This window comes from Acipenser ruthenus, chromosome 20 (assembly GCF_902713425.1).
Source record: "Acipenser ruthenus chromosome 20, fAciRut3.2 maternal haplotype, whole genome shotgun sequence".
Lineage (NCBI taxonomy): Eukaryota > Metazoa > Chordata > Actinopteri > Acipenseriformes > Acipenseridae > Acipenser > Acipenser ruthenus.
In genome coordinates this window covers 6,661,126-6,805,304 of record NC_081208.1, presented here as the reverse complement: position 1 = coordinate 6,805,304, position 144,179 = coordinate 6,661,126, and the positions used below count along the sequence as shown (strand labels likewise).

Below are 144,179 nucleotides of genomic sequence, written 5' to 3'. Positions count from 1 at the left end.
AACCCAGGCTAGATCAGCCAAACTGTCTTTTCAATAGTAAGATGGCCCATTAACACTGGCTTTATAATTGCTAGCATCATAAGAAGGTGAGGGGATAAAATAATGACGCAAAGATGAATGCCAGTAATAATAAAAACATACATTATTACCTCACAGGAATGTGGATATTGCCACAGGCTATTTCTGTTCTTGCTGCTGTCTAATTTGCTGCACACCTGTTTGTTTCTCTTACACCCTACTCTTTGTGTAGTTCTAGTTCAAGGCATGGCTAGACCTGCAGTATGGTATATATTACCTTTTTGATAAAAACATGTACACGGGTCCATCTAAGAAGCAGGCTTTGACGACCCACTCCAACACAAACTACAATTAACAAATCTTCCTACAAAATTGTCATCTTTAGTGTCTGTACTGTATGTCTACCTGTATTTTTGTATCTCTTTAGTTTCTGTTATGACTCATTAAGTCCCTCTCAGCCAATCAATGTCCAAATACTCCAGCAAAATAAAATACAAATTTAATTGCATGCTGTTTGATTAGGATCACTACATTGACCAGAGTGTGCAGAAATACTTGGAATGTTCTGTTTCTTACTTTATATCATATATTGTGTGAGTACGTTGGAATTCTCCATGGTTGTACTTTACCAGGCTTAGCAATCTGTTGCTTAGTTGGGGAAGATTTTTACTGTATGCAGCAAAAGCCTTTGAAAAACTGAACCATTGAGCAGAGCAGAGGTTCAGTAGGGTCATTTTTCCTGGAATGTAAACTTGAACAGGATGGCATGCACTTTGAGAACTGAAGAGAACTATTCAATGAGACATTGCAGTTTCCACTATGCCTCTCCTGATACTGGTTCCCAGCTCCATTATATATAGTATTTTAATAATGATTAACCTTAATAAAGGATTCACCCGCTTGCACATTAAGACACGTTATGTATTTCAATCACTCTTCATTGTTACAGTGGCACTATGATTTTAATGATAACCAAGTTATCACTGCATCTGCTGCTTCTTTGTGTTTTTCAGGATATGCATATTTAAATGTAACACTGACTGGGAGTGAATGTGACCTACAACACAGGAAGTGAGTAGGTACCAGAAAGCAACAATTAATCTATTGTGTAGAATTGAATAAAACAATCTGCACCAAAGAACCATGAGATAAAAATGAGACCAGTTTCTAGTTCAAATAAAGAAAATGGATATTTAAGCTTGGGTTATATCTCTCTAATAATGCATCTCACAGTACTGTATGATGCTCTACTACACTGAGTGGCTAGGTAAATGCACTAATACTAAGTCTGGGTTCAAACCCAATCTTAGGAATAATGCAGGCATAAGACAGGTCCCACTGCAAGATAACTACTGTAACCCTGAGACCCCTTTTCTCGGGGGAGGTGGGGACGACGACAAGCTGCTTTATTCAAAATCCTGCTATTTGTGATTTATTAGAGAAAGCAGGTGGCATAACATAATGACATAGTGCAGATTTTCATGTCATGACTGGCTAGAGCTTAAAATGGCCAAGCCAAGAAAAGAATGCAAACAATGTGTAAGTACTGTACACAGTGAAAGCAGCTCCCTTCAGCCCCCTGTACCCAAAATAAACCAAACAAACTCAAACAGGGAATAAAGTCCAAAAGGGTCACCATTTTCCTATGCTCATTCTCCAGTGTGCTCCTTTATTTAAGAAGCTAGATTGGGGTTTCTGTTTTAAACTGGGGCACAGGAAGGTTAACTGTTACTATCTGACTAGAATACTATACTTAAATCTCTGGCCCATTAACACACGTGCGTGTGTGTGTGTGTGTGTGTGTGTGTGTGTGTGTGTGTTTGATTTAAAAAAAAAAAAACACACACATGTTAAGACTCCTTTATTGTTCTCTGCAGTTTCTTTGCATCTTGAAACAGAAAATATGAAATAGCTGATTGGAGTTAAATGGTGACACAGTGGGCTTTTTCCACTAATTCATTCTCGTTGACATGGTAACCAACAATAGCATGGGCATGTTAACGTTTCAATAGCAAAACATAAATCGGTAAATAAGTTATTTTATTTTGCAGTTGATTTCCTCATGCTCTCAATCAGAATTACTGGCTGCAAATAACAAGTGGCTCCATCATACTAGGGAAATGTTTAATATTTAACATTCGGTAGCAGTTTGAGCCATTCCAGGTTTTCCTGTTAGCCTTAATAGTCAGTTAGCTGTACAAGGTGCATGCTAGGTTTAAGTAAGCTCACACTGCTATGCAATGGGAGTCTGAGATAAAACCCTGAATACATTTAGAAATGCAAAACAAATTCTTCACATATTTGAAGTACTATCTATTCTTGCATCTCTTCATGGGTTGCACTCCAAGATTATTTGGGGAAAAACTAAACCAGATTATTTTATTCCAATACGCATGGACAAAATGGAGAAAACGGCTTTCTGTCCCAGTTATGTAAACGGTTCCTATTTTAAAAGCGGGTTACTTTTGAATATTCAGTTACCATAGGAATACAAAGTTTTTGTTTACTTTCAGAATTGTGTGGTTCCTGATATGCAAATGTCTTTATTACCTGTTCCTTTTAAATTTCCACTAACAGCTGAAGAGGAAGCTTTTGTGTTCTCTGAAAGCTAGCGTTTGTAACCACAGTTACTCCAATCTATTTCCATGCGGGCTGTTGTTTCTACAGCAGCAGGGAGAGCTGGGAGGATGTGTGGGGATGCTGAGCAGTGACCCTGGCAGTCACATGAGCGGCGAGAGCTATGTGACTCCCAACACACAGGCCTTTACAGGCAGGATAGGGCAGGGCATTGCTGACACAAGATACAGCATCTCTCATGTATCATTTATACATTCAGGGACTGTTCAATACGCAGGCAAATGCCTGCGGTGGCACCATCCATGTTATCCAGTAAGATCACAAACTGGCAGCTGGTTGCTTGACTGACAGAAAACCCAGTGCCCCTATTTATGCCGTCATGTTTTCTTTTTAAAGCATACAGTAGTTGAGTTTCCTATTTTAGTGCTTGAATATTTCCAGGAAAGGGGCCAGTGAACTCTGTTGCACCAGAAGCTTATATAACCTGAACTCCCTGCACTGTACAGTTCACGGGGTTCAGCCCAGGGAATACTTGAACTCCCATTGTGCAGCATTTTGAGCCATTCCAGATTTTCCTGCGAGTCTTAATTGTAAGCCACCTGTACAGGGTGCACACTGGATTTATTTAACACCAAGTATTAAATAATTATCTTTTGAAAAACAGAACACAAGCTGTATTTGTTATTTTGATACATTACATTTAGACTCCATGTTTGCGATTTAACAACATTTAAAGTAAGTAATCATAAGAGACATTTTAAATAACAGGTGATGTCAGTTTAATCTCCAACAAATTTAAAAGTAGTCTGTCCTCAAATGAGGACAATGGCACAATGAGTTAAACTCACATTAAAAGCTAAACTACTATGCATTGAGAGATTATACCCTGAATGCATTTATAAATGCATAGAAAAATGATTCCATCTACTGAAAATACTGTCTTACACCCCTCTTCATGCACTCCAAAACCTTTCGTAAGTTTAAGTTTGGGAACTAATCAACCCATTTTAATTTAATAAACACGGACAAAATCGAGACAACGTCTTTCTATTCCAGTTATGTAACCTGTCCTAATTTGTCTATATTAAAAATGTAGAGCACCTTTATTTTGTCATTCATGTCCCTTTTCAGTATTCAGTTACCATAGAAATAGAGTTCTATGTATACTTGCAAATGCCTCATCACCTGATCCTTTAAATCTCCACTAACAGTTGAAAAAGAGACTTAATTGGCTGGGCATCGCTGGCACAGGATGAAGCATATCCTATCCTATCAGTATATGCAATAACACCACAGTCTCGAGTAACATCATGAACCCACTGCCCCATAAACCCAATGCTTCATTTTTATTTTTGTGCTTGAATGTTTCCAGGAAAGAGGGAATGAACTCTGTCGAGCTAGAAGCTTATATATAGTAATTCAAACTCATTGCACTGCACAGGTGAGGGGGTTCAGCCCTGCTCTTCTGAAGTGATATTTTAAACCCCTGCAATGCACAACGTCATTCCCATATAGAAACAAGAGCCGTGTACAGGCGACGTATTGCAAAGTGCTCTCCTGGATGTTGGAAATTGTAACAATTATTGTAGGTTGATTTTCTTAAGAACCCAGAGGAGATGAGTTGTCAAGCAAGTGGATCACAGCACATATAAAAAATACAGCTGGAAATAAACTATAGTTTCATCAGTAAACCTATAGGATACTATTGTATTTTTGGACAGGACTATATATAAAGCACGGAAATATCGCTGCCATCTCAAATAATAATAAAGATTTACAATTCAACTTAAAAAAAACAAATATAAATACTGAAAATTAATTAACTTGTAAGACAGCAAGATTTGAACCTGCAACCTTCCGGACTGAATTTGAATGGGACCATTATCTATTTAGAGATACCAAGATATTATAAGTAATGTGCCCTACCTCTTCTGTCTTACATTAGTTCATCTGTCCCAATACTTACTGGACTGTACAGATTGTGCCATGATAAATACAACTCTGCTAGTTAGTTAATAGATCAAACCAAACCCAAGCTATCCCACAATATGTTGTAGTGTATGAGAAAAGGGAATGAACTGGTTAAGTGCAATAGACATGAATGATATGATACATTGCACAAAGCATACTGACCACAGTACTGGTTTATTCCTCCTCTCTAAACTGGGCAGAACACAGTTACCAATGCCAGCAGCAGTATCTCAGTGGACTTGAGGAAGCCATTCAGTCCAGGACTTGGAAAAGTAGCCTAGCAACTACACTGCTGTAGTGCATGCTGAAAATTAAAAAGCCCCCATCAATGAACAGAGATTCTGCACTGTTTGAAAAAGGAAAAATGTTGAGGCAATGGTTTAGTATCAAGATGCACTGGTAGAACAAGGGCAGCTACTATTGTATGGCGATAGTAGAATGGTACCACACAAGTAACACTGCATTACCATGATGCCACGTCTGTGCCAGACAGTGGGCTACAGTATCAGGACCACTGTGCAATACATATACATATGCTGTTGTCTTCTACAGGTTCTTCAGGGTAATGTACCACAATGTGATGGCCCTGAATTGCAAACCTTCAACAGACTGAAGAATATTGTACATTGTGAATCCTGCTGTATTTTCACATCATGGTTTTAATTGAAATATCCCTTGGAATGGTGCCATTTGTTGACCCACTTTCGGTTGGCACTTCATGAATACAAAGCTTGGGTTGTTTGTTAGCACAATGAAACTGCTTATTGTTTACCATGTGCAATAAGATGACTTTCAGAAATGAGAATGGGTAGGGGTGGCAGGGGAAAGGGGAATAGGGAAGGGGGGATAAGTCTATTGCAAAGTAGTCAACCAAAAGTCGCCCACGCTCGCTTTCTCATTCATTACGGGTCCCATCTTTGCCTGCCAGCGTTATTAACACAGATACTCTCATTCGCTGCACGTGTGGGAGGCACTGAAAAGAATATAAATCTTCATAAACACACACATGCAACACACGCAAATGCAGACTCACCCCACTGCCATCCAAACACCCATCACACGATGGGGCCGCTAAGCCACGGCCAAGAGGGGCTGGGCCCGAGCTGCCAAGAATTTGTTAAATCACAAAGTAATTAAAAGAAAATGGTGACAGGAGCCAGCACTGGGATTTTACTTTTAAATGTTAAATCGTATCCGTTCCCATGCCCTCTACCTATTGTCCAAGCTCAAGCTTCACTCTTTTATTTCTTCACTCCTGTTCAGTTTTCTTTCTAAAGAGTAAAGAGGGTTTTTTTTATAATAAGGAGAGAGTTTGGCAGAGGACCAAAGAGATGTCGCATCACCTTAACATCATCATGAAGACCTGTGAACTGCTTGCACCTCCCGGGGAAATACTGGCATTGGCCACTAGAGCAGCGGGGTTTGCTGGCGCGGTGTCTCGACCAGGGGTGCCTTCACAACCCCCACCGCTGAGCCGACAGGGTCAGGGGTACTAATGTTTTTTCTTTTCTTTCTAATGGTTTTTTTGTGGTGGTCTGAATTTCTGCTTAGAGCTTAAGGAATAAGCTACTGTATGAAAATTGAGCAACCTAATTTCTTTAACCTAGAATAAAGAAGAACTGGGGGGCGGGCTTGATTGAAGCCTTTAAAATATCAAAAGGAATTGACACTTAACTTTATCCAATACTGCACGTAGCACAGAAACCAGGACCCAGTTGGAAATTAAGTGAAGACAAACGTAGCACAGAGGGTAGGAGGGTGTGGAAAAGGGTTGTGCAGAAACACGTTGCTCGTTATTGTCTTTAAGAAGTGTTTAGCGGCACGCATTCAATAGATGCATTCATTGACGTGTTGAGCACAAATCAATGGCAATTAACTTCCTCAATATAATACGCACATTACCTTCCACATGGAAAAGTAGTTCCAAGTGGTTTTTCAGACATTTTTACTGCTGTACTGGTGTACCAAGGTGGTAAATGAACTTTTCCTTGTCACTTTATGGCCTTGGTACATTACTATGATAGTAAAAATATCAGTGCCCCAGAGGGTTCTTAGAAGAGAGAGAGGGTTAAGTTCAGTCTCCATGCATATCCAGTTCTTGGAGATACATTTTCCCAATAGAACGTGCATGTTATCTCGAGTCTTGTCTTGTGAATAAAGTTGTGTTTCTACTGTTACAGTCCCCATTCTTAACACCTTTCTCAATGAGCATGCTGTTCAAATGATTGTCCTCCCCTCCCCTCTCAAAGCATTCCCAGGGCAGGTTAATTGAGCACACCGCAAAGCTCAAAACAGGACAAGATGTCATAGGGGCTGAGGACCTAAACTTTTTTAAATGCTGAGATATAAAAATGTAACCTTGTGAAGTGATGGAGTCAAACAGTAGAAACATGTTTTGTTTATGATTTCCTAATGTTTGGGGTAAACTTAATACTAATCAGGAAAGAAATATCTTCAATTCTTTAACCCATCAGTGTCAAATGTAACCTCACTTCTACACAAGGTTTCTAATAAAGTCACTGGAAACAGTTACTAGACTCAACAGCATGGTGCTCAACAAGAACACATCTACGCAGGAAACTGAGAACGGCAATATTGGACAATGCAAACCAATCAAACATGATTTCAATGAACAGCAAGCCACTTTCAAACTGAAGGACTGGATAATGTTTTCCATTTTCAAGGAATGCTGAACCACTAGGGGTGGGATACTTTATTGTCTGTTTTTACCCCATTTAAACCTTCAATAAATACATGTTCAACAATGGGCTTTTGAGCCATCTGTGTCTCATTGAGCCAAAAAGCAGCTCAAATATCCCATTCAAAGTTGTTAAGACTTGGACAATCTTTGGTAGAAGCAAATGCCGTCAAAATGCAACACAGTATATGTTCTGTCATGTTGGAGAAGCACACAGCTTTGAAGATTTTTTTATTTTACTCTTCATTTTGAGCTTTCTATTTAGTTGTTTACTTTTAGTAAGTTAAATCTTTTTCTGTGGTTCATTGCTGGTCAATGGCCAGCGCTAGTATAGAGTGTGTCCTTGCAGGTCTATTGTTAAATGCTTGAGTGAGCGGTACCCTCATTGTGTTTCTAGGCTCACAGAAGTGTGTACTGTATGTTTATTTGAATCCAGCCATCAATGGGCTTAAGAGTCAATGTGAAGGAACACATGATTGAAGCAGTCTAATGAGTTTGTGCCAAGGTCTCCATGGATTTGAAACGCCAGTTTTTATATGCCAAAATAAAGCCAGCACAGAGTGGATTTGTTCAAACTGTGACCTGAAAAGAGAGCCATGGTAACTGTCAGGCCATTTCACAGGAACACAAAAACACAGACAGGCAGGCAGGCCAACAAATTTGAGCCAATCCATTTTGTCTTTCTCTGAAAACCTGGTACACTGTACGGTTATCTCAAATGCAAGTGTTTCATGGAAAGAAACAAGGTGAATCATTCTACAGTGTTTGTGTGGTTTGTTTTGCATTCATCGCCATATGGTTTGAAGCCCTGTCACTAGATTATTATATATATATTTTTACAATACAGTGACCATTAGCACTGTTCCTAGAAGACTGGTCTCATCTACCTCTAACAGGTGGTCTTTGATACACAGTTAACACAATAATTACAGTAAATCATAATATGTATTATCATTATAGGTCTTGTATTCCATCTGAAAGACGTACACATTATGGTAAATGTAGTTGGGCAATGAACCGCAAAGTGAAGCTAAGTTCTGGCTGCTCAACAGGTAAATTATTTATTTTATAATAAGAGGCACCCTATACATGAATTATAAATCACAACAAAATAAGATTGGACCCATGAACTGCTATTAAAAATAAAATTTTATATATATATATATATATATATATATATATATATATATATATATATATATATATATATATATATATATATAAATTTTAGACGTATTCTGGGTAACACTTTACATTAAGTGTTTTATTAGTGTATTTACATAGTAAATACACGTGTACTTCCATATAATTACAATGTTATTATGCATAGTTACAGTGTACTTAATGTGTAAATCTTTTTGCATGCTATAACCCTAAAAGGTTTACACATTCACTACATTGTAACTATGCATTTACCATAGTTTACCATGGATTGCCATGTTTTTAATATGCTTTACTAGAAGGGCCTCCCTTTCTTGTGTTTACTTTAAGGCAGGGGTTCCCAATAATTCAATTTTATTTTTAATTGTGGAAGTTGGACCTTGTGCATCATTCTTTACCTGAGCAGTGTGAACACAGGACTAAAATAAATTAATTCAGTGGCCAATGCTTCATTTAATGAGTGCAGCATCTTTTAAGACAGGTGTGTCTTGGATGGTGCTGAGTTTGTTTTACAGTGTAAACACTGGAATTCTGTGTTAAGCAGTTAGCATTTTATTTTTCTGCAGCGTTTGTGAAGCATGTCGTGGTGGTCCCACCTTCTATATAGTATTATATAACTGAGACTATAATTCATAACTCAGGCTTCATAACAGAATATGGATGGGTCCATTGTGCGGTCAAACCAATTAAAAATGAAATAAAAAGGTCTGAAAGCTCCCCTTTGAAAATCTGTGACTCATTATCTCCAATTAGGAAGACGCAAGTTTTCAATAGCCACATGCACTAAAAGGATAAACAGTCTGCCGAGGAACATTATGCAAGGAGCCTTGTTTTGAAAGTAGTCGAGCATCTCTGAGCTGGAGAAGAGTTTAATTGGAGCTCCGCTACCAGTAAAAAGAAACCCAGTGAGACACAAGGGGGGGTGCCTCATAGAGACTCCTGCTGGGAGTGGTGTGAACTACAACACCAGCATTCTGTTTTCTTTTGAAGTTTTGTTTTTTGCATGAAAAGTAGTTCCTCCATGTGCAGGACTGTATTGCACCAATGCCGACTTATTTAATATAAAAACAAATCCTACAAACTAGGACTTTTGGCTAGGTGAGCTTCACAACATAGCTCTTCTGAAGGATCCCATGTGTAATTTTTGATGGGTTTGAAAGACTGCAAGGACATTCTGTGGTCTTAGACAGGGGTGTGATCCTAAATCTGAAGGTACCGGAACACCACTAAAATAAAGATTTTCTTAAACAAGAATTTATTATACAAATTCACTTTTTATTCATATACTGAACTTCCTGTAACATATGATAGGTGATGCATTTATCCAATTTCTACAAGTATTTCCACAACGTGTCTTACTCCATATTGTCATCAATTTACTGGACAGCGTTGCACGATAAAACAAAGAACTTTTCTAAATAATTGAGGCAGCATATAATTCATTTGGAAGAATATGCAGTGCACCCTTAATGCTAATGAATACCATTTTAAAAATGATATCTTTTTTTTTCAGCTAAGATCAGCTGGGTCCAGGTGCCATTTTTGTGTTTATTCTTAATCCTTTTCATAATGAATAAATTCTGAATACAGTACCAGTGCCACATACAGCAGAATTCTCAGGAACTAAAAGATAAGACTGATTGGGACGTCTACCGTCTACATAAACCATTAATTCTGGCCACAAAAAATCTAATAAACATTGCATCTTTAAGTACCTAAAAGAGTGTTAATTAGTTTGTCTGAAGCAACAGAACATTGCAATTTCACAGTTTCCAACCTAGCCTCACTGTTGGCCCCACTTTAAAGTGAAGTGTATCTTAAAAGCATAGTAAGAAAACACAGAAAAGTGGAAGCACAAAAAAGCTTTTAAAATATTATTCTGTTGGGTTCAGGGTTTTGATATGGTGCCAAGTTCTGTCCCCTCCAGTGATGACCTTGCTCACCCATCTGACACAATGGTCAGGTTTCCACGCAGCTTAGAAAGTCAATACTCTCTCTCTCTACACTGTGATCATTCATAGGACTCGGCACGCACATTCCCCATGCTATAGGAGGTGCGCATCTAAAACACTGTACGACTTTAAAAGGTGGGTAAATCGCCTTCTCACACTAAAAAGCCCTACAGTTGACCAAAAACACATTTTGTTTTGCATGGAAACATGTCCGAAAGCCGTACCTTATGCTTAAGCTGTACATTCTACTATATTACAGGCCATACTAAGCTATTATCTGAGATCAGCTGAAAGTAGCCATGGCAAGGTTCTTTGTCCAAATAGGAAAAAATAGGCATAAGGGATATTTAAAAATGCTTGGTAATCATTGACCAGCGAGGCAATATCAGAATCACTAGTTCCAGATTCTCTTGGAACTTTGTATTCCATCTGCTTTTTTTTTTTTTTTTTTTTTTTTTTTTTTAGTAAAATTAGCCTTTCAAACCTAGCTTATCTGGCAACAAATGCTCAAATTTAAAATATCTTTATTTGTTCAAGACTCAGCGATTTACAATGTATATTATTATTTATGAAGTCTGTTACTGTCCTCCACTGAATACAGTACTTGCAACAAATGTCTGTGTTGCGATTTACTATTGCCTATTTAAACCAAGGACACAAAGATATGCTAAATAATTTGTTAGGCTAGAATTTTCATGCTAGGACACATTCTAGAATTTACCAAAAGCCTGTATGACATGCTTCACAAAATTAATTTGATGTGTGTGTGTGTGTGTGTGTGTGTGTGTATATATATATATATATATATCGTCTTTTTTCATACTGCATTATTCAAATCAGAACTCTCCTCTTTGTCATCATTACTGACAATAACTATACATCTACAATAATATATTCCTTCCGGCAAGATTATTTGAAGTTTTATTTACAAGATGCTAACCAAATCCGTCCTCTCTTTTGTAGCTGCAGGAACAACTCCCACTCAAGAACCTACAGACTCAACCGAACATTCTATAACCGCCAACGCTGCCATTCCACCAAGAAATTCAGCGTCTGCTTTCCTTCTGCACAGCTTGGGTATTGCGATGCTGGCTTTCCCTGCTAGTGTTTCTACTGGCAGGGAAGGCTTGCCCTCAGGGTTTGTGAAGAGAGCTAGCTGTATTATCTGTGAGAAACGTTCCACCTCCCTGATTCACCAGGGCCTTGTTACACTGAAACAGGAGTCAAATTCATCCGTATTCATTTTTAAAGAGGTTGCAGACCATTCTCCTGTGAACCAGTAGTAAATAACGTATTGGTAAAATAATGTGATGTAATTTCAGTAGTTCAGGACAAACTCCCACAAAACAGAGTTTTAGTTGATTATTTAACATTTGGTTTGTGTGTAATTTTTCAGGTTTTTTTTTTTTCCACAGCAGCTTTGCAAAGTGTGACTGGATGAAAACCCTTGCAGGTAAGGTATAAATAATTGAGATGCTTTTCAGGTAGTGTCATATATCTGGTCAGTAAGGTAAACAGGATCAGCAGGCAGATGCTGGCTTGGCTTCTGGTTTTAATGCAGTCGTATGAAAGTGTGCTGAGCAGCACGTCTCCTCTGACTGTGCATTCCCAAATTACTTCATGGAAAAAATAAACTCCTAAATAGGAAATGTAAGAGAAATGTCCTACAATCACATTTCTGGCTGGGTAGATTTTTCTGCTTTTTAGAGGTTAATAAGGACAGAGCTTCTCAACTCAAATATTTATTTTTAAATATATTGTTTTCCAGAAAGCACATACCTGTCGCAGCTTCTTATAAATGTTTGCTAGGCTACAATACACATTAAAAAGGGAAACAAAGAGAAACATTTATTTTTCTTTGTTTTCTGGGTAAACATTGCATTGGCTGTTCCAACAGCTCTAACCACTAGACCACACTGCCTCCCAGTCCCTCCTCTCTAACAACTAGACCACCCTGCCTCCCAGTCCCTCAGGTCTAACCACTAGGCCACACTACCTCCCAGTATCTCGGCTCTAACCACTAGGCCACACTGCCTCCCAGTCTCTCGGCTCTGACCACTAGGCCACACTTCCTCCCAGTCACTCGGCTCTAACCACTAGGCCACACTGCCTCCCAGTCTCTTGGCTCTAACCATAGGCCACACTGCCTCCCAGTCTCTCTGGTCTAACCACTAGGCCAAACTGCTTAGCTCTAACCACCACAATGGCTCCAAGTCTCTCTGCTACAACAAGGCTGCAATGCTTCCCAGTTTTCAAATCCTTAAAACTAGGTCACACTGCCTCCCAGTACCTTAGCTGTCGCCACTTTTTAGTCCTCAACTCCACACTTTCCCAGACAGTCTTTCAGTTCTAGCCACTGTTACAGGTGTACACAATCCCCAGCTCCAATGACACGGCCACACTGATACACTTTGTATTGGCACTTTACAACAACAGTGTAATTACACACCAAGATCATACATACTTCAGCAGGAAAACTTTCTTAGAGGAGTTAACAGGCCAACTCATCCTTTACCCACAACAGTAAGACCCCTAGTGGCTAGACTCAATCATATTCAGCAGATAAATAGTTTTTTTTTTTGCTCTAAGGAAAACTTTAATGCAATAAAACTATAAAGATAGATAAGCCAAATCATATCCTAATGCGCATTCAGGGATTAGTATCTGTAGAAGTACCATTCAAAAATAACACTTGGGAAAGAACAGTACCATGGAAAAGATGGGTATAAAGATTTTTACAAGTGGTGACAGATTTGTCATTACCACTGCCTCACACCTGGGAATCACCTGCCATAAATATGCAATTGTCAGTTTTATAGCCTAGGATGCAGCATATGTGACTTTTATTAAATGTCCCAAATATAGAAATGAGTCTATTGGCTTCAGGTTCATTGTGGAAGTTAGAGTAAGTAGCGGGTTTCTGAAAAATATAGCCTTACATGTCCCCACGTGTTGCTACAACTGTTTAAATAAAGTACCTGTAATTTTAATTTAAATGTTAACATCCTGACAACTTTACACTTATAACTATTGTTTTCAGAGCTCTTTTCAAAATATCCGCTCTAGTGCCTTGACATTGTAAGGATCATTACCCACATTGTCATACAGGTAACACAGAATGAACGATCCATGATGTGGTATGGGGAAAAAAAAGCCTTAGCACTTATGTTTTATTTATTTATTTATTTATGTATTTTTTAAATTGCTCTTCCTGCAGTGATTTTTACAGGACAGATCTCCAACCCCAGTGCACTAGAGTGGCCATTTTGAAAAGAGCTTTGAAACACACTTTAAAGTTGTAAGTGTAAAAAGTTGTCAGGATGTTAACAATGAAAAAAATTACAGGTACATTATTTCAACAGTTGTAGTAACACGTGGGGACGTATGACGCTATTTGTCAGAACCCCGCTACTTACTCTTAAGTCTATGAATCTGATCAAACATTTTTGTTACTTGACGGATGTCAACCTTTGGAAACTTTTGCCCTTACCCAGCAGTGTTTCAGCCCTGAAAGGTGCCCTCCTTGAATTAACAATCCCAGGAGAAGATTGCCACTCATTTCAGGGATGCCTGATTTGTATCACTGTTTAAGAAGGTATTAACTGATACCAGTGATGTTGCTCAAGTCCAGGCAGAATACACATAGAAATATCCCAGGTCAGTGTTCGAGGTGTCCTTGCACACAGATATCGGATGTTTCTGAAAACAGGAATTTAAAATGCGCAATGAACGTGTGTTGAACACAGGCTGTCATCTCCCTCTGCACCCTGATATTGGATTACAAAGGCCCTGTTTTACCCTGAAGTGAGTGCTGCAGTGTTTAGGGAAGCACCACTGGGATTATCCTTGGGTGCCAGACTCCCCCCCCCCATTACTCAGAGGCATGCTGACCCCATCGCTCTGCACTGCATGTGGTCATTGTGGTGTGCAGCTTTGTCGGTTACCTCAGTTGACTTTTCCTGGCAAAACGCATCAAGTAATTTTCCATTCACTGTGGTCTGTGTGTTCAAGTAACTGTACAGTAATGATAGTATTTGGGCATAGATGAATTGTGTTGGATTCTGTATATGGTGTATATGTTGTTAAGACTAACTCATCTTTATTTATACAGCTAGTTTCCTACTCTGGGCTGTACAATTCAATTCCTTCCTGTTCCAATATTAGACTAGCACTGCCACCGGTTCCATCTGCAGTCCGTGATCCAATCTGCAACCAGCGAAGGTTGAAAAGATGCTGGAAATACGGATCCGGATTGTGACGTGCTTCTTGGTTGCTTTTTTCTGCTGTTTATTTGCTTTTTCAACAGCAGTCTGTGACCCAATTCAATTCGGTTTGATCTTTAGCTATTGGAAACGAACAGGATGTTTTTAAAATAATTTTAAAATCATCTTAATAGTTTGTAAAAATAAGCCAGTCGTCTTGCCTCAAAATAAAATACCATGAATTTAATATTGTACAGTAACTTCTGTATTCTAGTCCTCGCCTTTGTCATCTCTGCATCCCAAAATGAGGGTCATGCAACTAAATAAAGTACGTAGCCCCCTGGTCCATCTTTCCATTTAAGTACTCAAAGAAAAGTTTTCAAAGTCCCATTGGCATGCCATTCTAATACCAGTGTATTACCCTGAAGAAGCCCTTGCAGATTGCTGACAAACAGAATTGTATGAACACAAACCTCAGCTTTCATTTAAGTCTGGCAGGAAGGAACACTTCACTCTGCATCTTTTGGTACGTTGAAAGCGACTGTGGGAGAGCATTATTTGTTCCTTAGTCTAATATAGTGAATGCTGTACTCATGGAAGATGCTGATTGAAATGAGGAATGAATAGCTCCATTTACCCCTAGAAGGAGAGAGAAATTCAGACAGGGACACTGCAAGCTTTGCGCTGCACTTTCAATTTGTTTCAACCTTGCCACAGAGGGCGGTTAACAGGGTAGCTGCGACCACACCCACCACAAGCAAGAGAGCCGGGCTCGTCTACATTCATGGTTCCAGAGCTTTTAGCCTCCTGTGATCTCACCGACAGCTATGTATTCTGTTGAATGTTTTTAGTTATGGATAAGCTCAAAAGACTGTAGTGCCATATATGGTTCTAAATATATTTGTGCATACTTCAGTTCTCATATCATAAGCCCTTGGTGAAAACAGTGCATCTGACGATTGTCCCTCTCAAATGTTTTACAGATACTGTATGCTTCCTATGCTGTTTACAAGTGTCATTAAAAACTTCCTCCTACTAGGTTCAGTTGCAGAAGCATGTCTGTTTTCATGCCAATTCAAACTACCTTTGGGGAATAAACTGTATAAAATATAATGCGACTTACAATTGTTACAAGATATCACATTATTTTTACATACAATTACCCATTTATACACTTGTTTTTTACTGGAGCAATCTAGGTAAAGTACCTTGCTCAAGGGTACAGCAGCAGTGTCCCCACTGGGGATTGAACCCACAACCCTCCAGTCAAGAGTCCAGAGCCCTAACCACTATTCCACACTGCTGCCCTATATGGTGATAATGTTGGCATTAATGAATGTAGATTTAGGTGATAATTGCAGGGGTCATTGAGTGTACAAGGTGATAAGTCTTCCGAATGGATAAAATATCAGACAATTTCAAGGACTAGCGAGGGAGTGCAAGTCTATCCTTGTTTTTGAGGTCCTGTTTAATATAGAAGTGCCATTTCAGCTCTGAACAGAATTGGTCATTGGGCACAGTGAAAGCCTGCTGTTGCTATGGTGTTTGTTAAATCCTAACTGTTCCGTATTGTTTTACCACTGGATAACAGGATTTGGATTCCCAATGAAATTGAATGGCTGAGAGATTCCACTTATAATTTACTTTAAAACTGAACATAATTGTGCATCTTTAAAAGCCTTAATCCTTTGCAAGGGTGGTGGGGTGTGGCCAGATTCTCTCCACAAATTCTGTACATTTCTAATCTGAAGTCTACACTAAAATCAATTTGTATAATGGTTTGAATGGTCAGCTTTCCCCTTTTGAAATTGAGTTTTTTATTCTGGCTACGTCAAGCCTCTTATTCCCTGAAGGATATAACTGATCTGAATGGCTGCCAAAGTGCTGACTGCTTCTGTCTCTAACACCAAGAGCCTTGTTTGAGCTTGCATACTCCCGTCAGTCCCACCAAGCTACACACTGTACTCCCAGTGACAAAAATAACCTGTGCATTTAGAACTCCAGTACTGGGTTCACAGTGACTCAAAAAAGAGCCTGTGCATTTAGAGCTCCAGTACTGGGTTCACAGTGACTCAGAAAAAGAACCTGTGCATTTAGAACTCCAGTAATGGGTTCACAGTGACTCAAAAAAAGAACCTGTGCATTTAGAACTCCAGTACTGGGTTCACAGTGACTCAAGTATTTAACCATCCCTGCTGGTGTGCAGGGTTGGGCAGGTTTCCTCTTGTTTATCTTAGTAACCTTGAATAGATAATGAGTTTCTGCAATCTATGGACATCTTTTAGCACAAGTTTCTTCAATGCATCATAATCTTGCTGTACTGTTAAAGTAACAGTACACCCCATAATAGTTCATTACAAAACACTGAAGAGAATAATTTATGAAATGCAGTTGTGCCTTTTCACCAAACCAGAGGATTAGGGCTGCCTTATCCAGTATACTGTGTACAAACACTAAAAGCAACAATTAAAAGAACAAACCTCACAACATTTATATATATATATTTATATATTACTCTTACAATATAAAGTGCATGGTGGTATTTAACACTCTCCTCATGTAAATCCCATGTGAATACACAAAGATCCCCAAAGTAGTTTACTGCAGCTACACACACAGCTGTGATACACAAAACCTAGCAAGCATTGCTTCATATTGATAATACAGTACGAAGAAACACACACTGGCAAGGAAGTGCCTACTTGTAGTATAAAGCCTTTTGCCTTAATTTATTTATAAGCCATGTAACTGTTTTAAACAATAGCGTGGAAAAAAAACACTCATTCATATTTTACAATAGTTTTACAACAAGCCTACTGAAGTGTAAAGCCTGGTGTCAGCTATACGTGTAAATAATTAAAAATCCTATTTTTGTGGGATCCTTACTGTTCTGTTTGTATCGGAGTCATTCTCAGTAATCCTACCATTCAGATAAAGAACTTAAGAACAGCTATTTTAGTGTATCCCTTTTCCCACACTTTTTGTTTTGGTGCTTACAATGTAGAGCTTGAGAATGGCACTGGTTACAGTCATCATGAGAGCTTCCCGTGAGCGCACCACAGTCCTGATCTGAACACCCCCTGTCTGCCTGCCTGCCATTCAGTCCCGGGCCACTCTAGCAGATACTGCAAATGTATGCAGACCTGGGGGCTACGTTTGAAACTGATCTGAGCTGAATTCAAACACAGGCCTCCACGGATCTACTGAATTAGCCTGCTGTGCCACTCGGCCTCCAAATACTCAGACTAAAAAAAGTACAGTATAAATATGAGGCTCACACAAACTGATCTATCGCTTCTTGTACGATTTTATATATCATTAGAAATGACAGTATAATCTAGCTTTAACAATAGCGTGTTCCAATGCATTTTGATTAGATCCGAAATAAATTATGGCTAGAGCCACCTCTGTGCAATCGAGAGGTTATTCCAAGCAAAGACTGATTTAGAGAGCTGTAAAGTTGAGACATGAGAACACAACTATTTGAGTTGCATTTGACTTCATGTGGAAGGGATATTTGAGTTTAGGCATGGCGATATGCAACGAGACAATCTTCTATTCTGGGGGTAAAGCCTCCCCTAGCTACCATGCACGTGACAGCGATGTGTCTTGCTGTGTCTAAGTCTAGCTCATTAAACCAGTCTGAGATGCAGTTACTGTAAATAACATAATGAAGAGCAGGCATCGGACACTTTCCTGTGACCCCGCGGAGACTCACAGCTCCATTGTGATATAATGCCCCACGCCTGCAGTTAATGTTTTCAACGTGTTTAGAAAGGATTCGCTAAACCTCACTTCTGCATGTTATAGCACACCTTCAATAGTAGGAGCTTTTTTAATAAAAATGAGAAGCGTGTGAACTGTAGGCTTTGGTCAACCTATTAAAAAAAGAGCAACAAAACAAAAACGTAAATGTTTACAGTACACGTTTTGTTTTCAGGAATGTGTGACACATGAAAAGCATTTTTTCTTTTTGCCCCACCTGTATAAAATAAATCACCTGTTCAAAAATAGCATTCCTTTCTCAGTAATAGTTAGTACAGAAGCACAGTGCTGTTTTGAAACAAGTCTCAGTTCTAGTTTGAGCACAATACAGGGAGTGCAGTTAGGGTTGCCACCTCAGAGACAAAAAAAAAATAAATAAACAGCCACTGGCTGCCACAAACATATGTAACCAGCCAGTGTTTTTATAGTAAGAGCCTGCCCCATCTAGTTTACAGCAGTGTATTGCTGCAATACATACGGAAACTTGATCCAAATGTGCTGATGGCCTTGGCTTTTACTTCTCTAAGAACACTTCAGCTGATCTAGTCTGTGTTACATATGTCTAGGGAGCAACTGAACTGAACAGCAGCTCCTGAAGTCAGGTGAAAAAACAATACTTGAGTGATGGCAATAAGAACCACCCTTACAATATTTAAAGCTACTCTTTAAGAAAGTGATACAGTAAGCACAGATTAAAATCCAGTTGTGATGCTGGGCTTTCCAAACATGGATAACTAGGTTAGCTCATAATGTTTTGACCGAAACAACAAAGTGACACATTTCATCTGTTTGTTCTTCTTTTGTCTTTTTTAAATGCAGCTGAAAGGTCAACATCTGCATATCGATGCCAAATCACGTCCTGTAAACTGTAATTCACCCCAGTGTGACAAAGCAATACGCACCTTGTGATTATTTATAATTAGAAGTTAAATGTTTAAGATACTATATTATTGAGTAAGTATTGTTCTTATACTGGTTTTAATGTTTTGTTTGCTTTCTGCTCCACTGGAGGAAATTAAGGGCGACCTGTCCAGTAATACATTATTATTATTGATTTCTTAGCAGACGCCCTTATAGTCTATTCTATGTAGTCAATTTATTGGATATGGAAGAACCTGCCAACTGAACACCAACTGGTACCATCAGTCTATCAAAGTATGTCAGATCAACTGCGTTGATGTTATTGATTTACATATCGCGTGAATTAGGCGTTAAGCTCATATACACAAGTGTGTGCTACATATAGTGCTTCCATATTTGCATATTTTTCTATTCGTGGTAAAACAGTGTCTTACCAATGCTTTATAATCATTAACGTACTTATTGCGTGTGTGTGGTATATTAATCAATCGCCCTCTATTTGGGTGTGCCTTCATTTGCATAGAACTAGGGAAATATTACGCAAATCAGTGCGTTGAATCAACATGATACGAAAGACCGTAAAACTGTAGGGACACCAGCTTTTTCGTCCCTTTGACATTTTATATATAAACTATGGAAACCAAAACGTGATTTATCTCTCGAGAGTCCCAGCTAGCGTGCACACACGGTGCTGTAGCTGTGCCTCTGTTGGTTTCTGTCGCTCTCTTCCCTGTCTTCCAAAAGTGCCCACCAGGCATATTCACCCATGTTCTGCGCGCTGCACCCACCGCTACTCAATAATTTAGCAGACACTGCAGCAGAGTCACAAGACGTTCTCTCTCTGTGCCAGAGACCGGCATGCCTCGCCTACCTGCGGCCGGTACAGTTTGTCTGTCAGCTGATTCTGCTGCAGTGAACACATTGTAAAGCAGACTGTTGCACGTCAACTCAGAAACTGTTATTATTCTAGGCCTTTTATCACCACAAATTACGTTTATTAGTTTCTGTAGTTTATGACCTAGAGTGCTGAAAAATGAGATTTTAAAAACATTACCAAAATAAGCGAGTCTCACACACTCAGAGTGAAGCTGTATATGTGACAAAGCAATATCATCGGTAAAATCGGAAGCAACGACCTGAACTTAACCCAACAACTATAAGAGACTGCAGCGCTGTTTTCCCCTTCGTGTAAACATTTTAAAACTTAAGTTAGCCTAACAAATACACACTTCTAGCAGTGACTTGAGTTTAAAATGACCGTGCATGTAGAGATGAAACGGATTGCTCCCTCGTATTTTCAAGCACTTTATTCTTGCATTTCCTAGGTCATTATTATTTGGAGAGGGAAATTGCCTCCACTGCTTCAATACAGTCTGCTGCTTTCCCTAAGGTCTGCCTTGCAGTGTAGCCAGTGGCATGCTTTAACCCCAAAGACACTGCTGAGGTACAACAGTGCATGCAATTGGAAAGCTTTCTTTAACCTTGTAGTTCCAGATTATTTTTTTTTTCATGAAAATGCATGGTTGCTGTAAAAACATGTGAGACCTGCACAGCAGATGGATGTCCATGATATGTAAGAGTTATGGAATTCTTTAATTAGCTAGAACTATTTTAAGATTATTTGTTAAGGAATTACAATTTTCTATTATGTCAACCATAATTGCTAATTCATATTTATTTATATATGATAATAAAATAATATTCTGGATGTTGAAGCAGCTGATCTGAATTAAACGACCCTGAATGATGACCTCATGCTGCTTGAAATATGTCCTTTTTTAAATACAACTTCAAACCTTCATTCCAAGTGCACCCTGAGATCTTATTAACAGTAATTATTACAAACGATGAATTCTCTCAAGTTAAGTATGGCGTCTACATTTGAATGCTGATTGGCCTATTTTCAGTTGCCTGCTTGTCCGTTCTGTCTTCCTGTTGGATTTTGCATGAAGGGGCACAGTATTTAATTCCCTGCTCCTGGGTCAGTCACCTGATGGTATATCTCTGAGTTATCCTGGAACTTACAAGGCTCCTGGGTTCAAAGGAATCCAACTATTTTAAACAGTAAATCATAAGAAGTAAGTGAGCTGCCACAGTGGTATACCAGGGCTTTCAGCACCTGTCCAGTTACAAACTGTTATTGCTAGAATTATTTTATGGAAGTGAAAACATGCAGAAAATTCAGATGGGCTTTTCTTTTAAATTAATGGTCTGAAATACAACATTTGGCCACCGAATGGCACTGTATGCTCTTTAAAAACAAAACTATGGCACTGCAGTGAACTGCCATATCAGTGCTGTGCAGGCTTCAGTGCACAATGCTTCACCTAAGGGGCTTCAGTGCACAGCGCAACACTAATATGCTTCCCCACCTCACTGCAGAAGCAGTTGGTGGAATAGTTAGTACATACAGAACACCCATAATAGGTTAAATATCTAAGATATGGAATATTATGGCAATGGAGTTAAGCAAATGTAACCCTTTTAAGAGCAGCGACCAAATGTAATTACTGTGTTTTGGCTGAAAACTAAGGAGGGTTTGGGGTATAGAGTACACAGGGGCTGTCACTAGCATGGATTTATCTAGATAAGCTGAGTATTGAAACTTTCTCAACAGCGGCGATTGATTTTATTTATTTATTTATGTATTTATTTTATTCTCACTGCGATGCCTGCATGTTGCTGATTAAAATAATTAGGCTTCATCAAAGCCTCTCCTTAAACGAGGATTTAAAAGCAGCTTCTCCGTTGTTTCGGTATCCAGGCAACAGAGTTGTCTCACTGCAGATATATGTGCATATGTAGGTCATTATTATTATTATTATTATTATTATTATTATTATTTATTTCTTAGCAGACGCCCTTATCCAGGGCGACTTACAATCGCAAGCAAATACAAATACATTCAAGTGTTACAATATAAGTCATACAATAAGAACAAGAAATACAATAATTCTCAAGTGTGACAAACCACAATTCAATAATACAGCAGATAATAGTGAAAGTTACATCAGGATATGATTAAGTAGTGATAGTTACATCAGGATATGATTAAGTACAAAATACTACAGATTAAACACTTGGGAGATTACAATATTCTGAGGTACAGGATTAAATGCAGTAAAATAGGGGGCAGATAAGAGCAAAATAAAGCATATTTAAATGAAGGGTGATAGTGTCCCAGGATACAACAGAGGAGTTCTACAGGTGCTGTTTGAAGAGGTGAGTCTTAAGGAGGCGCCGGAATGTGGTCAGGGACTGGGCAGTCCTGACATCTGTAGGAAGGTCGTTCCACCACTGCGGAGCAAGGGTGGAGAAGGAGCGGGCTCGGGAGGCAGGGGAGCGTAGCGGAGGTAGAGCCAGTCTTCTAGTGCAGGCGGAGCGGAGAGATCGAGTGGGGGTGTAGGGAGAGATGAGGGTCTGGAGGTAGCTGGGTGCAGTCTGATCAAGGCATCTGTAGGCTAGTACAAGAGTCTTGAACTGGATGCGAGCGGTGATCGGGAGCCAGTGGAGCGAGCGGAGTAGTGGAGTAGCGTGGGCGAAGCGAGGTAGAGAGAACACCAGGCGAGCAGCAGAGTTCTGGATGAGCTGGAGCGGACGGGTGGCGGACGCAGGGAGGCCAGCCAGGAGGGAGTTGCAGTAGTCTAGGCGGGAGAGTACCAGGGCCTGGACCAGGAGCTGGGTAGCATAGTTGGTGAGGAAGGGTCGGATTCTTCGGATGTTGCTCAGGAAGAATCTGCAAGTGCGTGCCAGAGTGGAGATGTGCTGGGAATAAGAGAGGCAGGGGTCCAGGGTGACTCCAAGGTTTTTAGCTGAGGAAGAGGGAGAGAGTGTGGTAGATTCCAGAGGAACAGAGATAGAGAGATCAGAGGAGGGGGAGGAGGAGGGAAAGAAAAGGAGGTCAGATTTAGAGAGGTTGAGTTTGAGGTGATGCGAGTGCATCCAGGAGGAAATAGCAGACAGACAGGTAGAGATACGGGAGGAGATGGTGGAGTCAGAGGTGGGGAAGGAGAGGAAAATCTGAGCATCATCAGCATAGAAATGGTATGAGAAACCATAGGATGCGATGAGGGGGCCCAGGGAGCGGGTGTAGAGAGAGAACAGGAGAGGACCCAAGACTGACCCTTGGGGGACTCCAGTCAAGAGAGGGTGAGGTGTGGAGGTTGCTCCACGCCAGGTTACCTGGTAAGTGCGGTTGGAGAGGTAGGAGGAGAACCAGGCCAGAGCAGTGCCAGAGATCCCCAGGTCAGCAAGAGATGATAGTAGAATAGAGTGATCAACAGTGTCAAAGGCAGCAGAGAGGTCGAGGAGAATTAGGACAGAGGAGAGAGAGGCAGCTCGGGCACACTTAAGTGAGTTGGTGACAGAGAGAAGGGCGGTTTCAGTGGAGTGAGCAGAGCGGAAGCCAGATTGGAGAGGGTCAAGCAGAGAGTGGTTGGACAGGAAAGCAGAGAGCTGGCGGTGTACAGTCCGCTCGAGGGTTTTGGAGAGGAAGGGTAGGAGGGAGACAGGACGGTAGCTCTGGAGGGAGGTGGGGTCGAGGGTAGGTTTTTTGAGGAGGGGAGTGATAGAGGCTTTTTTGAAGGCAGAGGGGAAGATGCCAGAAAGTAGAGAGTCATAGATGAATGTGTCACTTCTATAAACCTTTGGAGTTAAATCCTCGTATAAGATAAGAGCAATTTCTTATCGGAAGTGTATTAGGTTTTGTAACAGGTCCAGCCTTGGTGTGCGGTTTGCATTCAGCCCTTGCTTTGCCATTCAATTCAATGGCTTGAGATGCCAATTCATTACAAAGTGCACCAAAGACTAAACGAAAGAAGATTAGTCCTTGGATACACATCTAACCCTAGAGATATAAGAACATGTACAATTAAAGACAGTTCAAGTATAATGTGGCTGTGTGCTTCTAGAGTTGTGCTAGGCAGTAATATGGGTCTCAAGATATTACAAAACTGCATTTTGCTTTTGTTAATATGTATATACGTTTATTTTTCTTAGAGAAGAAACATACACAACAGTCAGCTGCAGTAAAACCGTTTCAACAGGTTTTACTGCAGCTGACTTCATCAGACATTACATACTGGCTGTGCTATTAGCTTAGCTGATACTGTTTATAGAAAGGACCTAATTGTATCCTTTGTTACTCAGTCCACAAGTCTGAGCTCTCATTTGTCTGCGGTTTACCGCTGATAAGCGTTTTCTGTCGCTGTGTGTCTGTCTAAACCGCATGCCTACTCCTGCTACGTGACCAAGGCAGTTTCGAGCCATTGACGCAGGAGTGCTGACACCTTGTGGTCAACAGTGGAACAGAATCTTTTCACTGTTTTTGAAAGAAAACAACTTTCACTTGACGGAGCCTTTCTCAGATTGCGGTCGGTTTTTAATGAAGTCCAGGTTTCTCACTGAATTATAAATACAATAGTTACTTCATATAGTATTCGACCTCTGTGCATGCAAGCATACGAAAAACATGGAAAAATGTGTATGAATACAGTTACTGTATTAAGAATCAAATCCAGTGTTATATTTTTTCCACATAATAACACATTGTGATTAGTACTTAGTTGATCATTTCACACTAAAGAGATGATCAAATATCTATTGAGGTGACGCAAAATCAATTTCACAGCAAGTTCAAGTGGAATAGCATTATGGGGGCAAATAGGATGTGCTTGCCCATTACACCATTAAAGACATTGAGAAGTGCTGGGACCTATTTAAGAATGGAGAGAAACACTTATATGCAGTGGAATGTGTTTGTTTCAGACCTCATTTATGCACTGGCTTCCTTTTGCACAAGATCTTTTTGACAGTCATTTAAAAATTCTGTTTTCTATGAACGAAGGCGAACCACCCAATACACGTCAAACAGTGTCTGTTTGAATATTCAAATTTGTTCCAGCAATAACTGAGACTACTAGTCAAAACATTTGTCAAACTAAGTTCCTTTTTGTAGCCTCGGCAATGCAAACAAGGAAGGACAGCAGTGATACAGCCTGCTGACAGTGTCCTCTTCCCACCTTTTTTTATTGGGTGATGCTGTACAATGTGTCCCTGACTGTATATTAGCTCTGTTCCTAGTGCAGAACACAGCCTGTGCAGTACCAGTTCTGACAGCTGTACATTTGATGCAGCACAGCAGTGGCGTGTGTAGCAGTGCCACATTATTGAATTACCCATGATTGATACCACCCTGCCTGACCTAATCATTGCATCCTAATCAGCACATTGAGAAGGGTCTGTACCCAGAGTTGCTGTGGAAACAAGCAGCTACGGTACTTGGAGATCATGGAATTAAAACAGACAGCAACAAGGCCAGGTTAAGGCTCTGGTGTTTGTGTGTGTGTGTGTGGTTAATTCAAGGCTGGGCTGATCAGGTTTCTAGTGACACTGGGAGAATAATCAATAGTATCAGTGCCGCTTGAATCAGAAAAACAGCCTGATCACCCCTTAAAAAAACCATGTACGGGAATAAGACTTCCATTGCTTAGCAGTTTCACCCATTCCAGGTTTTAATACAAACTTGATTGGCCACAGTGTGTATGTAACAAGCTCAGGTGTGACCTAGTAAAGCCATAGTGAAACCAGGAATGGATCAAACTGCTATGCAATGGGATTTGATCGACCTAAGCTTTGGTTCCAGTGAAAAGTTTGCTCTATAGTTTTTTAAAAAGTATTTCTGAGCCTGAAACAAGGGTCTTGCATTTCACCCCTCTGGAGTCCTTGGGTCATATTTGGTAATGCAGCTATTAAGAAAAACAAAACATGCTTTCACCTGCCTGATATGTGTCCTTTAGTATCATTTTCCTTTAAAGATAAAAACACTCAATGGTGACTTCAACAGCACGAATAACAATACAGTTTGGGAGGGATTGACAGCACAGTTGATAACAGATAGCAAACAGCCCTGCACTGTAATTCTAAAATATACCTCCTCTGACTTGTCCCAGTGTGTATATATCCACTTGTGTGCTCATCAGTAATAATGTTTTTGCACTGAAGTGTCTGTACAGTGCAGAGGCCAGTGCCTTATTTCTTGTGGCCATCACCTGTGTGTTAGTTCAGGATATTGTTCTCTGTTTAAAGGGCAGGCTGCTGCTGCTTGTTAATGTGATGGAGGATATTGTTCTGTGTAAAGGGCAGGCTAGGGCAGGGTGCTGTGTTATTGCAGAGAGGGGAAGCTTGTTAACTGTAGAACAGCATCATGTCAGAATGGGCCTCGCAGCTACATCTGTTTTAGAGGGGAGTGCTTGTCTGATTGATTTTTCCAGGCTGCACTTTTAATTGGACACCTAATGCTTTTGAATTACCCAGATGTTCCTTTGTGTGTGCCATAACTTGTGTTGACTGTAACTCGGATCCAAGGTAAAATACACAATATTGCTACACCACTTTAGCCTGTAGAAATGCTAGACGTACCCACCAGGTACGATTCTCTAGTTCTAAAATGATCACCATTTGTTTTTCACTTTTAAAGTTACAAATAAAAAGTGACAGTCCTGAACAATTCATTAAAATAATAGTTACCGTTTTGAATAGAGGAAGATACTCTTTATGAATTGTCATTGTTGAGAGCAAGACAAAGGCAAAACTTATATCTGTCATGTCTTTTTTGTTTTCTTGCAGCACTTTTTAAAAGTGGAAAAGGTTTGATTTTTGGCAGCGCAAAGACTTTTAAATGGTGCCGTGCAACGCAGGATTGAATTTGCTGCCATAAGGACTTTACAGCATTACTCTCTTTACAAATCATAAGAAAAAGTGCCAGAAGTTAGAAACAGGGCTTTCATTATATTGCAGTATTGTAGCTCACAAAAAGGTATCTGTCCACAGCAGCACAGCTCCCCTTTCCTATATCAGGACTGTATTATTGCTGATTTGACAGCAAGTTGTTCCCAATTTCAGTGCTAATGTTTTACCCAGAACACAAACACATGGTTCCTTTCTCATAGAGGAATTCTTAAATACAGTACAGAAAACAGAACGCAAGGCCTCATGATGTCTGCTGAGGTCCAGTATGAACTCCTGGTGTTAACCAGGGTTCAATTTCAATTCACTGTTCAGCTGGTAGGAGGATCGACATTGAATTTGTATCGGTGTTAGACTATTGCCTTTTCTAATTGGTGGATAGTGTGACTGAACTAAGAAGATCAATGGTACATTGAATCATGAGCACAAGCGGTATTGGAATAAGCAGTCTCTTAATTAATATTGTATTTTTTTTTTATTAGAATGTTACACAGAGACACTTCCAGCTGGTTTCGCAGACCCTGATAATAAACACTAGTCTTGAACTGCCTTACCTAAGGTGACACTAGGTACTCCAGGATTAGTGCTAATCAAGGTCTGAAAGCAGCCATTAGATGATTTTCAGTTCTGAAACTAAAATCCACATACTTAGGCACCCTAGCTGGGAGAAAACACTTTGAAACAAATTGAAAATGTTAATGCTCAACCGATCTTATTAAATATTTCTTCACATTTATTTCACTTCTTCACACAGTGGTGAGGATATGGAATGGCTTACCTAGCCATGTTGTTCATGCTGATACTGGGATCCTTTTTAAGAACCGACTTGACAGTGTTTTGAGATCAACCAGCTACTAGAAACCGGATGAGCAGTGATGGGCTAACTGGCCTCCTTATGTTTGTAAACTTTATTATGTTGAATCTTTGTGAATGGGGCTGGTATGCAGTCTTTGTAACGTGGGGCTCTAGCTCTTCACTGTTCAGCCTCTTCTAGTGGTTCTAGTATTGGAAAGTGGAAGGGCCCAATGTATTAAAAGCACTGATGGAAACATACTGCCTGTACTTACCCAATCGTGTTTCCAAGTTTGACTGTTTCACTATTAGCTGATCTCAGCATACAACTTCCACAGTAAATATTTAATTTTTTCATTGTTAAGCAGAATTCCCCATATTATATACCCATGTCCTTCCACACAACCCCCATAAACACCTCACTCCTGCCCAGCTCGATATCAACCCTGTCTTATCATTGAGACAACACTCTAGTGGACAGCCTGAACTACTCTCTCTGTGAAGATCATGTGATTCCTCGTACATACCTGCAACAGGTGCAGTATTTGCATTCTCAGCTCTGACACAATACCTAACATTAAGAAAAGGATTCATGTCAACTAGTCCCTGCTAAGTGCACAGTACTTGTTCCATTATAGCCCTGATTAATCCACTTTAAATACAGAACACGTGTGGGAGTGCTACGAATATCATTCTAAGCCTCAACTGTCCATTGTGCTACTTTCAATGGACTCAACTGAAGGAAATGCACTGTAAACTTCACCTGTTTTGAATTCAGCACAGTGGCTACCACAGTAGGAAACCTTTTATTTGGCCACATACTTTATTTGATTGGAGTACCCACTGAAGCATTAGTTCCGCATATCAAATATTATACTTCCTTCAGTTCTGTCTGTCTTTGCTGTATTCATTCTTCATGAGGTCTAGATAAAAATAGTGGTGAAAACAAGACCATAGAGTTTGGGGCTTGTATAATTGTTTAATAGTTATCCTAATAATGATTGCACTTTCATGATAGTGTTTGATCATTCTGCACTGTACTCTTGTAACTTTGCAGCACAGTTTTCTGTGTGAACAAATACTCCAGTGCAGTATGCAGCTACCCCCAACGTGCTTGCAAACGAGATGTCTATTCAACAGCTTTGATCCTGTTATGCAAAAGGTTTATTACTGCATATGTACAGTTGTATTAGATTGCATAGATTTATCAAGCTCTTGATGCCACGGTGACATTTATTATTGTAAATCAATTTATTTAATTACATTGATTTGAGATTGCAGCACTGCCAGTGCTATAGTAATTTCTCCTTAATGATTTAAGTACACTCTCAATCAAATTAAGAATTAGACATTAGTGTTAAACAACTGATTATTACATGTTTTAGTATTTCTATCATTTCAAAGCGTTTACACCAGTCTTTAATTAGCTCCTATTTTATTTGTGTAAAATAAACATTTGTTTTCTTTCTTTCAAGAATTAGGTGTTAGGAATTAGACTGAATGAAAAATGTATACCTCTTTACACAAGTGTGTGTTTTGGTTTTTATGTGTCAAGTATAGTCTCAAACAATTACAATATACAAGTGTGTTTTATAAATAGTTTTAATTCTGAAACGTCTGGTTTTGCAGTCGCACTAATTGATCAAGAAGAAGCTTTTATCATTAATTGAAAAGTGACTGGAAGTCTGTTTGGAAACTAAAACCAGCACACAAGGAGAAAGAAAATCAAACAATATTCTCACCTTCTCATCGTCGGGACCGTGAACCAAGCTGGTTATTTCATTGGGGACAGGTTTGGAGGGCATGTCTCCGTTTTCTAAAACCATGATGCTGCTTGTGGCAGGAGTTGTGAATGACTCTGAGTGTGCCGTCTCTGCTCGGTGCGTGTGTCCTCTCCTCTCTGTGTCTGCTCAGTGCATGTGTCCTCCCCTCTCTGTCTCTGCTCTGTGCGTATGTCCTCTCCTCTCCTCTCTGTGTCTCTGCTCAGTGCGTGTGTCCTCTCCCTCTCTGTGTCTCTGCTCAGTGCGTGTGTCCTCTCCCTCTCTGTGTCTCTGCTCAGTGCGTGTGTCCTCTCCTCTCTGTGTCTCTGCTCAGTGCGTGTGTCCTCTCCCTCTCTGTCTCTGCTCAGTGCATGTGTCCTCTCCTCTCTGTGTCTCTGCTCTGTGCGTATGTCCTCTCCTCTCTGTGTCTCTGCTCAGTGCATGTGTCTTCTCCCTCTCTTTGTCTCTGCTCAGTGCGTGTGTCCTCTCCTCTCGGTGTCTCTGCTCAGTGTGTGTGTCTTCTCCCTCTCTGTGTCTCTGCTCAGTGCGTGTGTCCTCTCCTCTCGGTGTCTCTGCTCAGTGCGTGTGTCTTTTCCCTCTCTGTGTCTCTGCTCAATGCGTGTGTCCTCTCCCTCTCTCCGTCTCTGCTCAGTGCGTGTGTCCTCTCCTCTGTGTCTCTGCTCAGTGCGTGTGTCCTATCCTCTCTGTGTCTCTGCTCAGTGCGTGTGTCTTTTCCCTCTCTGTGTCTCTGCTCAGTGCGTGTGTCCTCTCCCTCTCTGTCTCTGCTCAGTGCGTGTGTCCTCTCCCTCTCTCCGTCTCTGCTCAGTGCGTGTGTCCTCCCCCTCTCTGTCTCTGCTCAGTGTGTGTGTCCTCTCCCTCTCGTCGTCTCTGCTCAGTGCGTGTGTCCTCTCCTCTCTGTGTCTCTGCTCAGTGGGTGTGTCCTCTCCCTCTCTCCGTCTCTGCTCAGTGCGTGTGTCCTCTCCCTCTCCGTGTCTCTGCGTGTGTTCAGTCAGCATGTGTCTCTCTCTCCCTGATGATTGCTGTATCACAGGACACTCGGCTCCTACCATTGGGTACCGAACAGGGCGGGATGTGTGGATATCAAGAGAGTATTTATGGAATCCTTTCCCCTCCTATCGCTCAGAGCACAGTACAGCAATACAATATCTTTATACCAAAGCTGGAACAGAAATCTTTTATGAATGGGTCTTAAGAAAATGGAAACAAATATTTGTAACTGCTTTGTTGTAGAGTAATACAAATATAAAAGTGAACAAATACCTTTAGTGTAGGGGTGACAGTGACAAGCCTGGAAGGTGTTAGGGGTGGATAGCTCTAGCAAAGGAGTGAAACATCAGTATTGTGCAGTCTTGGATGTAGAAGCACCTGCCAGCTAAGCCACATGACAGACAAAACCTTTTTTTTGTTTTGTTTGTTTTTCAGTTTCTTTTTTATCCATCATTTATTCTGAGGTGCAGTAAATCGAAGGGCTATGTTTTCAAAGTGTTTTCTCCTGTCTAATTACCTCCGATTTTAAACAAAAAAAATTAATTAAAAAAATTAATTGTTCTCATTGTAGGCGTTAAAGCCTTTTAGGTTAATACCGTCATTATTGTTTGACGTCAGGTTACATTTAAATTATTACTTTTATTTCCAATAATATTTATTTTTAATAAGTGTGTTGAATGGATGTATAATTCAAACTTAAATCTTTAAAATTAAAACATTTTGTCACCTAGTAAAATGTTACAGGGTAAAAAATGTTTGAAGATGCAAGCGCTTTGTTGGATTTCCCAGTGCCAAATTGGACTGCTAAATTACGAATGAATAATAATAAAATACTTAACAACGGCTTGAACAGTAATGGTATTTAGCGTTGTAATCGGCGTGTGCTATATTCATAAGTTGCCAGCAGGTGGCAGTGAATGAGTGGAAATCTCTAGCGGAGATAACTAACAAAATCATTTTTATGAGGTGAGCGCATTTATAATGTGCAGTCATTTATTTGGAATTCGTCCTGTCCTTTGTTACCAGACTGAATTTAGGCTATTTCAAAGTTAGAGTAATTTTTACTTGGAGTGAAGTACCGCAAAAGTATGTTAGGGACATAATTCAAACTGACACCTCATACACTACACACTGAAATTGCATACACTACATGGTGAAATCGCATACACTACATGGTGAAATCGCATACATACTGAAAATTCAAACAAGGTCAGTGACGCATCATCATAAAATACTCCCGCGTCAGGCAACGGAGTTCATTTCAGTTTCACAGGTTGTCAGAATGGAGGGATTGGGGTGTACAGCGGCAGAGCTAATAGAACACATTTTAACTAGACCTGGAATCACAAATACTCTTTCAAATGCACTTGATTAAATGGCATCGGCTGAAGCACACCCTGTACATACCACTGTCAATTCAGAAATTAACAGTTTGTTTCATAGGGAGAAGGGGTCGTAGCATTCTGTGGCCCGTGGTCCGGACCACTCGGACCACTCAGTTACAGTGGTCCGGACCACTCCCGCTGTCCCTGTTATGTTATAATTTCACAGTTTCCTTTTCATTTTCTTTATTGGCAGTTATGTTATTTTCCAAATACGTATCTTTCAGTAATACATGCGAGTGTTTAAGTTTATAATAATGTGCTTGGGACCCGTTACCATTATCATGTGTATTTAGAAAATTGATTTTACACTTCCAGAAACGTTATCCTTTATATAAGGTAAATATTTTCATGTTTTAAAACTTGCCGATATAATGTATAGCTTACATTTGCATTATGATAGCCTTAACTAGAAAATTCACAATGACAATAATAAAACAAACATGGTGTAGCAGGTTCATAGAGATTTAGTTGTTGTAGATATATTGTTTTTAAATGTCTTACGATGTTTTTCTATGTGTTGTTTAAAGTTATGTTGACGTTGAATAGTACTTTTACACTTCTGACAATGCCAGTGGCTTCTGTTTACTTTTGAATAACTTTTCATTTCAGCACAATAACAGGTAATGATGCACTTGTCTGTGGAAATAAACAATAATAATATATACTACTACTAATAATAATCTTGATTTTATCTCCTATTTTGTCATACTTGTACTTGCTAGAACCAAAGTAATTGTATTTTATCTTGCTTTTAATTGTATTATTACTTGTACTGTGATTCTTGAAATGTATTTTTGTTTACGACTGTAAGTCGCCCTGGATAAGGGCGTCTGCTAAGAAATAAATAATAATAATAATAATAATAATAATAATAATAATAATAATAATAATATAGCGCCTTTCATAACCAAATATCTCAAAGCGCTTCACAAATAAAGGAAAAACAGATAAAATAACACTAAAACAACCATGACATATACAAAGTGATCTGCAAAATACAGAAATAAAGAAATAAAGAATATAATAACAGCAGAAAAAAGGCAATTTAAATAAGTGGCTTTTCAGGCGAGATTCAAAAACAGACAGCAACTCATAATCTGAGATCTCAATAGGAGGTTTATATTTCTACACTTAGGTGCGTAGAACAATGTTACATGAGAAAAAAGTTTGCAAATTTGAAAGGATTGTATAATGGTTATTAACCAAAATTATAGATTGAAATAAGAATAACATGTTTAAAGCGTTGCAAGTTTACAAAATTAATAATCAGTGTATCTTCTTCCAATTATTTAACCTTAAGAAACAAAAACGACACAAACACAATGTCTTTTGTGTGTGATTACGTTACCTACCAGCCCTACTGCCCCCTCTCTTTAAATCCAGCCTCAGAAACCAGAATTTCATATGTAGTAGATTTTGCACAAGAGACATAATCTAGTTACATAAATAAAGTAGCTTGGGCAATACAGGGTTAAATATATCTATGGGCGAGGCTCTGTATTGCACTGGATTTGCACATTTTTCAACTCCAGTGCTACCGGGAGGCACATTCTGAGGGTAAGCACAGTTATTCCAAACGCTGTCTCTCCCTCTCACTGAATATTGTGCTTCGTTTGTGTTCCCATCTAAAGAGGGCGCCAGAGCCTAGTATACACAGTGCATTCTACTTCAATAGCCTTCCCCCAAGAGATCATCCTATGACAGAAATATAAAGTAGCCATTATCTTTTTTAAATTTAGTCGTTGCCAATTATTTTTATTATTTTCTCCCAATTTGGAATGGCCAATTATTTTATTATGTTCAGCTCCCCGCTACCACACCTGCGCTGACTCGGGAGGGCGAAGACGAACACACACTGTCCTCTGAAGCGTGTGCTGTCAGCTGACCGCTTTTTTTCACACTGCGGACTCACCATGCAGCCACCCAAGAGCTACAGCGTCGGAGGACAACGCAGCTCTCGGGCAGCTTACAGGCAAGCCCGCAGGCGCCCAGCCAGACTACAGGGGTCACTGGTGCGCGGTGAGCCGAGGACCCCCTCGCCGACCTAACCCTCCCTCCCCCCCTGGCGTCACTCGGCCAATTGAGCGCCGCCCCCTGGGAGCTCTAATCATTTGGGTAACAATCACCCCACAGCTTCTGTGAACTTCGGGATGTTGAGGAAACAGAAGGTTGAGTCTGACTGTGTGGTTTCATTAATATCTGATCAAGCCTTCTCATTAATAATGGAAACTCTTCTATATCAGAATGCACAGTAACATGATGTACACTGCGATTTACGCAACTCTTTAGTCAAGAGGCTGAAAATAGATTGATGTAAGCATTCAAGTGATTGTAGCTAACAAAATAATATATGCCTTTTTTACCGGCATGTTACTGGCTGCAGAACATGTCCGGGAAGCAGTTGGTTGGTTAATGACAGAAAAGAGAGTTGAAAGAGTTGAGGACAATTTCACTTAGCAGGTGAAACGGCCAAGAAAGTGCAAGACTACCTGAAAGTAACGCTTGCAATTAAATGTCTGTTTACCTGGTATAGTGCTAGAGATACCGCTAGTTTCTCAGACCCTGATTAACAGTTATCTTGGGATACTCAATGTTAATGTAGGTAAATGCAAGATTAGAGCTAATCAGGGTCTGAAACTAGCTGATAATGTTTTTAAATACAAATAATGACTGGTTTCACAAACCCCAGTTAACACTATAATATTAGGTAGTCCAAGATTAGTAGTAATCGGGGGCTGTGAAACCAGCCCTATATGTTTACTACTGTTTACATGTGTTTCTTTTAATTTACTGCACTTTTTGAGTGCTGTTAAATGCTCTATGGCTTATTGGGGTAAAGGCTTAAGTCAGTTCCTATTGTATGAAGTGGAACTGATTTGGTGTGTGAGGTTATATCTAAATTTATGGCCACAGTTGCAGTTACGTCAAGGCATTTACAGCTGATAAGCAAGCACAGCAGTGGAAAGCTCTTTCTCTGATGACAAGGGGCTCATAAAGAGTGATGGATCTTCAGCCCAGGGGCCCCTCCAAGCCCTTTTTATTCCAGGTATTGTAATGGGATGTCATTAAAAGCCTTCTTGGAAATGGGATGCTTTGTATATCCCAGGCAAAGACCCCCACACCCCATCCTCCCCGTGCTGATACAGCTGGTTTACTGCATAAATCTGCCTAATCTGGAGCTGGGGAGGGCGACAGGGGGCTGTCTTTGGATGTTTAAGTGGTCTTTGAGGTGCAGGTTGACAGGCCTACAGAGCTGAGAATATTTTCAAAGCATTTTCCCCATTGAATTGATATCTTTAATTCAGTATTCCTGAATACAGTTCTTTTGAATGTTGTTTGTCTGATCTTTGGCTGGGGTTCGATATTGCTGTTCTTTACCCTGGGCACATATCTCTTACAATATGGGCTGCATATTATTATTATTATTATTATTATTATTATTATTATTATTATTATTATTATTATTATTATTATTATTATTATTAATTTCTTAGCAGACGTCCGTATCCAGGGCGACTTTGTCGTAAACAACAATACATTTCAAGGATCACAGTACGGAATGGTTTGGACGGAGGACGTAAAATGTAACTGATTTTTTAAAATTTAATTACTAAATTCCACTTTGGTCTGTGGTTAAATTTGAAATGGACTTCATATGATAGAATGTTTAATATTTGCATCAACCAGGACGTGACTGATATAAACACAGATTGAAGACACTGAGATGTCATTTACCAAGTTTATTTTCATATTTATAAAATGTACCACTATTGAGTGTTTTGTAGTTATAGATGTGATAAAAACAGCTTAATGTAATGTTTACATGTATGCTGGTTAATGGAACTGAGTAAACAAAACTGCTAAATAGAACCTATTTAACATACCGTACAGCATGCACACATACAAAAAAAAACATTGAGGAAGGTGCAGTTCTCATTGATGATTTTATCCATCCCATTCTGTGAATTTGTAATAAAGAGACAAAACATTTGTCACGTTACTCTCTAACTAGTGTAACCCACATCACAAAACAAACACCACGCAATTCAGCACAAGTGCCAGTCTGTGCTTGAGAGAGGCCCAAGGCTGGCTGGCTGGCTTAAGTGTCAGCATCTATCCTTTTCCTCATAGTTTCTCAATACAGATTTTTGGAAGACAGATTTCTGTGCTGACAGCAGGATGTTGTAAATGAAGCTGCAGGAAGCCGGGGAGGAAGACATAAAGAAAGAAGCGAGCACAGGGAAGCTCTGGGGTGTGTTCACCAGCAGATGGCCGCGCCATGCACTGCATTCCCTTGGTGAACCGTAACCTGCTCTTACTGCCTGTCTGGAATCATGGAAAAATGGAATAGAGAATTTCACTGCATTTCAGCTGATTCTGTTGTGACTGAACTGTTTTTAATATGAAATTCTAGACTTCTGAAGAAGTAATAATTCAACTTTTCTTCGCCATGGCAAATGAACACTCCCTGGTGGACAACAGTAAAAATTGCAGCTTTTACGTTGTTCTCATAAAATATTTCAAAGCATTTTACAACCAAATAACATTTGAAAGATTTAGAATCTTAAAGAAAACTAGACAGAATATCAGTTGCTAGGGGGTTCCTGAGTGGTGCATCCAGTAAAGGCACTCCACGTACAGTGCAGGATGCGCCCTATAGCCTGGTCGCGGGTTTGGGTCCAGGCTATTCCACAGCTGGCCATGGATGGGAGCTCCCAGGGGGCATTGCACATTTAGCCGAGCGCAGCCCGGGGCGGGGAGGGCTTAGGTCGGCCAGGGTGCCTGTGGGCTTGTCTGTGAGCTGCCCAGAGCTGCGTGGTCCTCCAACGCTGTAGCTCTGAATGTGGCTGCATGGTGGGCCTGCAGAGTGAAAAGAAGTAGATGGCTGACGGCACACATTTCGAAGGACGCATGTGCTCATCTTCATTATTATTTTTATTATTTATTTCTTAGCAGACGCCCTTATCCAGGGCGACTTACAATTGTTACAAGATATCACATTATTTTTTATATACAATTACATTATTTGTCACACGGCGCGGGTAAAAGCGCCGCGTCTTTTATTATTATTTAAAAACCCCGTGAGGATGCATGGCTGATCAGCTATGCATCCTCACGGGGTTTTTAAATAATAATAAAAGACGCGGCGCTTTTACCCGCGCCGCAAACAAAAATACAAATAATAATAAATAGGGGCGGGACACTCCGCCACAGTCTCCCACCTGGGAGCTTCATCTCTCTGGAGTCAGCGCAGGGGATGCAACGGTGAGCCAGGCTTACAAAGAATTGGGCATTTCAAATTGGGAGAAAATGGGGTAAAAAACAATTAAAGTTGCTTCTGGAGTTTCTTTTTTTTTTTTTTTAAATAACTTGCGTTGTAACGGTTTAGGAAACAATGATGTCAAATCCTAATCCATTACAAATAAGTACACAAAAAAGACAAATTCTATAGTAATAAAGGGAATTTCTAAATAGCAAATTTCATCCTATGTAAACTGAAATGACGTAGAGCCTCAGGATAAAATTAAAAGCAGTGAGGGAATCTGTAAAAGCAACCTTTAACTTAACGATAATAGAAATCAATTAGATAATAGAAAGTGCAACTAACAAGCCCTTTACGTATTCTAGCTCTGTTCTTTTGCCACTGCACGTGTCTCCTCGTATGCCAGAAACCCCTTTTCTTATATTGGAACCACAAGTCCAGGTTCCCTCAGTGTAAGCGTGTAGTCTAGTTTGGGCATGGGGGCATGAGGGACCTCCTTTTAAACAACATGTGTTGATCTAGCATTGAATTACTTTTTTTGTATTCATCACAGCAAGGTGATTTTTGTTTTCAAATCTTGATTGTGATCTATCTCTCATTCATTTAAACCCAATGGGGAAAAATGTCTGGGCAAACCGCATCGTTCAAAATGGTCCTGCGTTTTAAGCAGACACAAAGCTTGATCTAAGGAAAGTAGTTTTTCATCTGTTTTAAATGTAAACTTGTTTTGTTCATACAATTGCTCTTGTTTTATAAACTGAATACTCCATGAATGTTCTTAGAATGCTATGGTCATTCCAATCACAAGGATGTTATTCAGCCATCCTCATTTGTGGAGTTAACACTGTACTGTTTCCTCAATACAGGCATATCTAAAAATTCCATAATGGAAAATCCAGACCACCCAAGTGACCCGTGGGTCGACCCGCTACAGTCATTGCAGAACCAGCAAAATAAAACTAATATGCAATATTTGTTTTAAGGCTCAATCTTGGCTGGTTCCCGGCCACAGTTATCAGCCAGAGTTGAGATTGTATGTACAGCACACTTAATTCATTGATGGGTCCCTGCAAATTGTATCCTTTTAAACTAACCAAACTTGTTTCCTTTTATTAATACCCCCCCCCCCCTCATCTACAGCAAATAGTCTGGATCAGCATTGATGAAACATGGGACATATGAAAATCTCAAGATGCTGTTAATATCACTATTGTCAGGCCGTTATTCAGTTGTCGCTAGCATTAAAATACAGCTCATAGATGGTATTTATAAAACAGCTATGCATCACGAAAGGGCTAAGACTGCAGTGCACTTGATCACGGAAGCTGTAGGAATATGACCCTAATTATCTTGCTGTCTTTCTCAAGTTCTGACTTCATGTGTATCGCAGTGCCGTTCAAGAAAGCAAGACACCATATGCATTTAACAGGTAATGTTAAAGGAAGGATAGATTGATGTGCAACGCACAGTGTCCTGGAATTAATAACAGTCTATCAGAGACTCACTGCACAGCAGGCTGACAGCAAACTAGTGCTGGCTTCTTGGGTCTGCAAAGCTGGTTTCCAGGCTGTTTAAGAAAATCCAATTGATATTAACAGTTATTTAACAATAACTTAACACTTCCACATAATTACAATGTTATTATGCATAGTTATAATGTACTTAATGTGTTGATTGTTTTGCATGATTTAACCCTAACTCTAAACTCTTTTCTGATACAATTGTGTACTTGCATATATCGTGCAAAAAGATTTACACATTCACTACATTGTAACTATGCATAATAACATAATTGTGTAAGTATATACAGTATGTACTTACTATGTGTAACTACTATGTAAATACACAATAATTAGACACCTCATGTCAAATGTTACCCAACTTTGTAAATTTTAATGCAGCAGTAATTTCCAATCTTTTCCACAGAAATCTAGTTTGGGACCACATGAAGGTGTATTTGATATTTTAATAGCATTTTTGTCAAAGCTACTAAAGTTCAATTTCAGTGCTACACTTCTCCTGTGTCCCTGCCTTCTACTTCAATGAAAGAACATAGAGACACTGAAAACTTGGACTCTGCTTCTTAGTACTACTGCTTTTCCAGTCATGTGCTTTCATTGCTCACTTTCTTTCATGTGACCTCTTGAAGAACGCTGGGAACGTCAGCATTGAAATACATGAAAAGGAGTGATGTGTAAAGGATGGCTTGAAATAAATATTGGATTTGGCACACACTGTCATTAAAAAATTGAACAACAAAGTGTTCAGTTTCAAAGATGCTGTCAGGATATGCTGCAGCAGGAACTGTCCTTCGTTACCCGAATGTCAATCAATCCAATGACGAGTGGCACCTCCCATTTACCAAGAGGCTTACGTGTTGCCATAGTGACAGATATTGAGAGGATCCGCAATTCTATGTACAATGTACACATTATTAGCAGTTTGTGTAATGCGTGCCAACCTTACTTGAAAAATGATTCAGCAGGTGCACACATCCAATGATGTGCAGCTCAGAATAGGAAGAGATCACCTAGTCACAAAATGGATGCCATTGGTGTCAACGGATGATGACAGCTTGCCAGACATTCCAAGAACGTCGTATGTGTGTCTTATGGGACATTATGCTGGGTGTTCACCAGCTGAAGCAGGTAAGGCTGTATAGTACGGAGTGCATGTGAAACTCCAATCCAGGCGTGTAGAGTCAAAGGCATACTCATTATTAGTGTCATATATATGATGGTGCCACAAATGCAGTGAAGCCAATAACATCTTGGTAGTGCACGTGCAGGTATGATCCAGGGTGGTAGGATGTGGTGGCCACATTGCCTCTGTCCCGTGGTATTTGGGATACCAAGATGAGGTATATATACATCAAGCCCTGTGCTGAAACACATGGAGACCATGTTCCTGATGCTGGTCATGATACTGGGAGAGACTTAGATGACCAGCAAAATCAAGATGGTAAGCAGTCCACCTCCTGCTGGTGGTCAATCCCACATGGGGTTATGTTTGTAAAGCTCTTGCAAAATCAGATTTCCACTTCCATGAAAATGAAGGACTTATTTATTTGTTATTCTGTACACGTAGAGACACTCAATATTGGAGCAAACTTCATTCGAAATGGTATTTGAAGTTCTGAACCCTTAGGGTGTACAAAAACCTCAGCATGAAATGTGGAAGAGTGCCCACTAATCTTCTGTGTCACTCTATTCCCAGCGCATTCACTTTGGTGTCTCATGTCTTGCATGCTTAATGGGCCCCATGCTTAGGAATTAGAATATATTTGCATGAACTATGATGTTGTCGGCAGTGAGGCGTGGGTTAGAGGGGGTAGTTGAAACCCCACCCCCTTTATGAGGAAAACACTCGGTCACCTAGCAACAGTGACAGGCAAGTGCTGCTCTGTGGGCTAGGCCTGATGTTCCAAATTTTAAGAGATGCTTCAATTAGCTATTAACTCTATCTAACTGTATTGCACTGCATAGGAATTATGCATTGCAGGTAGCTGGTAAAGCCACATGGAGGTAATGTTCGGTTTGGAAATGGGATATAAACTGAAGCCTGGTTATTTCAGTAACATACTGTACATCCCCCGCCACGGCTATAAATTCAGAATTGTGGCCATCAGCGGATAACCATCGAGAGCATGTACAAAATACTAGAATAAGATTGGCAATGAAATGTTTAATCCCAATTTTGTAAGCAATACTCCATCTGGACACACAGACCGATAGATGGGAAGAAAGACAGACACCTCCATATAGCCCCAGAATCTGACACTCTCCATAGCTAAAGAATGTTAATACCAAGTTTCATGACAATTGGGTAAGCGGCTCTTCAGCTATCCATGTATCAATGTGAAGTGTGACGTGTACGCATGACTGCCTTTAGTGTTAGGGGACAATTGGTACCTGGTATCAGGTTTCATTACAAAATTAGCATTAGCTCCAGCTTTAATACTGACATCTAACATGTGGGTCAAGGGGAGTAAATAAAAAGGGGGGCAGTAAAATTGCTGTTGTAAAAAATGCTACTTTTCACACCCTTTTTTAGCGCTGTGAAATATGGTTTTGCGTGCTGCAATTGCCAGCAATTTCTAATCATTTTTCCAGCCCCTGTAAAAATGCAGGTATTTCATGCAGTAGTCTGCTATCACTTCATCTCCGAGTACCACTTCAGCACTGCAGGCACAGATGGGAACTGACACAGTAACCTACTTTTAGTTCATGAAGCAGTTTTATATCATGTGGAAAATGGTGCAGGGTTATATGGGCCCATGGAGCCAGGGCTCAACCAATATTCTGGAACGCAGGCCCAGCACCACCAATGTTTGAGCTTATATATAATAGTTTTACTTACCTTTTGATGGGAACGATATCTTAGCTTCATACATGATATGTTTTTTAAATTCCACCTCATATAGTATGGTAAAATAAGCGAGAAATAGCGTATCTTACAGATGAAATTGACAATCTCTTTAATGACTTCATTTTGCAAACAACAGCGGCGAAATGTTTTTGATCTTTACTAAGCGCTAAGTCGTCTATGCACCAATCAGTAATTACTTCCATCTTTTTATAATCATTAATGTATAATTAAGTTGACTATTATAAATGCTTGATTTTAATTTATATTCCAAGTTACAAAACATGACTAAAGACTTACTTCAGCTGTGTATATGTGGTTAATCGTTATAATGTAATTCATGCATATTTTCGTTATTTATTGATTTTATTATAATGTTTTATTTATGGTAATTGAGATGAATTACTGTGTACTTTATTATTGTATTTTGAGTTATCCTGTCTATGCTTCAAAATTGTATGAATATAGACTACAATAAAATTACTCTATCTTCATGTTAATATTATTAAATGTTAGTCTCGTGGTATAATTAGAACTAACTATAAATCCTGATTGAATATGGAAAATACACAACAAAGTGCAGAAGGATCAAATAACCCGCCCAAGCTTCATTTTCATGGGCTATGGATCCATGCACTTTGTTGTATATTTTCTGTATTCAAATGGGGCTTCATCCTTTATCCTCTATATATACCATTTTATAGTACAAAGTGTGTCATAGACAAGCAATATATACTGTAGACACAAAAATGAGATATCGTAAGTACAATGTGATGATAATTTTACATAAGGTAGGCGTTTTTATCCGATTAAATATTGTGTTTACTGAAAATGTTACATTTTGTTGTTTCAAAAACAAGGCACCACTAAAAATATTACAAACCCGGCGCCTATGAGCCTCTGCCAAACCATTTGCCAGTTCAGACGTCTACATGAATATATGTACTGCATCTTGTTAAGGAATCATTTGATTGGGAGCACATGCAGGCTATAAGATTTAAAACTGTTCATCTAAAAGCACAAGTTAACATGCTGCACAGCTGCTTTCTTGGCGGCTGCCCCTCGGTTTCGAGCAAGCATCAGTAGAAACATCTGTATTTAGTCATGTGGCCTTCGCTTAATAAATACCAGAAGTAATGCTGCCGCTGTATAAGAAGACACCTTTATGTTAGTATTTCCAGATTTCAATCATGCATGGGCAGGAGCCATTGAGCGTGAAAGCTATTATTGGCAGAGGAGAAAGGTTTTATCTCTGATTCCAAACCTGAGGGCCTGTATTCATCTCTTTCATCATGGGGGTGCTTTTACTTTCAAAATATATCAATATCAGTAGGGTTCTCATACAATTAGCGAAAGGAAATATACATTTTTTTTATATTGTTACATGAATGTGCTCTAGAAATAAAAGGACTGCTCTGCTGTGTACATGACTTTACCTTTGCTGTATCCTCTGGTGCCTGTGTCATGGCTATAGATGTTTTAACATAATCCCTATAGTTTTGATGTTTGTATTCACTGCAGATCTTAAATGAGCTTGGAGGGAACCAAGAACAACTTCAAACAACAAGAACCATAACACATTGCATTCAAATGAATTAATGAAGGAAAACTATAGAAACTAAATCAAGTAAAAAAGATCTAGCTGAAACGTTAGTCTACTAGACTTAGTTTCCTATAGCTTTACATTGAAATTTTGAATAGGCGTTTTGAATTTATGGATTAAAATGAAGGAATGTAATTAAGAACAAGTAGGCAGTTCAGCTTCCAAGTGTAACAGGAGGAGACTGGGTTCCTTCAGTTAGTAATTGACGGAGGGAAAGCTCCCCTTTCCCTCCGTCAAGCTACAGCAGGAGCTGTGAGGAAGTTCCTCCAAAAAAAGACAGAGCAATACAATTTTAAGCAAGGGTTAAAACCCTCTCTGTTGCTATGGAGACCAGCACAGGCCTACATGTACAACTGACCTGACACAACCATTCTATAGGGAGGGAGAGAGGGAGGGAGGGGGAGTAGCCAGGATAGACCCGCTGCCTTCCAATTGGCAGGCCAGAGTCATGTGATTGCATTTTGGAATGCTAATTCATGATAGCTTTTTTTTTTCCCTCCTCCTCTCCCCCACTGGTCTATTCCAAAGCTGTCCGATGGAAAAAGACCCAGAAATAGTGTAGGATATCAGGAGAGAAACAAGAAACTGAAGCCAAGGAGGGAGACGAGGCCTGGGCTGAAGGTATGGCAGTATGCTTTGGTGCTGTTTTGCGAGTGAGAGTGAGTGAGAGAGAGAGAGATAGAGAGAGAGGTAGGATATGTTGTCTGTGCAGCTTTCCTGGTAGTGCTTTAATCCTTGCTTTTATGTGTGTGTGCCTGCTGCAAGGTCTATTGTAATAATGCTTTTAGTGACTGTCTGCCAGAATAAGAAACCATAAAAGCAGCTGCATACCACCTCTGGTTAACCGCAGAAGTGCTGTCCTCGGTCCTTGCTGGAAGATTTCTATAGAAACAATGGAATTGAACAGCCTCCATGTGTAGCACATTTGGAATGGCAGTTTGGTCGTCTGTGCTGCATTTCTTGCATGTAAAATTGTTCTTGAATCTCGCCATTGGGATTGTATTTTGCATGCATTTCTTTGCGTCCAGGGTCAGTTCAGGACTCCTTAGTGTTTTTTTGACAGTTGCCATGGATAGTTAATGTCCACAGAAGCAGATGTATTTTTATTACTGTTCCCCTAATACACCCCCATGCTGAGATGTAGGTATATGGATTATGTCTTGCCCTGAACTGCACGGTGTTCCACACACAACACACTGGCGTGCTGGTAGATGTCTAGGGTTACCTTGTAAAACTGAACACATGGCATGCCTGACTGATTGCAGACAGAATAGTTCCAGTTTATCTCTAAAACCTGACAGCGCAGTCACCTCACACAGTTATCCAGAGGGTAGATGAAGTAGGTTAGGACAGAACAGCCCAGACAGCACATCAGGATGGACCGGTTATCCTTATAATTTCAGAGGACAACATTTAAATCTGTAAATTCGGGACCAGAACAGGGCTATTTTTAGCACCTTTTATTCCCTAAACATTTACACAGTTTCATCTCAAAACGGCCCTTCAGCAGTCCAGTGGTTCCCCAGGGGTCACCTGTGGGCTGCAGTATTGTGTGTGGAGGGAGCTGGACTTTACTGCCGGTGTTATGTAGTGATGTGGTCTGTGAGTGCTGTCATCACCTGTCTGTTAATAAAACCAGTGACTGACCTCAAGACATTTCACACTCCTGTCCCTTTTTATTATTTAATAGAAAAATGCATTCTTGTTTTAAATGTATTAATCATATTTCGTCATATTGGAATACATTTTTATATACTTTTTTAAATTTTTTTAAATCCTATTTTACAAAGAAGAGCCTTTTGTAAAAGCACTGTCAGTCGTTTTCCGCGCACAAGCGAATTACTTCCTTAAATCGTCAGGAATCAGATGTTTTGAATAGCAATGCTTTATCAGTTAGTTTTATACATGCACCGGAACGCATAGAAGTTTGACAGATAACGCAAGATGTTGCCTTGACAGGACATACCGAGTTCTATTTAATAAAAAGATTCTTTGAATGTGTGGATCCGTGGGCGGATTCTGGTGGACCTGCAGTTGTCCACATAGCTTGGTACAAGAAGCAGCCCGGAACGAAGGGGGTGGAAGTTCAGGTCGGGATTATTGAGGTGGATTGGCTGAGCTAGACAGGCAAGCTCTATTTAGTATATCTCTTGCACTGTGCCTGTCCATTAGCCAGCATTATTGTTAGCCCTTCATCTAGGTGCCCTGCGTGAGAGGCATTGTTCCCAAGACATCCACTCTCATTAAAGCAGTTTAAATTAAAGCAACCTATCAAACAAGATTGTACATGATTTAAAAGGTCAAGAGGCTGCTGAAACCACAGCTGACGACTCTTAAGCTGAGAGAGACCAGCGATGGTGTGCAAGAGAATCAGTCACAGCTAGCAAACCCTAGGGTTGAGTCCCTGCACAGGGCACTGAGATTCATATGAGCCTGGTGACAGAGAAACTGAAAGTGAAAAGAGTGGAAACAGAGTCTATTTTAATAATATGTACAGTTGACCCTATCTCTTTATAGTAGTGTCTTCTGGTAGACTGCCACCAAGCACCATGAGTGTAAAATGAGATGACACTCTTAGGGAAAGGGTGAACTGTACAAAAACATGACAATACTTACATCAGAACAAGCCATACCCTCTACTGGGATGTTCTGAAGTCGACTGTGTTGATGGTCTGAAAGACTTACAATAGTTAAGTGTTGGATGTGAACACTGTCACTAAATTCTACATGAATCTAAGTATGTTTTCCCTGCCTGAGGTGACCTATTGAATAAAAATACAGTTATGGTCTGTTAAAAATCTAGTTTTAGGGCAGTGAAATGAAGATCTACTGTTCTTCAGATCATTAAAATAGACCCGAAACTGTTGTACCAGTTTGGCTTTCCTGGGACGACCATAAAAAGTTACCTGTGACTTTTGCAGGTCATTCACCTTCCATGACAGCATACTAAATACATTAGATATGAGTTTGGAATCTGGATTTTACACTAATGTTAATCCAACGTTTTTAATACGTTTCTCAGTAGCTCTCTACTCACTACTCTTAGTTTGGTGTTCAGTGATTACCTCAATGAAGTCACCTCATTCAAATTCACTGTTACTAGCTTCATGTGCTGTGATTACCTCATTCAAGTCGTGTGAGTCAGTGTGACATTTAATCTCGGGGGGGCTGCTGCAGTTTTTTTTTTTTTACTTTAAGTTGACAGGATTTTGCAATCCATAGTCTTCAAAATAATAATTGCATTACCCAATTACCCTTTACGTGACTCTAGTACATTATTCAGAGTGCTGTCCCCTCTCTGTACATCTCCACCCTCCCAGAGCAGGGACTCTGTTTCCCCCTCTGTGTCACTGACAGACCTGGCTCACAGTGCACTACACCTTAGCTGTTTTCCGGTCAATGGAACCAAGGCCAGTTATTGAAAGGACTCTTATTGGTGTCGACTACATTGCTCGTGATTGTTAGTTGTAGTATTCGAATGTCATTGCTTTGTGATTTTTCACAACTACAGTGGAAGTTCATGATGAAATTGATATTTTCCTTGTATAACCCTGGGCTCGTGCTTAAACTCCTATTGCAATATATTTATACAAGTGAAAGGAGTTAATGTTAGAATCTTAACAATTTTAGCAGTAGCATATATAAACTATCGCTACCCTTTAATAAGTATTGGGACAGATGAATGTGTGCACAATGACTGGAGTTTGGACATCTATTGAATATTGTACTTTGTACATTGTACTAAGACCCTATTGTTCTCTCTATACATATTGGTTTAGATAATCACACCATAGCACAGTACCTGAAGGTATTAAATCTAGAGTTTCATAGGCAAATGCAATCTGAAATAAGATGCTAGCAGTGTATGATAAGATTGGTGCAAAATCAAAGCCGTTATCGTGTTCACCATGCAGACAGCCAGCTTTGTATAGGTACAGAAAGTCAAAGCTATACTCTGTGTAGAGAAAAGAATCACCCGTACAGTTTGCCCTCCCTGATTCAGCATCTTTGAGAAACCCATTTCTAAAACCGTTAATTAGAGTGATTGACTGCATGCAGAGGTCACGGATTCCCAAAGGTTTTCCAGTTCAATAGGACTATGTATGTGACTGCAGTGTGGAAGGTACTGGGCTTGAGTAGCTCGGTGGTTTGAGAAAGTGCTGGGCTTGAGTAGCTCAGTGGTTCGAGAAAGTGCTGGGCTGCAGTGTGGAAGGCAGTGGATTTGAGTAGCTCAGTGGTTAGAGAAAGTGCTGGGCTGCAGAAGGCAGTGGGTTTTGAGTAGCTCAGTATGTACTAAAAAGCATCAAACTGGAAGGCACACTCTATAATCACGGCTTTTCAGAAGAATAGCAGCAAAAGAAGTTCAAATCAATGTTTTATTTTCTCCAATGAGGTTTCCTGAAAGAGAAAACAAACAGAAACAAACAGCTATTTAATTCATAGGCACGGTTAAACTCCAGGATGCCCCTGCCTTTTCTGTCTCAAGGTGGAGCAGAGAGGGTGAGGGGCTTTTCTAATAGCGCCATTTAGGAATTAGATCAGGCATTTTAATCCTACATTAGTGTCGTATTTGCATAAAGCTCTCTCCACTGGGGCCCTTCCAACCCCCTCTCCGGCTGTGCGCTTGTAAAATGCATGTGCTTAACAAAGCCTCCCTGCTACCAGACTGGAAGACAGGCAATGTGATGAAACCTTTCAGTTAAACTTGACGCTGCAGATTTGTTCAAGTGCAGGGTTAGAAACATGCTAGTCCTGCATCAAGTCCTGGGTTTCAAAACTCATTTATATTATTTAAACGATCAGGAGGCACGAGACCCCTGTTAAACGATTTTGTTCCTCCTCTATAGATGTACGAGCAACTCCAAACAGTAACCAGACAGACTCACAGGCGAGTTGTACTGGTGCTGTGATAAGTCAGATCAGAGTAGATTGATCAGGTTTTCTAGGGCCTGATCATTTCAGAAGTGTACCTAAGCGAAGAAATCTATGACGGTTGAACCGCTACCTTAAGTCCGCTAGGTATTGAATGTCAACTGAATGCACAAACTATTTCAGTATCTTCTGAGGGTATGTTTGAACTCCAGGCTAACACAGAACCCAGAATGCTTTTATAACCTTATTTTGTGTTTATTCTAACTTTTCCTATGCTGGCTTTACCTCCTCGCATTGGCCCCTATGATGGCTTGAATTACTAATGTCAATGCTACTGGTTAATTGTATCAGAGGGGTTGAAAAAGAAAAATGCAACGATGATCTAGCACACTATTAACTCGTCGTGTCAATTGCTTGTCCGTCACATTATTCCTTTGTGATTCAAACTGAATCCCTGACATTCTGTATTATACAAAAGCTGCATCTCCCAAGTCAGTCTCAATTGTGATGACATTCTTTAGCTATTGAAAGTATTTGAATATAGAGGAAGCTGTCCATCCACATGCCACATATTCAGTTTTACATAGAAGTCACAGTTAGCTCTTGTTTTTACAGCCACGGCAGGAGAGGTCAGCGTGCTACGAACACATTTTGTAAAACAAACACACTTCACTGCACTCTCTTAAGGAAAATAAAAGTGGGTTTATCCCACACCTAGATAATGAAAACCATTTGTGTTTCTTCGACATCAGGGCAAACAGATCAGAATCCCTTTGTTCAGCAGTGTAAGCCATTTTAGGCTTCACTGCTTAATTAGTCACACCTGAGCAATTAGACATATCCTGGAGGCCCGGGGTCAGGTGTAGCTAATTAAATTCATGACCATGCCATTTTTAAGACCGCAATAAACTAACTGCTAACTGAATCGTGTGACCATTATACTATTGTTTTTAATATAATAAAACACATTTGATGGGTATGTTAAAAAGCAACGGGAATTAGCTATTCAGATGTTAAGTTTAAATTGACTTTGCATCGTTTTCTATTTGACATCCCAACCTGATGACTTTTTAAAGCACCCAGGTGGCCTCAATAGAGCTCAGAATCAGGTCTAACCCCCAAGTACATCAGGTACACCAGAGTGGAACTATTAACCTGTCCCCTGCTACACTCTGGCCCTGGTGGATGTAAAAATAAACACATCTGTTAGACATGATTCTGAGAGCTCTATTGAGGCAAACAAGTTTTATCCCAATTGAATATGCGGTTCTTAGGCAAAAATGAGGTCATGTCACTCATGGGTTTTCTCTAAATCTAAAAAAAGGGGACAGGAAACTGAAGGGGACATGTAAAACTGTAACGTGGAATATGTACAGTAAGTGGTTCTCTGGTATAATATTATATGCCATTGTTGTTTCTTTTTTATATATATATTAAAAGGATAATACAACTCTTAGTGGTAACATTATTAACTGAGACCCAGCTTTAACTTGCTGTTTCAGTGCAGCAGCTGTTGTTCCTACCAAGGCGTTGCTTTGCGCTAGTATCCAAGGTGATGAAAGCAGCTCGAGTCGCATCATCCAGGTGCGTTGCTTTTGCTTCAACAGGCTTGCCCCAGTTTCTTCTGATCAGATTTCTACTCCTCCAAAGCGCTCTCTTGCACAGCTGTTTGAGATAAATCTTAGTACTTGCGAGCTGTCGACCGATATTGTGCCCTGCAGTCTGAAGTCTATATGTTTTCATATCTGACCTAGTTTACCACTGCTGTCAGGGCCAGCATAACCATATAGGCAGAACAGGCGGCCGTCTAGGGCGGCAAATTGAAGGGGGCGGCGAAACCGGTACATAATTATATACTTCACAGTTCTTTAATCGTAAAATGTTCAACATCTTAGATCACTGTCTCTTGTCCTGCAAAACTTATTGCTGATGTTACGGAACCATATCATGAGCAGTGGTGTAGTGCTGAATCTGGAAGTACAGGAACGCTGGGGTGGTTGGGTGATCATGCCGGTGCGGTGTCACGTGAAATCTGGTCCCCCTTGGGAACAGGCTGTGGTACAATGAAAATACGATGTGCTTGAAGTAACCTGCGTATTCTGGATCAATTGTTATTTATAACTCTAAGCTCATGCATGGTGGTAGAATCCATTGATCATAAATATTGTCATTGTAGAGCTGACAGATGTCACATCCGTTTGTAACCAGAGTGGTGATTTTATATAGTTGTATAAAGTTTTGTGATGATGTAAAAAAAACAACATAATCTGAGATATATATATATAGGGTTGTGGGTTCAATCCCAGGTGGGGGACACTGCTGCTGTACCCTTGAGCAAAGTACTTTACCTAGATTGCTCCAGTAAAAACCTGATTGTATAAATGGGTAATTGTATGTAAAAATAATGTGTAAAAAAATAATGTAATTGTATGTAAAAATAATGTGATATCTTGTAACAATTGTAAGTCACCCTGGATAAGGGCATCTGCTAAGAAATTAATAATATATATACATAATTTTAAAAAAGGAGTGAAAAGGGAGGGCGGCAGAATTTCTTTTAGCCTAGCTGGCCCTGATTTGCTGTTTTCTTATTCTTTTTTTTTTATATACCTCAGGCCACTGCTACCATTATACTGATTTGTGAGGAGCTCATAAAAACATCAGTGTTAACCACACACAGATTCTCTATGTAATTAATTTACTTCACGTGTTTGTTTTTTTTGAGAGCGGTCTACCGCAGGGGGTGTACAATTCCAGTCCCCGAGATCTGGTGCCCACCTGGTCTTTGTTCCACCTGTACCCTAAATATCTAATTTGAACCAATTGAACCTCCTTCCAGGTCACTTCTGTTTAATAACCTATCAAACTTGGGGAACACCAGATCTTGAGTAGACCAGATTTGTCCACTCCTGTCATTGTTTTTTTTTTTGTGTGTGTTTTTTTTGGAGTGTTACACAAATTGTTGTCCACAGTCCTAAACGTAATATTTAAAATGGGTGATATAGCCATTCCAAACCAGGACAGGCCTCATTTAACAGCAACCAGACACTCTTTTCTATGGAGGTCAGCCATTCTCTTATTAGTCAATAACGGAATGGCAAATAAAGGTGCTCCTGAATAAAAGCTTCTCACGGTCGCTCGAGCCCTGCTCTCAAAATATATATAAACTTGAAGTATAAAAGTGACAATGGCATTGCTGTGGCTTGTTACTCTGCAATAATGGAACTCTCCTCATTCAAATGATTCCCTTGGGAGTTCCGTTATTACCTTGTAACATGCCATAGCAATGTCATTATTCCTTAATTAAACACAGAGGTTCAACGAAACAATTACTTGTTCGCTGTTCCCAAGTATTAATACCTCGTGTTTTCGGATACTCAGTCATTTTGGCTCTGGATGTATTGATGCTGTTTAATAAAACACTTAATGGCAATACAAATTGTTTGTACCATGAGTCCATCATACTGTACAAATACATTTAAAAAGCAAAGGTCTTTATTTGGTAAGACCTTATTTGGATTTATCCAGCTTCTAAGCAATTCTTGGCATAGTATGTATAAGCTTGCAGTACAACAGTAGTGAATATTCATATGCAGAATTATTCAGAAATAGGTTACGTTACACTTAACTCGCATATTTAAAAATAGAAGCATGAGGGAGATGAGGCCTGTAACTGTACAGGTGTATCTTGTTTTGCTATATTTTTTGCAAATATGTTTAGAATTTCTTTTATAATCCACAAATGTTATTGATTATATCACCATAATAAAGGCTAAGGATGTCAAATCTGGCAGAATTCTGTGCTTTTAAATATGTGAGCTAAGTGTAACGTACCCCAGAAATAGTGAGTCAAGACATTAGCAGCAGCAGTACGTCAACATGTTTAAACACTCTCTTCATCCGAACAGGCATTTGACAGTTAGAGACACAACATGTCTTTAGGCTAAACTGGGAATTCCAGACGGACACAGAAATCCGGAATTGGAATCTGCAAACTACTATAGAGCATCCTGGTGCATTATCCATGTCCATGCAATAGCAATGACGTTGAGGAAGCAGGTCACTGCACATTGATCCATCAGCAGCATTGTGCATTACAAAGCACTTAGAGGAAAGCATGACAAAGAAAGTCCTAACAAACCTATTGAGTTTCTATTTCTATTGCTCTGTTGAGCACCTCATTTGTGGGGTCTGTAGCCTAGCTAGCACTTAGTTACCTGTCCTGTTCTACCCAAAACGGAATTTCAGCCCTTTTCATACCGACTATCCCTGATACAATGTGTTAATGTGGACCGAGTACAACAAAGCATGGCGGTGTGCCTGAGTGACATCCTTGCAAGCTGCCTCAAGGCTGTATGGCTGCAGCATTTAAAAGCAGCAGACTGTTTCTAATGCTAGATACTGTGGGCATGCAGTGAGCACAGAGTTCAGCTTCAGAACCGCTCTGACTGGTTACGCTTTACAGAGGACGGGTTCATTTGAATGAAAGTTCACTGTGCCAGCATGCAAACAGCCTCTTGTTTGAAGGCATGTATTTAATGCTGCGTTGCCTCTATAGCGGGTCATGTGGTTTGCTGGCCTTATTGAGTATTATTGGGCTGCAGAATGGCAACATCTGCATATGCAGGAATATCAGCATGAGTTGGAGTGACGAGTCTCAGTAGAGCCCATGTACAGAAATGATTATTCAATACTGCTGTATTCTTATTATAAAACTTCAGAAGAAGCAGCTAGGTTTGTTTTCTATTCATGACCAACCTTTCTGGCTGCCCATAGTTCATTGTGATTTCCATTGAAAAGAGGGAAAAGGTTGATGAAGAGAATACTGTTAAATGGCTGAGATACGTGGTTGATTGTGATGTCCCAGATATGCTTTTAAAAAGCAGGTGAAATCAACCATATCAATATTGAGAATAAAGCACGTTTAAAATTCAACATGGTACAGTGAGAAACATGCTCTCTGATTGGCTGAAAGATCCTCAGCAGTCTAAATACTGATATATTTATGTTTGCGTTTTAATTAAATTCGTGCAGCAACCTAAATGTTGATTTATCGCAGTGTCAAGACATATTTCTTGTTGTGTCCTGCAGGTGAGTGTGAGAAGGGGTGAAGGAGAGCCGGGAGCAGGGAAAGAGATTGGAAAGTGTGGTGGATTTTAGTGTTGGCATTCAAAGGTAAGTATTTTTTTTTTATTTATTTAGCAGACGCCTTTATCCAAGGCGACTTACAGAGACTAGGGTGTGTGAACTATGCATCAGCTGCAGAGTCACTTACAATTACGTCTCACCCGAAAGACGGAGCACAAGGAGGTTAAGTGACTTGCTCAGGATCACACAATGAGTCAGTGGCTGAGGTGGGATTTGAACCGGGAACCTCCTGCTTACAAGCCTGTTTCTTTAACCACTGGATCACAGAGCCTCCTATGTAGCATATTTCTTCTTGCTATCAATATGTGGAGTGTGGAGTAGTGGTTAGGGCACTGGACTCTTGACCGGAGGGTTGTGGGTTCAATCCCCAGTGGGGGACACTGCTGTTGTACCCTTGAGCAAGGTACTTTACCTAGATTGCTCCAGTAAAAACCCAACTGTATAAATGGGCAATTGTATGTAAAAATAATGTGATAACTGTATAATGTGAAATAATGTATAATGTGATATCTTGTAACAATTGTAAGTCGCCCTGGATAAGGGCGTCTGCTAAGAAACGAATAATAATAATAATAATATAGTTCTGTAGCTCTGTCTACCATTTTCTATATAGGCTTTCACTTTTTATACAACAGACGTATATACAATTATAGATTTCCTTGAGATTCTTGGGGAGTAGAAAGAATTGATGTAACTATACATGCAAACTGAGAACTGTCCTTACAGATTTTGGTGGGGTGGGGGGGGGGTGGGGTTAAAATGTGTACTCCACATTTGTAGGGGGTACACAAGCAGTCTTTTCTAAAACATTAGTAAGCATTGCAAATAAGGAGAAGCAATTGAGAATCATGCAGAACACACATAACAGGATTTTAAAAAGATAATACGTGAATTAGGAAATGTAGATGATATTAACAAAACAAGTTTATTTGATACAATCTGTTTTTAATATTGGATGCTACACTTTTAGTAGCATTACCTCTCATATGCATTAGAGTTCAATATTTAGATGCAGGTAAATGCAGGCTCCTGGACTGGGATTGCCATGTAAAATTGGTATGCAGGGAACGCTGCCCTATTCCCCGGTTTCCTCTTGGCATTGTAGAAAGCACTTGATTTTTGTCGTAATAGCCCCTGCGCTGTCTGTGTAGACTATCCCTTATTCCCCCAGCTGAGTTCAGTCGCACCGCCTTTTGATCTGTGGTAATTAACAGTGACTGTCTGTCTGATGCCATCATAAAGGATCTCATCAGTTTGGTGTAGGGTGGTAGAAGGGGGAGGAACCTCTAATCAAGGTCTGTGTTCAGGAGGCATTCTCTCTCCCCTCCCCACCATGTACAGAAGCGCCTGCCATTACAGTGTCAATAGGGTGTAGGGTCACGACTGGCAGCCAGCATGACACTGATGTGTGTTTAAATTGTTCATGGAAACAAGACCATTCCTCTAATTTCTTCAGCAGCAAAGTGTGTTCTTTGGAAAGGCCCACATCACATTCTTGGATTCAGAAGCACCTGCCAATGAAGCAACTGCTTTAGCTCTCTGTCAATGTCAGTCTTCCTGTTGGGATTGAAACTGGCTTGCAACAGGGAAGTGCAGCTTTTATATAGCGTGTTATTGAATGCCAAAGCAAGCCAATTTGACATGAAGCAGCTTGCTAAATATTGCAAATGTCTTGTTAAGGAGCTATCCTACAATTCATTTTGAACATCTGAAATACTTTGCAACCTCCATTGAAGTTCATTGAAGTGAATGCAAAATTGGCATTTGATTGACTAGTCTCCCAGTTTACTGTGTAGCAAATTAGTGACGACCCTTTTAAAGTACAGTATCCAATCAATATGGCTGTTAATTATTACATCTTAAAAAACAAGGTAATTTGAATAATAAATTGGTAAATTGATTAACAAATCCATGCTTGATGTTACAATCCCACACTTTCCATATGATTAAGATGAAAACGATTAGTTTTCCAGCAAAACCAGTCACGCAAGAGTTAAGCAAAAGTAAGTGAGAATGAATCATCTTTTTTTTTTATATAACAACAAGGTGTGTCTACAGGCTGTAGCCCTGGAATTCCGTGCACCCCAGGCATGCCTTTATACCCAGCACAATGATCACCTTGTTACTGTAGTTGAGGAATCCTGTGAATCTGAGGAATCCGTACAGTGTGGGGTTTAGATGTAGGATTCAGAGACTAGGGAGGTATCGTACCTTTTGTCTTGTATAACTTTAGTGCACAATCAAATCAATGCCAGGGGGACCCAGCCAGTTCCATATTCCCATTGCAGTACTACATTACCGCTAGGATAATTCCATTGTCTTTTACATCAAAGCCACTGTATATAAGAACATTCGTCCGATCATTGCTCGTCTGGTTACAAGCAGCTCATTGATTTTACAACTTTATCAAGTCTGGTCATAAAAGATCCCAGCATCAACAGCGTGGTTTGGTAACCCACAATAGTGTCACATCACTGCCAATGGCCTCTGTGAGAGATAGCTAATCCCACTGTACCAACAGGCCATAAACAATATCCTCACCGCAGAGCCACTTCATTACCAGTTGCTTATGAATTAAACTGCACAAAAGGGTTTTGTTTCCTTTATAACCAACACTAATAAAAGTAAAGTAGAAATCCCCCAGGAGATGAATTTATCTTTTTTTTCTGAGAGTGCATGTGTGTTTGCTTTGTAATGCAAGCTGGTGAGCAGTCCCCTGGGTGCTGGCTGGCTGCACAGAGCTGGGGAACAGAGACTCCCGTTCACCACACCACCTCCCATTCTGGCTGAGATTCAGTAAATAGAAAATAAAGAACTCGCACACACTTGTTTGGAAGGATGCCAGAGGCTCATAAACTCCCAGCGAGAGTCTCTTTGTACCAGAGTGTTGATCTGATTTAGGTCTGAGTCAATCATTAGCCCGGGATGTTAAGTCTCCTGGCCAGCACTAAATATCAGTGCATTACTATCTTCATTGGCAAACTCTGTGCGGAAGGTCACTGGTTGAAGTTTTGTTTAAGGCGAGTGGGGTTGCACTCCATCTACCAACAGTGCAGCACAGTGAGTGGGGAACCTATGGGGATGAAGGCCACAGCCTCAAGAGCTGAAGCAAAAACAATATCCCTTTTGAAATCCCTCAAATATAACCACGCAAAGGACTAATTAAAATGGCCTTAGACAGCTGATCTAAAAGTGATATTGAGCTACAAACACACTGCCTTCCAGTTCCTCAGCAATTACCAATAGGCCACACTGCCTCCCAGTACCTCATCAATAACTATTAGGCTATACTGCCTCACATTCCTCCAGCTCTTGCCTCTCTAGACCATATTGCCTCCCAGTCCCTCAACTCTAACAACTAGGCCACACCACTTCCTATTCCCTTAGCTATAACTATTGGTCAACAATGTCTCCTAAAAACAAGAACATAAGAATGTGTTTTTATTCTTTCAAACATAATCCAGCTCATTAAAGAAGCAATTATCCCACCATTCCAGGTTTTAGAAACCACTGTAGGAGGATAATTTACTCTGATGGCTATTGAAAGGTAGGGAAATGAAAAGTGATGGCTCTTCATTTCCCATCAGAAGTGTAATCAGGAACTGGGTGGACAATGGGTCAAAGGTCCCCAGAGTCCTAATCAGGAAGAGAGACACACACAGCCGCTCCAGACACCGAGGGGCAGGCTGAAATATACAGAGAATTTCTTTAGGAATCTCCCAAGCACACATCTGAATTTTCTGGAAAAGGTCCTATTTTGGATAAGATTTTAAAAAAAAAGAAATGAGTTTCTTATAAAATCAGTCAACACACATACCGAGCGTTTTCATAATCCCATAATAATCACACAGTAACCTGATGGTTTAAAAATATTTCTATACAATGTTTATACATTACAAAAGAACCCCAAAGTTAGGAACCCCACATTTACAAAGATTTACAGAAACAGGACTCTGGTTTTGATTTTCTTGTTATTCCTCAGTTCGAAGGTTCAGACTGTATATAAATACAGTACACATGCATTAAATCATTGAAAATAATAAATGGTATGAGCGCCCTCCATTTGAAATGTTTGTAGCGTTCTGCTGTAGATAAAGAATAAGGTTAGAACCACAGGAAAAATGATCAGTCACAGTCCCTGAAAACTTCAACAGTATTGCATCTACCCATTCTACTGCATCCCGACCATGAACCAGCTCCACATATCACAGTACATTAACAAGCAAGCTTCTCTGCTTCCTATCAACATCCTAGCTGCTATATTTATGTGGTCTGAAGGTTATGAAATACGTCTCCTGCCAGAGTGAATCAATCAATTATAGCTAAAATGTAGCCCCACATGCTGCCATATGCAATTACAATGGAGATGTCCCCTGATAGGAAAGCCTGATAAGGTTTTTAAAAGATGCAGTGCACTCCCTTTTATAAGGTGGCCCTTCATACTGCAGAATCAGTTATAAGGCAACATACCCAACCCCCCTCTCCCCTCTCCCCTCTTCCCCCTCTCCTCTCAGTTATTAACTGTGTGAGCTGCTGGTAGAAGCAGGGAACACCTGGACTAGACCTGGAGAAATCATTCATAACTTTATTATCAGGTGCAACATGATCTCTTCAGCTCGCCTGATACGCTGTTGACATGGAGATACAGTGCTGGAATACTATGGGCACTGTTTTAAAGCAAGTAAAATTTTCAACAATTTGACTGGTTGTAGTTTGTATTCCTCTCAAAAGCCTACATTTGCTACAGGGACAACTATGTCATACGATAATGTCTCCTTTCAAATAGCAGTAGCAACCACTAGCTATTCACTTTATCAACTTCCTTCAAGTCAACAAGGCCATGCAACAGATTTCACAACTTGATCGGTTTTTATCCCCTCTATTTTATCTGTAACACCAGCTACTCCCCCTCCTACCAATCACTAGGCCCTCTGCTTCCTAGTCCTAACTCTAACCATTAGGCCACACTGCCTCCCAGTCCCTTGGCTCCAACCACTAAGGCACATAAATAGGCCACACTGCCATTGTATGTGCTGTCCTTCAGGGCACCCCACCTTGTCTTCCCACGTCATTGTCAAAAAACCCTGGAAGCAGTAACTAGGGACTCTTTGTTGGTACACAATATAATAAATATTGGCATTGCCCGCTTAGTTCTGAATGTGAAGTCAGTGTCAACATGCTTCTACAATGGACTTCAACCTAAGTTTGTGCAGTCATTGGGTGAACAATAGTGGGAGGCAGGAGACCAAGACAACACAGTATCCTGTACAGTTTGTTTTGGTGCTATATTGATTCAAGTCTCCTCACACACCAGTGGCTGTAACCTGAGACACTTCAGTGGCATTCCTGTTTTCTTGGTCTGAAGCTCAGGGTAGAATCCAGGTTGGTTTATTATATTGATGTACTGGCATGTTAAGGTTTTTTTTTTTCTTTTGTAATACAGACAAAATGTATCTTTTGGCAGTCAGTTTGCCTGCCTCCAGGTTTTGTGGTAGCAATAGAGCATTCACAGCATTGCACAGAGTACTGGTGCAATATCACAATTTGCTTCCTCGTGAATTTGGTACACTTGTGACTTACAGCTACATTCACTACACTGTTACAATACTTACGGCAAAATGATATGATCGGGACAATAGCGTTGTTAAATACATATTGTTAATGGATGGAGTTCCAGCCTCACAATCACAAAATTGTGCGCTCAGTACATTAGAAAAAGTATTTTTGAAGTGTAGCCAAATGTTTTTAATATAAAAGTAAGCAACCCAATACAATTCTATATTTTCCTTCATTCTAAATAGTCACTTACGATAAATGTATGCTATAAAAACATCCAGCTAATTGTAATATTGAAATACAAGTCCAAATATGATCTAATCTAGTATTGATTGAGCAGTACAAGAAGATGCATTGTGTTGTCCTTGTCTAAACATTAGCTTTTATTGAATGCATTGTAAGCTAACAATTTGCATTTCTTTAATCTTCTTCAGATGATTTCACTGAGTGTAGAAAAAACGTATGGGGGGGGATATTTCTTGACATTTTCGGGTGTTTAACCTGAATTCATTTTACATGCATACATGTAGAAACCAGGCATTACCGGGTAACACAAAAATCAAAACCCTTAATTTTATACAATGAGTGTGCATGCGTTGTAGAAACCCACCCTCCAACCAAAAATCAAGACCTCCCGTCTCAAGCAGGGTAGCCGAGGTAAGTAACTCCAAATCAAGAAGCAATTACAAGCATTAGACGGACTAACAAGGTGTCTGAAACCTTATCAGTCTGGTGTGAGGCTGGATCAGCATGAACATTCCTCTTCTTGATGAGAAAGAAATGAAATCCAGGCACACTAAACCAGCTCTGCTCTTATCAGCGCGGACCCTGCAAGACTAAACCCACCCCCCTTTCTCATCCCCATGCTGATCTGCATCCCTTTGGCATGTCAATAGGCTACTGTGCATATCCCTCGCTCATTACACACAGCGTGTGCCTCTCCTTTACTCCGGCCTCGGAGGAGAGGGAGCAGCAGGGTGCTGGCTCTTTCAAACGTGTTTTTCTTGATGCTCCTGTTTATATTTTAAATGATGCATACTGTACAGATAAATGCCATGGAATGACCATTAAATACCTTCAAACATGTTTGTAACTATATTCTATTGGAAAGTAAGACACTGCTTTCCTTGCAAGGCTAAATTATTAAAATTATTGTTGCACTTGTATCAGCAAGTTCCACATACCTAGCTAAAATCTAAACTACTGTTTTCAACTGTAAATTGATATTTGTAATGGGTGTACTTCCCTTTCAATGTTTCAAGTGTTGAAATAATTGTTGCTATTACCAGGAATGCTCTGTATTTAAATGAATTACAGTGTGCATGTAAATAATATTCTCTGCGCCTAGTAGACCAGACTTTTCATGTGAATGCACCTTCCTTCCGCACGCTGCTCTAATTCTGTCTTTCCTAAACTAACTGCTCCCATTTTTTCAAAAAACGATCCCCATGCGAGCGTAATGATGTGAATCAAACCGCTGCTAGACAGACTCATCTATTATAATTATTTTTGTTTTTAATTCCACGTTTTCTCTAGCCCCTGAAAGGTATAGCTAATTTATATGCTAATGAATGGATAACAATCAATGTATTTCATACTTGGCTGCCCCCAATCAATACAATATTACCCCACCGCACTAATGAAATACATTGAGTGCATTGAGGCTGCTGAGACCGAGTCGAGGTAGTCATCTGGAGTTTAATAATAGAAACTCAGTCACTTGAGGAGTGCCTTTGTGCTGCTGTTACAGTAGCGTGCTTTTTATGGCTCATCTACAGGGAGCGGGCAATACATTATTGTCCTGCCATATGCAGCACACACTTTGGTGTACATGGGTCTCTCTCTCGTAGAATCTGAAAATCGAATCTGTGCAGTATTTTTTTCATTTATAAAAAAATGTCTCTGTTGCATTTCACATTGAAACAAACTAACCAAACTCTCTTAGGGTTAGGACAAGCCCTTGTATTTTATAGAGCATTTAACAGCACCTGGAATACACCTAGATTTTATGAACCACTTAGTTTTAAAGGTAATCCTGGGGTAAAATGCTCCGTGCTGTAAAATGCTCTAAACAAAAATGCAGCAGTTGCGTTGATCAGATCAAACCGCATTCAGTTTGAAATCGAAGTGTGCCTGGGTCCTTACAGCACGTGTTACCCAGTGCTAAGGGACGACAAACCCGTTGAACAGAACTAGCAAGAAACAAGCGAGGTGTATTTCAGTGCTCTTAACCTACCGAGCTACTTATTTAAATTTTTGGCTTTTCTGCAAGTGCCAGCCGGGACAAATGTTCGACAAGCACTGCTTGGCAAAAATTAACAGATGTTTTTTAAAATGACGATCAAAAAGCTATCAATTTATAAATGATGTCTGGAATAAATAACACACATTCTGCTGTACAGAACGGTGTTTCTAACTTTTCTCTTACTGGTAATTTGAGTTACCAGGTTTATTTTACTGTAAGAGTACAAATTCAGTTCTCCTGCTTATTTAAAATAAGCAGTATTTGTTTTAAATGTTGAAAGAACATTCAAATGTGAAAAACATCTGAGTAAGTGTTTTGTAAATTCATTTCAGGATCATAATGGGAAAAAAGTGTATTTCTTTTTTGTCAGCATTTGTTCCCAAGATATTTTTTGGCCAATTCTGATGGTGAAGCAGGTTAATAACCCCTCAAATCAGAAAGTAGGGGGAGAGCTCAGGTTTTATGACTCTCATTTCCTTTACAATCTACCCTAAATCTGTCAGTTTTTTGTCTAAAAGGGATAACTTTTGTTTACCAAATCCTAAAGGGTAAAAGATGTAAGTATTATGTCTGTGTGGGCAGGGTTAGTGGGATTGGCAAGGAGATCATCATGAGCCACATGTGCTTTACTGAAGGGACTCCATGTGCACAAACTCCACTACAGAGATGAAAATAAAAGTTCCACTAGATTCAATGAAAACAAGAACATCTTAATATTGGCATGTCTTTAAAGAGCAGCTTTATTTCAGTATCAGTATGGACTTGCAGGGTAAACCAACCAGATTCACTTGGTATCGTTTTCTGTTTCAGTCATCACTCCCTGTTGATTTTGAAGTTTACAGCACACATGGGGCTTCACTAGAGCTTTCAGAATCATGTCTAACCTTAAAGTATATCTGGTACACCAGTGGAATCATTAACATGTTGTCCTGCAACACTCTGACCCAAGTGGTATTTCTTGTTGATGTGTTTTGTATCCATAGGGGGACAGGTTAATGCTCAGACGTGATTCTGAGAGCTCTATTGAGGGAGCGGTACATTTCTGAACAAGAAGTCACCAGGATATGATGAGTGAAACAGAAAATGGTTTGGAGTTGGTTCACAGAATAACAACAACATGATAACATTAATAACAGAGTAAGACACAGTGGTTCTGATCTAGTATATGGTACAGTGGTATTGCAATGGTTCCAACTATTGCAATTCCACTGGTAAAGAAAAAACGTTACCACTGTACCCTTCCACCAACCGCAGCCTCATTCCATGGCAGCTGCCCTTGTTCTGCCATTGTCCCTTAGTGCAGAACCCATTGCTTTGCTGTTGTACTGCAGTGCCCCATTTCATTGCCGTTGAAGATAATCTGGTCAGGAAACATGATGTTTTTACCCACATTTACAGCACATTGGAGAAAGGGCTTGTTATTGGGTTTATTGCCAGATGTCCACACACCCCTTGGAGACAGCTCTGTGTGCGTGTACATTAGCCACTGCTCATAAATTTCCATTGTGTTCACAGTGCAATTTAGCTCTAAAGTAGAATACTGTGTCTGTGTTATACATTCTTCCACATCTGTGCACTCTTCTTTATCAGAAGGCAGGCATTTAACAGTTCAGCGATTTTCTTTTTTTACCTTTTTATAAGAACAACCACCCTAAATAAAAAACACATTACACCTTTAAGACACGAACAAACACACAGCCCATCAAAGCCACCCCGTTCACATTTCCTAATTTCATATCCTCTCATTTGAAGCACGGCTGGTGCCCAATCTGCATGAAATACAGCCAGGGGGAATTGAAACCCCCCCATTGGCTGTCGCTAGGAAACCGAATAATCACCAGGAAATAAGGCTGTTTGCTAAAGCAATAGTGGGATGACAGTTCTGTATTGCAGGCTGGATGGAGTTAGATACACCAAAGACAGCAAAGGAGTAAATTTGCATTGGGGGGGGGGGATACAGCTGCCACAAACACAGTGAAAACAGATGTTAGGGGTGCTGAGGAATGTAGGCTGAAATTATTTCTGAATTTCTAGAACATAAGTGTCCACGTGTCAAAATATCATAGTATACCATGTTCCCTTTTTGCAGCATTTGTGGTCTCTTGTCAGAAACCTATTACAGGCCACGAGAAACTTCAAATACTACTTTTTTTTCTCAGTGGGACATAAAAAGTATAGAGATATAAAGTAAGTAAGCAGTCAGTTTAGCAGGTGCCAATGTCCTGATCCTCTGGGGCTCGACATTAGAAACCATTGGTCTGCAATTTATCCTACAACCAGACCTGTGGTCAATTATAAGTATAATTACAATTGCAGCAGAATCGTTTGCTGAAATTGCAATTACAATGCTATTTTGTTCAATTACAATTAGTTACAATTATGCAGCAGTAATTCCAATTATAACTGCAAGTACACTAAAATAGCTCTACACATTAACATGTTTACTGCTTTGTAGAATAAACAGAGTAATCACAGGTACACATACAGAAACATATCTATATAACGTTTTCTCAAAGAAATGGGGTCACTGAAAGTGGTTGAAAATACGAGAAGAATGTTCACGCAATGTAAAACACAACATGGAACTATGACTGGTTAAGCTTGGAAAGGTGTGTAATTGCACTGTAATTTATCACGTATATGGTAATTACAATTACGCTGGCGTGCCAAGGTTCAGCTACAAATACTTTATAATTGCAATTAATTACAAATGACACAATTACAATCTAAGCAAAATGGCTCAAGCCATGCTGGTGAGAACATCAAGGATGGTATTTGGTATATCTCTGAAAATATTTGTTTAGCCACTGGGAGCAAAAAGCTTGCCCATGCTTTTTTGCTATACAGTAACTGGTGGGCAATTTTTTCAACGGGCTCATCCAGTTGATATTTCCCGTAATACACGGCAACAGAGTGTGACCCCAACACGAGCTGTCAAACAAAGGTATTCAACCATACCTCACATAGCTGCTGTCTTCTCTTGCTTGCTGCTCAGCCAGGAAAAACATTGCTCACCAGAGATTATAGAAAATACTGCATAGGGGCGTGTGTGGTATGTAGCATCCCACCCCTCAAGTGGGCATTAAATTCTCATAGCACACACTACCCCATGCATTATTCTCTATGCATTTTGCTAGGAATATCGCAGGCCTCACAAAATAAAACTGTTTGGGTGATGCAAAAAACTGAAGTTTGTCATCAACTTATGATTGTAAGTACACTCCATTCATTGACTGGTTCTTAACTGAAGTTGCAAATTATATCATTTTAAATGAACCTGTCGTTTTCTTTTATTGTTTCAAAATGCAGTTTTGAATAATTTAGGTCAGAATAATCAGGGGGATACCTCGAACCCCCCCCCCCGCACGTCTGGGCAAAACACTCTGCAACAGCATTCCAGCTGATGAAGCTTGTGTCGTATCCTGTTTACAAAGAACAGATTTAGGATGCATTGAGAGGAAATAAAATGCAGAAGGGGAAAACAACCCAACCCTATCCACAGCACAAGAAGCTACAGGAGCCCAGATGAAAGGAATTAAAACATCCTTCTCGCAGAGCTTGCTTACTAATAAATCAAAACTTCCTGCAGCATCGCCATAGCAACGCAAGTCAGGAAAAGTGCAAACTCTATAGATGTGGTAAATGCACTATCAGCATTAGCTCAACACTGAGGATTCTGTTTCAGGGCTGAATTACATTGAAAGGTCTTGGTTAAGGTGACCTCCCTAGGCCCAGTTTTATACAGTTTGAGGCCTCAGAGCAATTAGCACCATGCTGTTTGCTGCCCTTCAATTCGTTTAGGCTGTTTTTACACTGGAGATTTTGTAACGGATCATGTTTCAATAAATATTTGGACTGCTTGCTCTTTGTCATGTTGGCCATTTCCAACAGATGAATTGAGCTTTCATCTCTTCCCAGTCTTCAAACACACAAATAATTTACTGCCAGACAAAAACACCAAATCCACAAATGGAAATATCAACAACCCGTCTCACTTGCATTCTTCAAAAATAATGTTTATTTTTGTATGTTTTAAATTCCTCACACGCTTTTTAAATTATTTCCACAACACAAACAAACTTATTTTCACAGTGAAAATATTCATGAAAACAACCACAAGCCAGCCAAGAAAAAGGAAAACACTAAATCATTGTTATTACTTATCACTCCGAAGGCTTCCAATCCCAGTGTGTACTCTGGGTGAAGCAATCTGTTACAAGTTTTACTGGCAGTAATTTTCTCTCCACTGACGAGCTCCGCTGATGGTAAATATACCTGAAAATACAAAATAATCAATATATTAATGATTGTTTTATGCAAAACTACATATGTCCATTAGAATGGTTGAATTATACATACAATTGAACCATTCATGCAAGATTATGATTTTCTTATTTTTTTAATAGGAATCCTAACAACTTTTCTGCATGTACCTTATATATTTTTCTGTAGTTCTTTTAGATTTCCTAGTTTTAGTTCTTACACTATAGATTCACTTCCTGTGCAGTGGCTATTACAACCTCAGTGGAGCCACAAGCTAATTTCTTTACAGGACCAAGTTTTTAGGCTGTAAGTGTGAATGTGCGCTCCTTGACTTTTTGACTCAACCTGTACATCACATGGGACCACTATAAGACTAAAAATGTACATTTTTAACCATTTTTTACAAAATAGAACTTTTTTTCTTTTTAATTTAGAGTGACCGATTATTATTTTTATTTATTTTCCCCCAATTTGGAATGCCCATGTTTTGTTTTTTTTTTCTCCTCACCGCAGCGAGTCCCCACACAGCACAGACGTTCTGAGGGCATGTGAGCATCCTCTGATCTCACAAGCCTAAAGCCAGAATCGCTTTTACACTGAGCAATCCAGAGCAGAGTTGGGTGGGCTACCGATCCCGGAGAACAGAGACCAGCCCTGCCTCTTATCCACTCTGAATGTGCTCCGTGTCTGGCCAGTAGGGTTCGCTGTTGCGCGATGAGGAGAAGCAGTCCCTGCTGGTTTCCCATCCACCACCCTGGAAAATAGAAAATCTGTTTTACTTTGCTGATTCATAACCTCCTGCTGCTGCAAGAGCCCGTTTTGAATTACAGTGTTGATGCAAAAAATGCACCTGTAGCTGAATCATCTGAAGGGAATGTAAAGAACCTGGACAGCCAACAAGGTCTGATATATCTGATAGAGAGCATATAAGGGTACACTTTTAAACAGACATGAATGTGGGACAGTGCAGCATTAAATGATTACTGGAAGGTCTGACTTTCCTGGAAAGGCAATTATCCTTCCCCATGATTTCCTGTTAGTGCTCTTAGCATGTGTGTGTGACACCTGTCTGAAAAACAATTCACATTGAAGTTATAATATAGTGCAATTTAACTGCTGTGGTGCTTTTAATCTAAAGGTAATTGCTCTTAACTCTTTTAAGGGAAGCTAACCAACGGTTTCAAAATCCATTGTCTTGCCCTTTTATTTTATCCTTCAGTTTGGAATATGCAAATCAAAGCTAGAGATGAAAAGTTGCTGGTAGCTGATCAAGAGTTGTAGTTCAGGCTCCCTGCAGTGGTCGAGCAGCAATCAGAAAGTGTGACCTACAGCGACAGGATGCCGCTGTGCATCTATAGGGTTGTTTTTGAAGTACAGGTATTTGCTTTCTAAATTTACTAGGGAATTAGTTATAATATTAATACATCTGATGAGAAAATACATTTTAAAGCGTTGGTTAGCACGCCTTTAAAGGGCCAAATGTTAAATCAGAACTCTCCACTGACATGTGCAACACTGCCACCTGTGAGCTTTTCCTCTCACAGAAGAGAGAGAGAGCAAACGGCACAGCTGTGAGGTGGATGCCCAGTGGCCGGTGTGAGATGGGTTTCTGATTGAGAAAGCAGGGGTGAGACTCGGACAGGCTGAGCATGGGTGTGTTTTCTAACACTTGTGCAAGGGTGACAAAAATGACAAGCGTCTACATGTTTGTGATAATGGCGCGGCTTCTATCCTGTGGCAAAGCAAACAAACAAAGATTTATATCTGTGGAAGACCAAAGCAGCATTTTAGAATGCTTTCGTAATAAAATAAAAACGAAATGTGCAACCATGGGCAGGCTGACAGACGTTACATGTACAGGAATACAGTAGAGTTGTATGAACTGTGCCTTTCATATATTATACCAAAATATGCCTATATATGTACATGATTGTGACAGTGTCATCTGCACAGTGAATAATTTATACACCAGTGCCATGACAGTGGTAATATTGTACAACCCTTTTGTAATTACTGCATGCATACAGTCTTCATACACCTTGCTGACTATTGAGTGATAGAATATACCATTCTAAGCCACCCTTACAAAATGTAAATGTCAGCCAGTGCAGCATAGCTTTGTGTAAAACAGACTGTTACAGAAAAGATTTAAAAACCGCACAAGACAATGGATTTGGTATGTACACATTGGTTCCAGTACTGTAGTACACAGTGATACAGTTCCACGGCACTGCAGTGGATTATCAGTGTGTAATGCTTCACCACTGATATGTAAAAATATGACAATCATTCTAATACCATTCTACCAATACCAGTGGACAGTACCTGCCCTACTGTTGCCTCTTAGTACACACCCATTGTGTTGATACAGTAGTGCTACTGCACTGACAAATAATTTGGTAAGGGTAATTGCCTGGCCAATGCTTAGTAAAGCCATGGTCTTACTGCAGCACGTTGTTCGACTGCACCTAAAAGTGCCACTGTCATAAGGTTATCATAGCCCATGGAATACAGTCTAAAGTGTGCAAAACAGGCTGCCTGGCCTGCAGCTTTGTGTCTCTGCGATACGAAGCCTGTTCTCACCTCTGGATCCATCCCCTGCCCTGGTCATTAGGAACTGAATGTTGTTTCCATCTGCTCTCTGCTCAGGGGGCCCCTTTGCTGGCAAGCTCTCAGTGTTTAGATGCTCGGTCCATTTCTTTAAGTCTACGTTTGAAATGAAAACCAACATCTTTGAATAAAAATGAATGTTGTGTCTAAATGATGTGCAGGTGCACCCAAGGAGAGCACAATACTCCTTTAAGCAGCTATAGAGCTTTTAACCTCATCCCACCCATAACAAGCAGTACATCGCACAACACAGCCCGTTACACTGGTTACAGTCAGAGACTGGTCCTCAAGGTCCTGTAATCTTCAGGCAATGCAGTGCTTAACTGTGTACATTTTTACTGTCCGATCTCACTGCCACATGGTCTGAAAATATATCACTGAGCCATTTAAACATGCAGTCACTGCAGCTTCAAGGTTCACCTGGATCAGAAGCCTTGGATTAGCCATTGAGCAGCCAGGTGTGAAGGAGAAGCAGGCATATCGAAGCGTGCCAAAACCTGTCCGACATGACCGCATGCACCTCATTCAGTATCAGGGCTTCAAAGCAGCTCCTAATGCTGCCAGTCAGTCAGATAGCCGTTAATAAGAGGGATGCTTGGGACAGCTCAGCCCGCACAGTTTAAACAGACACTACAAAGAGCGGGGCAGGGAGAAGGGAGATGAAGATAACACTTAGATACTAATGGGGTTCCAGCTGCAGCAAGCAGGATCAGCATGTTTCATGGTCGGCTGAGCACTGCCTGGTTGGCGTCTGCTCAGGGGGAAAGAGGCAATTGAGTGGAGACAATGTGCCGTGCGTGTGCCTCTCAAAGCCTTCTGGGGGAGGCTTGTGTCTAATGAAGAGACGGGAAGCGCCCCATTATTCCTTCTCTTTCTTGAAGAGAATTTTTGGATACATTAACTGCACTGTTGTTGCCCCATGGGTACCCTATTGTTTTTAATTATTCAGTATATGTGTTTAGCACAACATGCTTTGGAGAGTAACTGTTAAGATATTTTCATACATACTATACCATATTTACTGTATCGATTAAAAATGTATTTACTATGCCTACATTTTAATATCCATAGTTCATATACAGTATGTTGTACTGTAGCAGGGTTGAATTGTGGGGCCTCCCAAGCTGCAGTCTTCTGAATTAACTAGCTCAGGTCTTCTTGCTGTAGTGTACTATATTTTTTTCCCATGGTTTAATAACTCCTAAAATATGTTCTAGGGTGCTGTGCAAACTGATACAAACTGATATCAGCTACACTAGAGGTCAGAATCGGTACCTACAAGTATAGTATGAACAGTATAGCTCATTTTAATGTGATGTCATTTCCATCTCATACAAGCTGCTCGAAACTATCTCATACAAAGAATTTTCAGATGGATATATATTTGGCATTATATATAATAAATAGATTAATATTGAATATTACATAAACTACTGTACATTATTTGTGTACTGTATATATAAACTTCAACTGTATAATTCATGACACTTAATTAAAATGTTACTTGTATTGCAGCCTTTTATATATTTACGAGAAGGTAATTGTATGTATAAGAAACATTCAAAATATAAATATTAAACGTGCCACTTTTGATTATTAACACATATTTTGAATATATATTTAGGAAAACCTTTTTTTTTTCTTTCAAAATATATTTCAATATATTATCCAACACATAGACTGAATATTTCAGAATGCATATGAATATATTTTTATATATATATATAAAAAAAAAAATAATAATAATAATAAGCATGTCAATTTCCAATACTGAAACATAGAAAAAGTGACAAGGGTAACTTCAAGAATTCATGAATCATTGAAGTTGCAGATGAAGAAATTGACCATGTGTCCCACATTGTTGAAAAGTTTGCCCATCCCTAACCTAGCTACTGGTTAGGGTGTGTGTTTGTGCAACACAATAGCCTGGCAGGTGGAAGTCCCTTTCACACAATCAATTAGGAGCTGAACCTCAGTAATGCACATTTGGTTGGGTTGCTGGAGTGTGAAGTGAGGGGGGTTTGGTGGTTAGTCAAGTCCTGAGCTGCGCGGAGGGTAATCTAGTTGTTTGGCATGTGGGTCAGGGAAGTCCTGCCTAACCCCCTCTCCCTTTTCTCTTCTGAAATATCCAGCAGGAGGCAGGGCTGCCTTTGAAGTGTATTTGCTTAATGAGAGCAATAACCCCCGAGCTCACGTTCTGGGAGGAGCCGGGCCCAGCTGTGAATGGGAAGCAGTTTGTAGCAAAGTGTAAAGTGGTAGTTCTTGATTTTTCTGTGGAAGGGAGAGTGATACAGTGGGGAACTACCTTTGAATCTGAGTAAGTAACTCAATCTATGCGTCTCTGTTTAATTAAGCTTGCATGTTATGTTAAGTAACCCAGGCAGACAGACAGATATAGCTGCCGTCTCCAACAATTATATCCGATTTTCACTAAACTACCTTTCGCGAGCTTCTGTTTACCTAATTGTCCTGGGATTTAGCCATGTTTACATTTTGCTTTAAATAAGTAAGAATGAAAGCAAGCATTCCTTGTTCTGTTTGTATATTAATTTTCTCTATTTGCCAAATTTAGTTTCAGCAGAGAGACATTCAGACGGTCTCTACGTCACTCCTAATATCTCTGCCCCTGCTACTAGTCTTACAGCAGTAGAAGTCATTGGACAAGCTCTGTGTTTTTATTTGAATGTCATCATTGTTCAGAAGATACTCAAGAGCATATTATAAATACATATTTCTTGATTAAACGTGAATATTTTGTTTAAGTTCATGGTAGCGACTGTTGACTTAGAGTGACGGTACCATATCTGGATTTTAAAAGTAAAACAGGGCTAGCTGTGTGGTTACGGTTATTTCACCTGGAATGGGTTCACAAAGATATTGTCTTTCAGCCATGCCAGGCTGTGATCTATGGAAAGGAAGGATTATGTTTTAAATTAAACTACAGTTGTCTTTTTTTGTTTTGTCTTCTAACAAGAAGATATGTATTATATCATGAGACCACTTCAACTATCCATATGAACTACATTGAAGCACACGTGCAGCAAAATCCATGTACTGTTGTGGAATGATTTAAAAAGTGGGCGGTCACCATTATTTAGTGATTCTTAACCTGCCCCCCCCCCCTAGAAAGATGACATCTGGCACTGTCAGATATTTATGCAGCCTCTGCTCTGAGGAGAGCTTCTGAACTTTGTACTGGTTTACTTGTGTAACTCTGGATGGGGAGTGTAAATCCCTGAGTCTTGATTATATAATCTCTGCAAAAGCGAGGATTCGTTTTGATTGTATCTCGCACACTTTCCCTAATGGAAGACCTCCTGCAGTATGAGTTATGGAAGGTGTCTAGTTTAGACAACAGAAACACCTGCCACAATATACCATACCAATTAGGGATATTGTACAGAGTGTTGCATGATCCCGGCTGATATCTATTATTTATTTCTTAGCAGACGCCCTTATCCAAATAATGTGTTACAATATATCACATTATTTTTACATACAATTACATTTTTTTCCTTCACATTATTTTTTACATACAATTACCCATTTATACAGTTAGGTTTTTACTGGAGCAATCTAGGTAAAGTACCTTGTTCAAGGGTACATCTGGGATTGAACCCACAACCCTCCGGTCAAGAGTCCAGAGCCCTAACCACTACTCCACACTGCTGCCGATATCTACTGCATGAGATAGCAGCTCACTGACAGTACCCTAGTTATTAAACAGTATAGCTAATCATAATGTCATTTCCATCAGATCTGGTACAAGTCATCTGAGACAAACAACAAATAAAATAAGGCTTTACTCTTTTATTTTTATAGCACCCTTTGTATACAAGGAGTCCTCGCAGCTCCATTTAAAAGTCCTGATGGTATTTGCGCTTGTTTTCAGCACCCCAAAGTGGAGGAATTCCGTTACATTTGAAATATGTCACTGTTTTTATTCACCCATTTTCTTACATGCAAGAGAATTTCATTTCCCTGGCATGAATTTGGAATGTGAAAAGAATCCCTTTGGCATCTGTTCAAACATCCTTACGGCATTTTTAATATACAGAAAAAATAACCCAGGCAGACGGACAGATATGACTGCAGTGTCCAACAATTATGTTCGATTTTCACTAAAGTATCTCTCTTGAGCTTCTGTTTACCTAGTTGTCCTCGGATTTTGTCTTCTTTGCATTTTGCTTTGAATAAATGAAGTAGCTTGAAAGCAAGCATTCCATGTTCAGTTTGTATATTGATTTTCTCAGTTTGCCAAATTTAGTTTCAGCAGAGAGATGTTCAAACGGTCTCTACGTCACTCCTAATATCTCTGCCCCTGCTACTATTCTTACAGCAGTAGAAGTTATTGGACAAGCTCAGTGTTTTTATTTGAATCACATCATTGTACAGAAGAAACTCCTTGAGCGCATGCTATTTGAATGTGAAGCTTGGGAGTCTGTACATAAAGCGGGCTTTAGTTACCTGCATTGTCACCTAAAAACAGACAAATGTGTCTGTTCAATGTTAAATGGCTCATGTTCCCTTGAATTACCTTTTTGATGCCAATTTGTTAGTAACCTGACGCTGTTTCCTTTGGCCCCGGTGAAGGCCCTGCAAGGTGGCGGGGTTAAAGGTCAAAGAGGAACAGAAGAGGTCCTTTAGAGGTTTTTAATGGGAAGGAGGAGGTACTGGAAACTAATTATTAGATAAACGCAGACTTCCCTTAGAAAGTTCAACAATTTCAAACTCCGAACAAGTGTCAGAAACATGCTGTTATTTTTTACTACGGGTCATTCAGGTTAAACAGAGATATTTTCACTTCTTTCATGATAATGTACCAGTAATTGTCATGCCCTTGTAAATGGGATAAATGTAAAGGGTCTAAATAGCAGAGCTCACAATTTTTTTTTTTCATCTGGCACAGTAAATGTCTTGTTTTAAACACAGAATGTGGGGACCTGTTCTGTTGCTCCCTCCTAAATCTCCACGTATTCTTGCGTTTTCTTTTTAAACATTATCGGCAGGGTTTTTCGCTTGTTTATTCACAAGTCACAGGTCACTGAATACTCAACCAGGGTGTGTGAATAAAGGCAACATCAATAAGCCATGTTATAAAAACAACAGCGTGTTCTTAAACGCCAGCTATAACGTTCAATTCAAATGTGGAAAGTTCTGTGCTGTATCAGTTTCAAAAGCAGTGCTGTCAAATCATGATCTCTTACAACAGGAGCAAGAAATGGCAATATTACAAATCATATTGTCAGAAATATGTTTTCTAAAATATGTTTTGGAAGGATTTTGTTTGTCATCAACATTTTCCTAAATTGACTGCTAAAAAAAAAAGTTAAAAGATCAATCTGTATAAAAGTCCATTTGGGCTACTCAGGTGACCAGAAAGAGTGTATTTTTGTTTAGTTTTCTATTATAACCCTTTGCTGAATACGACCTTTCAAATGTTGTCTCTGTGTAAGTGTCTGGAAGTGAGGGTGGGTCTGGGAGGGCAGTAGGACAGCAGACAAGCCCAGCTGGGACAGGTCTGCCCAAGGAAGCAGAGAGGTGGCTGGGGTTATCTGATCAGGAAGCCCCCTGGTGTTGTTTGATAGGGGGAGAGGCCTAGGAGTCAGACAGGCCTCTCGACTGCTCTAATAGCTTCCCCCTGCCCCAGGCACACTCACCCTCTCTGTCTCACAGGACAGCTCCATATTGATGGGTCACTCCTTCTCCGTCTCACAGGACAGCTCAGTACTGATTGGTCACTCTCCCTCTCCGTCTCACAGGACAGCTCAGTATTGATGGGTCACTCTCCCTCTCTATCTCACAGGCAGCTCCGTATTAATGGGTCACCTTTATGGAAGACACAACAAGATGTGGGCCAATAACTACAACAAACAAATGTTAATTAGGAAACATTTTTTCAACAGTTAACACATATTTTCAGGGCAGTCTTTTGTATTAATACAATTGAATTGTATCTCTAAATACATGTATTGCTATAGAAAATATGTGACTCCCAATGTGAGTTAGACTCCAGCCTCTAAACACTTGAAGCAACCTTTTGTATGTTAAAATGTTTGCCATGTGAATAGCAATAGCATCTCAACAATATTGATTTGAGCTGCTTAGAGCAAATTGCTTGAAAATGTCCCTGGCAACGAGTTACTTGAAACGTTGCTGGAAAGATTTGCCTGAAAGTTTATAAGGGAATCGTAGAGACTGCCATCTTTGAACCCAGGACCTGTGGGCCTTCTGTAGCCCTGTTTAATAAATGGCGGTTGGTTCCCACACTGACAATCTTTGCTGGATGTCTTGAGCAACCGCTTGAAAAAAACAGTCCCCTAGCATCCTGTCTACACCACACACCAACTGCAGTTGACTGTGACTCTTTTAATAATTCTAAAATACTTTTACTATTTGTAGTTACTAGCATTCAATATATTTTCAAATGAGAAATATATTAATATTACTTTAACAAAAAAAGGTAGTAGTTTGATATCCTATTGCTGTTCCTGCCTAGATTTTTTTTTTTTACTAGGCTTTCTAACTAATGTACTTGTTCAGCCATGGTTGCTGCCTCTGAAAGGACTGTATTTTTTATTTGAAAACATTTGATATGGTGCTGTACCTGGTTGAAGAAATCTCTATTGGCAATCCATGCTTTCAGTTAGTAGTGCACTTGCTTGGTCATTGAAATTGTCCCCACCCCTTAATGGCTTATTTACTATTATAAACCAACCAGCTGCTTCCCCTGTTGACTGACATGCTTTCAGCCAGTGACATGCTTTCAGCTAGTGAAATGCTTTTACCCAAAAGACCCTGCTGAGGTAAAATGACCCAGGCCATGAACTGAAAAAGGGGCATAGAAACAGAGAAGTCGCTTTTGAGACAGGAAGGGTTTAGAGCATTGTGTTAACTATAGTGACTTTATGTGTAGAGCCATTTTAATACGATTTCATTACCAGAACTAATATTGATCTCCTGTTTGTTTCCAGGTTAAGGTCTGTCTATCTGTAGAGTGAGTGTTGGCTGGCGGGTGATCACAGACACTGAGGGAGTCATGGAGAATGAACATGTGCCCCCTACCTCAGGCTCCAGCAGCAGCAGCAGCAGCACCCCCACCACCAGCAGCACTGTTACCAGCAGCAGCTCCAGCAGTGGGAGGCAGCCAGTGCCTCAGATATCTGTGTACAGCGGGATCCCAGACAGACAGACAGTCCAGGTAAGCTATGGTTGATATTAGGGGTAGAATGATTACTTATTTGTCCGAGTTGAATAAAAGTAGAAATAGTCGACTAGACTATTTGATAATGTCTGGTGCTCTCTTTGTGTGCATCCAGTTTTAAAACACGTTGCTGTTTGTGCACTGTATTTTAAACCGGCTTGGGATTTGTTTTGAACTATTTATTAATGTTTTACAATGTTGTTTATATGTAAAGGGTTGCAACCACAACTGGACTTGCAACCACATCTGACACCACACACGTCATCGCTGCTTTCTGCTTCATTTTAAACAGATGCATACAATTACAATAATGACATTATTATTATTTATTTCTTAGCAGACGCCCTTATCCAGGGCGACTTGCAGTTGTATACAAAATAAAATATATATCAAGAATTACAGTACAATTAAGAGCAAGATACAAAATACAATGACTGCAGTCCTAATAAGAGCAAATTCCAAACACAGATTTGATATCGGGGCAGTTCAAGAGCAGATAACAGTGTTGATAGTTACATCAGGGTTAGATACGAGTGCAAGTGAAATACAAAATACTACAGATTGGGTTAAGTGGAGGATTAAATACAGTAAAATAGGGAATAGACAAGTGCAAGTTAAAGTGCATGAAAGGCAGAGTGCTATATAGTCCAGAAGGGGAGAGTTGAGTTTTACAGGTGTTGTCTGAAGAGGTGTGTCTTGAGAAGGCGCCGGAAGGTGTCTGTAGGAAGGTCGTTCCACCACTGCGGGGCGAGGGTGGAGAAGGAGCGGGCCAGTAAGGACATGCTAGCTTGCTACTAGTATACACTTTAAATACGCATAAACATTGTTCAGTTAGTCGTCTACCAGTTTCTGACACTGACTGTCACTTCTCTAATTGACTAGTCGACTATTCAGTGCTATCCTTAGTTGATATGAACTGTATTAAGGTGTTTTGCTCTATAGTGAGGTTCCTTTGGAGAATTTTAAAAGTGTTTACAATTGAATTACACAATAGGTATAGGAGGATGATGGTTATGAAGCCACTATGAGGTGACATTCCATGGGTTTATATAACAATCCTCCTAAATATGTCAAACTAAAAAGTAAAATATTATGTGGCACAACATACAGATAATGCTAATTTGAAATCTCCCTTTGAATGCAATACCAAGTCCTTTACGAGGGGACTGTAGCACCATCTGCTGTTGGGAGACAGGATTGCACTTAAGAACCAATGTGGAACTCTATTGCCATCTGCTGGTAGGATGCTGAACTCAAATAAAAAAAAACCTTACTAATATTTAGTGTGCAATGAAAAGTATACCAACATTCAGATATTATGAGACATTTTACAGCATTATCACACTAATAAAAGGACAGCAGTGTAACTATTGACCAGGTTAATATTTATGCAGCCCATTTGTGTAATCAAATGTCACTTCTACCAAACATACAAGATTAGTGCTAAACAGGGTCTGTAAGACCAGCTGCAGATAATGTATACTTGAAGACACAGGTTTGATGGCTGGTTCACTTCTCTCCTGTGTGCTGCATGCTCTTCCATGGTTGTGGGGTAAGGCAGTCTTTTCACTGACACATCCAAACAGATCCTCTGTCAGGATCAAAGGGCCCACTGTGCTTGTCAAAAATGGGAGTAGAGCTGGTAACCATGGTGACCTGGTTGAATTTTCCCGCTCTTAGACTGTAAGAATTAGGAGACAGTTTGGAGTCTATCAGGTACTGTAGTCTAGCAGTTATCACACAGGGCTTACTTAATGATTTAAAACATTATATATATATATATATATATATATATATATATATATATATATATATATATATATATATATATATATATATTAAAAAGTTTACTTTAGTCAGAAACTTTTTTCAATTTAAAAAGTAGAGGTGTGAAAAAATGCTGTAAAGTAAGAATGCTTTCAAAAATAGACATGTTAATAGTTTATATTTATCAATTAACAAAATGCAAAGTGAGTGAACAGAAGAAAAATCTACATCAAATCAATATTTGGTGTGACCACCCTTTGCCTTCAAAACAGCATCAATTCTTCTAGGTACACTTGCACACAGTTTTTGTAGGAACTCGGCAGGTAGGTTGGCCCAAACATCTTGGAGAACTAACAATAGTTCTTCTGTGGATTTAGGTAGCCTCAGTTGCTTCTCTCTCTTCATGTAATCCCAGACAGACTCGATGATGTTGAGATCAGGGCTCTGTGGGGGCCATACAATCACTTCCAGGACTCCTTGTTCTTCTTTACGCTGAAGATAGTTCTTAATGACTTTTGCTGTATGTTTGAGGTCGTTGTCATGCTGCAGAATAAATTTGGGGCCAATCAGATGCCTCCCTGATGGTATTGCATGATGGATAAGTATCTGCCTGTACTTCTCAGCATTGAGGAGACCATTAATTCTGACCAAATCCCCAACTCCATTTGCAGAAATGCAAGCAACCTCCACCATGCTTCACTGTTGCCTGCAGACACTCATTCGTGTACCGCTCTCCAGCCCTTCGGCGAACAATCTGCCTTCTGCTACAGCCAAATATTTCAAATTTTGACTCATCAGTCCAGAGCACCTGCTGCCATTTTTCTGCACCCCAGTTCCTGTGTTTTCGTGCATAGTTGAGTCGCTTGGCCTTGTTTCCACGTCGGAGGTATGGCTTTTTGGCCGCAAGTCTTCCATGAAGGCCACTTCTGACCAGACTTCTCCGGACAGTAGATGGGTGTACCAGGGTCCCACTGTTTTCTGCCAATTCTGAGCTGATGGCACTGCTGGACATCTTCCGATTGCGAAGGGAAGTAAGCATGATGTGTCTTTCATCTGCTGCAGTAAGTTTCCTTGGCCGACCACTGCGTCTACGGTCCTCAACGTTGCCCGTTTCTTTGTGCTTCTTCAAAAGAGCTTGGACAGCACATCTGGAAACCCCTGTCTGCCTTGAAATTTCTGCCTGGGAGAGACCTTGCTGATGCAGTATAAATACCTTGTGTCTTGTTGCTGTGCTCAGTCTTGCCATGGTGTATGACTTTTGACAGTAAACTGTCTTCAGCAACCTCACCTTGTGTAGCTGAGTTTGGCTGTTCCTCACCCAGTTTTATTCCTCATACACAGCTGTTTCTGTTTCAGTTAATGATTGTGTTTCAACCTACATATTGAATTGATGATCATTAGCACCTGTTTGGTATAATTGTTTAATCATACACCTGACTATATGCCTACAAAATCCTTGACTTTGTGCAAGTGTACCTAGAAGAATTGATGCTGTTTTGAAGGCAAAGGGTGGTCACACCAAATATGGATTTGATTTAGATTTTTCTTCTGTTCACTCACTTTGCATTTAGTTAATTGATAAATATAATCTATTAACATGTCTATTTTGAAAGCATTCTTACTTTACAGCATTTTTTCATACCTGCCTAAAACTTTTGCACAGTACTGTATATTTTTTTGGCATAAAACTGAACTCTGAAAGGTTAAAAACAGCTGTGCAGTTTTAGATGTCTTTAGTTAGGGGCCAGCTGTGGCACTTGGAAACAGTGCACAGCTTCCTTCAGGGTACTGTGCTTCAGCCTGCTGGAAGGGATCAATCCAGAGAGGTGTTTCTAAAAATAGATAACGTATTTAACCAGACAAAAGCTGTCTCCTGCTCAGGAAGGCCTCTTAATAAACCCGGTTCCCCTTAAGAGGGCCCTATCCATCACCGCACTGACTGCTGGGTAACTGATGACCCTGGCAAAGGAGGTTGTTATGGTACCAGCCCTAACTGCACCTCAGGGGAATAGGCCTACTTCCCATCTCACTGCTGCTGCTAATTCCCTTTAAAGACTGCCCCAGAGCAACATGGCCAAACGGTGAAGAAACCACATTGGTGGATTATTAAATGGTGAAGTAGGCCCACATCACATTTAAACATCTTGTACACTTGTACCTTCCTGGCTGCCCAACACCCTATTGACAGTGCTATGGCAGGTGTTTCTTTGTCCAACACTTGCATACATTACCCTTACCCAGAATAGAGGGTAACATTTTCTTTTCTTCTCATAGCAATCCATTATATGAATCATGTTTACCCTTCTGTAGCTATAGTAGAGGCCGATATATCTACCTGATTCCATATAGACAAGTAGCCCTTATAGAGCCACATTGTCACACTCTCTACTGGAATCTCACTAGGTGGTTTTCCTCTCAATGTTCAAATGCTTGGTGATTTAAACCAGGACCAGGGAAGTGTTCAGTCAGTCCATTACAGAGGGATTACACCATCAACCTAAAGCAGTAGCTGTGCCTTTGATATATGTTACCGTGCTGTAACTAATTCCAGTCTCGTCTCTAGAATATAAGATTACTGTGATGTGTTCTACCCAGCTCTCTGCGTCTGATAAGTCACTTAGCTCTCACTCTTATCTGGCTCTCTGTTCTACAGCTCTGTTTATAAGGACAAAGAATGTTTTCCCCTGATTGACTGGGTCAGGGCAGGATAATGGGAAACCACACTATTGAAACTTTGAAAAAAAGAGTCTTTGCTTGGACCACATTAATATTCCAGTTTCTACGAAAGAAATAGAAAAAAGGCTTTTTTTAAAGTAAGAAAATGCTAACCCACAAATGATTGGCAGTCATGTATGAAAAAATCATGTTCATAGCCTTTTAAAATGGAAAGAAAGCAGTGATTGTGAAAGCGCTGATAGCAAGGCATTGATATTATGATCTCAGTTCTAATGAAGATGTGTCATTATCTGGGACCTTTTTTTGGCCTGCTACACCTGCTTTTGGAGTCACAAATTAGAAGAAAGTTGAAGTTATCGAAGAAACAAAAACATGAATACAATTTCATTGTTACTTTCTTTTGTGATTTGTATTACATTTGCAGGGCTTGCCTTTCTCTGACACAGAAAGCTCTTTAAAAATCTAAATCTGCAGATTTTTGAGCGGCAATTCCAATATGCCTCCCCTTTTTCGAAAGTACAATAGGGAAGAATTTGGGGGTTAGGGGGTTACTGGAAAAAAAGGTCAAAGGTGATTGGGGTCTGAGGTCACCCCTTTTTCACCTGCAGCTGGGGAGAACGTTGTTGCCTGGCAACGGTGAAGCAAACAGCCCCACACCCCCAATCCAGATTACGCCTACTGGGGAAAACGAGTGTCTGATTTGACAGGGGAGCCAGACTTCCTGCACGGCCATTAATCAGATGGGTGGAGATTTAAAAATAGTGACTGCTTGAAAAACAAGGGGCCCCATATCTCAGAGTAAGGATCTCTGCCGTTTCAGTGGCCAGGGTGTTTGTGGATATCGTCTGTGGGATTCATATATGAACTTACTGGATTTACCTATCAAGAGGGGAGAGCGTCTTTTTGAAATCCTCTCTTCTGGGGCAGATTTACCTCCATCAGTCAGTGTGTTGCTGTACGCTCAGGAGCCTGGGTTTACTTCATCGGTCTTATCTTTGGGATCTTCTGTGATCCTCATTTCTTCACATAACTGAGGGTTCTACCAGGGTTGCTATCTGGTATGTGTTTTTTATAATGATCATAATACAGTGTAAAACTGCTTAATACTTTTTGTTTTGGGATTACGCTTGAGTGGTATTGCAATTCATTATGAAAATGTAATATTACTGCATCTATCAAATACCAGTTATTCTTAAAGGAGTAATTCCCCTATTCATATTTGATATATTTCAGAAGGATGTTACTTTATGTGTTTATTATAGAGATTTGAGAAGCATAGCTAAACATGATTTTGGAAGCTATTATACACAGTCATTTTCTAGTTTCCCCATGGCTTTATCATGCATTTAACAGAGTATACCATGATTTGCCACGTTTTTAATATGCTTTACCTTACATGGGCTTTGCAGTGCTTACCTGTGTTTTACCATGCGTTCACTATGCTTTATTGCTGTGCTTTTACTATGAGAAACTTTCATAAGGGAGATGTTAGCTTAAAAACTGACCTATATACAAAAATATATTGTTGTATATTATTGTTGTATATTACAATAGTATACAATAGAGTATTTTGAAAGTGTAAAACTGGAAAATGTGTAATAAACATTATCTGGGGTTGGACCTGACTCACACAGAGTGGTTATAGTGTGAGAGGAAAGCCTCAGCGTAAGGAGGCTCTAGTCCATCCATTACTGAGCTTGAAGCTATCCGGTCTCCCTCTCTCCCCCTCCCTCTCCCTCGCAGTCAGCAACCACCCGTCACTCCCGACACACACAGGGCTGACCAATCCAATACAATACCACACTCCAGCTGCACCCAGCAACAGCAACCATTGAGGATCTGCTGGAGTGAACCCTGCCTGAATGAGCACTCTGTTAATATACACATCAAGGACCTCACAACTCAATGTGGGAAACCACTATATATTGTATCAACAGAAAATCCTCACCCAGCTGGCACGTTCGCAAGCCCAGTGGCAAGCAAACACAGATTCAGTTTATTTGTTAAGCACACAGTGGAGTGAAAGTTGGGGAACTGTTTTTTACGTAGTGCTATAAAACATGACAACACTATAAAACCTAAAACCTACAGTACAGCAACCTGACATATCAAATTGAATAGCATGTGCCATGTTACACAGTTTGTACACAATCAATACACTGATCCAATCTCACCATGATTATATCCCTAATATCACCTTATAGTCTATAACAAGAAATCAGGATATTTTCTACTCAGTGCATTGGATGGGTTCCCAGTCCTGGACTCTGCGGTTGTCCTGCGGTGGAGCTCCAGAAGGCAGCAATTTCAAAACAGACCAGCCTGTCCAGGGCCTTAACTGACAAAGGAAGGAAGTTCCCTTGACAAGGTCTCGATCTCTGCTTACTTGAAGTCAGACAAATTGGTAAAAGCAAAACACATGGCCCCAGATTCAATAAACGTTAATCAAAGTTTGCGACTCTGGGGAAAGCAAACAAACTGGTGACTAGCAATATTCAATGTGTATTTAGAAGCTTTTAGGTTAAGTACAATCTTTTTTTCTTTTGCAAACACAATATTATAAACTTCAGCTATTTCATGTATCATGGTTTTGGCTGGCACATCGGGGTTGTCTTAAACTGTAATACCCAGTTTATAGATTCGTAGAATTACTGGAGCGTATAGGCTTGGTGTGCTGCAGTGACGCAGGTACAAGGACCGTCCATATCAAGTAGTTTGGGGACAATGTCATGTAAAATCAAGTTTGAACTTCCACTTCACAGCCCAGATTTTTTACTACACAAACCTCCATTGTATAACAGCTTGGTACAGTTTGTATGAGGTGGGATTACAATATAGACCACTGTCTTATGTAAGCTAGTATTGGTACCTGCCTCCGTTTTTAGGTTGTGTAAAATATTTACAGTACCCAATAAGTCTTGCTTCATTTTCAGAGAATCCTATTTCAAAGTGAATGTGCGCGAGAGTTCCCATGCATTATCCATTCAGTACCCCCAAGCATTACCTGACCAGCGGCCGAATTCAAGAGAGGGGTGGAAAACTACATAAAACAAGTTGGTCTCAACTTATTGAGTCTCAGTGGCCTGCTGAAAGGCATTGGTTCCCCAGCTAAAACATGGGGGGGGGGGGGGGGGGGGGGATCAAATTCAGTGCTATGAATTTATTAAATAAATAAGTGGGATTGGTCACAGTTTGCTACACAGTCTTCCATGTTGTCACAAGCCAGGTACCTGCAATAAAGCACTCTGAACATGCAAACAGAACAGGGAAATACACTGCACTTCTCTCACTTTCATTAGGGTCTCATTTAGAGCACAGGGCTCTTTGTAACCCCCCCCCCACCCTCTGCTCGAAGGGCTGTACAAGTTCCTTATAAACAAGTAAATAAACAACTTGCAGCAGCACTACTGTTTAACGTTGATTGATCTTCGGAAGCAAAGAGCAGTGCTGGGGGCCCCTAGGGGCCCGGGGAATGTGCCTGGCTGTCACGTTACATTGATTGATGATGCTCCTGTAATGGAATGAGCTGACCCTTGCCATCTCTCGACTGAGTCGCTTCAGTTCAGCCAGGCAGCCAGGCAGGGGGTGGGGGTATTGTGTGTAATTCAGTGATGGATGGTTCATTTTGTTTCTGTTACTCACCCTCACTAGGGATGCATATCCGTGGGGATATAGTTTCTAGAGTTTTTTTTTTTAGAGAGAGAGAGAGAGGACCACTTACCCAATTGGTTAAGATCACCAGTTATTGAGAGTACAGTAGTGTGGGTATGTTTAGAAATCTGGCTTTACTACCTACAGTACACATAAGCCCCTCTTTCACACTGGCACTCCTACCCGGGTCCTGGCTACCCAGGTCACAATCTGCGTAGTGTAAAACCACGTACCTGGGGTCGTACCCGGGTCCCAACGACCCACCTCAGGATGTGGGTCTACACGCTTTGACCCAGGTTGAGCGAGACAAAATGCTTGATGGCCGTTTGTGAGCCGATGCAATGACAACCAGCCACACCTGCGTGAAGGTTTCACTTCCGCAAGAAACATTTCTGTTTATTCTGTTTAGCCATATTTTTGCTTGAGACACACCATGAGCCAGATTCCAGCAGGGATGAAGAAATATTTGCTCTAATAAATCCAGAGAAGCTTGGATGGAACGTCAGTAACAAGCTGCTTCCGAGGCATTGATACACGTATTGTGCACTTGTGTCTGTCACCCAGGTCAACCCTGCTTTATCAAAAGCAGTGTGAAATCGCTTATCCGACCTGCATGACACCAGGTCCTGCCCGGGTAGGTTCTGACCCTGGTAGATCATGCCAGTGTGAAAGGGGCTTTAGTATATAATTTTTACTTATATGTAGTGATATATATTGTTAAAACTTGGTTGGGACATTCTTTACCACAAAGTCTTTGGTGCATGCATATGGTCTAAAACAGGCTTTGAAAACTTGGGAAGTCTGTTTTCTACAAGACGTTATTCTGCATACTGTGAGTGAAGGTCTAGGGATATTCAACCAGTTTTCCAGAAGCCCTCTGTAAATGGTTGTTGTTCAGCTTCTTCAATGCTACATTATTTTCCTCAGGGTATAAGTTCCTAGTATTCCAGTCAGCCAACAGCACTCTCATTCGCATCACCGTCCCTTCACCTCCCCCTTCTCCGCCTCTACAGCAGCCCCGAGGCTTATATATGTGGGGGCTCCGATCGCCCTAATATAACTATCGGGCAAACATCTAAATAAGCCCAGTGATCAAGAGTCCTATTGTATCAATATACTGTTGTCACTTCTATGTTTTCAATTTGCAAATTGTGTTCTATTAAATACTGGGACATTCGCTCTCCTTTCTAAATGTGAATGCTTTCTGTTTCCCTGTGTGTCTGTGTACTAGGTGATCCAGCAGGCCCTGCATCGGCAGCCCAACACAGCGGCGCAGTACCTGCAGCAGATGTACGCCGCCCAGCAGCAGCACCTCATGCTGCAGACTGCTGCCCTCCAGCAGCAGCATCTAAGCAGCGCGCAGCTCCAGAGCCTTGCAGCCGTGCAGCAGGTACAGACTCAGACCCGCCTCACTGCAGCACACTCTTCAAGGGAATTGCAACACCCGCTATTACCAGAACAGTCACAGCGATGGGGGCTGTTTTACACATAGCTCTCAGAGTGCGTGGCTATCCCTCCTGACTGATATATGAATACCATCAAATACAGTTCATAGCTAGGACACTGAAGAAGGCTCTTGCCCAAACGTTTGTCTATTTGACTTAGTTTTACCGCATGGAAATTGAGGAATGTGCTGCTCGTGAAAGCTAAGGGACTGTGGCACTGGCTACAGAACTCGGTGTTCTAAAGGTTAAACATCTAATCCAGATCTTGTATTTGCCCTACTGCATAGACACAGGTCAATAAATAGGAACAAAGGTCTGCCTGAAGTCTTGGTTATAGTCGAATACAATGGGCCCAATTATTTGGTTTCTTGTCTTCTACACTTTCACAGAAAACAGTGCGTTTCCAAGTATAATTCTTCATATTTGCATGGTTAGGCAGTATTCTTTATAATAGTGTTGGGATAGGTTCCTAGAGTGGCTTACCTGTTAAAGGCACGGCCTTGTGGTGTGCAGGGTGAGTTATACAGTCAGGGGAGTGCAGAGTCCTGGATGTGCAAAGTTGCCAGTTTTCACTGAACTCCACAGGGAGGTTCGCATTGGCTCTGGTGCTCCCATGGTCTTACAGAGGGAAAATCATCAGGGACGGCTTCTGAGTTGTTGTGGGGATTGCTGCAGCGAGGGAACATAATTGGAAATTCTAAATTACAGAGAAAAAAAACAGGGTTAAAATAATAATAAAAAAGGGCTTGTTTGGAAATTGTTTTAAAATTCAAAAGAATTGAAAATTGAAATACATACTTGTGGCAATGTGCCCCGCCCCTGTGTGCATTTGTGTGTTATGTGTTGTATGTTGCGTGTGTTAATGTTGGTATATAGTCATTGGTACACGGGATATAAACGGGTCTGTGTTTCACGTGTGAGTTAAAAATGTAGATTTGTATTTAGGCACAAGGATGGCACAAATCACTTCACGTGCATTTAAAGTATGTAATATGTGAGCACGGGGTTGCACGTAATTCATTCACGTGCTGGGATTCAAGTGAATAATTAATTAGTAATTGAATCCCAGCACAACAGTATATATAGAGACACGTAGCACTCACTCGGGGTTGGGTGTTCGAGAGTGGAGAACGGGTGTGGAGAAGGAGTAACTAAAAGTGAAAGAAAGTAAACATAAGTTATTTGTATTCACCGTGTTTGTTTGTCTGTTCATCCACCGTTTGTTTAAATGTTAGTCCATTTTTGTTTGTCTATTTATTTTGGCATGAAGTGCCGTGTCCTGTGTTTTTGTATGTTTACAACCTTTTTATTTTCTGTTCTGTTTATTAAATACTGAGCGAAACCATTCGCTCAGCTCCACCAAACCACACCTCTCTGTTCTTTATTTCCTGGTTCTGTTCTGACGCCACCCACTCCGGCCGTCTTTGTGACAATACTGTATAATAATGTTTCATTTTGAATTGGCTGTAAAATAAGAACCATGTTACAGAACAGAAATCTAGAGGTTATGCTAAGATTATACAATGCCTTAGTTAGACCTCACCTAGAATACTGTGTGCAGTTCTGGTCACCTCACTACAAAAAAATACATCATTGCACTCAAAGGTACAGAGAAGGGCAACTCGGCTGATCCCAGGACTTCAAGCTATGAAGACAGGTTAGAATAATTAAATCTCTTCATCTTACAAAAAGAAGGGATAGAGGGGACTACTTCACATTACTACACTACTTCAAATTTAGCAAACAGGAGGGCATAAATGGAAGCTGAGTAAAAGTAAGTTTAGAACAGAAGGTAGGAAGCATTCTTTTACACAGAGAGTTATAAATGCATGCAATAGCCTACCAGGTGAAGTCTAGAAAAGACTAGATTTTGTGCTTTTAAATGAGTTCCACCCATTAGGGAAGAATGGTGTGCTAACAAGGGACGAGTCTTATGGGCCAAATGGCTTTTTCTCGTTCCCAGAATTTTCTTATGCCTGTCAGAAGCAAATAACTAAGTACCCCTGCCCTCTCCCCCCAATCAAATTACCCAGAAAACAGCATGTATCCAAGTATAAACCCTTGACCCTATTTGCTTGCTTATACTGTGTACTTTATAATACAGACAGCAGCCTTTGCACCCTGCACACTGTAATGTAATGTCAGTGTCACTTCAAGCTGATTTATCTGCATCTCTTGCCTGCAGGGCTGGTGTCCCTGACCCACCTCTCAGTGTTAGAAGGACTGGAATTTATATTGATTAGATATCAAAGTTTACACACAGCAAAATGAATGAGTTCAGTCTCAAACGCCACCGGCTCATTGCAGATTTGAAAAAGACAGCCTTCCTGCAGCAAATTGAAAATAAATTGGCACTTTTTTAAGGCGAGCTGTCGCTAGCGCAGGTCATGCGCTTGGAGAAATCAAACACGGAAACAGTTTGACCCAAACACAAGGGAGTTATTTTATTGATCGAAACAGTTCTTTCAAGTCCTGTCTTCGCTTTCTGGGGAAGCCATTTTACCCTCAATTAGGGTGGCCACCTGGACAGTTTTTAACCAGCCTGGACGGTTTTTAACCAGCCTGGCCCGTTTTTGTATTGCCTTGCCAGTTGCCGGTGAAAAGATTTCATGTGCCTTTTTTTCCCTTGGGACAGTTAAGCACAGTGATCATTTCGGGATGCAGATCATCGGCATTTATCAATAAATCAACTGCTTCGCTGCTCCACTAAAATCACAAACACATACACATTGTTTTATTTTGTTTGTGTAAAATGTTTTCTAAAAACGTTTTAGTAATAATTGGCACTAGGACCCTTTTTGTTGGTGGGGGTGGTGGCCAGTGGCCTTTTTTTTTTTTTTTGCTTCTCAGAGGTGGCAGCCCCACCCACAATATAACTCCCCTCCTTGTGATTGAGGCTCCGGACTCAATGGCAGGATTCAGGTGCGCTCCGATTCGAGTTAAGCGATTAAGCTCTCGTGGCCCCTCACTGCTGTGTACAAGATGAACTGTTTGGGATTAATGTTGGCGAATGCTAAAATGACCATTAGCCTAATGACGCTGTTGAAAGAGTTTGTCATTGTCGAGTGTTCTGCTAATGAGGAGTGAAAAGACCCTTTCAGGAAGTTCAGCCTGGCTAATTGATGACCAGTATGTGGTGCCCGGTTCCTGCAAGCTTGTCTCCTGTGAGGCTGGCGAAACACGAGAAGGTGGACTGAAGCAGCCCCCCCTGCCCCCCCGCCCCCCATTGTGTTGCAGTTGAGATATGTCAGCTAAGCATTCCAGAGTCACCGCCATTCATTTAACTATACATTTGAATATGTTATGAAAAGATTCTTAGTTCAGATGCGTTCTTACAAATATGTCCTGTATTCTTTTTTTTATTTATGTTTTTCTTTGATTTAAATGCAACAGTAAATAGATATTTGTAAAAGAGGTGTGCTTTTCTGTTCAGTTTCCCGAGTTAACTGTAGGATTAAGTACGGTTAAAAGTTGAAATGTTTCATCTTTAACATATTGGGAATGTTTGTACCCAGTCGAAAAAGCTAACAGAAAAAGCCCTCCATTCGTTTCTATAAATTACTAAAACATGTGTGTAAGAATGGATGTGTACTGCTTCTAATTGTATATGAAATAAATTGGCATACCCTGCACACATACTACTATGATAACACCTATAGCTGGCTTGCATTGAAACTATTAACACTTCAATCAGAATTGATGGGCATTGAAGCAGTTGTAAAAACAGCAACTCAGAACTAAATAGTTTCAGTGTTAGAATGAACACTAACTTATCTGAATAACTTCCATTGTGTACCTGCTTAACATTAGAGTATTCTACTGGTAGACTTGAGATCATTCGTGAAGATAACTTGTTTATCTTTGGGCAGTGGTACTCAATCCTGGCCCTCGAGATAGAATCCAGTCCACGTCTTTACTCCAACCAGATTCTAAAGTAGTTCATTGAACCTGCTGAGAGGCACTTAACTAATTTAGGACCTGCTTGGAATAAAGACCAGGACTGGAATAGACCCTAAGGGCCAGAATGAAGTACTACTGTCTTTGGGTAACACCAATATCCAATTCATCCAAATAGACCATGTGGTTTATTTGAATGATCTAAACTGATCAAAATGCAGCCACTATTTAATTCCAAGTGAATCCAGCTGGGGTTTTCCCCAGTAAAGTCCGAGAAACATCAGGTTCTTGCATTCTAGGGCGGCAGTATAAAGACCAGCCTCCTGTTTATTAAAATAGACCTGCTCCACGCCTCATGTTTTTTAATGTGTGAAATCCTTTCTGTTTCCTGCTCCGTTTGTATTGTGACCCGTTTTCTTTCAAGATAAGTTAATGTATAACCAGGGCTTCCGCCTCATTGAAAGCACCCGTGTGGCGTCGCAGTGATTAATGAGTGCATGTTTAACTCAGATTCCCTCTCTCTGCTTGTCACACACAGGCAAGCCTTGCTGCAAACAGACAGGGCTCCAACCAGAATGGGAGCGTTTCCCAGCAATCCGGAGCATCACAGACTACTGTAAGTTAAACAGTGTCCTACACCTCACAGAGAGTCTTTATACTCACCTCACTGCATCAGTGAAGTGGTTCAAGCAGCAGTTTGAGATCTAGAACTAAAGCCAGTGCACACACATACAGAGGGCCCTCATGATCTTGCTGTTAGAAACCAACACAATTGGTATTGTTTTATACTAGTTGTATATACATGATTTACATATATATAATAAATGATGTTTCCATAACACTTTACATTAATAGCTGCAAGTGTGAATAACTGTGAAATTCATCAAGAATGGATGATTACTTCATTTGAATCCAATTGGAAAGCAGTCAGCCCATCATTACTGTTACACAAACTCTTCACACTTACATTGAGCAAGAGTGACATCTGGTGGCTAGTTTGGGGATTGTCATTATTTGTCCCTTAAACTTTTAATAGGCTTCATAATGCATATAATCTCAGGTGACACATGAATATCGATCTGTAAGAGCGTATGTATAAGTCTACGTACATAACTCAGGCATTAAAAGATATGTAGGTAGGCTTTGTGGTCCAGTGGTTAAAGAAAAGGGCTTGTTACCAGGAGGTCCCCAGTTCAAATCCCAGCTCAGCCACTAACTCACTGTGTGTGTGACTCTGAGCAAGTCACTTAACCTCCTTGTGCTCTCTCCTTCAGATGAGACTTAAAACCGAGGTCCTATTATAAGTGACTCAGCAGCAGCAGTTGTTGATGCATAATTCACCCCTTTGTCTCTTTAAGTGGCTATGGATAAATGTGTCTGCTAAATGACTAATTAATAATAATAATGTTAGGTCCCTGAGTGTCTCCCATGGTAAAGGCATGACCGCAGGGTGAGTCATATTTTTTTGTTTGGGGGAGCCCTTTTTAAAAACAATTTTAAATAGAGGCTTCCAACTTAAAACTGAAGAAAGTAAATATTGAAGTTGCCTATAACTATCATAAGCCCTGTCTGACACCACAACAGTCAAAGAGCACTACAATAAAGTCAAAGAAAAATCCCAAATTCAAGCAGATGCTTTGGTACAGAACACTGTCTGTACGTGTCACACGGCCGGTCTCTCACATCCCTTTCTCCCTCTCTCAGCTTAACCTAGCCACCTCCCCGGCTGCAGCCCAGCTGATCAGCCGTGCTCAGAGTGTGAACTCTGCTGCCTCTGGGATCGCTCAGCAGGCCGTCCTCCTCGGAAACAGCTCCACCACCGGCCTCACCGCCAGCCAGGCACAGATGTACCTGCGTGCACAGATGGTAAGCACCAGCAGAGGGCAGTACACACACACACACACGCATACGGGAGAGTCTGTTTTAATGAGATTAATATTAGGTAGCCCTTAATCCGGCACACCTATGCGAGGGTGTCTAATACATGCACAAAATGTGCATTCTTCTTAATGGCACCCTTAAGAAATTATTTATGCCATACTGTGTAAGAATACATACAAATACAAAAGTGATGAAGTCCACATCACTATAGAAGTATATGAATCAAAACTTACAGATTGAAGAAATTGAAAAATACTTTTAGTCGAAACATTTGTCAAAGACGCTGCTGGGACTGGTAACCAAACATTGAACACTGAATGGTGAAAATCTGTTCAAACAGTTGAAAGGTCAGTGTGAGAGGATATTATGGACAGCAGCTTTTAGTGCGGCAGTCATCAGATCATTGTTATAGACCCTGATGCGTGTCTGTCTGTCTGTCTGTCCATACAGTATTGTATATAAATGATTTGCATTATATTTGTTGCATTAGACCCTCAAAGCATATATCACAGTGGTAATTTTGCATTTTTTTGTAATGTTGAGGTACAAGCTCTTAAACTAACCTGGCTAGTTCTATAATCCATGCTTTGTGAACAAGGCCTGCTGTGTGCAGCCATGTGTGTTTGTGTTCATGGCACTTGCATGTAGTTTATGTGTGTGTGCGCTCTGTTATAGGGGGGTACAAGTTATTTTGTTCAACTTACTGTGCTGACCATATTACACAAGGGGTGCCTTCAAATTATTGCATTCATTTTTCATTTTGAAGACACTAACATTTTGACTGAAAAGGACTTCTACTCCTCTCATGCCCTATGGTATTAAAACAAGAATCCCTCGAGCATTGAGAAACACAATGAAGCGTGTTTGTTGTGGCAGCATGTGTATCAGTTGGTCGCTTAGTTAAATCACTTACAAAATCTAAACACAGTTAATTTAATATTCAACAAATGAGTAACACCTAGAAACCACTTGCTAAAGAGTAGTCAAGTAGAACTGGAACTCCAAACCCCTCACTTAGTAACAGTTCACTTAGCGATACCTTGACTACACAAGTGACACAAGACTTGCCTAGCAACAGCTCTCTCGGGCTGCTCCTGATTTGCTGTAGAGGCTTCAGCGGCAGAGCTGTTAGATGACAGTAAAGTGAAGCCTTGGGGTTTGACCTTTTTTAAACAGCACACTCTCTTGCAATTGGTGTGAAACTTCCTATTATTTGCTTTGAATTGATTCTAACCTAGTTTCGGTACAGTTGCAGAAATGTACATTGTACTGATAATAGTGGCTTGGCATATCGGTAGTTTTATATCAGAGTCGATAATGGGTAACTATATGCAAAACCTTAAGGACTGTTTTAAGGAATGTCTTAATAAGGACTGTTTCAAAGCCCATTGTGATCAATGAAGTGTGCAGTTCATTCAGCATGTCTGTTTGAAAGGGGCTTATTCGTTTGTTCTCATTTTTTAAACAGTCCTTAAAACAGTTCCGAAATACGTATTTATGAATTGGGAACAATTACAAAAATTGTTTTCTAGTTTCTTCAAGTTAATCCTATCAGTGCAAAAACACCTTCGTATACCAAGGCTATGCAATAGAAATTCCCATATCTCCCTGTGCTTGCGTAGGTTTTTTGTTCTTTCGGTTTGTCCATGATGATTGAATCTAGACCATATTCTACCACAAAGAGATGAACAAGAGATCTGAGACCTCTCTCCCAACCGACCTGGGGCCAATTACAATGTAATTGTGTAATTCCTAATTCATTGAACCTTGGCACACCTGCGTAATTATAATTGAATTATACCATATAATTGATCAATTACAGTTCAATTCTGCATGTATCTGTTATTCGATCATTATTCATGTATATTCATGTATTTTCTGTATTTGTACCGGTGATTACTGCTGGGTTATTTAGCATGAAGAGAGTACGCATCTTAATGGGTATGGTTGTTTATGTTACATTTTATTGTAATTATAATTTTAATTATTGCAGCATAATTGTAACTGTAATTAAACAAAATAGATTTGTAATTGTATTGCATGCAGTATTCAGTGATACAAGACCATATCAACGCCTTAATAAATCTTTGCTTTCTTTTTCTATCTATTTCACTCTGTTTTGTATATACAGGCACACAAGCTTATCTAATGAATAGCGTAGCCCCCACACACATAAACATGGCTTTTTGTGCGATTATATGGTAAACTCCATGGAAGAGAGCCACAATGTTCTTTGTAACAGAGCGGTTTGCTAACACTGCATGGTACGTGATTGAAATGTTTTCTTAGTTTCTCTGTGGCTGTGTCTGGTTTTGAGGTCATTTCGATGTGATTTTCAGGCACAGCAGAGTAACCTTGTGCAAGTAGCTAGGAGCCTAGGCCGTGCTGTCCCTTTGTCCCCTCAGCTCATTTTCACTCCAACCGCTACAGTCACTGCTGTCCAGCAAGAGGTCTCCAATCAGTCTTCTGGCCAACAAACAGCCTCTTCCCAGGTAAACAGCCTGTTTAATACAGCCTACTGTTATGACTGTGGGGAAACGGTTCCTACACATCCTGCAAGCTCCACTAGAGGGCAGCAGAGAACCACTGACTATCATAGGCCTTTTTTTAAGTGTAATATTGGTTGTGTTTTTAAGGTCAGAAAAGTTCATTCCAAACAAGAGAACCGTTCTATTTCTCTTTAAAAAACAACAGCCTAATTGCAATATTTTCCCCCTTTTTTACCATGCATATTAAATATAATGGTAATAATAACAGTATTATAGTATGTCACAAGTAAACAAGTGGTGTTTTGGAACAAGGGACGGGCCTTGATGGGCCGAATGGCTGTTTCTCATTCTCAGAATTTTGGTATTACCGATGGCAGTTCATTAATGACAAATAGTATTTTATTCCATACCAAAAAACTGTACTATCACCCACAGTCACTTTGTGTTTATCAGTATTTGTGAAACCATTTTTCTATATTAATGTATTTCTGTAGAATACCACATTCCAGTTTCAAAGCATGTGAAATATAACCCATACGCATACCCATGGCTTACAAGTGGTTTAATGGTCACGGTTAGAATCAGTAAAAAAACAAAAATCAAGGGAAATTCAGTTTACCAACAAGTACTCTTTAGAGTGTTTGCTGTGCCCCTCGTTAATGGAACGATTTCTCTCTTAAAAAGCCTGACCCAGCATGAATGGGCCTCCAGTCCCACAATCCTTTCTTTCAGGTCCAGAACCTGGCTCTCCGCAGCCAGCAGGGCCCAGCCTCAGCCTCCCCTTCCCAGCCTCAGCTCCAGAGCCTGGGCCTCAAACCGGCCCCCGGCAGCCAGGCTGCTCCCCCTGCTGGCTCTGCTGCCTCCCAGCCCAAAGCTCCAGGGCAGGGGGCCTTGACTCTGGTGGGGAAGGGAGCCTCGTGTGAAGTCTCATCGGAGGGAGGGAAGAAAGGAGAGAGCCCAGCCAGCCTGGAGACTCGTGTGGTGACCGTGAGCAGGAATGTGACGCCCGTGTGCAGCCACCCCCTCATCACTCAAGGTAAGGGTTCAGGCTTCGTCCATTACTTAAAAACACTTCATCATTGTGTAATGGATCTCCTCCTAGCGGCTGAGGAGTTAATAATACTGACATCAGCATAAGACATGTACTTACCTCTCGACTGCAGAGCTGGCTGTTTAGTTGAATGGTAAGGCGTTCATCTTTGAACCTTATGGTTTGTGTTTCGCGTCAATTCGATGCCTTTTGATTCAATTCAGTGGGCTGAGATGTCAATTCATTACAATTAGCAAAAGGTTTTTGGTGAAAACTCAATTCTCACTGCTTACAACTGAAGTCAAAAAGTGAAATCATGAAAGGTGTGCATTATTATTATTATTATTATTATTTTTTAAATAAACCCCAAATTCACTGAAGATAATGGTACAAGAACTAAACATAATATAGACAAATGTTTTCAATCTTTGTCTTTAGTGCCGTGATATAAACATACAGGACTTGCACAGTATATTTGGTGTAGGAGACCACACTTCGTCAACGTGCATCCCAATTAATTTACACCTTGTCACCCAGAGGAGTGGCTAAAACAGCACAGTGTCTATTATAAAATGCAATACATTGACAAACTATCCCTAATTCAAAACGCTCAATCACAATTCTCAGGTAAAACTATAGAGAAATGTCAAGCAGACACACGTGTGGGTTAGTGCCTTCTTCAGTGTGGAAACAGAAACGACTAGCCGAAACATTGTCTTCTTTACCATTTCAGGACCTCTGTGCAAAAGACTGAACAAATGATTGATTTAATATCACTATAGATCGATTATTGTTCCAGCCGTAGTGCAAATGATGTCCCTCAATGTAATGTGCTCAGTCTAGGAGTGTATTGTTGTGTGCGTGGGTGTCTGTGTGGATTAATGTCTGTGAATGTGAGTAAGTAAGCCTGTATGTCCCTGTCTGTCTCTGTGTGTGTGTGTCTCTGTGTGTGCAGCCATTCAAAGCAGAGCTGTCTGCCTTTAGCTGGTAGCTTTGTCTGACTATAAGAATAAAGGCCTGAGTCTGAATTAAGTCTGGCCACTCCACTTGAGGAAATGACTAATTTGGTTGCCGTGGTGATGACACCCATGTAGCAATCCTGCCTGAATGGTCAAAGGAGAACCCACCTGCTGTCAGTGCGCAGCACCCATGTGTTGTTTTCAATGTATTAATCTATTTCATATTATTTATAGATTGACTTTTTATTTTCTACTTTTACATCTGAAAAGCAGATCATTTATCTTGCAAGGGAACCCTGAGGCCAGTTTTAACACGGATACATAGTGACATTCCTTCCCCCCCGGAATTCAAATGAATTTACTAATTTAATAAATCAATATTGTTTCAGATTTTTTGACAGAAAAGCTAAATAACATAATTCAATAAAGTAGATTTTTGCTGCTTAAGGTGATACCAGCCTTTTGGGTTTATTAATAATTATTACCTTATGTGGTTGCTGTAGTAAATTGCATTTGGTGGATATTTATATTGTATAGTTCTGTAACAATAGCATAGAGAAATCTTTGTCTTCTCTAACTAATTGTGGTTCTTTGCAAAGTGTGATATTATTGTAGTCCATGCTATAGAGGTAACAGTTGCTGCTGCTTCCTGGTATTTAATCACGTCCTGTCCTGTGGCTCAGTTTGCCTCCAGTGGTCTTGCTAGGCCATGTGACCTTCTGCACAGGAAGTGATACGATACCAGGAAGACACGGTTTAATTATTTCTGATCTTCAGCGTGCATAGTTCCAAATTCCATATTCTGGAACCAAAAGGGAGTCGTTATAGTGTAAGTGAGAGAAAAGGATTTTATAGCCCTGGTGAGCTCTCCTTTAACAAAGGGACTAGCAGATTTTTTCAAGGAGTGAATAAGGGGTGGAGAGATCAAGCAGGAGGGTTCACTTACCCTGGAGTTAAGCCTTGAATCAGTATTCAGACTCGTTTGGAGAGGAGCTGGGGCTTCTTCAGTGTAGCAGCTTGAAGAAAACGCTGGGAAACCTGCATCTGCTTTGGAAGAAGCAGCTGAGAAAACAAAAGTGCACAAAGACACTGCTGTCCAGTAATGTTAAAGACACAACAGATGTTCGGCATGGAAAAATTGCATCTCTGCAGAGTGGTCACGTTTACTGTTAAAGCACAGCTTAGAGGGCTTTATTGCAATCCGCTTTGAACAAGCAGGAGGGCAATATGCTGTTAAAAACAGATAGATACTAAACTCTAAGAGTACAGTGGGATTATAGAGGGTCCCTGTACACAGATACATACATAAAGTTATAGGTTTGAGATGAATCTTTGTGTGTCTCACTAACCTCAATTCTGGAGGCTATTAGGAGACTTCTTAATAAAGTGGTCTGGTCCAGTATGTTGTTTTGTGCCGTCAAAGCTGTCTGTGTCTGTGTTTCTGATGGTGGATTGGTATTGGTCTTTGTATTGATATATTGGAGGTGGCTTTGTCACACTTCAGTGTTTTACATATATCTAGAGAACCGCTTATCCAATTGCAATGAAATTGGTTTAGGACATTCCTGAGTCTTTGAGGAATCCAGACCCCCTATAGGAGGGGCCTGCCCGTCTGTCTTTACATATGTACGCATGTTATACATTTTACATAGGTCATGGTGAGCTACTTTTCTTTAAAATAATACCTAGAGCTCTAATTTAGTATTTACAGCTGTGGTGGGCATGTGTTTTACTAAAATACAGTCTGGAGTAGGATTGCTGATTTAAATGCAAGATGGAAAAAAAAAGACTGGACGCTCAGCAAATGCTTGCAGTATAATCTCAGAGCCTGCAGTGGTTTGGCAGGGAGGTTTGCAGCTGACACAGAGCAGTTCAAGCACAGCCAGGCAGGCAATGCGGCACAGGATTGTTGCAACCTGTGCTTCCACCCACCTGCAAACTGAGATTGTAACTTAGTTTGTACATCAGAAACCTAAAAGAGATACATGTTGTCTGTCTTTCACATTTAGCCACTAAAAGGGTGTTTCATTATTTAAATACTGGAGACATCTAAGCAGGTCCAGGAATGGTAACCCCACAACTGCAGACCGCTGTTTCAGTATAGGAAAGATATCTCCAATCAAAACCGCAAGACTAGAAAACTAAAGTAACTTGGTGCTAAAATTAAAGAATTGTATTACCAATTGAAAGCCTTTTTAACAAGGAGTGCAGTCAGAGAGTGACATCTAAAGTGAAACATCCATAAGAATACCTGGCTCAATGTTCTATATTGCTTTAAAGACCAGTGATAATGTTGCTAATCAGAGGATTTTAAAGTAATGTTGTTTGTTTTGTTTCACTCTTTTTAACACATAATTGCATTGGTTCAACCTGAGGTTTATTTAAAGCATTCACTATTGATCCAACAGTTAAAAACTGCTGTGATTTATTGAGAGAGGCTGTTATCTCACGGGGGGGGGGGGACTTCTAAGGATCAAATTTAGGCTTAAAACCACTTAATTGAAGAAAAAACATTTCAACCTCTTTCCGTTTTAGAGTTTATTTATTTTGGAAGCCTAAGCAGAAACAGACTCACACTAGCACACCAGTCCCTGGAGTTTCAGTTTTAATGGGAAACGCACTGACTCACTCACCGGCACTCTAAATCAACGGCAATGAGACCTTAATGTAAAGTCTTTTAGGAACAATACTGCTGGGTCTGTTGGGATATAGTGTTTAAGGGGTCTTCGGGAAATACAAATACATGCAAAAAAAAAACAGGGGGCAATTACTGGGGTCTAACTACAGTATATTTAGACATTTGTTTGCATTCCTGGCTTCTGATTGATTGGGCTAATTAATGAAAGGTATATCTTGAGAACCAAATTTGCCAAAACATTGGATGGGCGTTCCCAGGAGACGTTTTATCACAAACTGTGAAGCTAGATGTTGGAAAGACAAGGTACTGGCACCTGACTGGAGGTATTATTAGTTTATTTAGATACCTTTATCCAAGCTATACATTGAAAAACACTTTCCTGAATTATATTTTATATTATCATTCATAATAACATATTATGAATCATAAAACTATAAAAAAAAAAAAATCAAACCGCAAGTGGTAATGTGCAGTGCTAAATCACAGTTGTTCAAATAAGTATACTCTCTCTGTGGTTAAATTATACTTTTACAACCGTTATAGTTTAATTTAACAACAGCAAAATATGCATAACTAGTTTATGATGGTTTAAATGGTGATTATACTCCTGGGAAAAAAATGCCACGGTATCTTCCTCCGAATGGAATCCCCCTTTCCGCTCCCACGCACACCCACCCTCCCGGAGCCCCCCGGAGCCCCATTCAAACATTCAGCCGGGTGAAAGTGCGCTCGAAGGAGGGGCACAGGGGTGATCAGCACGGCTTGACTCTCGGAACACCAATGAGTGCAGGAAGGAAGAGAACTCGGTCACCACTAGTAGTAAAGAGACAAAACCAACAATGCGTGCAGGGGTAGGATTGTTTACGCACGGCTCAGTATTTATTTTACAGATTTGCAAAATGACACGTGCGCTGTGCTTATGTCACAGTAACTGATTGGCTGTACACGTAAAGCTCAGTAGCCTTCGTATTGCAAGGTTTGTACCATATATACATCATTTATCATAGCACGCTAGTAATTAAAGTTAATAATGCCCAATTCTTTCTTGACGTTTTATTGATTGTTTTCGAAATGGTAGTTAGGAATCTTAGAAGAACAGTAGCAATGCTGGAATGTTAGCATAACAAATTGCATTGCATGTGGTGGAAAAACTATTCAGCCAGTAAATGGTATAGTAATGTTAGGGAATACCATTTTGTGTTTTTGGTAGTTACCCATGCCACTATTAGATTTGTGCATCGCACAAAAACGAAAACGGCTTATCTTGTGTTTTTGTAATACAAGAGGCTTTGTTTTGAAATAAAATCTCAATTTTCGAATTATGTATTGTGTTTATGAAACTAATAGTTAGATTGGAACATTTTTCCACTATAAAATGTAGTGTTTCTATGTTGCAAAAAACTGCAACAAAAATAGACCTTTGAGGCATATAAGTTATAGTAAAGAAATCATTTTGGTTGGAATTTAGAAAAGCAGTATACTATATTCTGGTTGTGTTTTGTACTGTATATGACTTTTTTCCCCCCCAACAAAGGTTTTTATAAAAAACACACCTACCGAATGTATAAAGATTGTTTTTGAGCACTAAGGTCTGTCATGGCCTAATAATTTGGTGTACTTGTAAGAATGTTGCAGGCTTGAGGACACTATAGGATACTCGTTTTTATATTTTTTACCAGTCTTGCGGTTGGTTTTCTCTCCCAGGCTGTTGTGTGTATTTGCTAATGTAGCAGGCTACCTGGCTTGCTTCCCTTGCAGTTGCAGATTATCACAAGACTGATCCTGGGAACTTTGGGGGGTTTCCGGGCCTTGTTGTGCTGTACTGTGCAGTCTCTGATCCTGGGAGATGGGCGTAGGAGGCCTGAGTCATCAAGCTTCTTCCCCTGTGCTGGGCCCACTCCAGCCTGCTCTGGGGTGGGCCTGTCTCACTGGCAGTCAGCCTCTGTGTGCGAGAGCAAATGAAAAGAACCAAGGGCCGCTATTCCTATATATAGTATTTATGTTCAAGCTCCTCAGGGCGTGTTACAGATAAAACACAAACTACTGCAGGGAAAATGTCTTGTCACAAAAGTCTTCAGCCTACTTTAAAAAAAAAAAAAAAATGAACAGACTACATCTCAAATGCAGCAAGGTGGCACATTCTGCAGCCCAGCATAGATAAGATGTCTTGGAGTATCCATAGACCTCAATAGACAACCAGAACAAAAATGAGATCAAATCGATAAGTAATCAGGCCAAAGCCAATTAGGACAAGCACAACTTTAAAAAAACAAATATTCAACAAAGATTCAACACAGAGGGATTTTAAAATGGTAGTGATGCGTTCATTCATGTTGGCACAGTACAGAAAGTCCAGAAATAGTCCAGTCTTGAGAAGCTCAGTGACGGGAAATTAGAGCATTAACCCCTTAGAGTCCTGGAGATTCAGACAGCTGGACTAATGGTCCTACTGCAAGGATCATGTTGTCACCACTAGCCAATCAGAGATTCACCCTTCATGTATAATTATATCCCGGTCCCTGAAGTTGACAATGCACAGAACTGTACAGTACACGGCTGGGTGAATTCACTGACCTGTTTAAACACTGCCTTCCGAAAAAATAATGCAGGAGACCCCCTGATGTGGACATAAAAGCTACTCCCTGCAGCCTCTGTTAGCCTGTATTTATTTTTAGAAATGATTGGCCTTTTTGTAGCTGGACAAAAGTCTGTTTTATTGGAGCTTTTTCATGCTCAAATAAAACAGAACAGATGGGAATCGTTGTGCATGCTGTACTTCTGCTATAGCTACAAAAACACAGTAAACTGCACCATTAATAGGCTGCAGGGAACAAAGAATAAGGGTTATGTTGGAGTTTGTAGAATAAACAGCAGTGTTTATCAGTTTAAACCTAACATCAAAACCCCCAAGTATGATTCCCAATCTATAGCAGTTTGAGTAGAGGTGGGCTGTTACTTGTACTCAGAATTGCTTTTTTGGCAGGTATTCAATAAATCGATTCATTAGGGTATTGATTTCAAAACATTGTGTACTTCCCTCAGTTTACAATTGAGTACCAATCAATGGCAAGTAACTGAACATCTGTTTTTGTTTAAGATTTAAGATAACCGTGGTCATTTAAAACTGGTAACGGAACATTAAAACTCTATGAAGTGAGCCCATGAAAAGTGTTCTAGAAATTCTGTCGTTCTGTCATGAGCTCTGCTAAGGCTGGTAACTCACCAAAGTTTATATTTGGAGGAAATGTAAGGCATGCAGTTATGTGAAGAATGTTAGTAAAGAAAGGAAGAGGGGAATAGATAGTTATGTTAGCCGTGCTGTGCAGGAAGGCTATGTGGAGCTGTTTGTGTTGAGCTGTTCCATTTAATTTAATGGGTTTTAAGCAATTGTTTACTCCCTAGACACTAGACGTCAGTATCAGTCTTGGCCAAAGATGTATTGAAAACACAGCCTGGGAGATAGGTTACATGCTCAGGTATCTCTTTCTCCCTTAGAAGTTTCAGCGTGGAAATTACAACTGATGACAGCTGCTAAAAGCAATTTCCTCAATCTACCAGCAGTTAGAATACTACAGTTGCTGCTGTATGGGAATTGTTTGACGTTCATAAACTGTTTTCACGTTGCATGTTTTACAGTGTCTGCCGGCTTCAGTGTGTTAAGGTAATGGTTGTTAAGGTTTAAACTGTAAAAAACTAAAAATCCTGTATAGTATTTAACTAAAAGTTAAACCAAAAACATTATATTTTATTGGGATCGTCCCATTTCAAAAAGTTTAATTATTTATAGTATATTGAAGCATTGTAAAGCAGTGCGTGTGAAAATCATTGTCAAGTAGGAAATAAATGAAAAAGTAAAATGTAAAGACAACTGTAACTACTAAATCAAGCACAAATTTTCATTGACAGTGTGTTTAACAGTTAAACAATAAACAAAGAAGGTTTAAACGTTTAATCTATTACCTAATAAAAATCCCACTTTTTAGAAAATCTCCACAGGGTATTTCAATGACATTCTTTAGTTCAGGACAAACCCCACAACACTGTTATGCAGCATGAACATGAATTGATGACAAGCTTCAAGGCGTCATTTAATATAGACTGACTGCGTTTAATGATCCTCAGCTTACACACAGATCCAGCCCCACCAGCTGATTCAACAGCAGCACCTCCAGCAGCAGCACAAGCAGGTCCAGCAGCACCAGTTTGTGATCCAGCAGCAGCAGCAGCAGCAGCAGCAGCCACAGCCGAACATCCCTCAGAGGTCCCAGCCTCACCTCCTCCACTGTGCCTCCATCCAGCCCCAGCCAGTCCAGACCCTCACTATCCAGCCCACAGTGCAGCCCCAGACCCAGCAATGCACCATCCCAGTCCTGCCCAAGCAGCACATCACACCTAGTCCCCAGGCCACCATCTTCCACTCCACACTGGGCCCCCAGACCGTCGCCCACAATGGGCAGTCCTCAGCCCTGAGCCAGGCCCAGCAGAGCACCCAGCCTGTGCAAGTGGCAGCCGTCAATCTGCAGATCCAGCCTGTGCCCTCCACGGTAAGCAAACAGACCAAAAATGAGAAACTATAGGAGTAGACTGTGTGGACCCCAGTGGCTAACCTAGTACAAATGAGCCATGGGAGTGTGATTGGAATCTCGTTCATGCCTGATTGCCCATAGGGAAGAGCTGCATTGGTCTTGGGTTGAACTCTGTAATAAATGTAATCTCCCTGGTGCATGTCAGTTTCAGTCAAGATTTCATTGATGCTCAATCAATACAATAAACACAGTCTACAATGTAAAACATTTCCAAATGTAAATTAGAGCCATCAGGCATGGAAATAAGACTCCAACTACAAAGCAGATTGAGCCATTGCGGGTTTTATTATGAGCTTAGTTTGACAAGATCTTTTGTAATTTTAGGGAGTCTTATAAAGATCTGTTGTCTCAACACTTGAATACAATTATGTGACACAAGATATTAAGGTTACTATTTTTGGGGGAGTGGAGGCACAAAATGCTGCCTGGTCATGTCTGGTAATCAAAACGGAGCATGCACATGTAATAGAAAATGACAGAAATAGCACTGCTCAAGGCTAGCCCCTCCCTGAAGATCTCTGCTGAGTGCAGATTCAGACTCACTAAGAAATTCCCTTTTATGTGTTACTAATGTCCTGATAATGTGTCGTAACCTGACGTGTCTGATAGGGTAAGAAAAAGCACAACGGGCATCATTTATCAAAATCTAAACAAAAGAAAGTGCTAAAAAAGGTTAAGCAACTGTAGATGCCCTTTTAGTACAAGAGATATGTAGCGATGTGTATATTAGGTGGTTTAAATCCCCTCATCCTGCATTGATAATGGTCATCACCTCTTACACTTTATACATTTTTGAGAACAGGATTTGGGAATGTACAGTGTTTAAAATACATAACCCAAAACAGAAAATATCATCTTCATAACAGAAAATCTACCTACCCAACTTCAGAAGCCTATTTCATTCAGCAAACCAACACTTTTTAAGGATGGTCCAGCGTCTTCTTTTTTACATTGTTGGTGTGATTGACATTGCTAGTCTTTGCCTCCCTGTTCAGCCCCCAAGACTGGTCCATGACGGTGCGAGTAAAGAAAAGGTGACCCCTGTGACGGCCAGGGAGCCAATCAGAACCAGCAGCGTCCAGCAGCCCTTCTCCACGCCTTCACCTACCGCGACAACGACAGAGCCGCACAAACCAGATGCCAGCAAGCCAGCCACGCAAGGTACACTGCTGCACTCCTCTGACTGCATGCTGGAACATTAATTCATTACAGTAGCTTATAGAAGTTCAAACCAAGGTTTTACAATCCATTTCTTAAAAATATAAATAGATCAGGTATAGTAGTAATTCTCAACAGTATGCTTTGCCTGCATTATTTCCAGGATGCTGGAATCATGGGAGAGTTGCATTATCACATGACTCACAGGAGACACAGCGATTGGAAGGGGTTTTCCTCTGTTTGTATAGTGTTGCGTTACACAGTATATGCATAGTGCATACCGTATAATCACACAAATAGGTGCATGCGATTATCTTGAGAAAATCTGCTTATATGCAAGACTGGCCTTGAATGCGGGACTATTTAAGAAAGGTTCAAGAGTAAGAAAAAAGTGAAATGGTATTAGAAAAGCATCTAAAAGCTTTTAATATCGTTAACACAACTTACCATGTGTATACAGATTAAGTTCGAGCTGAGAAATGCTTTCCAAGTTTATTGAGAACATGCTATTCATGGCATGTATTTGTGGTATATTTCTTATAAGCATGGAGCACTCAGAGATGACTTTAACCTTACATTAGTTCAGTCCATGATAAACTCCATCATATAAGTCCATTTTACAAAGTTGCAGTTTGTTGACACAGAACCATTGCAAAGATCAGGATTGGATTGCCAAATACTCTAGAGAACTCTCTATTGCTGTGACTCAATTGCACACAAAGCACTTCTCTCTGGCTCCTACTGCGACAACCCCCTAACCAGCTGTAGCCTCTGCCTTGTATACCTATTCCTAAATTCATACCAATTAACTGATTATCCATATTCTGGGCTTTGAATCTCAAGCTATAACATAGAAATTGGGACATACAGCTATTTATACTATTACATAGAGACACATACAAAGATATTAATTGGCATACATCGGCTTTGTCCCACCATGCTGTCTCAGCCCCCACGCCTTGCATTTGCACTCATCTTCAACCACGGGGTGCTTAAACTAGGACAAGGGTGCGTGGGTTTATATATGAAACCAAAGAAGTAACTGTTCACAGCAAGCAGTGCATATCCAAGTATAAGCCAAGTCATGACTTTACTTACTAAAGTATAGGAATGTTTGACTGGGCTGAAAGGGGTTATGAAACTGTGAATCATCCACCTCTAGGGTATTGGTTGGGAAGTAGATAGACAGCTGGCTTCACTGCTGAAGGATGCACCTTGTCACCAAGTGTTTCATTAAGATCTCACCTTCCAGTTGGATATGCTGATTAGTGAGAGCGACAAGATAACAAGCCCCATTTCACACAGCCTGTGTAGCGCTATACTTTTAAACACATTGAACTACTGGTTTGGGCAATAGCTTAGAAAGAGTAAAATAGAAAAAAAAGCATAAATGCATTTGTCTGAAAGCCGATTTTAACCTGAAAGACAATACATTTACTATTGCTTATCTTGTTGTAGAAGATGAGATTTTTGGTACTTGCATGTATGGGACAAATAATCCTATTTAACAAAAGGCCAAGGGAAATAGCAAACTTCTGAAAGGAATAAAACTATTTTAACTGCATAAAAACAAGGAATTGTTCAGAAGGAAAGTGATTTCTTGTTGGTATGATACTATTAATGTTGTATTTATCAGAAATTTGGCCCTTGCATCTTTAACACATTTTTTGGTGTAAATTTTGGTGTAAGTTTTATTGAATAAGAGTATGCAAGCAAACAATTAGTTTGTAATAATGTTTCCCTCTAGTCTAGAAGATCATTATTATAAGAAATTCAATTAGTAACAAACAATTTGGGCACACTTTTGCCTTAAATTAATCTTAGTTGCTTGCTACTTGTTTTGGAACAGCTTTATTTTCCTTACACAAAAACTGAACCTTGATTTTAAAAAGGGCTTTGCATATTGTGCCATCTCTAAAAAGGACGTCAACATATGTTTTTCCACAATGGAAATTCTGAAAACGTCAAATAAATGCTTTCCTTTTGGATTGCTACTTGAGTGCAGCAAACTCCTATTCAGAGCCATCTGTTGGTTCCCTTGATCCAGCTCTAGCTGACTTCTGTCTGCATTCGGGACGACAGCAGTAGAGAAATAGGGCAGAGAACAATCACACTTCTTATTTTGTACTATTTTATTTTGCTTGATGTTTTTTTTATATTTCCAGTTTCTGTTAAGAAAAAAATATATAAGGAGAAATACAGACTGTGTTTGTAACAAATGTGGGTTTTCTGCTTTTATATTTTGAGTGTAAGTGTCTTTGTAATATTTAGTAATACATATGCAGGCCTGTAGCCAGAGAGCCATCATAGAAACTTCCAAAATTCCAAAAGCAGCCCAGCAGACGGTTTGGAAAGATCTCTCTCTGAATCACTCAAGCAGGATGGTAGCTGTCCCAGCTTGTCCCTGAGAATGGCAGCCTGTACCCTGGGCTGTAGTTGGGCCAGAGTGGCAGGCCTCTTACATCACTACCATCTGTAAGACTGCCAGCCGGCCCACAATGGACTTCTCTGCGCTGTCTCTCCCCTCAAGCGGAAGAGTGAATCTGTCACGCCCTGGCGTCTATTGTCTAACTCTCGCTCTTGTGAGACAGTGACAGCAGTGGCTCTAATTAGAGAAGAGGGGTTTAGCTTCAGTATTCCCCAAAGGGCAGGGGTGCAAGGGGGATAAGAAGGCATGTGTGGCAGGTGGAAGGGCAGGTGCGTCTGGGGCATGGATGGCATAGACAAAAGGTTCAACTATTCAGTTTTTGGGTTACTGGGTTTTAAGTCTTGTGCTGAAGATGGAGTGTATGGTACATTCCTCCTGAATTTTATCAGTGCTGTTTGCAAGGATTGTTGAGATTTTGAAGTTACTGTCTTCAAATTCCTGAATTTAAATAATTTTAAAGGAAAAAAAAACAGGTAAAGGGGGATTTATTTAACTTAAATCCTTAAAGGATTTTGCCGTATACTGTGTAGTTTTCTACATTTATATACATGCTTCCTTCCTGTGCAGGATCTGAGCTGTCCACTGCACATAGGGCTGCATCCATTGCATCTATTGTGTGGTGGCAAGATTAAATCGAAGTAAACGGTTTATAGAAAAATGAGTAGGGACTTTGCAAGAAAGCTCTTATCCAAATATTGGAGAAAGCAGCTAGGCTACTACTCCTTTGAGACTCAGCTACCAAGTAGTGACCGTAGATCTCTCACAAATCACAATTTTCCACAGAAATTCAATTCTCCTTCATGCCAGCCCCCCTATGTTGAATTTAATAACCTCTGCATAATTTCAGCTCAGATGAACAGTTACCATATGTATTGAATCAGATTTCATGTGCTGTCTCAAAACGTTTTTTGCCTGAAAGTCGTGGGAGAATTTGATAAATGTGCAAGGGAAAAAAGCAATATATTTCTAGGATTCTTAAGATAAATTCCCCACACCCGACGCGTGCAGTGAACCACATGCTTCTTGTAACTATGACCCCACAGAAAGCGTTATCAGATTCTGATCTGCTGTCTAGGAGGCCAGCCTGGCTCTCGGCTGGCAGTACAGACTGTTGAGAGATGGAAGTCACTCGCAGGATTACACACTTCAGATGAGGCTATATAACAATGTTATTTTCTTTTGTAACATCGCGATAGAAAACATACTGTTTAGAGATGAGACTGGATTTAGTCATACTAATCGTTGTCGAAACATTTGTCATTGAGTTTAAGTTTAGTTTAGTATTTCTATATTTAGCACTATTAAGTGTGTGTAATAGTTATGGATGAGATAAGACTGGATTCTGCAGCCAGTTTGGTTCTGATTTTAAAAGTTTATGTTTCACCCTGTTTGTTTGTAAGTGTGCTGCCATCGCATCAGTGGTTCGTATTTCATAAACTGTTTGAGATGCTGTCTTCATATTTTTCATAGGCAAATGTAACGGTACCCTAAAATGGCAACCATATTGTGGTCGGCTTCATATTTGGTACACATATTTATTATATGATTCTCTAGGTCAAGTTCAATTGTGGGTGTTATGCAAGAAAAAATATATATACTGTTGTATCTTTTTGCAGTACAAAAATATTGTATGATAGGCCTTCACTGTAAGCTAGCAGCACTGCTCATTTTGAACTGACACTGTGGGCCAGATTTATAGAATCACGCACCTGTAAGGAATTTTAACCCATGGTGAATACAGGTCGTGGTGATCTACTTTTTCACGTTACTGAGCAGTGAAGAGCTGTATTTTGGAAAGCACATGCCACATTGTTCTTTAGACATGTGTTACGATGGGGTGCTGTTCTACATTCCGTGGCTGTGGGTCATGGTGACCTACTTATAAAAACCTGTACAATGCTGCTTTACCCACTGAAACAGGACAGATCACAAGCAAACATGACCAAGCTTACAGTACAGAACCTCAGATTCCTGATTAAGAAAGCCTGCTCATTTTCAGCGAGTGATATAAATGCAATATAATAATGGTTTTAAAATTGCAAAAAACCATTCTCGGACAGCCCTGAACCAATAAAGGCCCAACCTAATTGCTAGAATTCTATCATTGATGCAGAAATAAAAAGTTAGTTATTATCCAGAACTTTTTCATTCATTTAGATAGATTTTTCCAACCCCGCCCAGTACTAGTCAAACAGACTTCACGACGTGGCCTGAACTAATCGCAGTCACTTTTGGAGCCTCCTAATCCATCTGTAATCCACACAATATCCACATTATCACATTCGGCTGCTGCAGTGTCCCGTTACGCTGGGCTCCCCAGGGAATCCCGTTCCACATCTCACACCTGTTTAAAAGTTATAAACGGACCCTTAATTTCTACCAGGATCATGTTGCCTCACCTCTTCCAGAAGGTAAATGCTTCTCTGTTCTCCGGTTTTATGTGTATTTCTAAGAGAGCTCTTGACACGTATCAGTGTCTTCGTTACAGACTTGCAGCCAGAACAGTGCATTTTATCAGTGACTAGAGCCTGTAGAAAATCTACAGGTAGCAGCCATCATGAAGTTTCTTATTGCCTGACAGAGTCTGCTTCTACAGTAAGAAACCCCAATAGACTTATGTAGTCGTGTAACAGCAGGGATGCAGATAAATGTTTGTACTGTATGTTAATAGCCTTAAATTTAGAGACAGGGATACTGATGGTTGTTTAGATTAAGAATTTGTTTTGTGCAGCTACTTTAAGAATGGACCTAAAGCTATATTTATTTTGTTCTATATTTTGAACCGTGGCCACAATGCATTAAAACGTGGATTTTAGACTTTGTGTGTGGGTGGATAAAGCACCCCTCCACGTTGCGAAACTAAAACCGAGTGAATTTTCTCAGTGGCGCATTTCAGTGCAGTCGGCCAAAGTAATCCCCGCCCCCATCTTTCTGACATTCAATGATGTTGGAGTAAATCACTCCAATCACATCCGCCAGCTGCCGACAGAACGGTGTCGCAATTGGCTGATCACACCAACGCTGCTGGCCAATGGCTGAGTCTCAGCGTTTCCTATTCAGTTCCCCCTTACAAAGAGCATTAGAGAAGGTCTCTTGGGCTTGTGCGGGAAAGATTGACTAAATAAGTGAAAAAAAATACAAAAACGAAAAGTTTTGGGCTGTCGTCTCTCGTATTGTGACCTGGGATGGGAGATACGGCTCGTGGAATATCGTGTGTGAAGTCCCCCTTCCAGCCGCTTTGTTTGTATTTTTGTTTTCCCCGACAATTAACCCGTTGTTGAAAAGCAACGCGAGCAGTCTTTGGAATTATTGAACGGAACAAAGGCGTGTGCTGCTTGCCGAGTGTATTGTTAGGATTAATTCCCAGATGTATAGTATTGGGATTTCTGTAACGGCGAACGGCTGGGCTGCTGACTTGCTGAAAACTAACAGTAACACAGGTTGGTGAATATATTTCATGAAAGAAGAATTTGTTTTAGTACACTGTAATTTGAACCGCGATTGTTTTGCAAGCACAGACAGTTTATCGCGTGTTTTTTTTTTATTCGGATTGAGGAAGCTGTCGCCCGAGTTTCAGAATCTTCTCAAATAAGTATTATGGTTGAAGGAAATTCACGTGGGAATGTGATCTTATGATTGAATTATATTTTAGACAATATGGTACGTACTTTGGAAATGGTACGTGTTACGCCGTATTTATTCGTGCATTGTGTATTAGTCGTAGCCGAAGAGACACATATTATTGAGCTGTTGAATTGTGCATTTATTGCCTGTGATAATGTGAATCCCCTAATTTTGGATCGGCGTGCAATCAGCCGTGAACAATGTATGTCTTGTTCATTGTTGGCCAGCCAGCTGAGGAACATGTTGTATTTATTATTACTATTCATCTTATCGTGCGTTTTTGTGTGGGTGAGAATCTGGTGTTGTGTGGTGGTAGACTAGCACTGGGTTAGTAGAGTGTGGGGTTGGCTGTCCCTCAGGAAGTACCCCTTTCCTTTACAAAAGAGAGTAATGTCGTGGCTTAAATTGTAGCATAAAATGATTTTCAATATTATTATTGTCTCCTCCCTTGAATACAAATTGTAAACTCATCATCATCAAAGGTTTTGGAATACCCATGCGTATTCTGTTATTCCGAAGTGAACACAGACAATGTGCACAGTATTCCACTATTATCAAAAATCGAAATTGTCATTTTCTGTAATAGTTTGTTATACCTGTAATCTTTTTTTTTTTCGTTTGTTTTTGTTTGTTTTTTTCCTCTTGGGGCTCTGAAGGTACAGCCTTCTAAAACGGTATGAGGCATAACACTAATGAGGTTCAGTTAATACTCAAGGCGACTAGTTGTTTTGTTTGCCTACACTGTTTTTTGTGTGGATTGAATTTGGTATAGTAACATGATGCAATCAGGCCTTCAGATCCATGCAATTGTAACCATATTCTAAACATGTGGATTTAATGCATTTGTCTTCACTGAAATACCCATGAACCATTATTAAATACCCAAGTTCTTTCTTAACATTAGTGTAAACGTCTTGGTCTGAATTTCAGGTTGGCGATTATAGGTGAGGTTTTAAATGGTACAACGCACCTTCCCTATCTTCATTTTTCTCCTAACCTGGTTGTCTCTGCAGGTAAAGCTCAGGAGAGAGGAGTACATGTGAAGGCAGGGGGCGCCTCTGCTCCAGCCATGACCTCGGGGAACGGGAACGGCACTTCCACAGTCGCAGGGAGCGCGCCACAGAACGGGGAGAACAAGCCCCCCCAGGCCATCGTCAAACCCCAGATCCTCACCCACGTCATCGAGGGCTTCGTCATCCAGGAGGGGGCTGAGCCTTTCCCTGTGAGTCTGCTGCAAACACTTCACTGGAGACAGTCACACATGAAATATTCAACAGGGCTTCGTATGGGCTCATCATGCATTTGCATCTTCCATATGTCTCCGTAGAAAGACTAAGAAGCCCCCAATCGTTGTTTTATAAATTACTGCAACATATTTGTGTCCAGCATTAAATTGAATATTTGCGGGCGGGTTGGCCTACACTAATAAGTCACACCTATATTTGGTAACGGTTAACTGTTCAGGCAAATGTTTTGCACATGGCTATTGTTTGAACTGTTAATACCCCTAGTGAAGGCCATTGCTGGATCATGAGAGTAACTGACCAAGTCTTGAATGTGGAGTGTTGTGGGGTTTATTTTTAAAATGTTTTACCAGTAAATGTCAAAGGGTGCCCTAACAAGAACAAAGCTGTACTGTTCTCCCTGGCCCTAATTTATGAAATGGGACACAGTGCCTCCTCGTGGAGATTTAGAGGAGTTACATTTCTGGTCATTGTACAGACAAAGGCATACTGTACTGTAGTCCACTCCAGCCATTTGAGAATTGCTGAAACAAAGCCAAGAGTCTCATCCCAACGCTTCAAAGCAATATTAAGCTTCCTGCTGTGGTTCCAGGGGAATCGACACAAGCTGTGCGGGGAAGAGGGACTTTGCTGTTGCTGCTTAGTCCAGTTCTCTACATAATTCTTGCCTCTGCAAACTGTAGACAGGTTAAAGTGCATACTAAAAGACTAATCTAAATGAAACCTGTTTGTTTGTTTCCAGGTGGTTCGCCCCCCGCTGCTCATTGAGAACCTGAAGAAACAGAAGCAGCAGCTCCAGTCGGACCCAGAGAAGATCCCTCACAGCAACCGTCCCAATACCACAGACTCTGAAATGGAGGATCTTACACAGCAAGGTAAGGGTCAGGAGAAAGGAAGGGGAGTGGTAGTGCGACACACTGTTCAGAACCGAGAGAGGGGGAGACACACTTTAATAACACGTACCTCAGGTCTTTGCATGTGTTCATGACGTATTCTCATGTCACCGAAGACACAGCATAAAGAAATAAACAAAAACAAAAAGTCAGATGATAGTGTGTGTGTTTTGATAGATAAATAAATAAAAATCCTGCTACTGTTTTCGGGGGTGCTTCATAAATGTTTTCTTGTAACTGGTTTGCAGATTTAAAAGATCAGGAGGAAGAGGAAGAGGAGGATGCACCAAAACTGAAGTGTGAGCTCTGTGGCCGAGTCGACTTTGCTTACAAGTTCAAAAGGTCCAAGAGGTTTTGTTCCATGGCCTGTGCAAAGAGGTAAGCAGCCCTTTATTTACATTTACCAGGTCCATTGTAATTAAAAATCTCAGTGACGTCTTTTAAAAGTGCACACGCCTGTTTTAGTACATATAAATTCAAATTACACTTCCAAAAACTAGTCAAGAGTGTATATTACAATTTCAGAACACAAGTAAATCCTTGAGTCAGTAAACATGCAAGGAAGGAGCAGACCCAAAAGCTGAACAAGTATTCCAAACAAGCAAACCCCTTCTATCAAACCTCTATACACAGACAGCCTCGTGACGTCCTGTTACATGCAGCAGCAGTATCAAAACCTAAATATAAAGCGGAGCTTCTGGAATGAAGACATTTAGTTTACGTTGAGAGTTTCTTTTTAAGCTCTTAGATTTGTATTCCTTCTTAAACCATATTCACTTACATGGTGCCGAAACAGGAGCCACAGAGCAAAGACTACTTACCCTCGTTCTCCAATGCCCTTTAGTGATTTTTATATTCTATGTCGTTTAAATTTCAAACCCAAGATTTGAGCATGAAATCCAGAAAAGACCAGTCTTGAGTCACAGCTGTGAATAGATCTAAGCAAGCTGGCCTTGTGTGTAAAGCATGTATTCCAGTAAATACAAGTAACTCTGAGGTGGGCCTGGGAATGAAAGAGCTGTAGAAGTGTGTGGGCGTGAGGAGAGGATTGCCACGAATGCATGAGCCAGTACTGAATGTACTAAGCACAAGTTAAAGCAGCTGTTTGGTGCTCTGTTAACTGTTCTTAAAGTAGTGTAAATATTGTTAAGCTAAAAAATAAATAAATAAATAATTCTCTTTGACAGCCAGGATTCTTTTTGCTTATTTGTTCCATTGCGCAAGTTTGTCAGTGGTGTGGATATATTGATACAGCTCTGCTTACCTGGGCAATATCTCTATAGAGCCCTTGTGTAGTATTGTGAGTTTTTCATGAATTTGTATCCTCACCAGTTAATTGACAGTGGTCATATTCACATCATGCCTTTAGCTCGCTAAATGGTTTGAGTAAAATGTCCCACCCAGTCATTCTGCACTGGAAAAATAAATATGTAACATTTGAGGCTTGGGATGTCTTCCTTAGTAAAAACCTTTCACCTGCTTTTTAAAGAGGGGATCAATATCTATTCAGAAAAGCCAAGATATTCAGTAAGCCAACTGTAAAACAGTGTGGTAAACACATGTCCCACCCTCAAGCAAACAGGGCTGGCTGAATACTGCTTGCCTCATTATATGCTTTTTTAATATACAATTTTGTTTATAAACACAGTATCAAGGTGATATGCAAGTCAATAGACCCCCCTCTCTCTTTAAGGTATAACGTTGGCTGCACGAAACGAGTGGGCCTGTTCCATCCGGACAGGAGTAAAAGCACACCAAAATCAGACGGTCCCAAACACAGGCGCAGGAGATCACGCAAGAGCAGCCTGCAGCATCTGAACAAGGAGGCGCAGAAGCAGGTGACTAGCCGAGCACAGGGAGCAGGGCACTGAGGAGGGAGCAAATTGCTATTGGGATATTTTTATCAACATGCCAACTTTATGTTGCAGTTCCATAATGAATTGTTAAATTATTAATATCGATCAATGCATTCCCTCCCTCATGCCTCTAATGTGTTTCTTGTTCGTCTCCTAGCAGCCCGCCACACTGCAGTCCCTGGGCGGGCCAGTCTCCTCTCCGCTCCCCTCGAACCCCAGCCAGGAGTCCAGCCAGGGCTCGGATATCTCTAGCTATGAGGAGCCCCCCTCTCCACTGTCTGCCGCCAGCTCCGGGGCCGCTCCCGGGAGACATGGTCCCGCAGGGAGAGAGCTGCCCCTCCTCACACAGCACTTCCTTCCCAGTGACCCCACCAAGTGGAACGTGGAAGAAGTGTACGAGTTCATCCGCTCCCTGCCCGGTGAGTGCACCCCATACAAGCACGGCTGTCTCATGCAGCCCATTCAGTGCCCCATAGGGTTTTGACATGTTTGGTAGTTTTCTTGTAAGCCCATGTTGGAAATATGCGTATCTCCATTAAAATGTTACAGGTGTGGCATCCTCCAAAAAAAGCAATGCCAACACTAATAGGACTGCCTTTACAGCTTGCAGTTACAGGTACACCCTGTTGCTACCAGGGCATACATTCAGTGCAGAGACAGCCCTGGTTTATTGTAAACTGCTGTTCACTTATTTTTATTTTAAATGTTAAGCCCAGTGATAGTTCCACAGATTTATACACCTCCTTTTCTTCATGGTCCAAAGCATGTCCTTTCATTCCCTTCAGTAATCTCCTGAGCCAGGACTAGAAAGACCTCTGCTGCCATCTGGTGGTATTCAACATTTAAATAATAACATCAACTTTTAAGCTTACTGTGGTTTACAAAGTTGATTTGGTACTATAAAGAAACTTCTTAGAATTTGATAAAGTACAACGTCGGAAATCTTGCATTTACATTAAATATATTGTGTGTCTGTGGTGTTCTCTGGATGATTGTCTAAAAGATCAAACATTTTGATGCCTTCTTGCTGAACATTAATAGTTGGGTTTAAAATAAGCTAGTCCCTGTAGAGTCTAATTATCGTAGTAATATGGCACATGTCTTCCTAGTCTCTCATCACACCACTTCCTAACCTCTTCGTTCTCTTCACCCCCCAGGCTGCCAGGAGATCGCAGATGAGTTTCGTTCCCAGGAGATCGACGGGCAGGCCATGCTGCTGTTAAAGGAGGACCACCTCATGAGTGCCATGAACATCAAACTGGGGCCCGCCCTGAAGATCTACGCCCGCATCTGCCTGCTGAAGGACTCCTAGCCCATCTCCCCTCGGCACCCAACCTCAGCACTGCGACACTGCCCGCCATCTCGACACAAGCAAACCACGGGGACACATCAATACCATGGGTATGCTGCTGTGCTGTGTGTGAGACAGGGACAGCTTTTATTCTGAGGGTATTTCAGAGCCTTCAGTGCTCCTGCAGAGCATGCACCCCATTAATGATCAAAACAAGGGCTATCTTGTGTCTAATACACAAATGACATTAAAGGACACAAGCATGTCCAGTGAAGTTCAAGCCAGTATGGGATGGGATGGGGGGGGGGGGGAGAGAAAAAAAATAATTAATGAGAAACATTTGTTGTGATTTGTACCCTGTGGAAATGGTTGCTGTGGTGTTTTGATTCCCACTTCCAGAAAGCTAATGGTTTATACAGTGTGATGGTGATTTTTTAATTTTGTTGTTATTTAACAAACAGTTCCTACAGGTGAGGGATAGTTATAAACAGGTAATGTGTGCTCATTGACAGTGCCCTGTATAAAAGGATTTTCACTTGAGAGGTTGTCTATCCTTTGTAGTAGTTGTGTGTGGTTGCCCCTGCCCTTCTCCTCCCCTTGTCCAATTCCCTTGTCTACACTCTCAGGGTTTCCAGTGACATTTCTTACAGTAAGAATTCAGCTGTGTAAAGCCACCCCCCCTTAGTGTTAATTTCTTTGAAAGTCACAATAATGTGCCATTTTATATCCACTTGGGTTTCAGCTGTAAGAAATGTCTCCATCATAGTGCTGGCATGTGTTAACTATTTTCAGACAACCCTCCTTAAGAGACCAGCTGTACCAACGTGGACACCAAAAACGAGAAGGAAGTAGACTCTAGTTTAGGTAGGACCAGCCCGTCTGCCATTTTTTTTTTGTTTGTTTGTTTTGGTTTTCGCCCCCAGTGCTGCAGGGTTGATCGTATGTATTATTATTTTTCCATCAGCAGTGCGATCTCCCATTTTAAAAATGTAATGAAGTTCTGCTGCTTTCCAAAGACAAATCGCAAAACATTCCACCTTTTCAACAAAATAAAGCTCACTAAATTTTAGGTCTGTGTTTTGTAATTATGGGGGCATTCCAGCTGTTAGGACCACAAGCATGGCTTGTGCCTCCTGAAAGCAACGACTTTGATGTGATCGTCCTGGACTCTCTCAATTTACATCCCTGCTAACCCTTACCCAAAAACCCTTGAATTGAAGGAGCCCCTCATACTATTGCTGATCATCTCTGATGGTAAGCTAGAACAACATACATTACTCATTACCTTAAGTAACACAATGTTATGATATACTGGTAATGTTTATGGTGTTCACTGCTTTGATAAAGATAAATAATTACATTAAATAAAGATTTCTGTTGTTCTTTTACACATGGCTTCAACACCAGAAACCCAACCCATGTTTTTAGTTTAGATTTCATACAATTAAAATAGTGTATATTCCCAAGTGTAAAATTGATTACACATTTAAACCTGCAAAATAAACTAACTTGAATTTGTTTATAAGTAATAATAATATTACAAATTAACCTAAACACCATTAGTATATGTATTAAACCCAATTATAATTAGCAATAATTAATTGCCTGAAAAGCTTACCTATTTTAAATAGGCATGGAACTATGACTCACACTTTTTTTGAAGAGTAATTGGCAACAAAAAAAAAATCTCAATCTCCAAACAATATAAAACAGAAATAAAAGCACTGTTGTTCATCTGAGCATTTTAAGATGGGACCTTCTGTGAATGAGGCTGGGTCCCATTTCACAAACCCCTTCTCGGGAGCAGTCTGCTAAACACATTAATGCTACAGAAACACTTGTCTTAAACATTTAGACTGGCTGACTTCTGTAACAAAACAGGTCTGTCTTTACACTTTGTACCAGGAAAGCGGTTGAAAGAAGACAGGCAAGATACTGTTTGCTTGCTAAGCAGACTGCAAAGTGCTTTGTGAAACTGGTCCCTGGTTACTATTGTGTGGTGGTGTCATCCCCAGAAGGGGTGGATTGTGGGATGTGATTCTGGAGCAGGCAGTCGCTGGGTGGGCAGGCAGGGGTTATATGGTATTGTTTTTCATTAGTAAATTGTTTGTTTAAAAGTTTGTAGTTATCAATATGCAGGGAGGGGATAATTTGGTGCTTTTTCAAAATAATTGTTTGTTTAAAAGTTTGTATTTATAAAAATGACTTTTTAATATAAAAAATAACATGTTTTTATACTGGTGGTGTGTTTTTTTTATTTTTATAAATGTCAGTAAAGTAGTAGAAAAACAGACATGCATACACAGTGGAAGCTGGGGGAGGGGCTTTCTGATCCATTCACCAATTACATTGCCAGGTAATCATATCAAGTTTAACTGGCGTTAACCAGCGATTTGCTAGGTTAATACCTCTCGTAGGTGTTCCTCCAAACCCTTTGCTGGGTACAGACCATGGACTGGAATGTAATAACAGCAAGTCATGTACAGGTAACATCCCTAAAGTCTTAATCCTTCATGCACCATACTCAGGAACAAAGAATTCAAAGTGCAGTCACTTGCCTTCTTTTACCCCCGTCTTGTAAATTCTAAAGCAAGTTGCTGGACAAACCGTTGAACATTAGTCGATCTTTTAATTATTTTGTGAGTTATTTTAACTGAGTAGAGTGCTTCAGTCTCCAAGGCATGGATGCTACAACACTTACCCAGTTCATTCATTTGACACCAACATATTTTAACTGCCCAGATTTCCTAGATGAAAATTTAAAAGATATTTATGAACATACACCCATCTACTCTAGTGAAATTTACAGAAGACTGGTTGTCAGTCACAAGGTTCCTAAGCAGAAGTTGAAGGGGTTATTCACAAATAATTACCTCTTCTCCCAGCTGCAGGGTCTGTGGAGTGAGTTTCAGAAAGAAAAGATCAGCAAAAACATACTGTCACAACAGAACAAATCATGCTAGAATATCATTTCATTTAATAAATACATTTTAAGATCTATAACTCTTTACTACAAACATTAAAAAGTGTCGTGTGTGTGTTTTATTTGCCAAGGAAAATTGTTACAGCTGCAAAGTAGATGCTGCAAAGCAACAGAATCTTGTGTTGTCCATGCCATGTTTTTCAGGCTCTAGTGTGTCAGTGTGGAATTAAGACGTGGAGATCCACCAGACATAAGCAGTAATATCCAAGTTGGGATTTTAATATAACAAAAACTGAAATCTTTACTTCTCTTCAACTTGGAAAGTTTTCTGTAAACTAAAGCATTGATTTTATTTTATTTTGTTTTAAATGTTGGTCTTGCAGAGATCTGACAAACAGTTCCTGCTTTACCCATAGGTAGTCTTTCCAAGGCTCATTAAGCAGCAGTTTAACAGTTCAGCCGATAGCCATGCAGATGTGTCACCTCCTTCTATAGTAGCAGTTTGTTCTTTGGAATTGCGAGGATTGAATTTCTGAAAACAACTGGTTCTTGTCAAACATGCATGAATTACAGCAGAGACGCAATCATGCAGCTGTATAAAACTCAGCCGGATTGCACATGGTAAAATTTGCCATTTAAAAAGCATCCAGTGTTTGGTGGAGAATGAGCTCTGGTGTAATTTTCTGTTGATTTTTCTTGGCCTGTTTCGTTTGGCTGGTTAGAGTCCCCACGGTGGTTCAGGGCCCATCGAAGTTAGGGTTGGTTTTGCTTTTCTTGCGCTTGGTCTTGGTAGCAGCCGGAAGCAGCTCCAGGGACTCCAGGCGGTAGGGGCGAGGCTGGGGCACATCCAGGCTCTGTGTGGGAGAGATGGCACCGGGGCTGAGGTGGGACGTCCCGTTACCGAGGGGGACAGGGTGGACAGCTGCAGAGAGTGAAAGAATAGCAGCAAGTTATTAAACAAAAAAGAATAAAAAACAGGTCAAATCTGTAGCAATTGCACAAAACAAACATCAGCAACGTGTGAATAGCGATGCTGGTCCAGGTAGTTTTTTAGTTTTTTGTGTGTGTGTGTTATACATTTAATAGGATCAGCTCAAATATCTATAAGAAAATATCTACAGAGGAAATTTCCTCTCACTGTCAGATCAACGCAAAACAAAAACTGGCTCAAGACAACATTCAAGTATATATAACTTTTATGCAGTAGGTACAAAAACAAACCCAAGATCTCCAACTACAAATATACAGCATAGTGAAAATAAAAACAATACAATATCTTTTGAAAACATACTGTACAGTCTTATTTATTTTCAAGTCCAGATAATAACCCTGAATACCCCCGCACGTAGTTCTCACCCAGGCTCTTCATGGGGTCAGAGTTAAGGATCTGGGAGGCTCTCTTGGATCTGAAATAGTTGCTGGCAATGCTCTCACTGTCTCTGCGGTTCAACAGCTGCTTGTAGCGATCTTCTTCCTGCCAGGATCAGACACCACACTAAATAGTTCCAATTGCCTTTTTTGAATTGTTTTATTTGACCACATTTTACTTTTTATTAATATTGCACCTACTCTATACCACACCTGTATAATGTAACATTCTGCTTTGTCTTCAAATTGCACTTGAGTCCATAAACACAGTTTTTTTTTTTTTTGCTATAGCTGATCAATGTGATGTGTTGCTGTAATGTCAATGAGTTAGCCTGAATACACACCAGCAGGAATTCTCCGTTCTCTGCCGAAGAGTTTCTGCGTCCTGACTGCTTTCCCAGACTGCCCTGAGCTGGAGTTGGAACCGCTGGAAGAATGGAAAAAGAAAAGGCAGGTGTTCAGAATCAAGTGATGGCTAAATTATAGCGATCAATTGGTGTTAATAAATGTGTCACTTAATCCTTACATACTACGGATATGTATACAAAGTAAAATATTCGCTTCTAGTTGCATTAGCATAGCAGCTACCTGCAGGCAGGGATGTTTTTAGCACCACTGCCTCTGGGAGCCTCCAGGTGGCGCTGTCCTCATCCCAGACGGCCTCGCGTTGGACGCGGTCCACGTTGCTGTAGTTACAGTCTCGACGGACGAGCGGCTGCACACGCTCCAGGATCTGCTGTGTTAGCTGGCCCTCCCGCTCCAGCCTCCGGATTGTAGCCAGGTAATCGATTCTCTCAAACTCAAACTCTGACTGCAGGTCTGCAATCTCAATCTCTGCAGCCCTCAACTACATACGCAGAGGTGTTAATACAGAGATCAGCTTTAGGGTTTAGACACAGGATGTGTACATGCAAGGCTGTTTATTCAAAGTATTTTCCATTTACACATAAATGTTGTACACATGTACGGCTGGTTTCACAGACCCCAATTAGGACTCATCTTAGATTATTTTACCTAAAGTAATATGTGGTAGTCCAGGAATAGTGCTAATCTATGAAACCAACCAGCAGTCTTATCCATGTTAAAGAGTAAGCATTACACATCCTCCCCCCCCCCCCCCCCCCCCCCCCCCCCATTGTTAACATCCATACGACATTTTACACTTATAACTTTAAAGTCTGTTTCAAAGCTCTTTTCAAAATGTTCGCTCTAGTGCACTGCTAGTGTAAGGATTATTGCCCACATTGTCAATTGGTTGTCAGGATGTTAACAATGAAAGGAAAAATGACAGGTAGGTTATTTAAACAGCTGTAGCAACACGTGGGGACGTAGAACGCTATATTTGCCGGAACCCCGCTACTTGCTCTTTAATGTTGTAGTGAATCATTAAATATTAATAGTACGCTAATGGAATGCTCCTCAGGATGGCTTTTTTTGATTGGATATCAAATGTTAAAGCTTCTTTAAATGTAAGCATTAAACAGATTCAAACATCCTAATTAAACAGGTGAGATATAAGACTTAACAATCAATCATGTTTTTTTTACATCTGGTAAGGATCCTAGCAGCGGCATTTTGAACCAGCTGCAATCGGTTTATGGCGCGTGATGGAAGACCACCATAGAGAGAGTTACAGTAGTCGAGTCGAGAGGAGATGAATGCATGACAGAGTATCTCTGCATCCGGGTGGGAAAGGTAGGGACGGACCTTTGAGATGTTTCGGAGGTGGTAGAATTCGACTACAGAGCAGATTTGGGCATCAAAGGAGAGGTTACTATCCAGAAGTACACCAAGGCTTCGTACAGTGGGAGAAGGCAGAGAATAAACATAACCCCTTCAACAGCCCTTTCAAATCGGTGTTTTTTGTTTTTTTTTAACAAGCACAGTTTCCTTTTGATGTGACTGATCTAAGGCCTGGTGCTGCTTTTTTTCCCAGGGTTTTATATAAATGAGTTGGAAACGCTGTAATAAATCCAATTTCAGGAGGTCTAAATTACTGACTCTATACAGTGAAACCTCATTATTGGGGCCAGTTTAATTTGCCTTGGACTGCAAATGGTGGACTTAATATATTGAAGGAGGCTTTGTACGGATGTCAATTAGAGCAAATCTGGACTACAAAAAAAGTGCCCATAATTGCGAGGTGGCCTTAAATCAAGGTTTCAATTGTATGTTCTCTTATGTAGTTTGCTGGATACAAGACCAACTCGTGCTACTCCTGCTGCCTCTCCTCCAGTAAGAACAGAGGGAGCTCCCTACCTTCGTGTGCATGTCCTCCAGCAGTTTGCTCTTGGCGTGCACCTCTTCCTGGATGGAGTCGTAGACGTTGAGCAGCATGCTGTCGCTCTCCTCGCTGGTCGCTGCCAGCGCCTCCACCAGCTGCTTCTTGCGCTGGTCCGCCAGGCTCTGTCTCTGCTTGTGCCGCTCCCGGAGCTTCTCGTTGCGGGCCTGCTCCCCGCCCACTACCTCCTGCTCCAGCTGCTGCAGCCTACCAGGGGAGACAAGGGGCTCCGTTACCATCACCTTCCACAACACCTACCCACTCATCCGGCCACTGAAAAGACCCGTAACTGAAGTGTGGTCTTCTGTGGAAGTCTTACTGAAGTTTCAGGTGAGGGATGGGCAACTAGCCCTTCCTGCCCAGATCTTTGTTCCAGCCATGTCGTTTAATTGAGCCCATTACCTCTTCTTAGGAAATAACTTTTATTTGATCTTATCAAGACCTCCTGTGTTATGTTTTAAGTTCCATACATCTGTTGAATGAATCAGAATTAAGATCCAGCAATGCGCTCAGCAACAGGGTAGACATCACAGGACCCTGACCACCAATGGTAGTGCCCTATAATTTCCAGTGCACACTTTAATATGATAGGACAGACATACAGTATTGTGGGTCAGCAGGTTATACATAAAGGTAATTTACTTACTGCTGTCACCACCATTTCTAACCACCCGACGGCCAAACTTTACTTGTTAGCTAAGCACATGGAATCTACTGAGTAGAGAATTAAAAATGAATGTTGTAACACACCTTTCCAGGACCTGCTTGGGGTCCAGGGGGGCTGGTGATGTGGCCCCCTCCCCCTCCTCCTCCTCTTCTTTCTTTGTCGCCGCCCCCGCTTCCTCCACACTCTCTCTCTGCACACTGCCAATGTGCTTGGCTATCTGGGGCTGGTTTGACTGCGGCTTCAGAACACAAACAGGTAGAGACCACACAGTCTGCGGTTAGGCACAAGCAGCAAAACTAGAAGACTAGAGCTGCAATCAGCAACCCATAAGGTAATAAATCGATGCATTGAAAACATTTTAATATTCAGAAGCAATCATGTTTAGACTCTTCACAAAAGCCTCAAATACAATATGAATGTTATTATACATAGTAACGTAATACATGCACATAAAAAACTTCAGCCTTTTTTTCATCCTTAAAAAATACAAAGCTTTGGTCTAGCAATGATACTGGGTAGCAAGCCGTTTGATGTGCGTGTGAATGCAGCCTCTCTTTACCTTTGCTAAAGACTGCTCTGCTGCTGTGACCTCCAGGGGGACAGCAGTGCCTGGGCGGGGCAGGTCTTCTTCAGAGCTCCCTTCCGCAGTCACAGGGGCAGCCGCTAGAAACACAAATCAAACAAATTCACACTGTATTCAAACATACATTATTCCAATGCCCTTTCAAAACAGTAAGCCTTTAGTCTAAAACATGTGTGTCTTTATAGCAAACTCATCAGCATCAACACCAATGAAGGCATTAGAACAAATCTATTTTAAATCATAAAGTTATGATTGAGAAATAACAATAAAAGTTAAATATATACTTTTTCCATTTTTAATATTTCCTGCACAGTCTTGGTAGACTTGATCACTGCATGGCATGTATGCAATATGGGTATCAATGCCCCATTCAGGATACCATACCCAAATCAGAGTCTGCTGGAGCTTTGTCTTCCAAATAGTTGGATGGTACTTAGCAATAATGTCATGTTAATGAATGGCTGGTAATGATCACCACCTTGCTGAAAGCAGGGTGCAGGGTTTTACCAGTGCGTTGAGTGCGTTTCTCCTCCAGCCTGGCCAGCTTGCTCTCAAAGGTGCTCTGTAGAGCGGTGATGTCCTCCTGCAACTTCACTTTGCACTGCTTCTCAGCGGTATAGTCTGCCTGCACCCGTGCCAGTTTCTCCTCGTACTCCTGGGGAACGCACACGCACATGCACACACATGCTGTTAAAGAAAGGGGTCTCGTTGGATCCAGATTCACCTCATTCTGCTTCCATCAAAAAATATTTTCTAGTCTTTCAGTCCTTGCAGGACCTCAAGGTCCTGCCTTATTTTAACAGAAATCACGCTGGAACCTCACGGGACTCCTAGATCCCAGTCCAAGGCGTACAAGTATGTGTTTAAAAAAATATGTTGTCCTGTTCAAGTTCAATAAAGGACTTCCTTCTTGAATTCTATAACTTAATGTCGACAAAAATAATTCAGGAATGAAAGGGTTAAAAAAAATTGGTGGAAAAACGTGTGAACATTTCAGTTTTCAGAAAGTTCTATTTGATTCGGTAACAGGAAGCAAGGGCAGGTTATGGAAAGAAAACTGTGGGTTATCAAGTTTTCTCCAGGAAACCCATCAAATATTCACACATGTACACAGACAGGCAAACCCACTTAAACCACACTGAAATGTCCTGGCCTAAATATAATGGATGTTAATGGGGACACCCTCTTAGTACTATCACTCTGAGCCAGGATTGTGAATCATTGTGTTTCTATTTTTAATATTTTTATACTGTATGGTAATAACTACCGAGGCACTGCACAGCGTAGGTTTCCTTAATGTTGGATCATTTTTTATAGCCTGTAAGCATGCAGGTTTGATAGGTGTCATTACACAATTAACTGATAGAGGTTAAATTAGTTCAATTAAGTAACTTAGGGCAGCGGTTCCCAAACTAGGGTCCGGAGACCACTGGGGGGCCGCGAGACGGTTTCAAAGGATCCTGACAGAGCGATGCTCCCCAGAACAGGGGATCAATTTATTTACACAGAGGTGCTTGGGGTTATTCTGAATGTAACAGTGAGGTCAGCTCGCGTCTGCATTAATAGCATGCACCATTAAAAAGGGGTCGATTATAAGAACAAAATAGGCAACTGTATTAATGCACTTTATAATTATAACATCATCTTTTAAAAATATAAATAAATGCAGGATTTCTGTCCAAAGTTTTTTTTTTTTCCCCCATTACATAAATAAAAATAAACCATACCCCTCCTCCTGCTTACCTTCACAGGCAGGTTTATGTTGCATTTGCAGTGACACTCTAATGCAGCTCTCGCAGGGTCCTCTTACCTGCCGTATCTTCGCTTTCTCTGCCTCAATATCCACACCTGGGCTGGGTGGAGGCTTGGGCTGCACTGCAGGGGGCGCTCCCGAGAGCTTGCTGGCCAGCAGGGCTATAAGCAGAAGAGGAGGGACACAGGACGGGGGAGGGGGTCAAAGATTGTTCCTAACGTTTAACATTTTGAAATGTATAAACCCACCAGTGCCTTCATGCCAGTCTCTGCAACCTTATCTCAGAAGCTAAGCAGGATGAGCCAGCACAGCACTCAGATGGGAAGCTACCAAGGAACCTCAAGTGTGTATCGAACCTTCTGGTTCAGAGTTCAAGAATAGCGTGAAGTGCAAGGTTTGTTTTTCTTTGTTTTGCTAATCACGATTTTAAACTGGAGCAGGACTGTTAATCAGCAATCTGAGTAATAAAGCAATTCAAACAGTAATACCTCTCTATGCAGGTCTTTAAATGATTACCAACTGTAAGATAAGACAACAATGGGATGACATACATATATCAGCAAGGTATATCTGCTGCCCTATTCACGCTACCTATATAATGCATGATCCACGTGCGCCTGAAGCGGTTAGTAAGAGGTTTGATACGTAATCTATTCAACTGATCTAAAAAGCAGCAGATCCATAAACCTCTACTGGGATCATTTTAATGCAAGTCCCTTAACTGAATTTCTGTCTAAAAATATGTCAAATATTTTTTGATTTATAAGCAGAGTAGTACAGTTGACTCTCGCAAATCCAAACTCAGCTTTTTTGATTTTACCTATAATCTGAACCATGCTCTCACAATGAAATGCATGCTGACAGCAGCTGTAGAAACAAAATCATAAATGTATGGAAAGTAAATTTACATCTGTCTCTATTTTTTAGTAGACACATGACTAGCCATTTTTAGTATAGTGCTGATTAAGATCAGTACTTTCCACACATTACTAAACTGAACCACTGCCACCCTTCAGATGAGCGGAGTGGCCCTGCACTCACTGGAGAGGCTGGTGTCCCCGATCTGCCCGGTCAGCAGGGCGCGGAGCTGCTTGATCTCCTCCTGGTACTCTCGCAGCAGGGCGTCTTTGGGGTCCTCGTTGATCCGGGGCCGGTTCTGGATGCTCTTGGCTCGGTTGGCGTAGCGCAGGGTGCTCAGGCTCTCTTCATAGTTGTTGTCGGCGGGTGACAGGCAGGCCACCATCAGGGTGCGAGTGTTGCCCCCCAGCGAGTCCTGCAGCATCCGGGTGAGTTTGGAGTCTCTGTAGGGGATGTGTCGGGAGCGCCCGTCCACCAGCGCTGAGATGACGTTGCCCAGGGCAGACAGGGACAGGTTGATCTTAGTGGCCTCTCTCAGACGCTCCCCTGTGGCTCCTGTCTTGGACTGCCGCTCACTGCCAGCCAGGTCCACCAGGTTCAGCTTTCCTGCCCGGAGGTGGCCCTCACCGGACTGGTCTAGAGGAGACGGAGGCTTTTATAGGAGGCTTGTACTGGATACTATTTTTAGTGAAAGGAAGGGTGTTCAACCAGCAAGTTTTTTTTTTTTTCCTACTATAAAATCCATGGACTAATTTTGCTGATTTAACAAACCAAAAAAATCCTGGATTGTGTAAATAAGGGTAGAGATTTGTTTTCCCTCTAAAGGCTGGTACAGCTGTAAATTAATAAACTGGTTAGTTCAGGTTCCTAAACTCCAAATGTCCTCCATCTATCTATATCTGATGTAGGGATATTCAGTTCCGTTCAACTTTTTAAGCATCGGGAATGTAGGAAATCCCTGAATAAATACTGAATGAATAACCTCTATATTTGATATGCTTATCTTTTACACGGTTAAACGTCAAGGCACGATTCTAAATGTTTAACATCCCTACTCATATGGTTTATGGAATTTGAACCTGCCATAGCTAACTATCCTTTAACTAATGGCTGTATTTGTAGTCAGTAGCTTAAGCAGCTGTTAAAAGCAGGTTTGACTGTGTTTATCTGTTTGGCGTATGCAGTTACAAAGCAGTAGTAAAATGAAAGTGTGGAGTAGTAGTTCAATCCCCCAGGCTCCTTACCGACGGTGGAGATCTCCAGGTGGATGGTGAAGATGGAGTGGGAGCGAGACGAGTCCTTGTTCATCAGGGTGTATCCCACAGAGCGGTTCTTCCAGCCCTGCTCCATGATGCGCTCGCACTCCACCACACTGTGCACTGTGTGCAGGGACAGCTCCTTCACGTACACCCCCCGCTCCGGGTGCTCCTTCAGCTGTGGACACAGACACACTGTCAGCCGCTATCACAATACAGCAAGAGCCAAGGCTTGTACCTATGAAAACATTTCATAGGGTTATATAGTGAAATAAGCACACAGCATATATATATATATATATATATATATATATATATATATATATATATATATATTCTATATATAAGGCTGTAGAGCACCTTTCAAAACACATACAGTAACAGTTCTTCTAAAGGGGAACAGCGGGTATCTAGACACACATAAGTAAATCCACATGACCTTGCACTAATTCAAATCAAAGGTCAAAGTGACCAGGCGAACGGCACGGTTGCACGTTATGCCAGCATTCTTAAGCAGGAGCTTGATCTAAGTAAAGTAATTCTCTGAATTCAGCTTCAGTTTAGGGTTAAACATACTTGCTTTTCCATTGTACTTGTTATTTTACAGAAGATGCTATGAACGTTCACAGTGCTGGTGTTATTTTACCCATGCGGATGGCCATTTTGATTATTCTGCCTTTGTGGAATAACGACAATACTCGATGAACGTTCATGGTGTACCCTCTTTATATGAATAATAAAGGTTATTTTAAGCAGTCAGAGAAAAAGAAGAAAAAAAAATTCCAAAATGTAACTGTCTTAGACTGTTATAACAAATTCAGCATCCCCAACTCTTTATAGTTTAATTATAGTTACTGTGACAAGCATGACAAAAACATATTTGGAGATTTAAAACTGAATTCCCCGAATATTTGATTATGTGTGTGTGTGTGTGTGTGTGTGTGTGTGTGTGTGTATATATATATATCCATTTGTACTTATTTTTCATTATACTTAAACTATTTAATGTGTTTCCCTCGGGGTAGTCTTTCTGTGAAGTTATTTAGTGCTAAAGGAGTTTTACTCGCACAAAAATAACAAAAATATCATTGCAAAAACAAGCTCCCCCCTTTTTGAAGTGTCCTATGTTTTAATGGTGAAGTAAGCAGTAAAAGCTAGCCCTATGTGGGATAATAAGAGCAAAGGACATAGAAACAGTTTTTCGTATAGGTCAAATGGGCTGAGGTTGCTGTGTAATGAGGTAACCCAGCAATTCAAACAGTCAGAATGTGGTAATAATACTCCTCCACTTAAAATGACACCACAGCAAGTCACAGTCACCTATTACTGTGTCTGTGCTGTCTTGTCTCCAAGGCAACAGCTTCAGGCTCTCATTATAATCTTGGAGGTTGCTGTGGAAACCAGGCATAACGAGGATATGCCACAAAGGGTTCACAACTTGGCATGAGCATGTTTTATAAAAAAAAAAAACTTAACTACAAAAAAGACTATCAATTATAAATAACACAGACGCATTCCCTTTGTTCTCTTTCATTTATAAAAGCAAAAAGAGGATCTCACAGAGACTTCAAAAGGAACCCACATTCCTCTTCAATACAGTTATTTACAGTACATTATAATAACATTCTGCTTTGTATAGCTCCAGAAATAACAATTAATAGCAGAACAAGCTTTACAATCTTGTATCTGAACGGCATCTGGATGCGCAGACAGAAGACAGAGGGGTGTATTCAACAGATATAAACAACAGATTTTAATACAGTGGTCATGACTGAAATCATTCAATCTAATCAGTCTTTCATGAAAACGAACACCTCAGCGAGTGAGCTTCTTCAGAGTATTTTAATTCCTTCCTTGCTGGCCTTCCAGATGTTTTACTGAACAGGATGAAGCACGTTCAAAATGATGCAGCCAGAAGGATTACACATACCAAGTGTACCCCTCACATTTTTCATGTTTTAAGGTCACTACCAGCTTCCAGTGAAATATTGTATTGATTTTAAATACATGGTTTTGGTCTTTCCTATTAGCATGAATTTACCTGTTCCTTACAAACCAGCTTGTACTTCCAATAACAGTCTCTAGTTAACATCAGGAACTGGATAAGTTCTGGTGTGAGGGCATTTAGTTCTCAAGCTTCTGCAGTTTGGAACTCACTTCCAGGTTCTATTCAGAATGCTGAGTCACTCAATATCTTTATATCTATTTCTTTCTGTCACACATAACACTCCAGGGAGTAGCTTTAATTATTAGAATGGTGGCGTTACTAAGATCCACCACCATTTAGATCAACTGAAGACCCTGCTAGTTGTAAGCTCATCAGACCTCAGGAGCTGCTCCAAGCCGAGTTCTCACCTCCAGCTTCTGTTTAGTGTCGTTCCCGAGAAGGTCTCGGATTTCCTCATTGTAGATTTCAAGGTATGAGGCTCTCACAAGGAACTTTGTATTCTCTGCACACTGTAGACAATACGAGAGCAGGAATAAAGATTAGCACCACACTACAATACAAACATGTCTCCTGCAAAGGATGTAGATCACATTTAAGTGCCATGAAAAAGTAGGTCACCTTGCGAACTAACCTCACATGTGCAGACTGCTCCTTGGCAAATGATGGGCACCAAGTCCTACCATTTAAACACAATTGGCATTTACAGCAAAGAAACACAGAGATGATTTCTGCACTAAAAAGACATTTGGGCCAAACAATGGAATTGTAGATACCGGTAATACTGAAACAGTCTTCACTGAATCTAATGGATGTGTTGTCGAGATATCTCAATATACATATTTTTGTTGTTGATGAACCCATCATCAATTATGCTGGCATTCCATTTATTCCAACCATGTACGCAAACCCTTTGGCTCCACTGTATCAGTTAAGACTGGAAGCTCTCCAAGGCCATGCTTGTTGAGGATGCTGAAGTCAGAACAGCCTCAGTTTTTAAGATCACTCCCTGTGGTGCTATACCTGAATGCTCTCAAAGATGTGCTCGAAGGCTCGGGGGATGACTCCCCTCTGGGCAGGGGGGTCCGTGATCCCCTGCATGGTAAAGGATTTCCCGCTGCCCGTCTGTCCGTATGCAAAAATCGTCCCATTGTAGCCTTCCGTTACACCCTGCAAAATGAAATCGAAGCGGTTTTGCTTCAAATTAATCAACTGGTGAGTTACAATGCAGCATTGCACAGTATGTTAGGGTCCCCACCTCAAGAAATATACCTTGGAAAAATAGACCTCAAAATGTATGTAGCCAGGAATTGCACTTCAGTCTTATACGCTGAGGACCAGTCAGAGTGGAAAATTATGGAAAATATTTAAAAAATGTACAGTATAACATAATATATGCCGTTTTACTTCAAAGTAAAGCCGTGTGCAATGTGCAGCATCTCCTTTAGCTAAGGATCCACTATCAAACATCGTCATGGGGGGCTGTTACATGGGGATAACCATTTCCTCTGTAGTGATGGCTGTGGGTAACAGTCAGCACATATGGTTCCCAAATGTATAATAACATATGATATACAAGAAATATAGATAGATAGACAGACAGATATAAACAATGATGGCTCACCTCCACCAGCAGATACGCGATCTCGTTGTACATCTGTTCCGTGGTCTGATTAGTGTAGTAGGTCCCGTCGAATGTGAACTGTTTGGGTGGCTCATTCGTGGCTCCCGGCTTCTGGATGAAGCACTGGCATCGGGCGCTCTCCATAGTCACCGCCGCTTTGCAGTTCAGAGCCCTCTCCCTTTCGTTCATGGGTCGACATCGGACCACTACCTTTACCGACTCGGACGCCATTATTACCCCGCTGTGTAGCCCCGAAGCACACGAATGCCGAATGTATCTAAAGGTCTAACCTGCGCACAACATGGGGTTTCAACTCGATAGAACTTTCATTAAAAATAAAACAAGAAACTGAAGAATCATTATAAAGACGGTCTTTTAAAACGTCTAAGATTTTTTTGTAGATTTCCTTATCAGTTAGCTAAATTGGCAAAAAAAAACCAAAACATTAGTTTTTTTTTTTATTATTATTTTTCATATAGCAATTAAATGTTGATGACTACAGCAATACTTTAATGACTTTGAAAGCGCATATAGATATACAGACAGACAGACATACACTGAGATCTATTTAAATATGTATAGATTCTGGTGGAGTTAGTAAGTTAACTTAATTAGGTGTTCGGATTGTTATTAAATTGAACAGTACAATTAACTGCAAAAAATTAACACATTGCAGTGGTACCCATTCCCACCCTAAACGCGCCCTCTCGATATCATATATTTTCAGAACCAATGACTAAGATTTTCAAGAATACACGACTTGCAAAATGCATGCGTCACTCCCAAAAATAATTGTTTGAATGATTTCGCCCCCCTCCAAACCACACACCTACGAGAACAGCGCCCGCTCCGCCTCTCTCCGTATAGATAATATTAATCCCAGTGTTCGCAACTAATCCCCCAAATAAATTGCAACCCAGTTGTGTTTGTTTACCTGTGCCCAAATAAACAAACCCGGCCGCTCAATCTCACTCCGGAAGGTTTGGGCCCTCCTCCCGTGGCGTTCCCTGTTGCCAGGCAACCACAAACTTCAGCAAATACGTCACTAAAACTGTTAGGGACCTCTAAATTATTTACACTATGCGCTACACTACATCGTTGATTTGGTTTAAAATGTCACCATGCAAAAAAAAATGTGTATCTTATTGGATGTTCTGTTTAAAGCGGCATGTGCAATACAATATTATTTTCTCTCATGTCCCCTCCCGGGCTCTATTGCAAAGACTGAGAAATACATTACAAAAGAAGAGAAAATCAAAAGCGTCTAACACAATTTCTTTCAAGTATTAACCACTAACTCGTGCTCACAGACACTAACCACCTTTTTATAATTCACACCATGTCCCTTTAGGGCTTCCATAGATTTGAAGATCATTTTATTCTAATAATTAGATTATTCCACATTAAATAACCTCATCTGCGTCAACACCTCAAGCTTTGTCTTCCACTGGCAATATACAGACATGATTTTGGTGCCAGTACCTGCTTCTGTTATGGATTTCTTGCAGTAATACTGCCCCACTTTCACGGGTTTGGAAATGTACAGCTGTCCCAACATACTCCCTGACAAATCACAAGGTATGGTACAGGTCTACTAAAAAAACAAATACATACACACATTATATAGACACACACACACACACACACACACACACACACACAAACACTCAGAAAGAGATCTTTCCCAATAGATGATTGCTTCTGTGCCCTGGGCATGCTTCCAGCTGCTTGAAGCACATTTTCTATTGCAGTTGCGTTGCATTGCTTATGTGCAGAAGGGGGCCATAATCATTATTGACTGAACTTGTGAAAACTTTGGATTTGAATGCCCTTCACTTATATCAACATCTGTGGTTGATACATTCAACTTTATTTAAGTTACTGCATCTAATAACCACCAGTGCAAACCTTTTTTTGTTCAGTATATTACATAAACTTAGCTAAAGTGCCCTCTGGTGGCCAAATGGGATACATGTTAAAGCACTAATAATGTAACGCCATCATTTTAGTAGGGCAGAAACAGTAAACAACTCCTAGGGAGGTGCAGACAGTGGTATTCTGACAGACTATAATAAATAAACTGATGAGGACAGAAACAAATAAAACTGGAAGTAAAAAAAAAACTACAAAAACAACTTTATTAACAATTACAAAAGTCATAAAACAAATAATTGTAACATAGATATCAGCGAATATATTTGAATTTTTTAGACATTTACGTTCCTTTCATAAAAGTGCCACAAAAGCTCAACAGTAGTGCTATCCACCATTCACCACAGTTAGTGCTATAGTGTCCTTGCACGTAGACAAGAGACACACAGGTCTAGTTTAATTATGTGAACAGTGGCAGATCTAAATACTGCCAGACTAAAACCTGCTTTTTCAGGGACCTCTTATTTATGGTATGTAGTAATGTTATTAAAGTGGGCCACTGAATCAGGCCTGGGAGTAATCACCAGGAGGATTGCTTTTTGCTTGGATCAGGGCTCTCCAACCCTGGTCCTGGAGAGCTAGTGGGGCTGCTGGTTTTCATTTCAACCGAGCTCTCGCTTACTTAATTGAACCCATTATTTGCTTAATTAGTCAAGATTAAAGGTGTTCCAGATCTTTAGCCACTGATGATGTAAAGACATCTATAAAACCTGCAGGATAGGGGCTGTCCCGGACCAGGGTTGGAGACCCCTGGCTTAGCTCATTAAAATAGACTCCACAATGGTGTAGATGCTTCAGACCAATGGTGCTCTACGTTGAATCTCACCAGCTGCCAGTCATGACCAGGGCTGTGTTCCACACAGATTCCCACTTCTTCCAGCAAGAGTCCCATACTGTACTAGGCAGTGGCGTCTGAGAAGCCCAGAGCTGGACAGCTCAGTGGTTAATGAACCAGCTTTGAAACAAGCTGGAAGAAGCCCCTGGTAGAAATCATCTATGGTCATGGGAAACCACCCCCAACCTAGATTACAGAAACAAGAACAATCTTTCCAGTGCTTGTCCAATGTCAATCCAGGAAGGAGACACCATAAGCACTGTTTAAAATGCTCTATATTGAGAGGCAAGCAGATATCACTATGATATCTAGTTCCCCCAGGTTTCTCAGGTCTCCAGCCTCCATGCCTTGTTAAATGTCAGGTCTGTATCGCAAGGTTCGCAATATTTAATGCTGCCTCAGGCTCAGAGGCTCTTCTGCGTGTTCGGAATCCACTGCATGTTTACCTGTGGCCTGGTGTAGGCTGGAGCCTGGGCCTCGCACGCAGTCCTCCCCCTCGTAGCAGTGGTTTAGGCGGGCAGAATTTAGGGAACACAGCAGCTCCCCCTTGACCTCTGTGAAGTGGTCGATTAAGGCTTCTATGCTATTGAATTCGTTTTGGAGGTGCTGAGATAGAAAAAGAGAAGAAATTTATCAAAAAAAAGACACGCTGAAGGGTATCCTATGCCTGCTAAAACTTTTGGGAAACGCATCTTTAGCTAAATGAGAGCTTGTTTACCTTCCTTTGGTAATGCCTGACTCGAATCAATTCTTTAAATAAAAATATGTAAACAGCATAAAACCAATAATACGATATCTGTTTAAATCGTTGATACTGTACACTTATTAAATTCATACTGGAGCTGCTGATTTTCAAGACAGAAAATCACTCCAGGCTATAACCCTCGCCCTGTATGCCCTTTACCTTCAGGATGTAGTTCCCATTCGGGTTCCTGTCGATCTGGTATCCCTGCAGGCCGAAGGGGGTGCGGACAGACAGGGACCAGGACTTGGAAGAGTTGGGGTTCTGCCACAGCAGGAATGCTCCCAGGATGTCTTTGCGGAGCAGTGAAGAGCTGCTGTCCCTGCAACACAAGCACAGGGTTGTTTACACACAAAATCCGTTGCTTACCTGCGCTTAGCTCCGTTAAAAATATATACCGTTCCCCCTTTTATTGCGATGAGAATATTTTGGTTCTCTCTAGAGGTGAGAGTCATTGATGTTGGCTAATTTACCATTCCAAGTGAAATAATTGATGAAACAGCAGCTTGAATTTGCTCAATCAACATCTATGACCTTCATCTGGCTGCTAATGTGCAGATGAGCTCAGTCAGAACAATCAAATATTCAGTTTTTGTGCAGTTTTATGGCTATGGCCAAAAGTTTTGCACCACCCTATAAAATTAACACATTTTGCTTCTGGCCATTTTTTTTAACATATATTATAGATATCCAATTATTTCATATAAAGATTGCTGTATCCTGGTATCCTGAGCTGGGTGATCAGCTACCAGGAAGCAGCAGGTACTTTATCTAGCCATCTACATTGACTTTGAATTTATTAAACCATTCTCAACTGATTCTATAAGGCTTGGGGGTTATTTAAAAATAAAAATAAACTTTTGGAGAGTTTTTAAATAAAGTACATCAGCTCTATCAAGTGTGAATTCATAGACAAGAGTACTGGAGCATCGGGCTTCAATTTAAACTGTACGTTCTGCAAAGGTTTGTAAGTCGTAAGTATCGCACTTCTCGGTTTCACTGTTAAACTGCACTTAGTTAAGCAACAGCAAGATTACAGTTGAGGATCGAACGTTACAAGCAGACGATTCATGTTATTTTCACACCCTGAGATCCTGTGCAGAGTGTGTAATTAAAAGGGGATTGTCTGTTTCAGACTCTAGCTGCTTTCTCTACAGTGGCAGCCAGAAGGACTTTGTGGGGGGTTACCGTAGGAGCCCATGCTGAAAATATCTACCCTGTAAGCATTTCCTGTTCTATATCAAAAACAAAAACACAATTTTGAACAAAGACAACACCGTTTTGAGTTATGCTTTGCTCTCTCTTGCAGAGTGATGTACAGTAATAGTGACAAGCAGGTTTGAAGAGAGTGTGGGGGCGGGTGCGGGGGCAGAGGTATACATATCTAATACAAAAACAATTCACATTTCTATAACGCTTCAGGATCCCAAAGCGCTTCACACACATAAAAAAAGAACAATTAAACCATTCAATTAAAAAGAGTCCCATACAGAATTTTATAAAACAAATTTTAAAAAAGAGATACGAATTTGGTTTTAGTTATACAAGTTGAAAAACTAAGGAAAAAAAAAACTGGTTTGAAAAACTAGAACAATTAAAAATAAATAAATAAATAAATAAATAAATTAAATTGGAATAAAAAAAGTTATAATATAATATAATAGTAAATTATACTATCAATAATAGTAAGTTAGTCACAGCAAGAGAGGGAACACTGTATGTATAAAATTAAAATAGATACAATTATCATTGTTATTACTAGCAATAATAATAATAATAATAATAATAATAATAATAATAATAATAATGTCACTCAGGCAGGCGTGGATTAAACCGTGCAATCTCTTTTGTATTTCGTCAGTTTCATCGCTAAGCAATAGGGCCAGAGAGGAATAACAGATACATTACATCAGGGTCACTGACCTGTGAATCCCTGAAAAGGACCACACAGCTTCTGTGAGGATGTCCTGGGTTTCTGACAGGGAGAAGGATTTTCCCACCTGAAAATCCAAACTCCTCCACCCCCGGTTCACTGGAAGCACAGGCAGAGTGATGTGAGTGAGGGGGGCAAATACAATATTACTGGAGCAGGTGAACAGGTCATCTTCAGCACATCAAAGCTTATTAGAGGTACGGAAAGCATTTTAATACAATGCAATGCCTTGGTCCCTGAACTTTTCTGTGCATGTTTTTGAAGAGTGCCTAAAATGCTTTAATTAAAATCAGTCACATGTTCGAAGAAAAGGTTCTTCATTGAAACATCATGAAACCTGGTAAGTGTGCAAGAAGTCTTCTAGGCTTTGCCATTTCATTGGATAACTTGGCTTCTAGCCTGTCTGCACTCTAGATTGTTTAATGCAGATTACCGAAACAGTTTTTGGGGAGACGGGGACAGGAGAGTATGTTTAAATATCTGCCTATGGGCAGCAGTGTGGAGTAGTTGTTAGGGCTCTGGACTCTTGACTGGAGGGTCGTGGGTTCAATCCCCAGTGGGGGACACTGCTGCTGTACCCTTGAGCAAGGTACTTTACCTACATTGCTCCAGTAAAAAAAAAAAAACTGTATAAATGGGTAATTGTATGTAAAAACAATGTGATATCTTGTAACAATTGTAAGTCGCCCTGGATAAGGGCGTCTGCCAAGAAATAAATAATAATAATAATAATCTGCGTCTGTTTTGTTCTCCCACAGAATACACATTTTCAGATCCATTCAACATGGAGTTTAGAAGTTAAAAGCCTCACAAGATTTCTTACAAAACAAGCAAGCATTGAAACAAAAACCATGACACAAAAAAATAAAACGGTACGTCACAGTGCTTGATGCAGCTGATCAGAAACAAAGACACTGAAATAGATCACAGCTCTATATCGGTTGTCACAAGACTTAAGTATGACCTGTCTTTACAATTCAATCGGAATTAGCTGCTAAAACATGCAAATGTTGCTGAAAGACTCTATTCTCAAAGCTTTGCCACATAGATTTTTTCAGTCTGCTTTTAAGAGATGTTATGTGTGCCGTTAAAGCTTTGTGATCCTTACACTTTTCCTGGATGGAGCGGTGTGTCTGCGAGTCGCAGGTGAAGGAGCGGTACGCCCCCGAGCGGAGGACTTTGTTCCGGATCGCTTTCTTGCGGACCAGCGTCGGGGAGCAGGCAGGATTCACAGCAGGAACACTCAGCTTCTTATCTGCCTGAGAATGATTAAGAATAAGAAATTACATTACACAAATCTGTAAATATCATAGCTTAAACTGTGTATTCATGCAGAAGCAACAATTGCCTTTGATATCTTTCAGCAAAAAAAAATAGATAGTGGAAAGTGCGGTGGTGAAAAATATTAGCATTGCGAAATGAGGTCCATATCCCTCCAGAAAAAGAGACATTTGCATCCGACTTAAAGCAATCAATAGTTAAAGTACCCTACAGCTCCTCAGGTTTAATAAGTAGCTCCATTGGAGGAGGGTTGTGTGAAGCTAGAAGGCTCTTTGGCAGGTGTCCCGGGGTGCCAGCGTCTCACCATTTTATCAGGTATGAGCTCTCCCTGAAAGGGGGCCCTGCGGAAGGACACCAGGGCGCTGACACTGAGGGGGACCCCGTCAGCGATGAGGGAGGGCAGGGGAGGGGTGCTCTCTGGAAGGTCCTCCAGACAGGACGCTGTCTCCTCACTCTCTGCCTGCTCCGGGTGCTTCTCCAGGTAGGCCAGCTGGAAGGCTCGGCAGAGGAGCAGGTTCAACACCCGGGCCTGCAATTGGACAGAAATCAAGTTCAATCAAAACCTAGGCTGGTGATTGGACAGAAACCAGGTCAGAACAAAATCTGCACCTGTGATTGGATAGAAACCAGGTCAGAACAAAAACCAGGTCTGTGATTGGACAAAACCCAGGTCAGAACTTTTAGTGGAAACTTTCTCAAATAATCTACAAGAAATGAGAGGGTTTTCAATTCAATTTGAATGTTAACCCTATACCATAGCAAGATGAAGTTGAGCGTAATTGTAGACTGTATACTGTTTCAATGAGCACAGTCAATTCAGGAGAGGTTTCAACAACAAAAAGGGACATCAGTCTTGGTGGTGCATTTAGCAAGTTTTAGGAATACGTGCCCATGAATAAAGACAGGGTTTAAACAGCTGGCAGCACGCAGTACCTCGCAGGGCTGGCTGCCCACAAAGAGATGGCAGTACAGTTCGTCTGGGGAGCAGCCCGGGTTGTGAGCAACGAAGGCGAACTGGGAGTCCGAGGGGCGGCAGGTGGAGAATAGAATCCTCCTCATGGAGTGAGCCATCAGCAGAGTCTGTACCAGAGGAGCAGAGAGGCCACAGCCAGCGAGCACACTTCAATCACTGATACATAAGAACATAAGAGATGGAAACTTCGGGACTAATGTGTATTTAGATTAAAAAACTGAAGCAGTAGATCTAATCTAAAACAAACTTTCTGGTTTCTTCTGTTTCAAAATCAAGACGCGTGAATATCCTGACAATTCTCTCATTCATACTTAAAACGAAAGACTAACCGTATGGCAGTGATCAGGTCAAACATAAGAAACTAGGAAGAAGTCAATGCCTCAAGACTCTTACTTACTGCTCCTCCTTCCGGAACTCTTCCTATTCATTCACAAGCACAAATTTACAGTTTACTTGTAGACAATCTCTACGGTACCTAAATGAACCGCTGGACTCTTACCACTCCGTCTGCATCGTATACCTTCACTCCCTTGGTGGAGAATTTCAGGGTGACGGCCCTCCGTCTGCTGCAGTCCTGGGGGAGAAGACACTGAACTGAATGGCTGCTATATTATTATCACTAGTGTCTGGTTTCACAAACCCTGAGAAGCACTCATTTTAGACATCCTAATATCATATTATATAAAGTCCATCAAAAGGATACAATCTACACTAATATATATGTTTTCTGTAGGGCTATTGAGGTTTCTGCTTGGATCATTGGCTGCCACTCTTACTAACTATTTCAGCAAGAATTGCTTCTGATTTTCTGACGTGAGTAGGGGAAGTATATCAGTGTTGCACAGGCTTCAGTGAACAATGCTTCACCTATGAGCATCACAGAGCGACGCTAATATCTTTCCCCACCTCGCTTCAGAATATCAGCCTTGCCTTTTTAGAAACATATTCTTTTCTGGAAGTGTTAGTAAGCATTGGAGGTAATGACTCAACTCGGGTGAAAGAGGACTATTCCAGGACAGGGTTTGAATAGGCAGTCATAAGCACAATGGAAGCCAGGCTCAGGTCATAACATGACACCCAACAGGTTACAGCCTACCATCTCCGATTTATATAGGCTATGTCATTGCCATTGAAAATCACATGGCAAATCCACAAAAATACATTTGAAAGAAAACAAAAGGAAGTTACACCTTTAAGTTTTTGACCTTTGACCTTAGAGCTAAAACCCCAAAAATAAAAATCTCAAAACATTACCAAGAAAAGGTCAAGGTCTTGGCTTCGTCTGTGCAAAATTTCTGGAAGGTAATATTATACACAGAACACAAGTGTGACACTGCTCTCCTATTGTTTTCTATGGAGGTCAGCAGTTCTGTTACAACTGAATAACTGAAAAGATGACACTAATAACCACACCTGTACTAAAACCACTGCTTACAACGCTTCACAGGAACGCTCGAGCTTTCAGTGGACTACAATGACTTTCAGACAAACTGTAGTATAACAGTGATAAATCAGTGCTGTGCCGTGGTCCTATTTATCAAAAGGCCTTTACCCATGCGATAGTTTCATCGTTTTCAGATTACACATCTGCTTTGTGTTTTAATGTAGTCTGTTGTGCTCAGTTATGTGAAAAATAGTAAATCAGAGCTATGCTAAATAATGTCCTTCGAATAGATATGTGAAATGTAATTGTGACAGAGCAGATACACTCAATTTGATAAAGCTAGACACGTGGTTCTTCAGATATTTCACTCTATAGTGTGCCATACAGCAGGGGATTTGAATTACCTTGAGGGATCGCAGCAGCTCATATACCAGCCAGGTCTTCTCATCCAGACAGCATTCCTCCACCACACAGGAGCCCACATACTACGCAGGGAGACAGGGGAGAGCACAAGAGTCAGGCTAGCACTGCTACTGCACAAGTCCAGCAGTGTGCCTGCACACAGGCCAGACCACAAAAACCTCACTTCCTATACATAACCTGTCTCAGCAGAGTTTTCATCGGGCTAGTATTTATATCAGACAGGCTTTTCTTTATCGAGCTCGACGGGATTAGGGGACTTTATTTCCATCTCTTCTTCAGTTTCCTAATACAAAGCTTTTGTTCTATCCGAGTCTGATCAGCCTATACCCAGCTGGGGTAAGTTAGAGCTGGATTTTTTTTTTGTAGAGCACTATGGATGGGGCTGATGGATTTCCTGGTACCGTAAAATATAGGTTGATCAAACCAATATCAAAGTTAATTTATTTATTTGTATGCTTATTCAATTTTTTTTATTTTTTTTTGGAATAAAAGTACACAGAAAAGAAACCTGATGGGTCTAAGTGGGTAACCAAACTAGTCATTTGCCACAAGTCACAAGTGTTTTTGCAATATTTTATCTGGGTGTGCCAGGAACAGAATGGGGAGTGGAGTGAGTGAGGCTTTTGAATGCTAACTGAGTGTCCATACCAAGTGTCATCACAGCTAGAGAGTTTCTAAAACCACTAGTGTGACAGACACAATGATCCCTGGAACTGTGGCTTGGCATCCCCTCGAGAATGGCAACAGTGTCACTGTGGATTGGCCTGACTGGCCCTCCAGTTTCTGTTCTACCCACTTGAGATGTTCCTGATATGGATAAGCCTATAGAAAAGGTTAAATTCCTGTCAAAGCGGTGCATGGAAAATTCAAATTGTTTTTTTAGGTCGCTAAACAAGCCGATTTTACTTTAAACTATGTGTATGGGTGTTCGATAGCATATTCATTTTTCAGAATTCAATGGCTAGGTCACAGCAGCCACGTCACAATAATGGCTTGGCCAAGCAATGGCAACGTGGAACCCGTTAATCTATCAACATAAGTAAATAGTTAATCATGCATTCTTTTTTATCATGCACAGTTATGTCTTCTGTCACTTATTAATTGTTTTTGTGTCACCCACTTGGATCCATCGTGTATCCACGCTCTTATCACCATTACTCATAACGTACGCAAGGTGTATAAAACTACAGAAAGACATCCAATTGTAATTATAAAATTAATGAATAAGCTCAATATGCTGTTATGGTTTAGAATCGCCAGTTTGCAAAGTAATGTGCTGCTTGATAAAAATAGGTAGAAGGCTAGATATTGATCATCTGAAAGGGGAATGTGGGTGACCACCTATGGGGACCATCTTTATCCCAACTGCATTTGGCAAACACCTCTGTGCCACAAGTCTTTATGAAATGTCAAACCTCTCAGAAACACAACTGGGCTATTCCATGAAAAAGGTATGTTTGTTACACCAACAAGAACAATGGCAAGCCCAACATTTTTGAGGACTTATCCAATGGAACACATTGCGCTTTTTCATTAAATGGCTCAACTACTAAAAATCGCAGTTAGAAGCAACTTGTGATTGGGGGAAGGTGACGGTTGCAGAGGACGGCATTAATCACACAATAACAAAGACGATAAAAGCGATTGCTGAATAAGTTGCATTGATCAGGTCAGTGTACAGAGAGTAACGTAGGAGGGAATTTTACCAAACACAATTTATTAAGAACATCTCCACCGATTCTAATCAGCGGCACAACACATTTAGTTTATGGCACTGATATTATGTAAAGAAAGCACAAAGAAACAGTAAAAACACATGCTATACCTACTTGATATTTTGATCTATAGACACAAGAACACAAGTACAAAGGAAGTTGTATCGACCACAACAATGTACAGGGAGTATTGCAGGGGGTATTGTTACCAGGTATAAAAGACTGATCTTTTGAAGACAATGAGTACAGTGCTCAAGCAACAGACCTTTAAAAATAAATTAACTACAGGAGATGAGATCTTACTGTACCTCTGCAAATTTGGTCTCAGTTCTGGTCTTCCTGGATGAAGTTTCACTCATGTCTTCTCTCTCCTCTCGTTCCTGCAGTCAGAAGTGAGTTTATTGAACTGCAGCCCCTTTCCACTCTGTAAGCCGACAAAAAAAACACAGCAAAAGCATGAGAACATTACCACTAATGCAGCGAATGGCTGTGGCTGCACTGTGAAGAACGACACGCTGATGCGTTTGTGGTTAGCTCATGACAGTGCTACTGCATGGGGCTTGCAAAAGGAAATTAGAAGGTGGTGCTAACTGACAACCTGGCTGGGCTCTGCTTTAAAAGGCAAACACACTATTTTTTGCAATATTACATCACAGGGGTGAAAATAACACTCCTGTTGTATAGCAGTTCGATCCATTCCGTGCTGTACTGTGGGGATATTTATTTGCTTAAGTTGCTGTATTTGGATCTGCCACTGTTCAGGTCAATTGGAAAGACCCCCACCAAGTCTAGTAGACAAATGTTTCAGATATTTTACTTTAGGCTTGAACTGCTCAGCCTGTGCCTGTGCCTGTGCCTGTGCCTGACCAGGATAAGCCACAGCTGGATTGTTTAGAGAATATTACAGTGACTCCACCTGGGTTGCATCAGCCACTCATTTTTAGGCATCTCCCCTAGATGCAATCCACAGTGGTTACCCAGTGCTGTAAAATGCTCTAAAAAAAATACATGCAGCTGTGCATTTTAAATATCATATGGGAGATAGTGAAATTGAAGAAGGGAACTATGAAAAAGACCTAGGAGTTTATGTTGACTCAGAAATGTCTTCATCTAGGCAATGTGGGGAAGCTATAAAAAAGGCTAACAAGATGCTCGGATATATTGTGAGAAGTGTTGAATTTAAATCAAGGGAAGTAATGTTAAAACTCTACAATGCATTAGTAAGACCTCACCTAGAATATTGTGTTCAGTTCTGGTCACCTCGATACATAAAGGATATTGCTGCTCTAGAAAGAGTGCAAAGAAGAGCAACCAGAATTATCCCAGGTTTAAAAGGCATGTCATTTGAAGACAGGCTAAAAGAATTGAATCTATTCAGTCTTGAACAAAGAAGACTACGCGGTGATCTGATTCAAACATTCAAAATCCTAAAAGGTATAGACAATGTCGACCCAGGGGACTTTTTTGACCTGAAAAAATAAACAAGGACCAGGGGTCACAAATGAAGATTAGATAAAAGGGCATTCAGAACAGAAAATAGGAGGCACTTTTTTACACAGAGAATTGTGAGGGTCTGGAACCAACTCCCCAGTAATGTAATGTTGTTGAAGCTGACACCCTGGGATCCTTCAAGAAGCTGCTTGATGAGATTCTGGGATCAATAAGCTGCTAACAACCAGAGCAAGATGGGCTGAATGGCCTCCTCTCGTTTGTAAACTGTCTTATGTTCTTATTAAAGCATAGGTGTCAATTAAACCAAATCCTACAGTACAGTATGTTGGAATGGCGCAAAGAGTTCTATTCATTCTTACTCATTCAGAGAGTCTAGACTGGTTACCCGTACACGGTTACTAATCACTAGTATTACTAATTAGTTTTTACATCAATGTCTACATTCTATTAGTGCCGACCCATACAGTTACAGTTTTATAATGATACAAAAAAAGTTTCACCAGCAAAGGCTGTAAAATGCAACTTTAAGAACGCCCAGGAAGACAGTCGTCTAAGCGACCACCACACTCAATTCAGCACACAACAAAATCTAATGAATGTACTTAGATTTTACGGTAATGCGTTATTTTTAGAGTTTCTGACGAAATAGCAAATCCAGCTGAGCAGATATATACCAGTTTACAGTATGAACTACACTTACCAAAATTACGTGTAGTTTCTGCTTTCTCCGCCGCTCGCTTTCCCTAAAGTGATCGCTTTCCAGTCAGATGTGCAACATGAGTTTTTCCAGTGTTTCCCAATCAATGCAGTACTTAGCAGGATGTTTGCTTTTCTCAATTTCACCGTCTAGGAATGTTACAACAAGTTGATTCATAATCGGCAGGAGATGCTTCACTTATGAAGATGACATTTCTGTTTTGTTTTCCAAAAATGTAACCTTGATCATTTAAATAATTCTGCATGACTACAGTTTGATATATATATATATATATATATATATATATATATATATATATATATATATATATACACTTTAATTATACACAACACTGTAATTGCCTTGCAAGAAACCGCACTTCCACTTGGTTCAACTACGATATTAATATTCATAATGATAGTGAAATAGTTGTATATACTGTGAATTATAATTCATTTTCTTTAATTTACAGGCGCAATCGGTACCAAAATGAAAACAAATAAGTACAATATAGTGCCTGTGTTGTATTACGGGGTTTTTTTTTTTTACACAGTAATCCGGTGTTTTTTTCTTAATAAAAAACCTGTTTCTGTTTAAATAAATAAGGATTCGTTTTCATATTTTCAAATACATGGTTACTTTTTTCTTGTGTACCTTCTGAAGCGCAACATTATAAGTTTGCTCTTTTCCTCGTCGGGCAGCTGCAAGCTATTAGCATTTTCACAGGTGTGTTAATTAGGGCGTTAACCTCGATGGAAGTTTACCAGTACCAGTTCAAGTGAAAAACAGATCACAACTGCATCTCACACCCACGTACTGTTTATGGATTTCAACAGGTAGCTGCTGTAACTCAAATACCTACCGATAACAGCACAGGAATGTTCATGTTTTTGAAGTTATCAAACTATGCATATAGATACAGCAGACGATACCTCTTAATGAAAGATATGAAAGTCTGGTCTTGACTGGAAAGAACTATCCTTATTTACGAAGAGTAATAATAATAATAAAAAAAC

The 144,179-nt window shown here is 40.5% G+C and overlaps 3 protein-coding genes and 1 long non-coding RNA gene across 13 annotated transcripts; 1 reads left to right on the top strand and 3 right to left on the bottom strand.

The window, feature by feature from the left end:
• Positions 1-43,631: 43,631 nt before the first annotated feature.
• Positions 43,632-115,607, top strand: LOC117425787 (polyhomeotic-like protein 2). 10 transcript variants are annotated; one of them, XM_058993356.1, is made up of 16 exons: positions 43,632-43,748; positions 53,091-53,174; positions 74,796-75,022; positions 84,351-84,509; positions 89,000-89,077; positions 90,166-90,327; positions 92,682-92,834; positions 93,564-93,867; positions 101,581-102,002; positions 103,040-103,205; positions 110,268-110,476; positions 111,241-111,373; positions 111,640-111,769; positions 113,085-113,229; positions 113,408-113,666; positions 114,405-115,607. In XM_058993356.1, the coding sequence occupies exons 3-16, from the start codon at positions 74,861-74,863 to the stop codon at positions 114,557-114,559; spliced, it is 2,637 nt and encodes an 878-aa protein (XP_058849339.1). In that variant the 5' UTR covers positions 43,632-43,748; positions 53,091-53,174; positions 74,796-74,860; the 3' UTR covers positions 114,560-115,607. The 10 variants fall into 10 exon arrangements, with proteins under 10 accessions (XP_058849339.1, XP_058849331.1, XP_058849338.1 ...); XM_058993348.1 differs by having other exon boundaries at positions 93,543-93,867; XM_058993355.1 differs by having other exon boundaries at positions 43,633-43,748; positions 92,748-92,834.
• Positions 64,964-95,835, bottom strand: LOC131698849 (uncharacterized). The gene is made up of 4 exons (XR_009307860.1): positions 95,767-95,835; positions 85,048-85,233; positions 73,482-73,650; positions 64,964-65,223 (listed from the first exon to the last, which is right to left on the bottom strand). It is a non-coding gene; the product is annotated as an uncharacterized LOC131698849 (long non-coding RNA).
• Positions 115,608-117,492: 1,885 nt separating the features above from the next.
• On the bottom strand, positions 117,493-130,810 carry LOC117425360 (kinesin-like protein KIF17). Its single transcript, XM_058993357.1, has 15 exons — positions 130,731-130,810; positions 129,797-130,086; positions 129,196-129,342; positions 128,583-128,684; positions 126,216-126,405; positions 125,155-125,607; positions 124,171-124,274; positions 122,868-123,015; positions 122,337-122,440; positions 121,861-122,015; positions 121,089-121,317; positions 119,418-119,676; positions 119,174-119,256; positions 118,818-118,935; positions 117,493-118,383 (listed from the first exon to the last, which is right to left on the bottom strand). The coding sequence occupies exons 2-15, from the start codon at positions 130,025-130,027 to the stop codon at positions 118,199-118,201; spliced, it is 2,508 nt and encodes an 835-aa protein (XP_058849340.1). The 5' UTR covers positions 130,028-130,086; positions 130,731-130,810; the 3' UTR covers positions 117,493-118,198.
• Positions 130,811-131,908: 1,098 nt separating this feature from the next.
• LOC117425972 (SH2 domain-containing protein 5-like) lies at positions 131,909-143,936 on the bottom strand. Its single transcript, XM_058993346.1, has 11 exons — positions 143,818-143,936; positions 143,167-143,312; positions 141,323-141,438; positions 139,281-139,361; positions 137,992-138,066; positions 137,453-137,599; positions 136,824-137,048; positions 136,347-136,497; positions 135,229-135,337; positions 133,468-133,627; positions 131,909-133,169 (listed from the first exon to the last, which is right to left on the bottom strand). The coding sequence occupies exons 3-11, from the start codon at positions 141,371-141,373 to the stop codon at positions 132,951-132,953; spliced, it is 1,218 nt and encodes a 405-aa protein (XP_058849329.1). The 5' UTR covers positions 141,374-141,438; positions 143,167-143,312; positions 143,818-143,936; the 3' UTR covers positions 131,909-132,950.
• Positions 143,937-144,179: the final 243 nt, after the last annotated feature.

Bases quoted from the DNA above. Each gene is read 5' to 3' on its own strand.
- LOC117425787 (XM_058993347.1), top strand. From the start codon at position 74,861: ATGGAGAATGAACATGTGCCCCCTACCTCAGGCTCCAGCAGCAGCAGC. The intron at 89,078-90,165 runs GTAAGTTAAACA...TCCCTCTCTCAG, and splicing joins CCGGAGCATCACAGACTACT to CTTAACCTAGCCACCTCCCC. The intron at 103,206-110,267 runs GTACACTGCTGC...TTGTCTCTGCAG, and splicing joins CAGCAAGCCAGCCACGCAAG to GTAAAGCTCAGGAGAGAGGA.
- LOC117425972 (XM_058993346.1), bottom strand. From the start codon at position 141,373: ATGAGTGAAACTTCATCCAGGAAGACCAGAACTGAGACCAAATTTGCA. The intron at 137,049-137,452 runs GTACTGCGTGCT...GTCCAATTGCAG, and splicing joins TGGGCAGCCAGCCCTGCGAG to GCCCGGGTGTTGAACCTGCT. The intron at 135,338-136,346 runs GTAAGGATCACA...CTGTGCTTCCAG, and splicing joins CCGCTCCATCCAGGAAAAGT to TGAACCGGGGGTGGAGGAGT.
- LOC117425360 (XM_058993357.1), bottom strand. From the start codon at position 130,027: ATGGCGTCCGAGTCGGTAAAGGTAGTGGTCCGATGTCGACCCATGAAC. The intron at 124,275-125,154 runs GTGAGTGCAGGG...TTCTGCTTATAG, and splicing joins CGGGGACACCAGCCTCTCCA to CCCTGCTGGCCAGCAAGCTC. The intron at 118,936-119,173 runs GTGTGTATTCAG...TGATCCTGGCAG, and splicing joins AGAACGGAGAATTCCTGCTG to GAAGAAGATCGCTACAAGCA.